The sequence below is a fragment of the Pavona decussata genome, unplaced genomic scaffold (genome assembly GCF_977016875.1).
Source record: "Pavona decussata unplaced genomic scaffold, jaPavDecu1.1 SCAFFOLD_92, whole genome shotgun sequence".
Classification (NCBI taxonomy): domain Eukaryota; kingdom Metazoa; phylum Cnidaria; class Anthozoa; order Scleractinia; family Agariciidae; genus Pavona; species Pavona decussata.
Genome location: NW_028145509.1, coordinates 3,782,899 through 3,892,674, shown reverse-complemented (window position 1 = coordinate 3,892,674; position 109,776 = coordinate 3,782,899). Strand labels below are relative to the sequence as shown.

Sequence of the window (109,776 nt, the reverse complement as noted above, 5' to 3'; positions counted from 1 at the left end):
ATAACCACAAAAACCAATTTTGACAGGGAGGTTTTTTATATCCTTTTTTTAAATGAAGAAAAATTACTTTCTTACAAAAAAGGTTATGTCTTTATCTTATATTAGTGTTCCTTTATTGTTTATTTATTTATTTATTTATTTTTTTTTTTTACTTTTTGTTTAATTTTGCGATTTCCTGAAGTTTTGGGGAAATCCAAGAAGGCCGCCATTTGGCAATCATGACGTGATTAACGCGTCATATGATGTCATCACTTCTCGTTGTGACCTCAAAGGAAAGATCTTTGGAAGTACTACATGATTAAAATATATGTTAAAAACCCATCAGTTCACTACAGTAAAAACCCGCATATAAGAACCTAGTGATATAAGAACCTAGAGGCTGAAATTTGGCATTTAAATGCTAAAAAATATAAGAACCTGTTCAGCCTGGCAAAGAAATTGGTTCTTATACAAAAACAATCACTCTAATTTTGATGGTTAAAATTTTCACGTTAAACGTTGTCCAAGGTTTTCGTTCACTCCTAAACTAGACTGTGCTTAGAGTGTGCATATTCGCTTGTACACGATGAAATACTGAAATCTTTGCACAGATTGAAACTGTCGGATAGTGACTTATCCACTGGATAAAGTTATCTGGCCTTTGAACAACTGGGGCCTGGATTTTAATTGTGTGACAGAAAGTTATTGTGTATATATGTTTTCTTTGATTTACATTTGTTTGGAGTTTCACTAAAAATATGTTTTCCTTAATAATGTTTTCCAATATAGACGATTTCTGCCAATGGTTACTACGACAACCTCTGAAAAATAAGAACCTATCAATAATGGTAATTGAACTGAGTGGAGTGCAATTTGGTCTGAAATCATACGCGTGATTTCAAAATCAAACGAGCGCGCAGCGCGAGTTTGATTTGAAATCACAAGTATGATTTCAGACCAAAATTGCACGACACGAAGTTCAATTACCACTTAATTACAGCCATTTTGAAATCACCGAGTATCATTGTCAATATTACTATTCTATTTGTGTTACCTCATTTCCATTTTGATGGGCTAAAGAAAGGATGCGATTTAGAGCAAAAAATGGTGCAATTTGGGAATAAATTGCACCATTTTGAACCAATCAGATTCCAAGGATCACCAGTGATTTCAAAATGGATGTAATTAAGAACCTAATCAGCCTGAATTGTGAAAAACAACCCTAAAATATAAGAACCTGTTCAGCCTGACCTCGAAAATTAATTCTAGGTTCTTATATGCGGGTTTTCACTGTATTCTATTAAAAATGTCAAGATTTCAGACAATTTGGAGGTAAGCTTCGAAAAGAAACCAGATAATTAAGAAAATAGACAGAAATCCAGGTATAAGTGCTAAGACCGGGTATGATTAGTTCTGTTGCTCGAAGCTTAAAGACTTTTGCTGTTATTGACGAAAGAAAGTCATTTGATGTTTGCAAATTTAGATGATGACGTCACGCGACGTGCAAATTTCATCATTATTTCTGAAAAGCGGGCAATTTAGATTTCTTGAACAACCATCAACCGTGAAAATCGACTCAAAAATAATCAGAACTAGTGAAGAAGTGCTAACATGCCCATGATAAAAAAGAGAAAGTTATCCCACAAAATGTAGTTGCTGTGAAATCATCAATTCACGTGACACAATATATCAACTCGTATTCTTCTACTTTTTTTCCACCGGCTTGCTGAAAAGTTTCCATGAAAATCACGATATTTAATGGTTTTACTTTTAAATTTAAAAAAAGCTACGAATAAACCTTGGATAATCTTTATTTGGACAGAATCCGTCGTCATTCCCACAGCACGGTGTGAAGATTGTGCTAACTCGTCTCCAGTCGTCTCTGACATCAGGAACATGCTCCTGACAAGGCTGCGCAAACGTTAATGGGATGGACAACAGAGGTGAGACGACTGGGAGATACTGATTTCATCTTACCGGAAAGAGTAATGGCGACTTTCGAATAAAAATACACCAGGGTGGAACAGAACGCTTTGTACTACTTTGCTAAAACAAAATCAACTCCTGCGTCTGCCCAAACGGGGAAGCATCATGTTAAACAAACAAAATAATCATCAGTCACGGAAAACAACGATGTTTTTTTTTTTCTTTTTTTTTTTCTTTTTTTTTTTTCTTTTTCCGATCCCCTTCAAGACGTTCAATAATGTTTGCGCCAACACGCTAAATTTGTCGTGGAAGCGGAATGGCTTCTTTTTGAGAACGTCTTGATAGATAGATTTTCGAGTTTTGATTATATCTCAGTGGAAACATTTTTGTTTCTATAGCAAATGCGGTTTATGCACAAAACGGAAAACGTTTTAGGAACCAAGGGCCAGATTTACGAACTCCTCCTAAATCAAGATGTATCTCAAGTATTGTTCCTTAACAAAAGCCTATTGTTAGAATTAACAACTGACTGTTGTTCCGAAACAATGCTTGCCTTGATACGTCTTTTATTTTATTTCACGCACGAAAGAAACCAACAGAAAATAATGGGAGAGAGGGAGACCCCCAGTATAGGCCTTCGGATATGTGAATTTCACTTAAGATTTTTTTAGACGTCGTGAAAACGGAATCTGTTTCCCGAGGCGTCCACTGTTAAGACATTTTATGCCAGAAGTATTTCACTTAGCTCCCAAAAACAAAAATTGATTTCGCCCATGAGCAGGGAAACAATCTCTCCGCAATTAATTTATCTTGCTTTGATGGGCCTTCAGAAATCGTCGTCATTTTGAAAGGCCGGGGTTTAGGGCGACCAAGCTAAGGCGATAGCATAGTAATTCATAAGCATATTAATTAAGGCATACATTCTTGCCCTTTTTAGCAGTTGTTGATTGGTTCCAGCATCTAATGCATATTCATTACATCTTCTACATTTCGCTTCAAAGCAACGAACTTGCCGACAAGTGAAGACGTGTGAGGACGAACTGTGCTCTTGAAAATTTCCTGAAATGGAAGGAAGAAGACTTGGCTTCAAACAAACAAATGTATGTGATGAGTATATATTTTCATAAGACGTCAGCCTACAAACTTTCGAACACTTAGTAAGCGAGTTAGTCCTGGAATTATTTTGGTCTGCTAGCTTGAACAGATTCAGTTCAACGTATTTTCCGAAATACAATTTTCCTGGAATTCGCGAACGTTCAGTTACTATCACAGAAAATTCTATCCTGAGAAAGAGAAGAAAAGAAAGGAAAAGGCAGCGAGGAAATTGTTTTTGTTCGCCATTTAATGTGCAAGCAATTTTGTTCGAAATACTGAGCACGTGCTTTGACGTGGCACCTTTGGTCCTTTCACGAACTTTGTTGCGATGGAAATAGTTCGTATTTTAGTTTGTCTGACGTTCTGAAAGCTTGAAAATATACTCCAGATATACTTTTTTGACCTAATTTAAAGGCTTAAATGAAAATTTAGCCAGTTGTCAGAATCATTTTACCTCTAGAGGCAAACTAAGTAATCTAGACAGTTGGGAAGGAAAGGATCCAAGTATAACTTAGCATAAACGGGTATATCAGTGTTGTATTTTCTGAAAAATAGCTCGGTATAGCTCACGAGTTTTTTCTTTTTTATTTATAGCGGAGCTCCCGCGCGCGCCGCAAGGCGCGCGCGAGCGGAGCCCCATAGCTAAGAGATTTTGGTAAACCCATCAGTGCGAGAAATTTTGGTTTGGTTATGACGTCACTTCCGTCCGACCGACCGTCCGACCGACCGTACGCATGCTACTCCATGTAAGCCAATATGAAATTAGAGACTCAAACCCTGTGCTGCAGTCCGTTTTTTTACGGCGGGAAGTTGCATCACCAACTGCGTTTTAGAAAGAAATAATAAAAATGATAATTTTGACAGACTACAAAGTCAATTTTTGTGACCAACAGAGGGAGAAAGAGCAATACGACTAGCGGCGGGAGAAACAAATTGGCTGCCATATCATCAAAATCTTGAAGTGAAATCACTTTACTCCGAGCCGGCTCGACGAAACGTTGGATTTTTCCTCTTGAAGTGAAACGTTTCGCTCACTTAACGTTGTAGAAGGAACTAAAAAAAATTGGCAATGGAATAAAAGGACTGCTTGATCTGAGAAGAGGTGAGTATATTCATGTGATTTTGTTGACAAAATTTTGCTGGATTGCTATCGTGCAAGATCTTGTTTTCTTGCAGTGTTGAGACGCCGTTTAATTTAAACTTAAGCTTAATATTGCTGACTTCAGAGCAGTCTTTTGAACTCATTTTTTTTTTCGGTCCACGTTCATTGTTTCCCTTGGTGTTTTATTTTCTAATCTCCTCCAAATTTTACTTTCCAACAGCGGGAGAAAGAGTAAGACGACTCGCGGCGGGAACCTACATGAAGGTGGCACTGATCATAGACAGCAGGCGCCGTGAGTCTTGAAGGGAAGACCCTAGAACTTAGCGGAACGGTGGAAAGGCAGAAAATCACCCCAAATCCTAAAACACGGAACGGGTAAGGGTTAGGTTTAAGGTTATAGTATATTTGGGGTGATTTCCGCCGTTCCCTGTTTTAGGATTTGGTTGGGGTGATTTTCCACCATTCCTCCGTTCCACCATTCCGGCTTTTAGGGTCGCCGATCTTAAAGTGAATCATTTTACTCCGATCCGGCGTGACGAAGCACTGGATTTTTCCTCTTGAAGTGAAACGTTTCGCTCACTTAACGCTGTAAAACGAACGAAAAAATCAGCAATAGAATAAAAGGACTGGTTATTCTCAGAAAAGGCAAGTACATGTATATTCATGTGATTTTGTAGATAAAACTTTGCTGGTTTGCGGCTGTTTTGCAATAAATTGATTTCTTGCAGTGTTGACCTGCTAACTTCAGAGTCCTTTGAGCTCATTTGTTCGGTTCATATTCATTGTTTCGATCCCTTGGCGTTTTATTTTCTAATCTGGTCCAATTTTGCCTTCCAACAGCGGGAAAAAGAGCAAGGCGAATAGCGGCGGAGAAGGACTCTTTTACAAGCGGCACATAAACAGCGGATCTTAAAACAGAAATCATTTTACTCTGATCCGCGAAGAAACGTTGGATTTTTCCTCTTGAAGTGAAACGTTTCGCTCACTTAACGTTGTAAAACGAACGAAAAAATCAACAATGGAATAAAAGGACTGGTTATTTCCAAAGAGGCGAGTATATTTAAGCTTAAATGTGATTTTGTTGACAAAACTTTGCTGACTTTTGCAAGATATTTTTTTGCAGTGTTCACACCGCAACTTGTTTAACTTAAGCTACTGCTAACTTCAGAACAGTCTCTTTAGCTCATTTTTTCGGTCCATGTTCGTTATTTCCCTAGCCTTGGAGTTTTATTTTCTAATCTCATTCCTTTTTGCTTCATGTAAGAAAATTTGATTCTCAGGACAGGTAAAAATGACTATTATAGCAGGGCTTGAACAATCGATGAAACCGATGATCGGAAAATCAATCGATGACAATCGATGCCAATTAATCGATTGATATTGATAATTGATGAACAATCGATGCACAGGTTTTTTGTGATTATCGATTTCATCGATTATCAATTTTTTCGATTATCAACGCCAATCGATCAGTTAATTGACATCGATTGGTTCTCATTTTTGATGTGTTTTATTTTCAGTCAAGATTTACAAAAAGAATCTGAGTCCAAACTGTGGCTATAGTTCTCTTGTGACCGGTGGTAACTGTGTTTCGGACAGAGGCTGCACATGTTGTGTTGTTGGCTTTTTCCCCCGCAGCTCTAACTAAGTTTCTCGATATGGTCTCTTTCTTTCCAGCTTTTACTATACGGCTCACTCATCTAAGCCTGCATGCAGTAAACTTTATCCATTTTTTTACCCTGTTTACTTTATGCACCTTTGTTGTGGCAAAGAAGTAATAAAATGATTACTGAAGCCTATTCACGTTAATTCTGGTTTATTTTATTACAATTCAGTATAATTACATCACCCACCATTCAGAGCTCACTCGTCTCCAGTCGCATTTGCATACAAACAATCCGGTGAACGAATTCAAATCTGAAACATTTGTGCGTTCTGCGAGAGCGTATGCGTACATGCTGGAACGTGTGGAATACCAAAATTTTTTTTTAACACCAATCGATGACAATCGATGAGTTGCGACCACTTTTGTGTGATTATCGATTGGTCATTGATTGGCCGATGCCAATCGATGCCAATTAACTAACAAGGCATCTATTGTCATCGATTGATTGATTGATTTTCCAATCATCGGTTTCATTGATTGTTCAAGCCCTGATTGTGGTCAGTGAAACAAACGTCTCGTAACACTTTTTTATCGTTAGCATAAACTACTGACAAGTTTTTCTCGCATATATTTCTAATTTTTGCATTTATTTCTGACAAACTTCACAGAGAATGAACACAAATACTTTAAAGGATAGGATATTTCTTTTCAAAAAACGTTAAAAGCGAATGTAAAATTAAGTCTTAGTCAAAAGTGTGACCTCATTTTCATCATGCATCATAACATCAAGCGTACGCAAAATTTGTTCGCTTGTTTGTGCAAATTTTTGAAGATCGTCGTTTAGTTTATCTCTGTTCTGATTGTTATGAATAATTTATCACAGTTTGCTTTTTTTCCATTTATTACTCCAGGATACATGTATATTTTAAGTCTGTTTCATGGTTAGTGTAGCCTTTTTCTCTGAGGTTTATGTACAGCTTTTTGTTGATAAACAAAATTTGCCTAAGACAGTGACAGTTCGCCTCGATCATCTTTAAAACTAAAAAGAATAATAACAACAGAAAAAAATACTTTGAGCGTGAAGAGAACTATCAAAAAGTCTCAATAAATAGCCAATCCCGTCCTGAATATTTACCTACAGTGTACATAATGTTTTGATATTTTTTTTGTACCCCCCACTCATATCCATGTAGCTTAGAATGTAAGTTCTGTTGAAATGGGTTTTTGGGTTTCAAGAGGATACCTTACTACCTTAATATACCTTATAGTATAGCAGATAGTATTTTTATTTGCATGAGGCCAAATAGAATTAAGGTTTAATTTTCAAGCGGCAGGGGTATTTTGCAGAATACCGAACGTTGAATCTATGGAAGTCCACCTTTAATGCAATGGCTGTCATAACAACAAATTAAAGCTAACCACCTGAATAATCAGTACTTAGCCCTAAACAGAAATAGAAAAGTGCTTAGACCTTGATAACTTTGTTTGTTGCTTAATATGTGTCTCGCGTTCAAGCGACGTAGAGCGTACGGTTGAAACTGTGGATACCTAACCCCCACATCAAATTAATTAAAGCTTACAGAGCCGGCTTATTAAACTATACCAAGAATTTTGAAATAAAATGAATTGTCGAATTTTTAGCGCTGTTTTCTCAAATCAATTTTATCACTTGTAGGGGGCACTTTAAAGAGCTAAAACTCAAATGGAATTTGTTTGTTTACCTTCAATTTTGGACAGTAGCTAGTTTAACATATAAGGAACAAAGACTTCTCGCGAATTTTTTCTTTTAAATAATATTTTTTCTCCAAGTGATTTTTATACGATCACTTCACATTTGTTTAATCGTATTAAGAAAATGTTCTGTAACTTTTCACTGCAATTGAATATCACAGAACGCAGACATTTTGTTTTTTGTGCTTTGGGTCCGGAAACTGAGGAGCAAATTCAATTAGCGAAAATTCACTTGACTTGTAGCCTTTAAAAGGTGATTCGGACGCTCGCATTTAGAGGTGGCAAACAATTCGACAATTCATTTAATTTCAAAATTCTTGATATAGTTTGATAGCCAGCTCTATAAGCTTTAATTTGATATAGGGGTTTACATATCTACAGTTTAAACTGGACGTGGACATCGCTTGGACGCGAGAGACCTCTAAAGGTATACGGTAACCTTTATGCTAAACTGTTATAGGTGCGTAAAATGCGACATTCAGCGTTCAGCATTCTGCAAAATACCCCTTCCAGTTAAGCGACTAACAATATTGGGGGTCTAAGCACTTTTCTATACTATATAGGGTTAAGCGATTTACCAATAATTATTGTCTGCAAAGTGTGTCCACTTCTAGTGCTGCACTTTTTATTTGCCGGCAATGGTAAAAGTTCACACTCACTATCATCATTCTCACTCTCACTCAGCATCTCCTTAGTTTCACTGCACCATGTTTCACCCACAACAACAGTGTCGTCTCCACCCTTTTTTATCATTATCATCAGATGTGGGTTTGTTAGCTTGTAAAAGACACTGGCCTGGCACTTCCATTGTCACTAATGTCTGCCCCCTTTGCTTCTTGTAGATGACTGGTTATTAGTACAATCTTTTAATTTTTTCAATTTTTTTATTGTATAGAAGGGAATGTTTTTTCAAGTGAGTGACAAGTTAAAAAAACAAGATATTTTAACCCTCCAGATAGTAGTAACTCTTCCCAATTGTTATCCTCGTTCTCTGTTTCATTGCTTCTCAATGGTCGCTTGACTTCGCAAAACTTTGGAAAATGGAGATGTCTAGGTATATTTTCACTAGCTCCTCAGAAACCACAAACTAAGGTAGAAGAAAAGTCTGCAGTTTCTTTCGCTGTGTTCAGCTTTCCTTCATTGAAGGAATTAGGCATAAAGTCATCAACAGTACTGGTCATGCTGTTCCAGCTTAAGATTAGTAGCCGGAGATTCAAAGACATTTTAATTTGTACCTTAACTTCTCTTTATCCAGGGAAGGGCATGGAATTCTGTCCATCATGGAGCCAGCCAACCATTTTCACATGAAGCGCACTGCTGCTCTTCCTTAACTCGCAGGTGTCTTTGACAAATTCCATGTATAACTCTAGCCACAAACTTTTGCAAAATAATGATTATAGCCATGTTTTTTTGAACTTTCAGATGCCTTCAAGTAATCATGATTAGCTGGGTCCTGTTGAAAAAAAAAACCCGCCTCCTCCTCCCTCTCTGTTACAAATGCACTTATGTAATCTGACAACAGGTGCATGGTCAATGTGCAACGCTATGTCATGAGCAACCCTCCATGCATTTCTTTCCATTCTTTATCTTCGTAATTTCATAGTGAGCTGGTCACAGTCGTCTTCTAAATTTCTATGTCTGATTTGTCATGAAATCTGAAATGGCATCTGGGCCAACTCCAGAATTAGTCCTTTTCAGCCAGCTTTCCCCTAGCCACTGCTTTCACGTGCTAGATGAATCCTGATGCGGTAATCAGACTTGCAAATTCTGGACAATTCGGCATCTCGGAACCTGACCTCATCAAACAATAGCATTATCCAAAACGTGAACTTAGGGAAAATTTTAAAAATCATCATAGGCCCCCATCTGCATAAATTATGAACCCTCACTCAGGAGTGTTTTAAGATTTGCCACTGCCTGGGCACAAAAGCCATGCACAGAGGGTGTAACCTTTACTGGAAGGTTTAGATCTTGTGTTTTAGCTGTAGCAAAAAATAAATTGATGTAAGCTTTTTATTTACCATCACAGATCATGACAGATGTGATGAAAACACAGTATGGCTCATGAATCATTGTGTTAATGGAAGTTCTTGTTGAGGCAGTTCATTGTAAATTATCCATTCTTGCGTGAAAGTTTCTGACTGTGCACTTTTCCCATCAAGGGATAGGTCCAGTTGTATATTAAATTTTTTACCTTTTGATAAATGTTGATGCGATGGCAGGAGCCAATGAATGGGCACTGGCTGAGTATATAAAATTTTTCTTCAGCCGTAAAGATTTTAATTAGTTGGCCTGATGCAGGGCTATTGCTCTAGCATGTTGTGTACAACAGAGATTGGCTACTGGTTATCTGAGCCTACAATAGCTGTGTTTATAAGCAACAGTCAGCACTGTCACTCAATCATTCTTATAACTACAGTCAACTCTCTCGTAAGCGACCACCCTTGGTGCACGACAAAGTGGTCGCTTATGGGAGGTGGTCGCTTACGGGAAAGATCAACAAAATAAGCGTTATTTTACCTTAGCAGCTAAATTAGGCAAATAGAAACTAATTTATTTGATTTTTTCACATTTATTCTTCTGATAAAACTTTGTATAACATTTAGGAACAGATCTGTCCCGTTTACCTACAGATCTAATTATAGCCATCTTCTCTGTCTGTAAACTGTTATTATCTGTCAGCAGTCCGGGGTAGCATCATTAAAAATTGAACTTTTGTCACTTCTAAGTAATGATTTACTAACGATCATACGTGATTATGTTAGGTGGTTGCTTACCGGAAACAGAAAACAAAAGAATATGTATAATTTCTGGCCTAAAAAGTGGTCGCGGTCTCTATAGAAATTGAGTGGTGGTCCCTTACAAGAGAGCTCTTGAAACAGTATTTAACTGAGAAACAAAACGGTTGTCTACGAAGTGGTCACTTACGGGCGGTGGTCACTTACGAGAAGTGGTCGGTATGAGAGAGTTGACTGTATTGACTAAATTGATAGAGGCTACAGAAATATGCTGAACAAGGGGCATTCCTTGTATACTTTACAGTGCAACGAACTCAACTGGGGCCACCCAACATTGATCAGCCACTCACAGGTCAAGTTTACAACAAAGGAGTCTGGCTTTGGTAGTTGATAAACCAATAAAAAACGAGAACATTTCTTTAAATTTCAAAGTGTCTGTCTTATCGGTGGCCTCGGTTGAGTTTGTTGCACTGTAAGACAAAACCTTACCTTACCATTAGTTATATATATATATATATTTTTTACAAAGCCTGAATATCAGCTGTTTCCCATCTCTCACCAATCATCTAAAGAGGAGATGACTGATATTCAGTGATTTAACAGACAAAAGGTCAAACTTCTTATCAGCCATCTCTTTTAATTGAAAGAAAAATTTAAAACTTGGTAGTGGGTATTGAATTATGAAATATGTACAGTTATTTATTTTTACAGTGCAATCTCAGTTATTTGAACTCTCAATGTTTTTCAGCACTCCCTATTCTTTGCACAAATAGTTGTTAATTCTCTTGAATTTGCTTCAGTCAGTTTTTTGCCTCCTATTTTTTGAACAAAATTTATTTTCCCTAGGAAGTTAAAAATAAATTTGGTACTTCCACTGCAGCGATTGTCACATAACATTATAATGAAAATGTTAATATGCCAAGTAAATTGTTTTCTTTTACACTCCAAGGATAATTCTCTGATTTCTCAGTTGTATAGTCAGTACTGTACAGCACAAAATTTCATTATCCCTTAATTGTTTTGTTATTTTCAACTTTACTCCAAGTTAACTCTCATTTAGCAAAGTGTAGAAAAACTGCTGGGGATAACCAGCTCCCATAACTGCCTGATGGATTTTTTTGGTAAAGATTTTGACAGGGACGGTTGAGGATTTATACACAATTGTTATTTGATTCTATGTCAAACAATTTCCTAAATAAATTTAATTTAAAACCAGATACAAATGACTATGGACTGAAAAAAAAAAAATTCCGTTGATTAATTAGACTTACGACATTCATTGCATTCAACATACAAAGAACGCACTCCTTACACAGATTGGAGTTGAGATTGTATGGGAGAACCAAAGTTGATTGCAGTGAATGAAAGGATATTGGGACATATATCTGGCACCCCTGTAGATTTTGCAGGGGCAGATGATATCATTACCAAATTGGCAAAGGAGAGAACCTACGCTAGGATTGAGGTTATCAAACGTACTCTCTGATCCAGTTTTGATTATTACTAGTTTCCATATATACAAAGTAGCAAAAGGAATTCACAAGTGATTGTTGTTTTGACTTTACAATATCAAGAATATTAAGAGGCAGCCAATTACTGCTGTAGATTCTCTGAGCAAAACAGTATCACTTTGCACTCTCAAAACAAAGGAACTAATGTGATTGACAGGAAGTTATGAAAGGTTCATGTTTTCCTATCCCTACCGAAACAAATGGGAAAATTATATACTGCATTCTTAGATTAAGTTAAGAGCAAGAAAGACATCTTGACTCTCTTGTAAATCAATATCAGTTGCATGGAACTGAGCACTTAGTTTGAGTAATTATACAAAAACCAAAATAAACAACTTTAAGTGTACAAGAATATAGCTATCAACCTGGGAATAACAGAAATTTTTAAAAATGAGCTTTTCAATCTAATTTATTGAATTAATGAGCTACAAGTGCAGTAAGAAAATATAAAAATGGCACAAAGCTAATTTTACTTGAAGAAATATCTCTCCTGTATTCAAACATCTCCAATGTGCATCTCCCTCAAACAGAACGTAAACATAAAAAAATCACTCAATTTGACTAGAAAAAGGTGAAATTTTTAATATTTTGTAAATCCCTAGCTATAACTTATAATGACTCGTTTTTCAATTGTTCCACAGTGTACTAGTTTGCAACGATCTCCTAGTATTAGTAGACCACATGAATTGATATAACAACACTGGCCTACTATATTCCGTATTAGCTTGCAATTTTAATATTAGGGCCATTTATACGGGAGAAAATAAGACGCGTCTTAGATAAGACGCGTCTTAAATAAGACGCGAACTGTACCGTTTATACGATCGCGTCCTGCGTAAGACGCAAAAATCACGTGTAAACGACCCGCGTCTTATTTTTGATACAGCCTTGTTTACATGCGACATTACCATTAGCAACCATGCTAATTAGCAATGATTTGCAACAAATTTTCATCTGTACCAATTGCGAAAGGATAAACGTTCAATGTAAACAAAAGTTACATCAGAAGTAACTTACACCGGCGCCCGTAACACTATTGTCCAGCTCCTCGGCAAATGCCCTCTCTTTGCAAATAAGCAGAAACTCTTTCTCTTCCGTGGTAGTCCACGTATTTCGTTTTGCTGCCGGTGTTGCTGGTGTTTTTGTACAGTGCAAAGCGGACTGTGAACACTGTGAAGCCATTTTGCAGAGCTGAGAGCGGTCAGTGACGTATGTCGTGACGCGTCACTCGCTCTTACGCATGCTCATTTGTAGTCACGTCTTATTTAAGACGCGTGTACCATTATTCGAGGAAGTTCACGTCTTATTTAAGACGCGACCAAGACAAGAACAGCTCAAGCTCCTGTTCCAGAGTTAGACGCGTCTTATTTTAGTCGCGTCTAAAATAAGACACGAACGCTTATTTTGTGCCGTTTATACGATCAGCTCGCGTCTTATTTAAGACGCGTCTAAGATAAGACGTGTCTTATTTTCTCCCGTATAAATGGCCCTATTATCTTGATTAAAGATTTCTTTTAGAAAATTGCTCCCTCGTCAGAAAAAAAAACACTACAAACAGTTTAAAGGTGTGTATGCATACATAAATATTTGAAGTTATCTTACCTCCTTAATTAACAGAGCTGTCGGACCTTTCGCCTTCCCCCGACACAACAAAACCCCTTCTAGTTTTGACATTTATCGCACTAAAAGTTTTCCTTTAAATCTGCTGTTAAAAGGGAACATTTCCACACAGTCGCGCAGGAAAAATAAGACGAGGCGTAGGAAAAATTCGATCGCTTCCAAACCTGAAAACTTATGCAAAAATTAAAAAGATCCTTTCTTTTCTTATCCACCATCCTAATACAGGAAGATATCTGAAGTAACTGCTATTTTTATCCTGTTTTATCCAAATCTATAGAACGAAGCAAAGAAAAAATCTCGTTCTCAGGTAGGTACCTCATATATGGTATTATTAATAATTACCATATATGAAGTACCTACCATATCCAGCGCCAGTTCCGCTGGATAAGGGTAATACGGGCTCGCAGAACGAGATTGCCGCCATTTTTTAAATGCTGGATCTGGGTACTAGGAGTCTAGGATCAGGAATCGGAAGACCTTAGATAACATAGTCTCCTTTGCAGCCGTTATTAGTGTCGTCACGCTACGCTCCGTGGGGAGGAGCGTTGCGTGACGACCCTAATAACGGCTGCGAAGGAGACTAGCTATAGATAACAAGGATTGGAACCAGATTTCAGAGCCTAGTGCTTTTCGCAAAAACGTGGGTTTGGTGGGGGTGCCCATTCTCGCGGGCTCACAAACCTGGTTCCAGTACTTGTTATTTAAGGATTATTTAAGGATTTTCCTAGGAATCTCATTCCCATTCAAAAACGCGCGTGGGCTCTGAGGACGAGATTGGGGTACAAGCGCAAAGATCAACCAATCACCAACCCTTGCTCGGTGAAAGGAAAATTAAGAAAAAATGCCCTCTGTTCCAACAAATCAGGAGCCGATGATCATGGGCTCCTGGTATTACATTGTTGATGGGGAGTTTGCTGCATATGCATTAAAAATATATATAACTTTAGTTTAGAAAGGATGAGGAACTACGTCCATACGATAAGCAGATTTCTATAAATGCTAGCAAAAAAATTGGAGCTCCGCTTTTAGGCTTGGCTAAATATATATATTATCTTTCTTAAAGGTGAAGTCATCTGAGGAAGATCAATGTACAAGAAGACGAAAGGAATCACAGAGCAAGTACTGGACTGCAGGAAACGGGATTAAAGATAAGCTAAGAAAACTGATTTATTTTGTCAAAAAAATACCTCTGATGAACGATGATCATATTTAACGAAGCTAAATAAAGTTTATGGGAAATAACACTTAAAATTTTGTTTTTATGTTGACCACGATCGGAGAGGTTCCAGGCCCCCGAAGCAAGTTTATGTCATATTCTCGCGTAGTTGAGCTAAAATTTTTCAGCTTGCAAAAGTTAACCGATTTTCAGTTTAATTGCTGTTGTTAAACCGTTGAAAATGAGGGTTGCGTTTCTTGCTTTTGTCCAAATTTACCAGCAATCGTCCATTAAGAGGTATTTTTTTAGTGAGAACACTCAACGTCAACTTTGAGCGATCTTCTACCTTCAGATAATGTTTTCGTTTGATCAGTTGGATTTAGAATTCTTCTTTAAGTTCTCAGTGCATTTGATAGTACTTGAAACTTCGATGAATCTTTTCATCTTATTTATCTTGGCTGATTTTTAAGTCACAACGAAAGTTCAATAAGTAAGACAGAAATCGCTCAAAGTTGGGTTGTTTATCAGATAGTTATATTACAAGGTTAAACTGCCAGATACCATGGTTACGAAAACGAAAATGTTACTGTCATATCGAGCGTAACAGATTAAAAACTGAAGGGGGCACAGATATACTAAATCGTGTTTAAAACGCTGACTGTTAATGACCAAACAAATTTATCATGGGGTAGGGGCTGGGTGGTAGACGGCACCCCTACCCCATTAAATCAGCAGGAACCATAATCTGGAGGGTTATATGAAGAATAATTGTTTAAAGTGCGAAGAATGCTACTCAAAACTCATCAAAGATTACTAAGAACTACAAACACGACAAAAAGTGGCAAAATTTGAAAGTGACGCTGACAAAATACAGCATGTATTTTTCTGTTCTTGCTAACAAAATCAATTTTTTTTCTCCCATTCAATCAACGAAATTTGGCCACTAAATTCCACTACGGTGAAAAACGATTCATGGCATCTCTTGGCTGATTGAATATTTCGTCGTGTCACAAACGTTTTGTGGAACGTAGGATGCATTGATTATGGGTTCGGGGAGGTGGGAGGGGGGGGGGGGGTTCAAGCCTGTTCTCAATTTGGCTAGTTATATTAGGTACTGCCTCGATGTACTTTTAAAAACAGGATTACCTAGATTGAGAGTAATCAAGGGTGTACAAAAACCTTTCCTTATGAGTTTTGACGCGGAAAATTGTGAGACCTTTTGGCTTTAGTTTCAAATATTTTAATATCTCAAAATATTTCATCTCTTTTGGATGTTTTCTAATCGTGGCTCTCAAAATCAGCTATGAATCATAAAAGACCATTAGGCATGGCACCTGGCAGTTGCATCTTGTAAGTTTTTGTAGTTGTCAAGGTAACTTAAGGGAATCCTTATTCCAAAGAAATGGGCAAACTGTATTATCAAATTGTCGTTGAAAATCGACTGCGTACGAGCATCTCTTCCTATATTTCTCATGGTACAAAATTGCTTAATGAGCAATAAAAAGAAGCGATTAAACCAAATCATTTATTTCCATTCTAAGCAAAAACGTTCGGGGAAAGTTGACAATAAATCAAAAGCTTCTTTAATCCCTTATGTTCTCTTGACATATTATAACAGATAGTAAACTGGTGTCTGGTTGAATTAATGATTACAAAAACGCTTTAAATGTATTCGGCGTTCGAATTAGGCGGGAAAAAGATTTAAAGAGCGCAAAAAGACTGTTGAATCAAAAGTGCTACATTTCCTCAAAAATATTCAGGCAATTGGAACTTAGTTAGGGAGCATCTGGTCATTCAACTATTTGAAAATGGGCTTTATGCCGTTCACCATTTTGCTCTTTTAACTACTATGATTTGAAAGGAAGGCTAGGGACAAAATTAAATTTGGAAAAAAACTTAACTTTCACACCAGTGGAATACATGATTATGCATTTATTTGTATTTATTTCCACCAATCTTGTATTTTAAGTTTTTAAAGATGTATCTTACAGCCGGACAATTGCAGTAGAATATTTGAAACTGGACTTTGGAGTTTCCAGGTCTGAGAAATCTTCAGATTTTGTTTCAAACGTTTCGGGAAAAAAAAACTTAAATTCCTCTAAGACAGTCAAAACTTTCCACTAATCAATAACCGCAAGTCAATTTTTTAAAGTTCATTTTAATATTTACTTCTTTTTTAAAGTTATCAAATTGAGTTCATACCAGCTATTTTCTGGTACCGTAGAGAAATTTGTATATTTCTTTAAACTAAAACTTTTTTGTGAATTCCTACACAAGTCGTTCGTTGGAATATATAGGTTGATATAGCCAGGAATGGGTATAAAGTTCTTTAAAAAATTATCTTCTGTTCTGGAATATAATTCGCACTTTGAAGTACTAGAAATGAGAAACAAAATAAAAAAAAATCATTGGGTGGAAATCAAAACCTTACACACAAAAAATGAACTTTTCGGCCCCAGGTCAGGAACTTCTTCATGTTCGAAAGAACCAGATTTTAGTTTTGTTTTTGTTTAGTCCATTACATCAAAAATCGAATTTGTAGAAAAAAGAAATGTATGCAAAATCTACTTTGCGTTTAGGCGTTGGGTCTCTCAGTCTAGTTGCTGCTTTTAGGCTTGAATTGTTTGTATCAGTTATCTCAACCAGACATTAGTTTCAGTAGCGTACTTGATATTTAAGACCTTGTTTAACTGATTGTATTAGTGTTGCATTGGGCAAGGGGAATGCGTGAAAGCTCAAACGTCAGTTAATTTTCAATAAGAATTGGCAAAGAAACGAAAGAAAAACACAAAGAGAAATTGCGACAAATGAAAAACACAACAACAAGGAATCACTAAGGACAGCGGTGTTGAAATAGGACGAAAATTGGCTGAAACTAAAGAGTGGATATATACAGAATTCTTTTGATTGATAGTTGAAAAAAATTGCTAAAACGAGATCGATTCATCAAACTTGTAAGCAAGATATTGCCGATTATCTCGATCAATGAAAACTAAATAACTACATATTGTACCATAGCTACAGATTGTTTTCCAATTAACTAGACAATTGTTTTTTAACATTTTACCAAAAAGGATTAGAACTGAGAGAAGGCGTGAATTAAGTGATTACCAGTGAAAATTGTCTTTATTGATCGCAAAAGTAAAATCTTAGCAAAGAAACGAAAAATAGAGCAAAAAGAATTTCGAACATCAGTTAGAACGAATTGTCTTGATACTCGCAAAACAGAATAGTTTTGAAATTTGGGTGAGGGTTGTACGTGCATCTTTTCGAAATGCTTTCACCACTAATGTCTTGTCCTGTGCAACACTGTATATGGACGTGGAGTTTAGTTCTCTGCTGGCTGAACAAGGTCACAAAAAGTGGCATTGCAAGTTAGACAATTTCGCAACAGTTGGAAGGAAAAGACTTTAAGAATTAATTATATTTTAAAACTTTCCTGAAACAATCAGTATTTCGCGACAGCCAAAAACGTTTCTTCTTCTGTTGCAAAATTTTGTCTTAAATTGCCATGTCGCTTCTTTACTTCTTAAGTCGTCCTCACTCGGCAAACTGAGGTTTCCAATCTCTTGTTGTCAAATAGGATTTGGCGTGTTAAAACGTTGCAAAAAAAAAACAGTTTTTCAGCATGTTTGAAAGCCATTTTTTGTGATTGTAATGTTCTTTCACGCCAACTTGTATTTGACAACAAAAGTTGGCAAGCTTTATTTAGCCTTGTAAAGATAACTTTAGATTGTTGAAGCATAAACCATCTGGGAAATGAAACTTTACTAAAACGAACGCTTCGTTGAAAATTTAAAACTTTCGCTTTTTAAATTACACAGAAATTGAACATAAATTGACAATTGCTTTAAGTTTCTATCCGAGGTGGTTTATGTTTATCTGGCGGGCAAAATTTGTAGGGTCACTCTTTGAATTTCTCTTGAGCGAGAAATGTTCAAAGAGTACCCTGATTATTTTTTTGGCCAAATTTGTTGCCAGGGGAAACGCTGTGCAAATTTTTCCAAATTTTCCCGCCAAAAGACTTAGTATATACAGAAAAAAAAATTTGTGCATACCTTTTAATTAAAAATTAATTCACTAAAGTATTTATTGTATAAGACAGAAAATAAAGGAAACAATAAAATTAATACAATTGTTTGCTTGAGTGTGACTTTTATTGTTGAAATTATAAGTTCTTTAGTTGTAGTGGTATCATTCACTGAATGCAAATAATTAAAAAAAAAAACGGCGCATGCGTATTTTTGGCGCCCGTATTTTTTCGAAGTCTTTTGGCGGGAAATTCAAAATTTTCAAACAGATAGTAACGATGTGGAAAATAAAAAAAAAAAACGGCGCATGCGTAGTTTTAGCGCCCGTATTTTTTCTAAGTTTTTTGGCGGGAAAATTAGACAGAATTGAACAGCAGTTACCCTAACAGCAAACGAGTACCAACAAAATATTAAGTTCAGCGAAAATTTATTAATTTTGAACACGTATTAGTCAAATTTGATTAAAACATGAACGGTTGTGATATCAGACTTTGCTAAAAATTTCCATTTCTAGACAAACTAATTTTGCAAAAAACTTCGTGCAATTGCTTCAAAGAAAACCTATTAGTTTTATAAACTTCGCGAATGCAAAATGAACACGAAGACGCACTATAAACAAGAACTTTCCATGAAAAACCTAGTTTCATTTGTTTGCTGTTATAACGAGCGGGTCCAAATATATCGGCATGCGATTTAGTCGAGATTTTCATTTTGAAATTCATGGTTTCAACCGAGATTGCATTTGAAAATGTTTTACCGCTAAAAAGTAAGCAAAATGCATATTTAAAAAGTTTATGACTATAAATCACCGGTGAGTACAACTTTTCACGATTTCTTCCATCAAACTTGGCTGTACACTAAAATTTGAATTAAACTTCAAGAAAAAGACTTAAAGTAGCTTACAATTGCGAGAAAATTCGAATCCAAGTTATACGACACGCAAAATTTTGCTCCGTTACGGTTGCTTTGGTATAAATTTGTTTTTGATCAAGTCTATTATAAAAGACATAGTTCCTTTAAAAACCTTACAAAACCAAGCAGATTAAGAGAATTTTAAAGATCTAAAGTTGACTAAACACATGCCTCAACTATAGAATAAATAGTTTCTTTAACGAAAAAAAAACAACATTTCTCTCCGCTCTGTTACGAAATCTAAACAATGTGGTTTACCGAAGAGTGAAATTTCTTGAAAGCGATAAAATATAAAAAAAATAATACGTAGAAAATTTACGTCGAAATGAAATGCTAATCGAGGCCCTTTGATAAAGTGCGCCTTCGTGTTTACAGAGAATTAATTCGATTCACCGAAGAAAATAAAGTTCGATCTTAATAAGCCTTTGGAAAATAATTAATACCTATGTTCTACCTTGACTAAAAAAGTGCTTGACTTGCTCTTGTTCCCATGCTTGTGTTGTTAAGGCTTGTTGTCTACAAAGTGACCTGAAAATTAAGCAAAATCTGCAATTAGAAAGTTTAAGTTTTATCATTTGTATAGGTTCAGTCTCGCCCAGAAACAAAGCCGAAATCAACTTATTTTTCAGTATAGCAGTTCCCCGGGGCATTTAAACGCCTTGTTTGTCCCGGCCGTGGGATTCGCCAGTTTATTTAAAAAAAAAATTGTATGCTTGAGGGTCTGCTCGAAGGGGGGGGGGGGGGGGGGAATAGCTGGAATTGACTGGGGGAAATGTGTGACTACACGCACTATTGTCAATACTTCAAATGACTCAGTTATAAACAAATAAATGGATTAAGCTATGGCCTAAGTCAAACTTAACTTAGAAAAAGTAGCCCGTTTTGTCCGATGTCATGAACTTCAATGTTTGAATTCCCTGTTCAGTTCACCGCTGAAATATGTTTTACTTTTTCTTGGATAACTTCTAACATATTGAGTTGAGTTTAGCCTCTTGTTATTGCTTTTGAAGATGGCCGACTGAAGATGGTGAACGATCAGAATAATAACGTCATCATTGTCAAATTGCGACTCTAAAATAAACCTTTTCGAACGTCCTTCATTCCCCGTTGTTTCCATGGAAACGTCTCAATCCATAAGAGAACATGTCACCTGAACAAAATGTCCTCTGACAAACCCAGATGTTATGGATATCTCTCTTTTAGTTTTGGGAATAACACAAGTAAACTGATTTTATTAAGTTAGGTAACGTTCAAGATACAAGGCCGATCTTCGAGCGAGTCAAACTTCACTCGTTGCGCCTTATGGACTCCTCGACATTACGTGATACTTCTCACTAACGAGATTTCGAAAAATTCCCCATTTTTCTTAGTGCCGAGAAACGGTGTGACAATGAGGCTAACATTGGCACAATGTTGCTCGCAAGAAACTTGGAGCGTGTGATAAAGGGAACTTCTATTCTTACAAACAAATTACCGTTAAGTGTTAAAAACAATGTTTCAATTTCAAAGCTTAGTTTAAAAAGTTCATATGATTATCGCTCGTTATTTCCTGCGCTCCGCCATTTTGGGTTTTATGACGTCATACGGTTGCCGATATTGTCAGGAAGCAGATGTTCTTTTGTGTAGAATAATTGAGCAGCCCTATGACGTCATGGAATCCAAATTGGTGTCGCGAAGAAAATTTAAAAGCGAAACTACGCGATAATAAAATCTGATTTGTAGAGCAATGAAACATCCACTTTTTCAATCAAACTTTTCCAACAATTTAACGTCACTTTGTTGCAAGAGTGGAAATTCTCTTAAACTACAGGAAGGTCTTCATCATTCTCCAAATAATTGATGTCATTGACATTATGTATCGATACTCATGAGAGTTCTTATAGGTCACGAGACAAGAGAACGTGGAATTCATTTACCGGGCAAAAGTGTGACGCGTTAACTTAATATTTATTCATGATGCAAGGTTAATGTTGTAAGATTCCTACGCTTTGAATTTTTAAGGGCCTTGAGCTTCGAAAATATCTTCAGCAGCTCAACTCAACTAGTATTAAGACAAACACAACTTTATCAAAACTCACCATTGTCAGCAATATCTTTGATTTTCTTCTTTTCTCCTTCCCGTCAATCTCTCTGCTTGAGTTGAATCCCTATCAGAGAGAATAATTTCTCATTGTGAAGCATTAGTCAAGATTAAGGACGATTTAAGAGTGGCCGTCTGTAATTTTCAACTAATGTGTTTTGGGTGAGAAAAAATAAAATTCCTCAAACTTTCTCAGAAGAAAGGACTAGATAAGCAATTCACATTCTTGTAACTTTCAGGTCAATCAAATAAATATTTTAGCGGTAGGACAAATAATTTGGTTTTTCAGCTCTCGGAAGGCACTCAGGGATCATTTTACCACACATCGGTAACACCTGGATTTGGATATAAAACGTAACTAGAACTAGACGCCAAGTTAGAACTTGAAATCAGAAGACATTTATGATTAATTCAGGATGGTTATTTCCAATTTTAATAATAAGGTGAATATTTTATCGATTTTTTTACTTGTCTCTTTTGGGAGCTATTTCGGCAGGTACAAAAATCGGCTATATTCAAATGAAAATATCGCCAATGGTACATTACTAGACTTCATAAAAGTACACCCCAGTTAAAGAGCAACGTCTTCCCTTCAAATATATGCAATAAAATTTTGGGGCCAACGTACCTACGAAATTTGACAGTTGAAATTACCAAGTGCACTTTTGTAAACAAACGCAATCTTTAATTAGCTCAACAACGACGAGTCAATGACATACGGAAAGAAAAACATTACAAAATCCACTTACGTGCTGAAGATACTCTGACCTTGAGAAAAAGGAATGCTTTCAGTTACCTTCCCAGTGGGATGGCGGAATGGAAACATGTTTCTGCGTAATTTGTGGTGAAGTTTATACAGTCTTCGACAAAGAAGGCAAACTTTGACCATTCTTTGACTGTAACTCCCGCTGTTCGTCACGGAAAAACTGAATGTTTTGCGGTATTCGAAAGATCCAACGACTCTCGAGATCCTTACATTAACTGAGGTCGTCAAGCTAATGTTTCCTTTCCGACAATAGAAGTATCTTTTCTGTGGCGCATGAAGTAGCGAGAGATCTCCTGATCCAGCAGTTGGCAAGGGAAAAAAGATTGCGTTACATACACATTGTCGTCCCCAGGTCACTCGGGTCGGGAATACGTGAGTGCCGAGCCGCGCAAATGATTATCTGATATCAGTTTTAGAGAAAACGTTTTTTCATGTGAAGCTATATCAAATAAGAGGATATCAGATACAGACTACTTAGCTAAACAAGAAAGCAATCAAGCGCCTACTGCTGAAACTGAACATTCTATGTTTCCCCAAACCTGCGTTAATATATCGCCGATTTTCAGTCTGGATGTAGTCCGGCTTCAGCTGGATTTTACTAACTTTATTGGTAGCACCGCCTCGCTTTTTTTCTTTACAGGAGACTGGCAGCACATGTAGCAAGTTTCTTGGAAGGGGGTCTGAGTCATGACAAAAAATTCTGAAACGCCTTTGTTGTCTAATGACAGCCTAGTAGAGATATTCTAGTTCCGGTTCCTACATTCCGCCAACAAGTTGTCTACATCTCTCTACGTATTAACCACGAAAGGAAGTAAAGTACAACTCGAAGGCGTGGAAGACGTGAAAATACATCAAATGCTAACTATTATATACCGTTTTGTTACAAGACTTATGCAAAGATTTTGCAATCATTTTTGGTGAAGTGCACAGCTGCACTCATGCACGAGACACCTTTGTAATTCGATGTACGGTGCCTTACATGCCTTTGAGAAATGGGTGACATCTATTAAATCAAATCAAGATTCACACATTTTGCGGAGCATGATGATCCTAAGCTTTTTGAATCCATTCGACGCGTTTAAGTTAGAGAGGTTAAATGATTCGAAAGTGACTGGATGGGATAACAGACACTGGTCAAGAATAGTTTGGCGAGTTAGTGAATAAGCAGCTTCGCCCGCCCTCAGCGGCAATTATGTCTTCTTCAGGGGTGTCTTCTTGGCTGTTCTTTAGCTTGTTGAGGAGTGAGGAAATCATCTACTGTAAACCTTCTATTTCCGCCTTTGTCCTTAGCAAACCTTATGTCACATGCTACGGCTGCTGCACGAAGCTTATGGCCGGTTTCCTGTCCAATGGTAAACTTTTCATCAAGGTAGCATTCTTACTTTCAGTGAAACGTTTAGCCTGCTTTATCGTGCCCAGCCCGGCTTGTGTTTGAATCTCTTCAGCGGGGCCTCGAAGCGTGGATCTTGCCACTAGCTGGTTGAATATCAGAACCACGAAGAAGTTTGTCTCTGTAGGCGATTCTGGCCTTGTCGAATAAGTTCTCCCTTTCGAGGACAATTTCACATTTACCGTCCTGAAAATGGTTCTCTTAAGAGCTGTAACGCTGGAAAAGTTTTACATATCCGTCAACCGGGTAAGTGAAGAGCTTTGTTGGTTGATCATCTTCATCGTGGGAATCGTTTTTCTTCTCTAATTCTACTGAGTGGAGCTTTCCTTAACCTCGGGTATTGCACAGCTACTAGCAAAGATGTCAACGAAGTTGATGAACGAGCGAGGAAGGCTCGCGGGGGAGGGTAGCGAGTTAATGCATGGAGTGCTTAGGGGACCAAAAAGTGCCTACTTTGGTTGTTTTTCTCCTTCCTCTCCAGACATTTTTCGTTCATTTGGAAGGGAAACGACTTTTGCTTTTAAACTTTCCGCGCGCCCCATCATTTTGGAATTTATTGACGTCATAGTAGTTTAAAATTCAGAAAAATAAATCTTTAGGGCATTACCCTTACAATATTAAAGTAACCATTAAACATAAATCATTTTACTCTGAAATTCGTAGCCTACGTAGCAGTCGGGGAAGGCTCGCGAGGGAATGCACGGAGAGCGCATGGGACCAAAACTTTCCTACTTTAGTTGTTTTTTCGATTTCTCTCCAGGAGTTTGTGTTCACTTCTCCTGCTCGCCTGGTTAAAATTTCCACACCTACCCGGGACACCTAAGACGATGAAACCACAGACCCTCCTCATCTCCCACCTTACCCTTTACCCCTCCCCCGGAGGGAATGGGAGTGCTACGCGAGAAGAAACATAACGCAACTCAAATAGCGGGCTAGTTTTAATCTTAATTTCTTGACCAGGTATTATGTTGGAATTGTCCTTTTTATCAAGCAGACTTGTAAATGTTTTGTTAATTAGGGATAGGAATAGTGTAACTTCAAACTATAAATTTTTTATTACCGCATTACTACTCTGGTTCAGTTGATTACCTGCTCTAGCTAGGAGTAACACTAACTGCGCCTCATTTTGCAAGGAAGCACCACGGACGTAGCATGATTTTAGACGTGCTTTTCTGTCCTTGACACCACTCTCTAGCGCTATACTCCTCACCACTGCAGGATTTGCTATTTTGCTGCACTAAAACTGCATGTTCCACCGACGAAGGTTGAGTAACCGCATGTCGCCATGACCTGTATTAAGTAGTAATTGCTTTGTGAAGGGGCCAATGATTGTCACGAGAAATGAACGCGAAATTACTTGATCATCGATGGACAGACAGGTGGGCGGACAACTTTCTGTGCTTATGTCACGCAATTCAACTTGTTGACAGCTCGTAAATCTTTGCGAGACTCAGTTACGTGCGTTTCACAGATCCTCACCATCTGGCCTCAAAAGTACCATCCACTGCAAAGGTACGTTTCTCGTAGATAGCCTATGGCTCACGTATGGAATAGAAGTCAAATAATTTATTAATTTAGATTGTTTTTGAAGCGCGGAATTTGCTTATCTTTTGAACAGGTGGTGTGACAATTAAACAATACTTTTTCAAAACTTGTCTTGTTTCTTTCAAAATTCGCGGATGATTCATCGAAAAAATGTTTTTAATCCACAAAAAATATAACAGGAAGCAAAATATTTTGTTCACTTCGGGTATTTCATGACACGAGGGGATTTTAGATTGTTTTCCTCCGCATGTCATTGACTCGTCGTCGTTGAGCTATTGGAAAATTTAGTGTTTGTTTACAAAAGTGCACTTTGTAATTTCAACTGTCAAATTTCGTAGGTACGTTGGCCCCAAAATTTTATTGCATATATTTGAAGGGAAGACGTTGCTCTTTAACTGGGGTGTACTTTTATGAAGTCTAGTAATGTACCATTGGCGATATTTTCATTTGAATATAGCCGATTTTTGTACCTGCCGACATGGTTCACAAAAGAGACAAGTTAAAAAATCGATAAAATATTCACCTTATTATTAAAATTGGAAATAACCATCCTGAATTAATCATAAATGTCTTCTGATTTCGAGTTTCAACTTGGCGTTTAGTTTTAGTTACGTTTTATATCCAAATCCAGATGTTTACGATCTGTAGTAAAATGATCCCTGAGTGCCTTCCGAGAGCTGAAAAACCAAATTATTTGTCCTACAGCTAAAATATTTATTTGATTGACCCAAAAGTTATATAAATGTAAATCACTTACCTAGTCCTTTGTTTTGAGAAAGTTTGAGGAATTTTATTTTTTCTCACCCAAAACACATTAGTTGAAAATTACAGACGGCCACTCTTAAACAGTAGATGAGGCAGGGTGGGCTGTAGAGGGGTACAGACCAGTTCCATACCAACCCAAGCCATTAAAAAAATGTGAACGAAATGCTATATACAAAACAGTACGTGGCATGTGAGGGCTTAATGTGCGGATCAATTTGTTTGCAAGGCGAAATTCGATGTCAATTCAATTTGTGCGTAACGCGAGTAAGTTAGAACGTTAACATTTAAAGGTGCCTGTGGTAGCTCCACTAGTCCACTCAGTTCAGGTTTTATCGTCACTTTAATTGGGATAAATTACTCAGTTGTATCCACGCGCCAAATAAATTAGCGGTGTCGCTTAGTAATGCCTCTGAAACAGCGTGGGCTCAGCCAGCTTCCGATGGCAATAGAATTTATGCGGCGCATTCGTAAAGTAAAATCAAACGTTAACGTGTAAAGGCGTCTCCGGCAACCCCTCTCAGTTCATTCAGGTTTATCTCCTAGCCAGTAAAATGATGTTCTCATTCAACCCAGATCAGTGCACTGGTATAAATACCTGGTCTTTTCAGGCAATAACACTACATGTTGAATACCGTCTTCTAGGTATAGTTTAGTACAAGACAAGGTTTAGTTAAGACAAGGTATCGAGCACCATCAAGCGATAATCTTACCGTGCTTGGTGGAACGCTACAAATCAAACAATTAATTGCTGTTTAAATGGCCCAGTAATTCTGTCACTCTTGTCAAGCAATTAATAGACTTACTTTTTTTGTCAACAACAATTTATCTCACTCTTTAAATCACGGTACTTCTGATTAACTCCACTCGGTTGCATTTACTGTTTGCCCTAAAATTAAAAGCACTTGTGATAAATATTTTTTACATGACTTTTTGTTCCCATTGAAAGATCACAGTGACACCTGAAGTCATTATCGTTTTTCCTTCTAAACGAGCATACCTGTGCTGTATAGGGCAAACTCTGAAACTGCTGAATGGATAAGCAATATCTTAAACCATGTTTGGACAAAAATCCTAACGCTTCGTAGCTCAATGCATAGTTTTGCCGGAATCTAAGATTGGTTATATCACTAATTGTTTTATCTAATACACCCGAAAGAAAAATATCGATTTCACTTTAAAACCCAGGCCCCTGATTTTCTAACATAACCTCTACTTTTTAAGGTAGAGAATAACAAGGTTAGGTATCAGTTACTTCGCTTAAAATCTCCACAATTTAATTAATCACCTTCAAATGTAGGGCCATTTGACATTGCTGATGGATACCATTTGTGCTCACGCAACAACTTGTGAGTTGCACTGAGAAAACAGGGTTGGTAACATGCTGCTAGCTCCATTGAAATTCCTGAATCTCTTGTAAACATTTATCCTAATAATTTAGAACAAAATATAGGTATAAATTGATGAGATTAAAGATCATTATCTACGGGCTGTTTTAGGTTATCTTAGACCTTAAGGGAAGGGGAGTAGGGTGGATTCCTCCCTCTCACCGCCGGGCACTGTCATCGCCCCCCCCCCCCCCCCTCCCGCCTTCCAGAGCACTACAGCTATGCATCAACGATCGAACTTAGAGGACACACAAAACTTTCAAGATTGCCTTCTTTGTGGCTCTCCGTGAGTATAAGAACTAATGACGTCCTTTGACACTGGGATGACGCCACTATATTTACAAATTTCGGCCATCTTGGAAATCCGCCGAAAATTGACCAACTAACACTGGCAAATCGACGCAGTTTTATATGCATGGTCTACACTCTTATATACCATAGAATGGCGTCATAAATGTTCAAAATACAGCTGGAACCACAAGCCGCAGGCGAGCAGTTTCACTGCCAAGTTTTGGGGTACTTTTTGCATGTATTAAGACGTCCAAAGTTCTTGAGGGCAGATTTGCACTCCTCTCCCCCAACTTTTAGCAAAACGAATGATCGGCCACGAAAATTAAACTAATTTAAAACTTGCAGCTTGACTTTCATTTCAAGATTAACTTATCAATCTTGGTATGTCGTAGAGAAATTACCTGTTATAGAATGAATGTTCCTTGAAGTTTCATTTCGTTAATCCAGCATTGATGAACGTCAAAACCTTGATCTCTGCGTCGTTTTGTCTTCAGTGTTGTACTTGTTTTACAGTCTTGTGGTTCCCCAGCGATTTGTAGTCGCCTTGACGTTCTTTAGGTAAAGATATTACTCCATAAAAACTCCGAAAGGACGATTTCTGAGATACTGGACTATTAACTTTGCGAACGGTGCCATGTGCAAGGTGAGAGATGAATTAAAGATGAATTTTAGCAGCAAATTTGCAATTCAAATCAGCATGATAAGAAATGCAGATTATAAAGACAAGTAAAAACTCAATGGCGATTGACTGGAAATGACAAAAAATAATGAAGACTGTAGTTTATCTGCATCCGGTATAAATTGAAAATTGTAAGGCTCGGTTTTGGATTGTAAATGAGGGTCTCGGCGACGATCTCGGATTTTACCATTTTATACATACTTCCACCTTGTCTGGGGTAAGACACCACCTATCTCGTGAACATTACCAACAAAATTTTATTGGCTTTAAAATTTGAGTTGACACAGAAATATTAAGCTAGCAAGAGTCAGCTTTGCTAGATAACAAGAAAAGAAGGGTTGAATCTCATTGTCATTTTTTACTGCTGGATAGAGGGGTGGCTATAAATATAAAAAATAATTTTAATCACAATTTACGCCCTTTTCAAACGCCGTACTTCATATGAGCCGAATCGTATCCAATGAAGTTAGTTCATGTGAAGTACGGTGTCTGAATCAATTCAGAACGGCCGATCTAATTCGGATCGACCCGCTATTTTTCCCGCCTGGTTCAGCCAGGAATAACGGCTGTGGACCGGCTTTGATTCAGACTCCGTACTTCACATGAACAGAATCAAATGCAGAAATTCATCCAAATCCACAATTTTCTTCAGTCATAGTATGCTTCAGTGAATTAAGTTCGGCGTCTGAATCAATTCAGCCGGGACTAATTAATAGGGGTCCCTCGAAATTCGAATTCGATTCGGCTCATGTCAAACACGGCATCTGAACGGGGACTAAGGGTCCTCACCCATAACACAAGAGATCTTCAACCTAGTTAGTCAGTAGCCATGGGTCTCCTTCTTTTAAAAGTGGGATGGAAGTTTTCGCTTTTTGTTGGGTAGGGTAGGTTGCAATTTTCTCAGGGGAGGGCTCCTGCGGCCCATAAGACAAGAGTACAGGTCGTCACTCAGAAAATTTCAAGAATACCTCTTTGTCTTGTACCTCTTTGTCTAGAATACTGAAACAGACCTAATACATTCGATGAAAAAAAATCACGTAAAAAGTATAAACCATGAACCCAACGCCATTCTGGGAAACACTTAGGGCTTAAAATTTGCATATTGCTCATGGACAAGGAGAAAAAACATGAAAAATGCACACCCCACAATTCCATCAGGTCATATCATTTACAATATTATTACAGTTCGTAAAGAACAATATGTTTTTGTTTTTCAATCGAGTGTATATCATAAATAAAGGGATGGGGTATTTATTGAAGGAACACTAAAAACATACCAAAAAACCTTCATTAGTTGATCTTTTTTTGGGAACGACCCCAGTTTATTTTAATCCCCATGGGATTTCAGCGAATGAGGTGAATGCATGCACACTGCATGTTTCAACATGCTGACTCGAGACTTATCATGTAGTTCAGCAAATCATGCAAAATCATTCACAAAGATTTTTTGACAAGTGCCTTTGTCTCTACTGTGCAAAACAAAACGATGTCTGTAAGCACTACAATGCAGTTTACATGTTTAAGTAGTGAGTTTTTTTGCTTTAACATGCAAGCATGCCATGTGTATGTGCTCACCTTCTCTGAAATCCTGTGGAGGATCGCAAAATAATGGTATCGTAAGTGTCCCCGTCAGTTTTAAGGACAGTGCCTACTATTGTTACTGCGCATACGTTCTGCGCATCTCGAGATACTCGGGTTTCCTATAGGTGGTGCCTACTAATACAGGGATAATTTTGTGCTGTTTAAGAACTATGCGGAGAAAGTAGAGCTTAGCAAGTGCTCTTGGTATCCAAAAAGAAAATTTGGGGTAACCATGCATTTTTCAGATATAATAAAGCTTCAATTTGAAAAATAAACGACAAACGTTGCTTTGCATTTTACTGTTTTTTAGAATAATTACTGCTTAATTATCTCTAAAAAATGCATGGTTACCCCCAACTTTCTTTTTGGATTTCAATAGCCCATACTAAGATAGATCTGCTTTTCTCACATAGTCATAAACCACACAACAAAAGTACTTCTTTATTAGTAGGCACCATCCTTACTAGGTTTCCCACTGGGTTTCTGTCCATACATTTGAAAATCATATTGCAAGAAGACCTAAATCAGGAACGACACTGCTGGGAGCAGTTTGTCCTCCAGTAACAGAGGAATCGCCACAGGAGTTTGTATTCTCTTTCCTTCTTTCTTCTCTGTGCTTCTTTTTCTCCTGCTTTGCAAGTTCCTTTCTCTTCTTGTTGCTCAAATGTGCGTTACTCACTTCTTGTCTGTTCTTTGATTTGTCCGTAACTTTAGGCCTCGCCCCTTGATGCTCGTAACTTTTACTTGCTTTCTGGTTACAGTGTGATAAAGTGTCTCTTAAGCCCTCAATAAACCCTTGGATGTCTTCATTCTGTGCACTTGATGGATTTGAACAAGTCTCTGTGACCTCTGTGGTTCCTGAAACTAATTCCTTTTCACTGCTCTCAGTGCCACAATTAATGCAAGTTTCACTAGAGGAAACATCATTCTTTGTGTCATCGACAACAACTGTCCCAGAATGTTCCTGTTGTGAAAGGTTACATCTACATCCTGTCTCTTGGACATATTCATTTGATGGAACAGTACTGGTGGTAAAGAGGTCCTCAGATGAACAACCTACAATAATGGCAGGTTTCAGACAGGCATACATTGTACATTGTACAAGTCAACTATACCCCTTATGAACTTTGTCAAGTCTTGGATAATTTAATAAAACTGCCTTATAGACCCTATGCAAAAATGGAAGACATTTTTATTTTAATATTCTTTTGTCTGCTTTCAAATCAGCCGTACTGTCCTCATTCAAGGTAAAATGGTCTAAAATATCCTTCTGATTATTGAACTCAAAAACAAGGCTAGTGAGGCTAATTTGAAAGCAAACAAAAGCATGTTAAAATGTCAACCATTTGTGCATAGGGTCTATGTTACTTTCAATATACCTATAAAACTGCATCACATTGGGACATGTGGACAGTAAGTCATGAATCTTGGATTTGCCACACAACACATAAAAAGACTTTGGAGACAACCCAGCTTTATTTGCAGGTAGGTTGGGGCTAACAACCCTGGCAGGGAGGACTTGTATGGAGAGTTGTTTTGTCAGACCCCTCCCACAGGCCAGTGCATGCATGATGACCTTTCAATGTGGTCAAAGTGTGTAATGTTGCAAACCCGATTTGAGTGGGGTTCGTGCAAATGAATCAGCCTCATTTCTTAGTAACACATGAGGTATAACATGTCATATCTGATAGAGTTATCCTGGAAACAAGGTCCTTTTCGCCAATGTTGGTATAAGTCAGAACCGGTTTCATAGTCAGAGATAAATAGAACTCAGAAACACAATTTTCTAATTAAAAGTTCTTCAGAAAATTGAGGGCTACAAATTGAGGAAACCATGTGATGATGATGCCATGTTGAAGATCTAATGTGTACTTCAAGAAATAATCAATGTTCCCTCCTTCCCAGGAAATGGGGGTACATGGATGTCCCACCCACCCCCCCCCCCATTCCCCCTATGTTCCCTCCTTCCCAGGAAATGGGGGTACATGGATGTCTCACCCCCCCCCCCCCCTGCAATTCCTCCTGGAATTTTGAGTCCTTTCCATCAGGGATGTGATAGGGATATTTCGTGGTTGAACTTGATGGAACAAAGACTTCCCCTAGAAGCACAAGAATGCAGTAGCATCCCCATGAAGCAATCCCCTCAACCTCCTCCCCCCAGGTAACCAACCTCACCCAACTCCTCTCAGTAACACTAGAAAGTATTCCCCCCAAATGTACTCCACCCGGTAACCCTAACAAGCATTTTACCACCCTACCCTCCCTGGTAACCTTAGTAAGGCACCATCTTACCCTACTCCCCCAGTACCCTTTAACTTTACTCATACCCACTATAACTCATTACTCTCGGTAATCCTAGGCTAGGGAGCATTCTAACCAACATACTCTCCCCCAGTAACCCTAGTAAAGAATCACCCCACCCTACTCCCCCACAAAGCATACCTGTCTCCTCAGCAACATACATCAACTGAAGAACATAATTAATGGCTGAATCAACATCATAATCACTATCCTCTAGGGCTTGAGCTACAGTGGCCAGGTTCTAGAAACAATTGAAGTCTTGAATTAATTGAAGGGCTTTTGCAAGATAATTTACTCTGATATGATTGTAATTATGATTTTGCTGATTATTTTCCCCTCAAAATTACATGTGCTGCATTTTTGGCACATATACAAACTTTTGTTTCACTTACCTAATAATATTATTATAACAAATATGCTGAATATTATTTGTTAATTTTTTGTTGTCAAAATCAATGATTCTGTATAGCTTAAACAGGAAGTTGCGGTATAAAAGGGGCCCGGCCAGGCCATTCTCGCCTTCAGTGCGTAAACAACTGACAAACAACACGTTCTTTTTCTTCGGCTTTTACTGATAAAATTGGAAGCTTAGCTTTCAGAATACCCTTGTTAAACATATTAGAACTTGATATCTTATATTGCTGTAGTGATATTATAATATTTTGAGGCATGTTTTTCAGAGGACGCTTGAGTCAACAACTTGCCACGACTGAACAGCGTCTAAATTTGCATCTCACGCCCACAAAGGTATGAAATGAAGGAGGGGCTTGCCCTTTTATAGCAGAATTTCCTGTTTAAATGGCATCCTTGCCATCATAGTTAATAAAAGGCAATGGTTATGAAGCCTGACAAACTTCTTTGTTTAATGTTTTTGTTAGCATTTTTGAACTTGATCATGCACAATCCACAATAGATGTTGAAATATGATGGAGCAAATCACCAATAGAAATGTTTCTCCCCCTCATGAACTTTAATCATGATTGTTACTAGTACCTTACAACCAGTTGCCATCATGACCAGCTCTTCAGCAGTAAGGTGTTCTCCGTGTAGTTGATCCATGTTTTCGTCACAGCTGGTAGCTGTCAGTGTCTCTTTCATTTTTCCTTTTTCTTTGGGTTTCCTTTTGTTTACTGAACCTTGTGATTTTGTCGGCTAGAAAAGAGAACATTCACAAATTATAGTGGAAATATGTGTTGCTGCAAATTATTCCAAGCAAATGTTAGACTTCACTTAAGTCAACTTCTTATATTATGTGGTGTCGAAAGTGAGCAAAGAGCAACAGAGTTTCCACCTGACTGGACACCATGAAAACAGACTTTGAGAAAGTCCAAGCAAATGTTTACTAACAACAGCATGATTTAGTTATGAGCTACCTTTAATTAGCTAGCAGTATGCAGGATGTTTGTCCCATGAACCTAGTTTAATGGCATTAGCTCCCATGAGTCTCCTGTAGCTCATTGGTAGAGCATCCAAACTAGTCTAAGGTCTTAGGTTCGACTCCTGATAGGAGCACTTGGATTTCCGTTTTTCCAAGTATGCCTGTGTCATTCACTGAATAATACATCATTCTGGTCATGATTTAGTTACTTAATATGTAACTATTAATAATAAGTAAATCAATCAGATATTTCTCTTGGTCAAGGTGACCCTGCATTTACTCCAATGATTTTTTTGTCTTACAATTTGAAGAGTTTTACCTGTTCAGCAGTATGCTGCTGCACTGCAAATAATTTATAATAATAATAATAATAATAATAATAATAATAATAATAATAATAATAATAATAATAATAATAACAATCTTTATTTATTGCTTAGTGAAACTCACACAACTACAACAAGAAAGTGTTCCGTGCTGTTTTCTATCAAGGAAACAACACAACAGCAGAGGCTGTCTTAACCCTTTAATTCCTAATACATGTATCAAAGAACAGATTCTCCTATCTTGTCCTCATACTTTTCTTATTAAAGTACTAGGGAGAAGTCATTAAAATATCAAGAAAATTCACCTTGAGTGATCATATCCTTAATTCTCATGACCTCAAGGTTTGAATAAGCATTGATAAATTACAGGGAGAAATTTGATGCTGATCACTGTTAGGGCTAATGCGCTTACCACTGCACCACATATTTCATACTGACTGCACCCACAAGATAAGATAACTGTATGATTGTAGGTCTACACGGTAAAGTCCTTCAGGTAATTACAAGGAGAAAAAGAGAACACTACTAACTCAGTGTTCGACACTAACGCTTGCCCGATTGCCCGGGGCAAGTAAAATGATTCAATGGGCAAGTAAAACTACGGTAAAAGTTGCCCGATCAGGCAAGCAGATGTTTTACTCCTGTCCACAGTGTGTCCAGCAGGAAATAAAAGCGAATTGAAAACTCTTTGCTGTCAATTTATTTATTGTGTTAATATGGGTACCTACCTTGGGATATTTTCATACCCGTTAGCCGTAGATCGAAAAAAGATACATATTAGTTTGAACAAGATACAACGAAACGAGCACGAAACACTGTGCACAAAATCGTGGCCGCCATGTATTTTTAACCTGCAAAGAATGTTGGTAAATTTACCGTACTCAGGCTCCAAGCGGCCAAATTTACGCTTTGCATTTTCCCGGGATAAATGGCGAGCGAAGCGAGCCGGCGATTTTTTGGGCAACCAAAAAATACGCTAGGCAACAAAAAATAGAGACCTGGTTGCCCAAAGGGCAATTTAGCAGGAAAGTTAGTGTCGAATACTGTAACTACCCATCTAGCTGATGATCATTGATCTGATGGTACATACATGGTACATGTAACATTGGGCAAAACTCACCATTGCAACATCAACATGTGTTGACTGACTGTGTTTAATCCAGGCAGGTTCTGTGCTGTTATCACTAATATGCCGTACAGAGGAATAATGTTCACCATTATGGTATGAAATATGAAGCTCACGGACTTGTCCAGTCTTGCAGTAATCTGCTCCATAAATCACCCATCTAGGTTCGTTCAGTTGATGTATAACAATATTTACTCCATGATTCCTTGCAAAAGCCACAATGCTATCATTTCCACCAAAAGTACTTAGTTTAGATAATTCCTGTACTGAAAAGTAAAAGATGCAAAGTTTATTAATCTATAGTAAACCAACTAAAACACTTCAGGAACCAAAGGCATTTGACAAGAACATTGAAAACATTTTTTTGTGTAACATTTCAGATACTAGTAACAGTTTTCAAAACTTTGCCTAAAAGCTTTGCACCAACCTTGTGAAACTTCAAAACTAAACTAACAGTGATATCTTATGAACCTACCTGTATACTGCTGGAAGAAAGTCCTTCTGCGACAAAGCTTAAAATTTACCACACTAACATGGGCATTCTTGTCCTGTTCAAATTGGTTAAATTCCTCCTCCCTCTTCCCCCAAATCAAAGTTGATTGTCAGAGCGGAGAGGGGTGTGAAGGAAGCAATGTCTGCTCCCTTAGCAAATTTATGAAAAATATCTGTTCAGCATTTTGCAGTCAGTTGCTATTAGTGATTAGATCTTCACACCCATGCTGAGATGAAATTGCCTGAATTTTTACTTACTCAGTGATAAGGAGAAGGAATTTTCTTGACCTCTCCCTGACATTGACAAAAAACCTACTGGAATCTCCCCTGACTCCCTGAACATTGTAAGCCTTAAAAACAATTTTTGATGGACCATTCTAAACCCTTCAAAATTAGCCTGTTATTAAAAAAACTGTCTTCATGTCACACTTACAATGTTTATCAAATGAGACATTATCCTCCATAAAAGGTTCAAAGTCACTTTTATGTTCCCTCATATACTTGACTGTTTCTCTTCTGTGTCGAGCATGCATTGTATGATCACCATCCATCTGATCTCCAAGGGATCGGAACAGACAATTTCTAAGCATTAAACAAATTGCAATTTGCAAGACATCAGCATTAAGAAGTTACATTTTTTTTCTTAGGCTAGGATAAAAGTTATGCAGAAATGGTGATCTTGTCTCCAGTTTGAAAATACAAGAGAGTTTTATTATTTACATGTAGCTTCCCAAAGAGGCATCCTTTGTGATTAATATTATTGTTGTAAGTTTCTTTCCCACATGCTGTATATCTGCTTAAAGTAACTGAAGCTTGCATTTATTGCTGCCTTTCAAATTTAATCTGCCTGCAGCTGTTTTGTGTAGGCCACAAAGAAGTAATATTATTCATGACATTGTTTATAGACTAAAACATATTTCGAGGTTAACTGGATAAACAGCTGCTCCAACATAAATGGCTGCAGCTCGATCTGTTTACAATTTGTGTTTTACATATTTCTGTAAGTCAGGTTCCAAGTCTGGGGGTGTGAATGAATCCTTAGATGCAACTCTTAAAATGAAAATTGCTAAAGATAATTATTTACTTTCTTTGTGGTTCTGTTTATTATGCTGTACAAGATGTTTGAACTTATTACAGTGTGTCTGTGTGAATAAAATATACGATGCGCGACCATTCAAACCAAACCTGTTGATCTTGACAAGTGATAACAACTTCTACAGATATTTGCATGTTTAACCTTAATTTGTTCGGAAAAATAAATCCAAGACAGTATTTACATAAACTCGATTTGGCAGCTATTGGAAATGACAGAGTTAAGAGATAAATTATAGTTTCCTTCTCTCACCCGTCTCCTGGAATATCCTTAATTTTCAAACCCAAAGCCTCTAGTTGGTTGGAGAAGCTAACAAAATTTTCGTCTTCTTCCAGATACTCCTTAGCTTTCCTCTCTTTCTTTAAAGCATTTCTTCTCACTCGATCGTCTCGCTTCCTTTCAAGCTCTTCCCGGCGTTGACCTTTCGTCTGTTTCTTGTTGGCACCGTTTTTTGTCATCACAAGATTTTCCTGGCGAACAGGCGCGAGCTGTTTTTAAAGGAATCTTTTGGACGACAGCCCGGATATGGTACGAGACTTGAACTTACACTTTGCACAACAAGGAAAAACAAAAGCAGCTATAAATAACTTGTTCTACATCTGCTAGTTCGGCAGCCATGTTGCTTTTTGGTGGTGCAATGTTGTTATGTCACACTTCACTAATAGTTAAACCAACAGCAAAATTGCTCATTTGGATAGCACTGACCAACAATGCGCAGGCTGTAAAAGATAAAACTGTTTCAGGGCGGACGTGATTTTTCAGGAGGTTGCGATGCGGAACTATTTCCCTTTTCGAGGTCCAAGTTGTGAGCTTTTGGAAGCAAAGATAAAAGCCAATTTTTAAGGCGCAGCGTCACCTATTTTGACTACTTTGAGTGGCCAAGAAACATATGTGAATCGGTGGACGGAATCGTTAGAAATAATGGTTCAGTTTTGTTAAAAATAACCCTACTAGTGCACAGAAACTAGTATTGGTTAAGTTTCGCTGCGGATGGCTAGGATGGAAAGTTCTTCCTGTGTAATTTTAGAGAAGTCGCTAAAAATTATTATAGTTAGTTCTCCCTTGCAGAAATCCCTAGATAATATTTTATTCCCGGTGTTCTAAGAGCAATTTTATGTCAGCAAAACGGTTTTTCGTCGAATATTTGGGCAGTTTTGAGCAAAATACAGCAAAATCCCGTGACAGCGCCCCTTTAAATAGCTTCTGGTAGAGTATGAATTTTCATGGGATCCTTGACTCTCTTACAAATCATCCTTAATAGGCCAATAGGCGTCGTGATTGTAGCACGCGCATACTGTGAACCGTTAGATAAGCGTTTGCTTATTTGTCATTTTTTAAACCGACGAAGACCGAAGATTTTTGGCCGAAACGTCTTGTTAAAGTTTTTATAAACGTTTGGTTTTTAACGTTTTACAAGTCAGTGTCATACACATTTTAGATTACATTAGGCCATTTTCGAGTTACTGTGGACCTCATTATGAAAGCGAGGCTAAGTGCAAAGCTTTTCATATCAAACTTAGTTTTGTTTGCATATAAATGAAAACTAATTTTCATAATAAAAACTTTACACTTTAAGCTTCGCTTTCATAATGAGGTTCACAGCAACACGGAAATGGCCTATTCCTTATGGGTTCTTTTTCATTATAATTTATCGATTGTGAATTTTTATTTGACTAATGCCATTGAACTGTAATAAAACCAATGTGGAACTTTTCAGTTTCTTTTCTTGGGTCAGGCCCCGCGGATGTTCAAAAAATTCTTACACTGGAAGTTTCGTGCTTTTCTGAACATTTTCAGCAGAAGTTAGTGAATCACGAAAATTTCACCTGCGTCGATTTAGCCAGGTTTGTATAACCCACCAAAATGGAAGAGCATGACCCTCGTGGGTTTTCCCCAGGGACCCGGCACTCTTGTAAGCTATATAGGTACGTGTCGCCCTAATGAGTATGGGTTTGTGTCCTTTTCGTCTGAAAATAGGTACCGCTTTTAACTATTTTGGTCTGAAAGTCTGAAAATGGGAACGGATTTTAGAAACCAGGTCTGGAGATGGGCCCTGAAAAATGACGTAGTTTGGTCCAAATAAGGTCAAAGTTTGTAGTACCGTGCTGCACACCCGGCCAAAAATTATGAGGAGTATTCCCCACTGGGGATGGCTATTACAGATCATTAAGTTTATTAGAATGAGAGAAGTCTCTCTATTTTCAAAATTTATGCAACGTGCATTGGATTCAGTAGCCTCAATCCTCACCGTTAATCTCTGTGCATAATGCCCAATTTCACTATAATTCTGTAGGCGCGTAGAATCTGAGATTCTCAAACCAATTTGAAATGACTTTTAAGTTTGCCACCACTGATACAATCCTGATTGCTGCCTTATATGATATTACTTTTTACACTATACACTTTTTACACGTACTCGGCGTCGTATGTGGGTAGAGTTTGTTGGTTCTCGTCCTTGCTCCGAGAGGTTTTTCTTCTGGTACTGATCCGGTTTTCCCCTCTGCCCAAGAATTAACATTTCCAAATTCCAATTCGATCTGGATTATTGTCAAGCACTTTATCATGAGCCTCTGGCTCAGAAGATTGCGCAAGCACTTCACGTGTTACATTTACATACACTTTAAGGTCCTTGAGAGCAGAAAAATATTGTCACAGGTCTAATGTATTGCCCCCTGCTAGCGGCTGCGTGAGTTAATTTAGAAAAAAGTTATTATAATTTCAACTTGTAAATTTATTCATAGTTTAAACTAAAATACGTCCGTAAACTGTACGTATCCATAAGATTTCAATGTTTTATACGATGAACATATGCCATACACAAAAGAAAAAAAAGGAAATTGCACCTCACGCGCCTGAACTGTAAATTAAAAAATTAAATGAATGTTTTATGAACGACCTGTTACTTAATTAGATGGCTTAATTAAGTTACTTAAAAGGCTCGTTATAATTTGTTACGACTCAAGTCAAACAGGGACACTAAACGTCGCTAGGCAAAGAAGAAAGCATGGCAGATTGCATTTTCCACCGCGTCGCTTGGATTTTTGGAGGATTGGGTGTATTAACTTGTGCTGGTAGGTCTTTCGCTTTTATGCATGTTTTGTAAGTGTTGAATGGAGAGAAATATTGAAAAAACTGAGCACAGATAAAAGAATCTTTTAGTCCTCCACCCTCCAATTCGAAGAGGAACGAGATAAAATGGTTTCCTTGAAGGACAAAAAAATTAACACATAACTTTTATGATAGGCTAGGCCAACTTTTTGTGAATAAGCTGTTAGGGACCGAACGCAACTGATATCCAGCGTTTTCAGTGCAAACCCACCAACCCAAAAAAATGTGAAACTGAACGATTAAAGTTATTTGGTTTTTAATAAATAAACGAAAAAGTATGCCACAATTTGAAGTATAGAGGTATTTCTGTTATTGCTTCAGTTCCTAAATACAAATGGTGTTAAGTGTTCTCATGGTTTGGTGCAGTGGTAGAAATGATTCAGTTTCCGCATAAATAGAATATAACACCTTAGCGAGGCAAAGCAAGTTCGCTTTCAATCGCAAATGAAAGCTTCCTTTATCTTTATCTTTCCAGTTTATTAAGACTGCGTTAGGAGGCTTATAAAGAAGCTAAAAATACAGGCTAATATTGAGAAAACTTGTTATTTAGAGGTTACTAAAACAGAATGAAAATTGCTCTCGTGCGGATAGGGATTTCATTACCTTGGTGTGAGTATGTCTTAACTCTAATTTATTTAGTTCTTAAATAATTTACCTAGAAAACTCAGCTGCAATCCAACCTTAATTATCGAAAGTGGAAGTCAATTTTTGGACAAGAATCCAGTCTGTTTGTAGCCACCTGCCAACCTCGATCGCATATTTCGTGAATAATTTTACATGATATAATCAGTTTGTAGCACCATCTTATTCTTTAAAAAATTAAACAATTCCGCAAATTAGCGTGTGGCCAACCTTCAAAATTAATTAAGGATAAATTGAGTGAGTTGTAAACAGGCGCGTAAGTAAATTAACAGCAACTTGCGGTCCCTGCTGCTCGTCCTTGGCGTAACCCCCTTTATAATTTTAGCTCCTATCACGCAGGATTCATGCTTTTTTTTTTTAAAGAAACGAATTGTGGCTTTTAAAATAGATCAGTTGCCAACTAAGTGTTGTAAAACAAAAACCAAAATAATTACTTCTCTAACAATTTACAATAAACTTTAAAAAACACAATGAATTAATCGGAAATCGAGGCAAATTCAAGTAGAGCGTCAAGCTCGGCAAAAGCGCAATAGCAGGTCGTCAGCGAGTTTGTCTTTTTTGTTTTATTTTTCTTTTTAATTTTTTTTTTTGGTGGGGGGAGGAGGGGCGCTATCAGTTCAGAGCGTATTACAGCAGATTTTTAAACAGCGCAATGAACCAATTAGAACTCGAAACAAATACATGTCACCGGTGCCAAGCGCGAGAAAACGAGTGCAAGCGAGGCACGTTTTGCGCCGGTTTGTTCTGGTTTTGATTCTCCTATCTCATTGGATAGCACTGTAGCGCAAACTTTGCTAACCAATCAAAGAGCATTATAAAGCAAAACCAACGCAAAACTAGGCAAATGTGAAATTACTTACGACACACAGTTGAATTAAGACCCTTCCCAGTATTCAGTATTTACTAGGCAGGCAAGAAGGCACAAAACATTGAACTTTCGCATAAGATCGGAACTAATTTACAAAAATCTTTTTAAAAGTGAAAAACAATATAAACTTATATCTTGCAGTGCTGGCGACAGAACATAACCGAATACTAATATTCAAGGAACCGATACCTGATAAAGCACTTCCAGGTCACGTGATAAGGACTGAAAGTGTGGCCAATGAAGGGAGCTGTCGTGTGAAGTGTTATATGGAGCCAAACTGCGTGTCCATTAATGTGGGACTTGCCGTCCAGGGAAGGCACACGTGTGAGCTAAATAGTATCACTGGCAATGAAAACCAACCACAGTCTGCTTTGGAGGAAAGACAAGATTACATTCATTATAGCGTTGAGGTATAGGACTCAAAACAAGACATCATGTATCAGTCTAAACAGTAAAAAGACGCGCTTTAAAATTGCCTTAATAACAACAGTTGTGCACTGTAGCGAACCATTTCAAAGCAGAAACAGTTGGTCATGTTGGATAAAATGTATCTTCAAGGCTTCTTGTTTGGGGTAACTGTGCCAAAACATTATCTGACAAATTACAGACTTCAAAACCCTGCTGTCTGCATCCTCACTCATTCTAGTTATGATGCTGACGCCAACCAACTATTTAAAGAATTAAGCTGGGATAATTTGGAAACTTGACGTCAAAAACTAAAGGCTGAGATGGTCTATAAGTCCTTGAATGGCCTCGCACCCAATTAATTCATTCAGCGGAGTGATGTGATTACTTCTTACAATTTGCGCGATTCTGATAATAAGCTTGCTATTCCCTTGCCACGCACTAACTATTACAAAAATACCTTTGGCTATCGTGGTGCAGTCCTCTGGAACAGTCTACCCTCAGCTGCTAGGCAAGCAACATCTCTGACTAATTTCCGACGATTGCTAATTAATTCCGACACGGCATTCATGTAAAACAGGCTTTAATTTAGTTTACTTTTCTTTAATAGCTAGCGATATTTTAAATTATAGAAGATTAATCTGTATACATAGTCTCTCGTAATAAGTTGGAGCTTTTATATTAAATTGTTAATGCCTGATGTATTTACCGTGTTTTTAAATAAAGATGATGATGATGATGATGGTGATGATGACGATGGGGCTTTCTAATTTTGTTTATCTGTTTTTACTTCCAGAATTTTTGCAATGGTGATCCTTGTCGTGGAATAAACGCTCTTTGTCAAGTAGGCTTCAGTACTTCCGGGTATAGATGTGTTTGTCACAAGGGTTATACACCAGGTAATTGATGTAATAAAGGCAGTGATTCACCCAGCCGTTTTTACTCGAAAACACAGAAGTTTTGTTGTTGTTGTTTTGGCTTATCGTACACACGCATGCGACGAAAACGGTCCCAAAACACAACTTTTTGAAAATGCTTTTCAAAGTGGAAATTGTTGAAAACACTGTTCCCGTATTAATTAATTTTCTCGTGTGAAAAAGAACTTTTCGAAAACGGTGAAGTCACGAGGTCGAATTCAGCGACTATCGTTTTCGAAAAAGTTCGGTGTTTCGATGATCGTGTACGTTCATCAAATACGTGCGATCGGATCGGGAGGTAAAAAGAGAATAAACGGGTGGATGGGCAAAGACGAATTAAAAACGCTAGATATTTTCTGAACGGATAGGTGTGAATGGAGCCTAACTTCCACGCAAAATGAAAATGAATGGACGATGCTTTTCAGTTGAAGTTCGGTTGTGTATGTTTGCTTTTGTTGCTTTTCTTTTTGCTTTGTTTTCTTTTATTTTGAATTGCTTTGTTTGCTCTTTTTCAAAGTCGTGAGAATTTTGACTTTTTTTCAAACAATTGATTGCCTTTTCAGTTTTTGTTTTACAACAATACACGCTCACTTTAATGATGTAGTTGTTTCAATTCTATGAAATCTGCAGCATGTCAAGAGCCTCTTGGGATGGAAAATGGTGGCATACTGAACGCGCAAATTCGTGCTTCGTCTGAGTGGAGTGTAAATTATGCCGCCATACAGGGAAGACTGAACTTTCAGACAAGAGGACCAAAAATAGGGGCCTGGTCCGCTGGCACAAATACTGTGAATGAATGGCTTCAGATTGATCTGAGAAGTAAACACACCAGGGTAACTGGTGTAGCTACGCAAGGAAGAAACAGTTATTGCTGCCAATGGGTAGCCCAGTACAAGTTGCAGTACGGCGATGATGGTGTGAACTTCCAGTACTACAAGGAACAAGGGCAAAATGTAGAAAAGGTGAAATGCTGCGTATAGTCGATCTCTAGGCTTCCTCTTTCCTCGCGGGCAAACGCTTATATCATTACTCAAGTAAAACATGCGCTCTGATTGGTCAATTAAGAATTCACTATTTGTCCATTTGCTCGTGGCTGCACGCTGGCGATAGGGAGCGCGTGCTCAGACCAGTAGGCCTTGATTGATCGGCGGCGGAAGTTTTCAACTTTTTGGAACATAAACTGGCTACAACCATACAAATTCGTTCAGGTTAAAAACCTGAAAAATTATTTTCGCACACAACAGCATTATGCCAACAATGTGTTTTCATCGATGACTCCGATAACTCTTTCAAAAGCAGGATATATATTGCACTCCAGTATCTCAACTAAAATCAGATTTGATTTTGTTTGTCTATTTAGGTTGTTATAAAACAAATGGCAAACGGCTCAGGGTGCACTATTGAGTGCTTATCAATCTCCCGCTTGTATCCATTTCTCATTTTACAATAACTGTCCAAATTCTCGCGCGCTGATTGGCTCGTAGCTATTGTCTATAAGAGTACAGACAATAAAAATGACGTCAGATGTAACGCGCGTGCTTTCTCAACGAAAAAAAATAGTCAATTCCGCTCGTACTTTTTCCATGTTATTGTAAAAAACAAATCGACGGCAGTTTTCTATGGTCTATACTCTTATAGACCATAAAATTACGCCATAAAATGTCCAAAACTTGGCAGTGAAACCACTCGCCTGCGGCTCGTGGTTCCACTTGAGTTTTGAACATTTTTTAACGTCATTTTATGGTCTATAAGAGTATAGACCATAGAAAACTGCCGTCGATTTGTTAAATAGCACTGGTAAGGTGGTTAGTTTGTAAAGAAACTGTAGTGCTGCGTCGGTGGGGGAGTGGAAACAAATGTTTGGTTTTATCAAGTAAGCTGATAACGTGACTTGGCCACCGTAAAGAGATTCGAGTGCTGACGTTTCGCCCGTCAGCCCCTTCGTCCTGTATTCGATAGCGTTGAGCCGTTTACCAATGTTTTGTTCACTAGAGCCAGGCTGTGGAATATGATATGACATGATATGGCCTGGGGAGCAAGTATGGCGCAATAGTGACAGTAGTTGCCTCCCACCACGGTGGAGGAAAAGGCACTCTGGATTTTTGGTTGACTGATTTAGTTATTTTCTACTAAAAATCTACTTTACCATTAATTTAGGAGTTTGATGGGAACATAGACCAAGACTCCATTGTTCATCACCGTCTAAACCCACCAATCAGGGCACGCTACATTCGTTTCCGACCAACAGCTTGGCATGAACACATATCAATGAGGGTGGAGCTCTATGGTTGTCAAGGTGAGTGAAAAAAAGGTTTCTTATTTCCACGGTCACGTGCTTGCATTTATCGGTGGTGTCCTCCCAAATAAGGGCTTCAGTGCAATAATTCGTTGTCTCACGATGAAGTTACTTAGCAGTTAGATCGCAACGCTACAACAGCTCTTACTGCCAGCGTTCATCATGTGGTAAGTCGAACAGTTACGCGTCACCATTCGTGGTAAGCTGAATTCAATCGTCATATTATAGATTGTACCCAAATGGCTGTATAGTCAGATTAAAAATCATGCACTTCCTAACTAGCTATTTTAGCTGTGGATAGGCACCACCGTTTTCACGTTATTCGTTTGTAAGTTACCAAACACCACTGTGTTACGTTACAGTGGTTAGCGCGTCTCCGAACTTGGATCGGAACTTAAATCGGACGAAAATCCGGCGGAAGAAGCCGTGATTTGAGGCTAGGTGGAACTCTGCATTGTGGTGCTATTACCTGATCATGAGACAAGAAGCTTTACTCCACAGAATCTCCCTCTGCCTTAAGGTTGGATTCTTCAACCCATCTTAGGATATGGTCCGCTTGAATACAGACCCTTAGTGTTAACAAAAAGAACTTGAGATTCATCCCAGGTATTGAGAGGTTCATGAACTGGACCCTTTTACACGTGTTTAAATGGGGACCTTCAACAAAATGACGGAGGCAGTTCTGGGATGACTAGTATCCCTGGGGGAGGAGGGAGTAGTAATGCTCCTGGTTACTTCATGCTGGGTATGCTATAATGGACTAGCATACCCGGGAGAGAGTCACTTCATTCTAGCATCTCCACCCTCCGCGAGTAGCAATACTCCTGGTCACTTTATGCTGGGTATCCTGTGATGGACCGGCATCCCATAATCCTCCAACAAAACGTTTGAATGCGGAGGACCACAAAACTACGCACAAAGAAACTGTACTGAGGGATTTTACTGCCGGATATCCCCAACTGGTAGTTGTTTAAGCTCCGTCCATTTCAGTCACCAAAGACCAAAGTGCCAATATATCTTGTGACTTCTTACTAACGTGATGTGCGCGCGTAAGAATCTTTGTTGTGTGCTGTACATAAATTTGGACATTTTCTTTCATTAGACTGTGTTCCTGGCGCTGGCTCGTTGTCTGGCTCCCACTATGTACTTTTTACGAAGCGTGAGACGTGGCAAAAAGCACGCGCAAACTGTGAAAAGATTGGAGCAGACCTGGTGAAGATAGAATCTGCAGTGGAGAACGAATTCCTTGACACGGCGTTCCTAACCACTGGATTATCTCGAGTGACTTACTGGATTGGTCTCAGTGACCAGGTTAATGAGGGCGAGTGGAAATGGACGGATGGAAGTTTGTTAGGCGGCATGTACAGCAACTGGGGAAATCGAAACCCTAATAACCAAGGTGGAAATCAAAACTGTGCGGAGATAGTGAAGGGAACGATTGGAGATCATCACTTCTATGATGCAGAGTGGAATGACTGGAACTGTGCATATGCACAGGGATATATCTGTGAGAAGGACCAATTTTAGCTACCTCTGTACTTCTGTACGCATTTTAGACGCGTCACGGCAGGTTTGATTCTTTTCTGAAACTTGAATTGCATTGGGCATGACTGAAACGTAATTTGTAAATTATGTCTTATTAGTTGATGCAGTTTTAACATCGGTCAAACGACTGAAAGCAAACGTTTGAGAGTATATTTTCAAAGCGTGGAACAAACGTATACTCGTGGATAGACTAGACTTTATTGACGCAGATGTTTTTAACGTTTTTGTATTAAGGGAGGGTTGGGGCGCAGGGGGCGAATCAGGTAATCTTATTCGCCCTTGCCGGAGGTTAATCTGCATGATTGTCCACTCACACAGATAACAAACTCTGGAGAGTTTGCGTTTGTGCTATCCCCTCCCCTATCATCAAGCCACTCCTCTCCTCTGACACAAAACGCGATCTAACTTTCCTGCAAAATCAACACGTTTCCTTTGGTTCTCTATAAACTTCTTTGACAGATTGGGTCGAAAATGCGCAAAAAAATGCAACAATGGAACCGCGACATGTATTCTCAAAAGCGATGAACTACGAAACGTTGGTTTTGTCCGGGAGATTTGGTGACCCGTGCAGGAGAGCGGGAGATTTGTTCGTATCCGGAAGATTCCCCGATAATCCGGGCGAGTTGGTTAGATGTATATATAATTCATATCACACACCATCCGTCAAGATAAACACGAAAAATAAGCGTCACAACCGGTTTCGTCTGATTAGAATTTAAAAGCCCGACGAACAAGGAACGCCCGTCATTTTGTATAAAAGTGGACACTTTCAAAGATTTTCCTGTCAATAGCATAATTCACTTTTAGCGCGACATTAAAAAAAGTACTTTATTCTCAACGTTCTCTCTCTCACGCTATGTTGAGATTGGGCACCGACAGTCTCGTCCTGTTGATGAATGTTCTGAAGAGGAAAGGGGAGGGTTTGGGTAGGGAAAATCAAACGCAGGACGAAACTTGATGGCTGGTGAAAGAGAGAACGTCAGGGCAAGGGATACCGTGTGCTGCATTTTATACTACAACACTTCGCTAGATCGACAGAATGGCATTGTTCACTTTGTCTCATCTCCTTTTATACGTGAGAGGTGAGACCGCTGAGAATAGTACTTTATTCTCAACGTTCTCTCTCTCACGCTATGTTGAGATTGGGCACCGACAGTCTCTATGTTACAGAGTGTCCTAAAGTCCCAAACCACTGGACCATAAGGAAATCCCGTTCTCAGAATCCCAAACTCAAGGTGCCCCATCCTAAAAATTCGTAAAGTGTTTTAAACGAGATGTAACAAGGTTAAGAATTAAACGTGCGGAAAAGCGGATATAAAGTTTTTTAGACGGTTGAGCTCCATGTAGTTCTCTGTTAGGGCGGCTGTCGCGGAAGAGTCCGCGGATAGCAAATGAGAGGGACTATCCAAACGAAGCACCTCCGCTAGTTTCATGTAGTAGAGAGCAGTTTCTTTGTTATTCCATCCTACATGAGACATTATGTCCGCCAACTGGGAGCCAGATAACGCTAACGTTATGGCTGAGCCCGAACGGAAGCTGTGTAGCGTTTCTCCCTCATCGATCTTAGCTTCTTTCAAATACAGCTTAAAACGAGCTTCTGCTGAAGAACTTGAAAATGGTTTGTTCACAATATGACCTTGGGGATTAGTTGGTCGAAACAAGTAACCATTTGTCACAGAGACGCGTAACTCGGAAGCCACGGCTACATATGTCTCAATAGCTTTAACTGGACACAACTCAGGGTTAGGGTGTCTCCGAATCCCGAAGACGTTAGAGACGCCATCCCTCAGGGTTTTTCCCCATACGTGGTTGAACAACAGCCCATTGTCCTGGGGGAAACGCAGGATCTCTTCTGTTTTCACCATGCCAAGATCTGAACCACGATCACCGCTAAAGAATAACGTTTTGAAAAACGCTTGGTCCCGCGTCAATACAAACAGACCAGAAGGACTAACCGAGCGCTCCGCAATTTTCCGATTTAAAAAACGGGCCAGAAGCAACAATTTGGACAAAAATAGGGGAACTGCTTGCTTTGGCGTGATGCAGGCTCGTAATTGTTCCTCAGTTGAAGCCTTAAGATATTTTTGCACTTCGAGTGAAGCGGCGGGGTTACCCAGACCTAGCAGGGAGTTCCACTCTCCACAGCGCCCGGTTTCCTTAAAAATGGCTCGCAGTTTTCCAATGTAGGAGTCGATTGTCTTGAATGCCAGGCGTTTAGGACATTTACACTTAGCTGCGTTTTGAAGGTGGGAATCGGGACACCCATTACTATGTACTATGGTTTTGCCATGTCGGTCTTTCCAGACCAAGAACCGAGAGATGTCAGTGGGGCTTGCCGAAAGGATGGTTTTACTATTCGGAAGGGACGCCAAGAAAGTTTCAAACTCCGTACGAAGTGAGCACTTCTGTTTTGAGTATGACGATTGAAGGGAGGCATTATTTAGGAGTTCCAAACGGTAATCTATCGCTTGAAGGTCGACTGAGAGTTTAGGGCTCGGGACACTTAGGGAGACTGTTTTCCTCCTGTAGCCGCACATTTGGCAGAAAAAGAACAGCTTGTCGTTGGGGTGGCTGCACGAAGGACATGACACGGCTGGTACAAACGCTCGAACGGCTGGAGGTAAGTCCTAAAGGATATGAAAGTAAAACAAACAGTTCCTTCTTTGTCCTTTAGATTTGTTTTGACATAAATGTATAAATGAAGCTATAAAACAACTGTCAACAGATGTATACTGGAAAACAATGATTTATTGACAACATTGATTTCACTGAAGTAATGGATGGAGCTAAATTAATGGGAGAATTGGCAAATTTAAAGATAGCTAAGTGTTCTTTGTTTGGCTCGTGCGCTAACCAAGAGCTACTACTTGCTTATCCGATGCGGAACACCCAGAGATCCCATGGGATAGGCCAATTGTTTGAAAACCCGTGTTTAGAGGGAGTGAGGAGCGCTCCAACGGTTCCGGCAACGGCCAGCAGGTATCGGGAAGAACATGTAGACGTTAACAAGGGCCACCAAAAATGCCTTGGGCATACGTCTGGTACTACGATAGTGTAGGATAATTGCAGGCTTCTCATATACTTGATAACATGAGGTATTAGGCAGATCGGGGGAAAGGCGTATGGGTTCTTGAATACAAACGGATCGTACAGATCGGGCGATTGCGCGAACACGTTCACCCCCAGGGATCCCGGCAGAGGGTTTTCAGAGAAGAAAGGTAACTTGGCACCTGACAAGTCGGATTGGGCGTTTGAAGGGCGTGCCATTAGATCGACAGAGTGCCCATTTTCGCCGCCATACCACTCTTGTACTACTATCCATAGGGATGGGCACAATTTGGCATCCTGTAGGCTAAGGCGTCGCGAGGGGAAGTCGGCTTGGTTCTGAGAACTAGGCACAAAAGTAAGGTGCAAATCGATGTTGAGTTTCGTCATTGTGTTGAATAATTTCTTCAAGGCGCTAGAAAGCGATTGAGAACGAGAGCCCTGTCGATTCCATGAACGGACTAGAGCCATGCTGTCGACGAAGGCGTCGACCCACGAGTTTTTGATGGTATCAGCGAATGATTCAAGGACATTATTGAGCGCTAAGGTCTCCTTAGTGGCGATATCGGCTTGTATTGTTGAGGCGTCCCAGTAATCATAAACGTTCGCCTCAATGGCACCCGGACTCAGTGCACCTCCCCAAGCGAAGCGAGATGAGTCGGAGAACAGCCTGACATGTGTGTGTTTCTCAGACCGCCAGGGAAGAAAACCGTCCCAGGTCTCAAGGAATAGCCAGTGCTCAATTTCATTCTTTAGAGCGGCAGACATCTTTACAGGTCGAGCAGAACGCGTGGCGCGAGACACAGCTAGGTTTATTTCATTAACATAAAGCCTTGCGCCCGGAACTGCCAAGCTCATGGACACGCATTTACCGCTGAGCCTTTGCAAGGTTAGTAGGTCCAGGTTATCGCGAGCCAACGTTTCTTTGATGAGACGAAGAAGCTTTTCTTTTTTATGGGGTAACAAGGTAAACGCCTGTAGTTCAGAATCGATACCGAAACCAAGGTATGGCACCTGTTTTTTCGGGGTAAGGTGAGACTTCGCCAGACCGATAAAGTAGCCGAGGGAAATTAAGATGTAGCACGTGAGAAAAATACCCGCGACGGCCAGAGCAAAATTCACTTCATCCCTTGAGGCGAGGGCTTGATAGGCGGCTGGTAAAATGCCACCTGGAAATGACAGTTGGCCATTATGGCGGTCGTCAATGTACAACGAAGAGGGAATGTTCCATGAACGAAGTCTGTGTGACGCAACTAGACCAGTCGTATGATATATATAGGCCGAGGATTTCCAGCCAAAAGGAATACATTCACTCACAAAATACCAACCTCCCCACTGGAAGCCAAAGTAAGTTCGACTGCTGGGGTGAAGTTTGATGTGGTCATATCCTGACTTGTCGTCGCACACTGTTTGGTAAAATCCTTTATTGACATACTTAGGCAAGTGTTGGACGCTATCCAAGGCAAACGGACGGTCTTCGATCCACAGATTAAGAAATCTATCGTCGTTGCAGAGACGCGGCTTGCTAGGCTCGACAGTGAGGGGCATAATAAGGTGGGGTGGGGTGCATTCTCCGACTTTGCCCCACAAAGAAATAGCACCGGAACGCAAACGGTCCAGGAGCGTATCAGAAATAAACGAGGCAAAAGGTTTGCACGACAGGTGGTTGGGGAAAACGCAAGGCGGTGGACTATCACACTCGTAATTCCGTCCCTTGTAACTACCCTTAAACGGTCTAAAGAACTTCGTTACGTCTACACCGTTAGTAAGCCAATCACGGACTTCAGAGAAGCGCTCATCGTTCATATCATTTAATAAAGCATTCCATTGTGGTGCATGGCGATGGAGTTCCCCTGCTAGGAAGTGATCTGGATCGCGGAAAACAAGGCGAGACATATCCGCTAATGAATTTCCCTGTAACACGAGGGCGATATCCTCATCAGAGATGTGGGAATTGTTTGCCATCCCTTGGGCCTCATCAACAACAGAACCATCGATGCTTATCCACTGTAACTTATTCATACCAACTGTGTTAGGCTTGAAACCGGGATGCTTTTCCCAATCGTGAAAGCAAGGGTCTGACAGCTAAAAGGAAAATAAAAAAGAACTTGGAAATAAATTAGGGCCCAAGGAATGGCAAACTCAGCCCCGGTAATCCGAGAGGGAAAGTGAGCTTCCCTTTGAGAATGCCACCCGAGGGGGGAAGGGTGCGATCGAAAAGATAATTGGTTCCCACATCTATGAACAGCGTAGCGAGTCGTAAAATATGTAAGTAATAATATGTTAATAAAACCCTGGGGGGGTGGGTATAATGTATATGAATAAACAAACATTGTGATGCAATAGTGTTCATTTGACTTTAATAGTACTAAAACGCATACAAAATGAGGATCGGGCAGATTCTGCTACTGAGATGTCGGTCGAGGCTGGTTGTGACCTGGACCGCCTGAAGAAAAATAGCGGGTCGTCGGAGACCGCTTAAAACATTGCGTAGACTTGTGTCCGGGCGTACCACATCTGTAGCAGGTCACTCGAGGGTGTGACGAGAACCTCTGACTGCCTCTGGCCTGAGGACGCGAGTAAGGCGAGGGACGTCTAAACGACTTGTCGACCTTGGAGATTGTGTCAAAGATTCTTGTAAATTCCTTGTCCGCGAGAAGAGCCAAAAAGTAAGCTTTAAACTGCTCTTTCGGCACGTGTATTTTCTCTCTTAGGGTGGCTGCTATGATGTCAAAGCTGGCGGCCTTATCATCACCAGTTGTCTTCGCTACGGAGACGAGCTCCTCCGCGAGGCGCAAGGCCTCGTATTTGTCGAAGTCCTCCAGGCGGCGACTACCATAATGGGTAATGCGATTCTTTAAAGCCTGAATGGAGGTCCCTTGGGCATTTTCCAAAAATTTAATTCTTTCTTGCAAAGCCTGAATGAGAAAATGAAATAGACAGATGTATTGCGAAGTGTAATTTCATACCGCTTAGCGGCGATACAAAAACATTCGTAAATGAGTACAAGCATTGTGATAAGACCCGGTAAAGCGGCAGGGAATCTTTTGTTCCGACAAAGTCGGAGTGCAAATATAACAATTAACAGAACAATACGAAAATAAACAATTCAAGTAGAACAATGCGGCAAACAAGCACTCAGAAATGGCAAATTAAGACAATTAAAAAATGAAGAGTGAGAATAATCGACAAAGATCGCACAAAGATAATAACTAGTTCTCTGCTGAAGTATGTTTTGAGGTCAACAAAATTGAAAAGCTTTTGAAGCTAACCGAGAATTAGAATGTACACATAATCGGCAAAAATAGCGCATATAAATAAAATTCAGAAAGTGGTAAGTCGACTTCAAGTAGCCCGCAAAACTACAAAACTATACGTGTTGAAGCAGGGCAAAAAATTAATTAGAAAGTCAATCTAAAGCCGCCCGCAAAGCTAAAAGCTACTCGTTTTGAAGCAGGGCGCAACATGAATTGTAAACACATTATCAGCAGGGCGTAACAATAATTACGAAGTCAATTTCAAATTGCCCGCAAAGCTAAAAGCTACATGTTATCAGCAGGGCGTAACAATAATTACGAAGTCAATTTCAAACTGCCCGCAAAGCTAAAAAACTACACGTTTGAAGCAGGGCGTAACAATAATTACGAAGTCAATTTCAAATTGCCCGCAAAGCTAAAAAGCTACACGTTTGAAGCAGGGCGTAACAATAATTACGAAGTCAATTTCAAATTGCCCGCAAAGCTAAAAAGCTACACGTTTGAAGCAAGGCGTAACAATAATTACGAAGTCAATTTAAAATTGCCCGCAAAGCTAAAAAGCTACACGTTTGAAGCAGGGCGCAACAATAATTACGAAGTCAGTTTCAAACGGCCCGCAAAGCTAAAAAGTTACACGCTTGAAGCAGGGCGGAACATGAATTGTAAACAGAGTTAAAACTGCCCGCAAAGCAACCAAGTACACGTTATCAGCAGGGCACAACATAATTGCGAAGTGAATTTTAAATTGCCCGCCAAGCCAGGGCGCAACATGAATTGTAAACATGCCCGCAAAGCAACGAAGGTCGCACGTTCAGAAGCAGGGCGTAAAATAAACTGGGGGGTAAAGAGAAAATTGCCCGCAGAGCTACAAAGCTACACGTTTAAAGCAGGGCATGACTTGAGCTGAAAACAGACTTAAAGCTGCCACGGGAATACGAAGTGCAAGAACACGTGTACGATACTGGAGTAAAACAAAAATTGAACAAACCTCCAAAGTGACTTGTTCTCCAGCGGCGTTTTGAGGAGGTTCTTCTGCGTTTGGTGGAGGCGGAGGCGGTGGTGGTGGTTGAACAACCGCGGCCGCTTGAGCTGCTGGAAGGTTTTCCTGTGCCGGGACTTGTACAGCAGGGTCCGCCATTTTCAACTATGCTCTTTCGCTTGATCGACAGAATGGCATTGTTCACTTTGTCTCATCTCCTTTTATACGTGAGAGGTGAGACCGCTGAGAATACTGAGTTCATGAATAGCTTCGCCGGGATAATTAAAACAAGAATGCAATGTTTCAAGAAAAAATAAATAAATAAATAACTCAGCGGCTGGCGTTGCTGTACTTTTGATATTTTAATTCGTCTTATACCAGCTGTGTCTCAGTATCTATAGTCAGTAGACGCACAGAACGGTTTTCAGTTGAGTCTCGAAAGAGATTGGTTAAAAATGTCGCACTACTTTTTCAACCAATGAGAAACAAAATCAAAACCAATCGTGCCTTGCCTGCACGCGTTTTCTCGCGTTTGGCGCCAGTTACATAAATTTCCCTCGAATTCTGATTGGTTCATTGCACTGTTTTGTCTGCTGTGATTGGCCAAACTAATTACAGTGGATTTAGTTTTGGTTCTGGTTTTATGTCACTCAATCAAAATCCGCTGTAATGTATAATACGCCTAAAATGTACTAATATATATAACCGTCTTCCGACATAATAAGGCAATGCTTGGAGAATATAGATCTCTATAATTATACTATTCAACACATTGTAACACTGCTCAAATATGGTCATGGTGCATTGAATATTCGTAGTCCGTAGTCCGTAGTCAACAGATATCTTGCGATGTACGTAATTTCGTGTCTCGGAGAGACAAATGGCAAAATAAAGATCCTTTTTCTGCAACAAACTGTCCTTTGTTGTCAATGTGTTGAACAATAAAACAATTATCCTTCATAATCTTGCGGAATATCCCCTGATTTTAGCCAACTAGGCCTGACGCCTCTCGGCTACGTATCAGGCGATATTCGACGCAATCTTAAATTTTAAAAAAAAATACATAAAACAATTGTTTTAATTTGCCTTTCAATTGTTTATTTTCTGATTAAGATTTTCCTTCATCAAGCGATAGCTTTATACTCGAGGAGATTAATTTTGTCAGCACAAACTAATGACCTCAAAAAAACGTTATGTAGAATTTTGCACGAAAATATAACTTCAGTTTGAAAATTTACTCTTATCGTGCATTAAATATTTCATTGTCATCATGTTGATCGTTAAGATCAGTATCATTTGTATTCCTTTCCCAGGTCCAAATTGCGTTCTTTTGCGAAAAAAATTCCATCTTTGTCGGTATTGACAATATGATTATGTCCCGAGTGCATAACAAAAAACTACACTCTCATATAACTTCCACTCTATCTGCTCCTTTCCTTTGTACACAAAACAGACTGTACACATAACAAGCTTGCAAAAAATTAAGCGTCTTTTTAGTCTTTCCAGAGCTGTTAGTGTCACAGCGAACAGAACACGTAGACTCGTAGACCGCACAATTTACTTCTCTACCAGTGTTAAACCAGTGTTTCTTCCGAGTGTAAAATCTTTTTTTCACTATGGACGCAATTTTCAGCAAATGAACAGGACATTAATTTTGCCCTTTTTTCATATAAAAATTACAATGGAAGCAACCCGGCGCTGTAACCAAGGGGATTAACTGAAAAGAGGAAAATGTGGCGCGACAAACATCCTTTTTCATATCATCCCACATCCGCACGGCATGCAAGGTTTAGGGTTTGAATTTTTGCGATCTATTGTAAAATTCTTTACAAAAAAAATTAACACCCGCCCAAAAAATTGTTGACATAAATTTAAAACAATATGTGAACGTTAGCAAAAAGAAAACCTTAAAACAACCTGTAAAACTAGCGTTTCCATGACAAAATGTATTTTAGGAATTCAGTTCGGCACGGCAGTAGCATGTCATATGAAACATGTCCATGTTAATGCCTGAGGGCACAACAGAGCTCACCTAGGCAAACGGCCGTGGTACAACTTAGCTTCAAAAACCATTAATCTGATCCAAGACCAGAAAGCTTTAGAGAGTGATCACTTAACACATACTCACACAAAACATCTCACTCTGTACGGTACGATTGTGAAATTAAAATGCACTATAACGTGCGCCGGTCTCGCTCATTTTCAAAATGGTGGAAAAACAAACAAGTACGCTTGCTGGATGATTCGGGTTTTTTTCTCTCGCCTCTTTGCCCCTGTTGTGGAAGCTAGCTGAAACATCAGTGTGAACACAACTGTTCACACGGTAACTGCACCGTCGTCATGTGAATCCGATGGAAAGACAGCGTTCAGATGATCCAGGTCACGTGTGTCGACTGCTCTGTGTAAGTCCGACCTGCCCATTAGCGACAGAGTCATGCGCAGTGTCGACCAAATGTTGTCTGACATCGTGGACACTGAGCCCCCTGGTCCAACAGCACCCTGGGTAAAAAAGGCAAAATTACGGCGCGAAAAAGAAGGCATTAATACAGCGATTTCACTGAATCGAGCGGCCAGTCAAAGTGTTGTCAATAATGCCTGAAGTCCAGACGCTTTCCTCTCCCTAAAAAATACTTTGCAGTATCTAAAAGACCATACAACGGGAAATACAGTGTTGTAAGGTGTTGAGGTATTAGTAATTGTTTTTTCCTTCTTCTCCCGCCTCGATTAGTTAGCTAAATGCGGGTGGAAGAATTTTTGTATTAATTTATTTGCTTGTGATATAAAAAAGTTTTGTTGTTGTTGTTGTTGTTGAGGTCTACAGAAACCAGAAAAACGAACAACAAAACATAAAGAGAACAAGATCTGTGCCTGATATGCAAAGTTAACTTGGAACCAAACGACGTAAACCATTGATAGATTTTATCTGCGATTGATTGTGGGATGGCTATAAGGAAATAGAGTGTACCCTTTCTTTTTTTAATAAATTACATTTTTTTGTCTGAAATAGGGTCACGGTTTGGAGAAGCAAATGCCGGATACATCCCCACTAAACATTCCAAGGTGTATCACCCGCAACCCCTGGGGTCAGTTAAGATACCTTAGGTCATCAGTACAGCCATGTTACAAGGGTTCCCTTCCTTCTGTATGGGAGGGGGGGACAGGGATCGCACACGCCTCTCATCAGTGTGGCCCGGGTTCGATTCCCGGCGTTGACGTCATATGTGGGTTGAGTTTGTTGTTGGTTCTCGTCCCTGCTCCGAGAGGTTTTCTCCGAGTTCTCCGGTTTTCCTCCCTCCACAAAAACCAACACTTCCAAATTCTAATTTGACCCGGGACGCACGGACACGTTTGAATTAATTTTCTCAGTGGAGAGCGCTTTGCTGCTACGTGGGTAAACAAATTACATTCACGTTTGTAGTTAATTTTCTGAGAAAACAATGAATTCAATTCGCGATTGGTCCATTTTAGCCCCTAAATTTAGCTGTTCCTACTGCAAACTCCGATTGTTCAAGGATCTATTAAATAAGACTGCTACTTTCACCATAAACCCGCCCCGCTATCCATACGATAAACTTACCTTTCGCTGCATATTTAAGGCCGTTAATAGATGATCCACCGCTTGCTTGTTCGCGTTCAGATTGATACAGCTGATACCCAGATTATACCGACACCGAATGAAGCCTGGGCTGAGATTCAGCGCATGTCTGTACGCATCCACCGCTTCCTCGCTGCGCCCGCCGTTCGCTAGTGTAGCGCCCAGTCTGTTCCAGAGCAGAGCGTCGTTTGGAACTGCATGGAGTGCAGCCTGGAAACAATCCACCGCCTTGTCGTACTCGCCTGACAGGTTAAAAAGGACGCCAAGGCCGACCTGTGGGGGAAGGGGAGGAAGAGCGAATAGTGAGCAAGCGCGGCTTTAAGCACGTCACGTCAAGCGTTACTCGACCCAAAATCACGCAAAGCGAGGAAAGGCTTAGGTTTTCAATAGAATCGCATCTTATAAGGCAATGATACAGCACCATGGCGCTGACTGGTTTGAACGTGTTGGATATGCATCTTTTCGAATCTAAATCATTGGCAAACGCTTTGAAACAATTTTGAAGTCCCGGTCACACAGTACACCATAGCAAGCAACATTGGGTTAAAAGTAAGGTAAAGTGAAGAAAAATTCGTTTCCTAAGAAACAACGAGCTTCCAATCTTCTGTACGATAAGTCCAACGCCCGCACGAATCACTACACCACAAACATCTCCAACACCGGATGCATTTCTAAATTTCACTGTGTGTCCAGCCCAGAAATCGTAGCGCCAAATTGTCGCCATTCCGAGGCAGAATGAGAAGTAAACACGATGTCATTTTGTTTCCTGTGTTGCGCGCAACAGTGCATGGCCTGGTCCGGGTACAGTCGAACCTGTATTAAGCGGCACCGTACTAAGCGGTCACCCTCTATTGAGCGGTCAGTTGTCAAAGTCCGGAAAATTGCTTTCCTTAATTTCTGTGATTATGACCTCTTTCAAGCGGTCACCTGTCACTGTTTACGCGGTCGCGGGCACCCTTTACTAAGTCCCAACGAGCTGTTTCTGTTGTCTTGACCTGTTTTGAACGGTCACTTTGGAAAAGGAAACCACTCAAATAACCTGTCAGGTAAATGAATTTCTATCGACCAACAATACTGATTGTACGAGCTTGGCGTTAATGTTTTATTAGTCCGTTTCTATACCATGTTCTCCTTTGTCATTTTATCGCTGCTGTTTTATAACCAAGGAAGTGATTTTATGGGCGGTTTTATGCATAAAATGTGTTCACTAAGTTATCAAATGTTATACAAAATGTCCTTTATATTGTGTTTGACGTGTTTTCTGTGCAACCTGTATTAAGCGGTCAACCTTTAGCGGTCACTTGGCCATTCCCGAGGATGACCGTTTAATAAAGGTTCGACTGTACTTTGTAAACTGAAATCTGCATCAGTTATTTGAAGAACTTGCCTGCACATTAGAGTCGATATCATTTTCCGGGGCTCGTTGGGCAGCGGAAATATAAAGTTCCCTTATCTCATTGTACATGTCAGATGACATCATAGATGACGTCACAAGCCTCGATCGCGCGCTAGCCTCTGATCCCGCGGGTTCATTCGGGACCAAGTCGCTGTACCTGAAAAAAGACAGAACTGTTACGACGCGATTGGAACTGAAAATAATTCAGAGTGAGTTGCACCATTCTGTACGTACCGAATATTGGCTTTTAACCACGCCTTTAACGAATTACAGGCCTGCAAGAGATATATTAAGAAGATGAAGAAATACGTGTATTACATTACCGTGAATAGAAATGTTCGATTTGCTTTAATGCTTGGTTGAATAAAAAGCTAACTAAACAATATTTAATTTCAGACATCTGAGTCACGGAGGAACTCACTACTCGCAAATTAGGTCTTTGTGTTCGCAGCCCTTTTCATTTTACTTTTAATTATTAATTTCTTTAACAATTTTACTTTGGTTTCTAAGTCCTTTTGGATATTTTCCTGTTTGCGAGCTGCAAACAGCTGCCCTGACTTCAAAGTGAGAAGAAATTGAATTTTAGCTTCTGCAATCAGTGAGTTTGTGAGAAGATTACGAAGAAAAAATCACGTATTACACGAACAGACAGAGCGAAAACCGGCCGATTGACGCTTGTTGTTTCCCAAAGAAAGCGATGATAAATCTCTGAAATAGAGTATCAACGGCAAGGAGACATCATCTTCAACAAGAAAAAGTGATCGGTATTGCGTACCTGTGCCTGCATGGATTCATTGGTGTAGCTAACAGCGAGAGCCATAAGAGTGGTTAGATTGTCCGGTTGTTTTTCAAGGCACCTAAAATGACAAAGTAACTCATTAACCTCAGAAGTCTTCTTGTAGTAGGAAACAGGGGTGCAAAAAACAGCACATCACAAAATGCAGTCAGTTCGCATCAAAGCCAACTTGGAATGTGCAGTGAGAAACAGGGCGAAAAACAGCATATCACGAGATGCAGTCACTTCGCACTAGACCAAAGAGGGATCAAGACAAAGAGTCTGAATGGCTTGGTTGGTCTCATCGGGTAAACTTACTTATTTAAGGCGATTATTGCAGCGATGTCTTGTTCATTTTCCGCTTGACTTGTGCCTAAATACTGCCAGGCCTGAAAACAAGAATACGAGCAATAAAATCTGATAGTAATAAATCAACCAACAACAACTCATCACAGCGTCAGGAACACTGAGGTATCATTTCCTAGCTCAAATATGACTTCTCTTCAAAAAACTGTCTTACACTTGCCTAAATATTAGTTTCTAGAAGTCAGTTGTGCATGAAGACAACATACTCTAGGAATGAAAAGCAAAAACGAGATGAAATTATCTGCCATCATCATCTTCTTCTTACCTCTGCGTGTTCTGGTCTCTGTTTGACCTGGAAAAGAAAATAGAAAGAAAGAAAAGAAAACAAAATAATTAGTCCGACCAATTCTTTGGGTTGTCGAGAGTGGAACGGTCTTGCACAAACCAAAACGACAACAAAGCGAGAGATTGCGTGACGCGACAGAAAAAAGATTACGTGACGAACCAAAAGAGCGTCTGCGAGGGAGGCTATCAGATACCATAAACCTATTGTAGCTGATGTTTTGGTCGGCCGAAAAAGGTTTTTGCACTGGATAGCATTTTTGGCAAATGGAACTTCTTTCACATACCTAGTCACAATACGACGCGTTTGTTTTGTCGAGAAAACGAATCATTTCATAAAAATTTTCCATTCCTTCGGCCACTAATTATAATCACTTTAGCTACATAAAAATTCGAGGGAAATAATAATTGGTCGGTATTTGGTCGGCGACCACAAGGGTGATGGGTAGGGTTGGGGTTGGGGGGGGGGGAGGAGGGAACAGACAGCCGACATCTTAGAGGAGGGGACAACATACCTCTGCTTCAAATAACAAAATCGCACTGATCAAGTCCCCTTCTTTAAGCTTTTTCAGTCCTTCCTCAAATGGATTGGGGTGGTCTATTAAAGGATTATCCTCTTCAAAAGTGTATTCCTGCGGGGAAGAGAAACAAGTATTCTGATGACAAATACACCATCAAAGCTGTCAAAGGGCCACAAAAGAAAGCAGTTGCCAACATCAAAAAAATCACCCAGTGAGTATATAAAATCCCTGGAAATTTTGATTAACGGAAAATAATATTAGACTATTGTTAGACGGTTTATTAACCACATTACAGTCGCTATAACTTAATTAAAGGGTTACATACATGTTTCTAAGATTACATTATAATAAGTACTATTACTTACCGCCGCGATACATCGTTGAATTACAGAAGGACAAGGTAAGTTTAAAGAAAACTCGAGAAGCGAAACAACAACAAAAAATAAAACAATTTTAATACCACCTCAAAATGAACTTAAAATAATGGTTTACCTTGTTTAATGCGGCTTCACTTTCACTATACCATGAGTGGGCATCCTGTCCATCGCGTCTGAAAGAAACAGAAAATCTCTGTAAATTTTATTAGATACCTATGGCGTTCTTAAGTCCCTGTCTACAAAGAAACCGATAATAAAATTGTTACAATGCTACTGTTTGTCTTGAATGGAATTTCGCTTACCTCACTAGTTCATCCCATTCACCTTCAAGATGGTCCCAGTAATCTTCATCGGACTGTAAAAAAAAAAGAGAGAATTTTTGGTTTCTTAACAGAGTTGATAACTAAAGGGAAATTGGCCACCGTAAAGAGATTCAAATGCTGACGTTTCAAGCGTTAGCCCTTGGTCGGAGGGCGAATCCGTAAACGGGCTATAAACACTCGAGACATCGGCACTCGAATCTCTTTACGGTGGCCAATTTAACTTTAGTTATCAACTCTGTTGATAAACCAAACATTTGTTTCTACTCCTCACCGGCGCAGCACCACAGTTTCTTTTGAAATAAACCCCCTTATCCAAATTTGTTTTAATGTTTTAGTCTCCTAGGTACGTTTGACGCTTAAAAAAGATCACATCTCCTTCGTAGTACAAGTACATTTGAAAGATATTATATTTAACCCTTTAATTCCTAATATCAAAGAAAAAATTCTCCTATCTTGTCACCATACTTTTCTTATAAAAGTACTTGGGAGAAGTTATTAAAGTATCAAGACCTTGAGTGATCATATCCTTAATTCTCATGACCTCAACGGCTGAATAAGCATTGATATTACAAGGAGAAATTTGATGCTGATCACTGTTAGGGCTTAAAAGGATTAAGTACCTTTTGTGCATTTGCGGCTGCTGCTGTTAGTTCTTTCACCCATTCATCTGCCTCAGTTGCTTGGAATTTCTCATATTCATCAACCCAGTCCGCGGCTGCCTCGCTCTCTTCTGTTACTTCCTGTCCTGTCTTAGCATCAACGACCTGCGCGGGACAAACAGCTCATTTGACTCTTTGGGCATTTCTGGTCCTCATTGGACATTTTGTCACGTGACCCACACCTGACCACCTTAAGTCGCGTGACATAAATTAACTTCTCGATTACTTGAAAAAGATTCCGCCAAGGAATCGAAAGCTTGTAACACTTTAATTTTTTTTTTTTCGATCCTGAATGCTAATTTTGTTTTCTAAACTTTAAATGACAGGGTCAGAAAACAACTTATTTTCTCAAAGTCATTTGACTGAATGGCACAAAATACAAGCTCAAAAACATACAAAGTTGACTGGAAAGGTTTCTGGGTAACAAGTCCTAGTCGTGTAGTAACAAATGTACCAAAAAGTGTAATGCACGTACAGGGGCCCGTTTCTCGAAAGTCCCGGCAACTTACCGGGCCCGATAAGTGTCTTTGGTGATCAACGTTTCTTAACAGAAGTCAATTTTTGTAAGCTTTGAATACTAAATTTTAAATTCTTATAATTCTGTGAAAACATTGGCCAAGTACCATGTCTGTAATCCCTGTGTAATATACTTATCGGGCCCGGTAAGTTACCGGGACTTTCGAGAAACGGGCCCCAGGTTGTTGTTTTGGTTATTGAGCCTATTGCTTTTTTGACGCCAGTTCTCGTTGCCGTCGCTGTCGTCGTTGCTTCGGGAAGCGTCTCGCATGGGTACTTGCATCCCGTTCGCGCTCTCCCTTTGGGAAGTGTGATATTTTTTCTTGCTTATGTTTCTTTTCTTTGTGTTATGTTTCCCAATAAAGCTGACAAACTAAACCTCCCTAGTAAGAAGACAGAGCAGAAACTTGCTATATCTTTCCGCAACAAATTGCTTCGATAAAAGTTATCCACGCGCTATGTTATACCATGTCGATTTTTAACGGCGATACCTGAAACGTCATCTCTTGAAAAAGTAATTGTTTCCCGTGTTTTCTTAACCTCGTTCCGACGGTCTATCATCTGGGAACGAGGTTGGTGTTTCCTTGGTGATAAAAACAAGGCTACAGGCGATTGTTTCCAGTGCTGTCACGTGTTCTCCTTATTTACTAGCAGTGTGTCTACACTGCCTTAATCTAAATGTGGATGACAGGTTTTCCATTTCGTAACAGTAAACTGCAAAACACCCCCATGCAAAATTTACCGTTTTTCTATAGAGTTTTTTCATTGTATTACATGACGTCTTATCACAAATTATTGTTTAAAATCACCAAATTAGTTTTAGAGAAAGCAGTTTCTTCTCCAATTACATAGTATAAGGCTTCCCAAGAACCAATGAGATTAAAGGAGAAGTATCATGGGGTTTTTATATCTTTTGTTAAAAATGATGAAATAAGACCTTCAATCAGCTGCCAAATAATTCTAGAATGACGAGAGGAAAGAAATCAACTCAATTCTTGAAAGGAAAAACTCGTGATCTGTTTTAGTGCATTTTGGAAAAAAATATGCGAGAACCTGAAAAACATTAGCCTAACATTTTTCAAGTTTCAATCCATACTGGCTTATTCTGTCTCTGGCCAGAGGCACTAATCGACAGTTTTATTGCACTGGGGTGATAATTTATAACAAACTTGACAATTATTTCGTTGTTTCTGCTGGCAGACAAACATTTTTTTGGGTTTTGAAATGATAGCAAATTTGCATGATACTTCCCCTTTAACAAATATGGTTACTAGGTATGATGAACAGGACACCAAGTGAAACTTCAGTTAAGAGGGCTGAATCATTAATAGGTAACTGATTAGTCAAAGTTTCCAAAATACTACAAATTTGGTTTGTTTACTTAATGCAATCTCTACCTTTACGAGATAGGTATCTTTACGGCCAGATCAGCTTCAAACAGAAAAAATATATAAGAGATTGACATGCCTGGTTGTTTTCAATCGTGTATTCACCATCTCTAAGTTTCTTTACAAACTTCATAAACTGGAAAAAATACAAAACGGGAAATCAGGCAAGTTCTCTACAGGGGGAGTAGTATGGCTCTTATTCACAATAATTATACTTAAGAAATCAGTCAATCGCTCTAAACAATAATAACCTTCGAGTTCGCAAATTTTGGGTCAGTTGCATTTTCAATCAGCTCTCCGGCAGTCTTGGAAAGTTCTGCGTCTTCATTTTCAAGCTTGTAGTCATTCGCCCTAATAGAAAACAAAAATATGTTTATACAATCGATTAACATTTCAATATCGACTTACTTGAACAATTATCATTGCCCAACAAATTCATCTTTTCAAAAGATAAATTACAGCTAAATTCACTCCTCCCAATAACTATCACATCCTGGTACAGTTGAAACAAGATAGTCAATCTCACACGTATTGGTTCGTTTACAATCTTTCTATTTAAGCAATTTATGAAGAGGCTGCATAATTAAACAGTATTTCATCAATTACTACTAAAAGATATTATTACTAACCATGTCGCATCATCCAAGGCCTCATGACCCACGTCGCTGTTGGCAAAAATAAATAATTAATCGTGAGTATATGTCAATATCTAACTAAACGATCTGAAACAATTCATTTTCAAGGTTTGTGGCAATGAAGTGAACTTTCTGCAAGTTCACATAAATGCAAAAACATGAAGCTCTGAATTTTCTTTACACAAGTACATGTATTTAAAAGATAACAATATTGTTTCCCAAGTACTTCCAATTTTTCAGTTAATGCGTCTTTTTCAGAAAGATCTCCAAAGCAATCATCAAGATTTCATTCAAATTGCGGACATTACTGGTCATGTGTGACATAGACTAACAGTGAATACTAACATTTAGCTACATTTTGGTTGTGTCCATGATTGTATTACTGGTGTTCTCAAGTAACACCACGTTGTTGTTGTTGCCAGTGATGATGATGATGATGATGGTGGTGGAGGTGATATGATATATGATAATCTTTATTTATCCACAGTACAAAATTCGTAAGCTTTAAAAATGCCTAATACTAATATAATAACAATATTTAAATAAAAAAGCTGCTTTTCACGAATGCCGTGCCTTACATTTCTTTGAGTAATCGTTTAAATTGCCCAAGGGACTCTGCTTCCCTTAAGTTACAAGGAAGACTGTTCCAGAGAATGACGCCACTATAACTGAAGCTGTTTTTGTAACAGTTTGTGCGCGGTAATGGAACGTTGAGTCTATTTTCAGAGTCCCTTAGGTTATATGCGACTTCTCGCCTTTCAAATGTAGAACTAAGATAGTTTGGAGCCAACCCGTGCAGAGACCTGTAAAACATCGTAGCTCTTTGAAATTGTTGCTGGCAAGCTAGGTTTTTCCACCCTAGAAGTTTGAAAAGGTGACCAGCATCTACGTCATAGCTTGAGTAGGTCAAAACACGGGCTGCTCTGTTTTGTAGCTTTTGAACCTTATTCCGTAAGGTTATCCCACAGTTTCCCCTAAGAATGTTGCAATAATCAAAGTGTGGCTGTATTAAAGCTTGATATATTAGTTGTAAGGTCGCCTGAGGGACAAGGTGCCTTATTCGTTGTATGGCCCCAATACCAGAAGCGACTTTCTTTGTTACTTTCTCGATATGGCCACTCCAATCAAGTCTGTCATCGATGGTCACTCCAAGTGATTTTGCAGTGGTGGTGGTGGTGATGATGATGATGATGATGATGATGACAGTGATGATGATGATGATGATGATGATGATGATGATGACGATGATGATGATGATGATGATGATGATGATGATGATGATGACAGTGATGATGATGATGATGATGATGATGATGACGATGATGATGATGATGATGATGATGATGACAGTGATGATGATGATGATGATGATGATGATGACGATGATGATGATGATGATGATGATGATGACGATGATGATGATGATGCAGTTATTTTTTATATACCAAGTGGGGGAAATAGTAGGTGAGTGGTATCTCGAATGACAGTGATGTTGCATGGCCTGCTGAGTCTGCTCTTTACACTTACCTTACATGTTCTAAATACTCATCAGCCCACTTTGTTGGGACGTTCTGAAAACCTATGAATGATAATAACAGCTGCGTCAATTTACATAAACACAAAATAAAGATTAAAGTTCTTATAACTTAGGCATTTCTCATTAGTTTCACTAATTAGGTGAACTTGAGTCTCTTAAGACTTGGTTTATCTGACAGCCAAAGCGATCTTTTCTTTAACTTAATTACTTTATGAGTTTTGAAGTGATGAGCTCAAGCAAGGAAAGGTGAAGAGAGAGTCAAGTCACATCACCTCGTGTGACTCAAATTTTGCTAATTCTCCACTTGTAAAGTCATTTTCCTGACTTGTTTGGTGAAACACAAGTTTAACAAAAACATAACTTTTGTTTGGCAAAGGTCAGGGAACAGGGATAGCACAGTGGGGAGAGCACTCGCCTCCCGCCAATGTGGCCCGGGTAAAAAATCCCGCACTTGGTGTCGTATGTGGGTTACATGACTTGTAAGTTTGCATTTGGTCCCTGTCCTTGCTCAAAGAGGTTTTTCCGTGTACTCGGGTTTTCCCCTCTCCTCAAAAAACCCACATTTCCAAATCCTAATTCGATGAGGAGAGTGTCATCAATTAGTGCTCTGCGCAAAATACTTGACACTTAAATAAAGTTATTTATTTATTCATTTCTATTTCCAAGAATTACTTTATTCTATTAGTGCATTCAATTACCAACAAAGTTGTTTTATAGAACCGCAACCTGAATCTAAATCGTGCGACCATTTTACGAAAGAGTTAGTTTCTTATTGATGGTGGCAGCAGTCACCGTTAAAAATATAGGCACACCCCAACATTTACAGACTTCGTGATCACATGGGTACATTAAAACAACCAAAAATATCAAGGAACTTCAAGGAACAAAACGCTAATAATTTGAATCTTAATAAAGCTTTCTTCATAGCATTGATTTTAAGCACTTTCACCCAAACAACTTTTTGCCAAGCAATCCTTTGCATGATCATAATTTAAATCTCTGTTATTAATAGGTTCATGCTGCGGGACTGTGGAAGAAAAAATGAAGTATCTGATCCAAACAAACATAAAAATTTATTTAATAATGAACATGTTAACTAGCCATCTCTACAGAAACTTATAATAATGAGAAGTCCTGTTGTGTCATACCTGCTATTGGTTGCAATCTTGCCTCATGCTCAAATTCTTTTGACCACTCTGAAACAAAAAATAATGACCCTCAAAGGGGCTAGTCTACAACATTATCCCTAAAAAAACACGTAATAATAGTACAGAAAAAAGGTCTTGCCAATTAGTTGCAACTCCTTAATTTTTGTTTATCATTAATTTTACTCGTGATTTCTTTACCTCTCCTAAATTCTATTTGTTCTGTCTTTGATTGTAATAACTGTCAGTAACAATATTAATTTTATCCTTAAACAGTTGTAAGTCTATCCCGCCTAGATTAGCTCTCGCCACCTGTAGGCCAGTCTCTCTTTTTTGCTAAAGTTTTGAATTTTTGAATAAACTTGAAACTTGAAACTTGAAAAAAGGAACTTTCAATTGCCAATATTTCAACATACTTGGTCAACAACATCTGTAATCCACAGCCTAACCTTTATAACTCAGTCCCTCTATGGCCAATGGGAAAATAATTTAACAGCCAGTCAATAGATCAAAAAACACAAAATCTGTTACTGTCTGGTACTTCTGATACCTCCAGATTAAGTTATCCAATGCTTACCTTCAGCTCTTTGGACCTCCGCTGACATGTATTCGGCTGCCCACTCACTTGACGCAAGATCAGCAATACCAGGAGCTAAAATAAGTATGGAGGCCAAGAAATTAATTAAATTAACTTTGCCAAAGACATCTACACTGTAGAATAAAGCTGTGGGCTAATAATATTATTATAAGCTTCAATAGTGATCACCACACAATTTCTCTTTTCTGCTAATACATGGACAAACATACAGACCATAAGAAATATAAGGAAATATCATAAATGTTAAATCATCTTCAGTTCATGTTTCAACCATAATGTTATTTCTCCAAACTAGTACTTTACAAATTATATGGAGACTAGTGATGAGAATTTAAAGGTGGACGTCAGGATTTGTGATGAGAGATTGATGGCTCAAGCCCTGACCTCATACCACTATGCTGTGCCCTTATTTACTAATAATATCAGAACAGAGGAATATTCTGCTCCAGTCGCCTAAACTAACAGTTTTAAGGTAGTCTTTAGTTGGTTTCTTAAAGGACGATTTACACGGTACGACTTTGTTGCAAGTGACAAGCTTACAACAGGCCTACAACACGAATTGTTTCGTGTAAATCAAACCTACAACTCGCTTACGACTGTCGTGTACGTCACAAAAAATGTCGTAGGATTTTAAAACATGTTTTAAAATCCTACGACAATCGTGGGTATAGGCAATGTTGAATGAAGAGAGTTGTGTGCAACTTTTTGCACGACGCGAGCAGCGTGTGCTCTAGAAATCGCATGCGACGGTGGTAAGCAAAAGTTGTACCGTCTAAATCGGCCTTAAGACAGGTTTCTCATCAGACTGCTGCTACCCTTCCCTCTCCCCCTTGTATGGCATAAGTCCACAACAACGTTACACCCGGGTGAATATTACTTTTCTTCAAACTTGTTTATTATGGTCAAGGATAAAGATCACTTTCTTAACCAGTCCATTGTTTTTCTTTATGCCATTAAAGGCCACTTTGCTAAGCATGGCCCAAACAGCTTATATACAAGGTATAACCTTAGTTTAGACTATGGGCACTGGCAACCATTTTAGGGTAGTACATGTACAAGTGACATGCTGCTTGTTGCTTTCTGTGACCAAAAAATGCAGAAGCCGATCAGTGTTTACCTGCAAACTTGAGAATGTGTTTTACCCAAGACGTACCTCTTACAGGAGTATGATGAACATTCCTGTGCTCAATTTCTTGCATTTCATGTAGCAAATCACCCATACGAAACGACTGCGGAGGGGCATGTGTTCTTGGATCTTGGAGAAACTCCGACACCAACTAAAAAAATAATAAAATGAAAGGGACAAGTAATTAAAATTATTAATAGCAATTAAAATAAATTACAAGATATGACTTGTAAAACTAGCTGTTGGTAAATACATGTACCTGATCTTGATGAGTCTCATGGAAGGCTCTTTCACCCTACAAAAAAAATACATCTACCTGTGTTAATTTTAATTTTATATCTTGGCAGGAATAATCTTTACACTTGCAGATAAAAAGTTAGAATGATGCGTATTTCCACATTAGTTTTATGATTTTTTCTAACATCTTACCAATTCCCTGTGAGGTCCAAATCTGTCATGCACAAGACCCTCCTGTAAACAAAAAATAGAAAATTTAAAACATAACTTGCAAAATAGATGTCATGTTAGAAAATAATTACTGTTCTGGCTCTCTCTCCCGCCCCCCCTCCTTTTCTTTTTGTTGTTATTGTAGAAGCTAGTTTATGCTTCCTTTTTTAACAAAATGAGGACAAAACATTGTTTCATGTCATTGCATGAAAGAAAAAATTATTATTAAGCAACAAGTAAAATGTAAGATAGTTATACTCTCAGCCCTTTAGTTACTAAAGGGCTTTTAACAATTAATGGAAAATTCAATATCATCAAATACCCAGCTATCAACAGTTTAAACTTCAAACTTGTCATACTGTATGTACACTGCCTACCTGTTGAAATGACTGATCTTGTGTAAAGTGTGTCACCAGCTTCATCAGAGGATTTGCACTCCCACACTCACCCTCCACCAAATCACGCATCGCCATTTTCTGGTGAACACATGAGGGGAATGATTTTAATGAGATAGTAGCTCTACCAACCTTTCAGGAACTCCCCCCCCCCCCTTCCTAAGCTCATCTACAGGTGATGAGTTTAATTTACAGCGAACCTTGTCCATTATTTGCCTGGGACTGTCCTACAAGGATGCCATCGGACTGCTGAACATTGTACCAATAACAGACTTTATCACTGCGATATTACCCTGAACACCGTCTGCTACTACTGTTCTGTGGGCCCTCCGGTTATACACTGATTGAAGCACAACAGGCGCTTTGTTATTACTACACATAAGACAAACCATCTTAAGAATAGCTTCATTATAATATCCTGTATCGATAATGCATATTTATAATTTGTAAATTTTAAGTATATTTCGATCCATTGTACATTTTTAATTAATTATTCATTTTGTATTTTAGACTCTTATCTATTCTGATACTTGCATATCTAGTTTTTGTATCTATGTAAATACGCATTTCAGCTTTTGGGCTGCCAAGTATTTTATCAACAAACTATCTATCTAGTGTATTTACAATTAATGTTTTTCTTCAGGTGACAGACAGACTTAACAATCATGTTATCATGAAATCAAAACTACTAAGCAGTTCCAGCTTTTCCAAGAGTATCAGAGAATGGGTTGTACAAATTAAAAACCTCTTAAATCCTTGTGTGCCTCATACACAAACCCAAGGATTAATCCAATGACACTTTTTGTTTTGGATTGAGTTTCATCTTAAAGTTGGTAATTTCTGCATAATTAAAAGAGCAGATTTTTGACAAAAATACTGAAATCAACATTGAAAGAATCAACTCCAAATTTTATTCATGATGACATAGCCTGTGTAGCTGGCAGTTTTTTTTGTGGTTTGGTGGCCCATGGCACAGCTGCAAAAACAATCAGCAAAGCTGCAAGAAGAATGGTGGCAAAGGTTTTTCTCTCTCTCATCCCCATTCTTGCGACTCATTTTCATGGCTCTACCATGGGCCACCAAACTTCCAACTAGGCAGGCTTATGATAGCAATGCTTCATCTGGCCTAATGCTCAGTAGTGAGAAGCAATTTATGTACATATAAGTAAATTCATTTTCTGATTGGCTAGCAGTAATGCATCAGTCAATTCCAGCAGTGTCCATCCCATCCCCACCCCCAGGACAACATTATCCACCTCAGGAATTTGGCTTTATCCTTAACCCCCCTCACCCCCCCCCCCCCCCCCTTTCCCCAGGCATATGACGGCCTTGTGATTTTCACCTTACAATACTGTTGTCTCATTTCAATGATAAGTTGATTAGCAAAGACAATAAAGTTTTGACTAGCTATGTCTGGGGAAGACATAAAAGGTCATATAGGCTCTTATTACAAAATGACTCACAAATTTGGTGCACTAGATGTGGTTCTGAGTTTCTAGGTTCATGGCAGTCATTGTAATTTTATTATTTATTATAAATTCCTTGAACTTTTGTGCAAAGTACTATTTAACAGCAATGGAAATAATGCTAAATAAAATTATCATTGTTATTAATATAGACAGAATATTCATGTAAAGGCAGTACGTGATTTTGCAAACCATTCTCCTGTGAAATTATGATTCAGTATTACTCCAAACATAGCATGAAATATCTCTCTGTGCATGCAATTATCTGACTTCAATTGATCGCTTTCCATGCAAGACAAATAAGCGATGATTTCTCAAAATCATGGCTTGAGATCACAATCTTGACGTCACAATGTAAAATATATTGAACTTGGCAATAACTTTAATACTCACGTATTAACCCGGCGGTCTTTAAACTGAAGCAATCTACCGGCGTCAAAAAATCATTGAGAGATCGTCAAGCTGAACACTCCTTGGTCAAAATCAAGTATTCATCACCATATATCAAGAACTCTATGTACAGTGAAAAAACAGCTAAGCTAGTTGAACTTGAAGCATTCGAAAATGAAGCAGCATTCAACATGGTCAGCGGTTCCTTTCAAGGACGAATGGGTTTCATGTAAACTCAACAAAAGTTCTTGCGCAACCGGTTGCTACGGGAAATTACAACAGACTTTGGCGACTGACGAAAACGTTTGCAAGGAGAGATTGGTTGTTAAAAAAATGCCTACAAAAGCCACAAAAAGGCCGAAATATTACACACCAAATGAAGTCAGCATCCACAATACTTTGAAAGATTTATGGGTGTCGTTTTTAGGCAAAGTATACGACCTAACGCCGCTTTGTGAAAAAAATGCAGGTAAGGTAATTGAAGCTTCAAACAGCCGTAAGATATTTTAGACTTAGCTTCGCACTTTGCACCTTGAAGGAGACAGTTCAAAAGGTTTCTTCACTCTTCTGATCTATAAAATACATGCAGCTATGCTAATTGAGTACGTTTAGGTTTCATGCTTGTGAGCTATGGGTATAAAATGGTAAAGACAGTTTCGTCTGATATCAAGCTTATATTGCAAAGATTTGCGTAACTCGACACAGCTGTTTGTGAATAATAATAAGCTTATCATTTAGGGCTAAATAAAATAGTTGACGACACTTTCATACGGCTATTTTCATTGACAAATCAGATTGGAGGAAATGACCAATTTTATCAGATGATTTCTCCTAAGACAAACATCTTGAGTATGAGATTAGTTCAAAATTGTACATTCTTTTTGAAAGGATGTTGGCTCCTTTTGTTACTGTACATATGTTCTGCACATTTTGAAATGGTCTGAGAAACTTGGCAGTGGGGGAGGGGGGGGGTGTTCAGGTAGATCAGTAATGGGGATGTGTGAAAGAACCAGGTTGTATGTTAGACTAAAAAAGCCCTATTATGGGCTAAAACTGGGCCCATAAAAATCTAATGGCCACGAACATATTAAACCCAAAATGTCCATTCTTCTCTTCTTGAAAAAGGACAGTGTCAAAATCTTATCATCCAAAATGGTCCCCAGTTACAGTACAGTCGACCCCTGATTAAACTCGAACCTTTAATGGAAATTGAAAATTAGGTTTGAGTTAAAGAGAGTTGAGAGCAAATGACCGGAAATTATAAGGAAAAAATGTTGTTTACTGCTGCGCTGCTATCTATTTATGCAAATAATGTAAATTTTATTCAAATTTTTTATTATATGTGTGACATGTGTTAATTCATATTTATTTATCCTTCACGGGCATATAATGAACTCAGAATATGACCAGCTCCCAGTTGGCTTGATAGCTCAGTTGGTAGAGCACTGCACCGGCATCGCAGAGGTCATGGGTTCAAATCCCGTTTAAGCCTGAAAATTTTTTTCAGGTTTTTTCGCAACAGCCTGGTTGTGTATATAACTGCGAGAACATCTTCTATTTAAATTTTTTATTGTAGAAAAGTCGAGTAAAATGGAACAATATTTCTAAATAATATTACAACTCAGGACAAAACTTAAGCTTAACTTAAAAAAAAAAAAAAAAGCAAAGCAGCAGGAGAAGACTATCAAAGCTTGATGAAGAGGCCTTGAGTCACCAAGGGTAAAAATCCAGTTAATGTTTTACGGAAATCTGGGGAAATTGATTTTGGTTCGAGTTAGCAAGGGTTCAAGTTATTGGAAGTCACCTGTACTACCATTGATAAATATTATAGTCTGAAATTTGTCCATCTCGTCCCACTAACCCAGAGGGGGTGAAACCCAAAACCCAGTGAAGGTCTTTGTACCTCCTCCAGGCTATCACTGATGTTCCTAATAGTACCCCCTCCCCCCTCTCCTAAAGTGCCCTAGAGGTTGATTTGGCCTAAGTGTTAAGGTAAAGCTCCAAAATCTTATAGTTGTAGATGTAACTGTTACTTGACCCTGAGGAATTGTTTTTAATGTTTTCTGGTGTTTTCACCATTTTAGGTGATGTCCTTTTAAAGCCTGTTATTGAAGCTGCAGGAAAGGACATTTCACACTGGTTTGACAAGAAAACAAAAGATGTATGTGGATGCTCCAGTTACCTTATTTTCTCATTACCCAAGCCAGTATATTAATAAGTAGACATACTGAATAATTTCTCAATGTGTCCAATGACACACTAGGACTACAAATAACAATGTATGATCTGAATTCCTAGGGGGATGGTGGTTTTAAAAGCCAAAATTTTAGGAGCAAAGTAATTGAAGCTAAACTGGAATTTCCTGGGGGGAGGAGGAGTGAAAAACAAAAAACCTTCTGTGTGTGGTGAGGGGGGGGGGGGGGGTATGGATATTTTCTGGAACTGCGCATTATAGGAAAGTCATCCAATTAATTTCTGTGTACTGATGTGCAGACATCCATCAGCACAGATTACCGTACGCTGTTCTAGAAAAAATCCACATGCTTCCCACAGGAGGTTTTTCATTTGAACCTGATCTCCATCCCCTGAAAAATGATTTCAATAAATTACACTCTTCATACTTTTCCTTAACAAAATTTTTAACTTCTGGCACCCATCTCTCCCTTGCAGTTTCCAATGGCATTCAAAAGGAGTTGATGTTTTCTGCACATGCTGTTACTCTTGTTGAGTTTCACAAATAATCACAGCTGTTTCATTTTTGTCTTCTTACAGATCCGAACTCACATTGACCCTGTGACCAAGTGCAAGTTCTACTACACTCCAAGAGGACGCTTCATACACACTCCTCCAAGATGTCCCAGAACAGACTGGGCCAATGATTTTGGGCGGCCATGGTGGAAAGATGAATCATACTGCATTGGAGTGCTTTCAGCTGTTACAAGGAAAATCAGAATCATAAACACACTGACTTCCCAAGAGCAAACTATTGAGGTACATGTAATATAGGATCTATATAAATATCCCGGTGAAGGGGGCAAGTAAATATCTGTGAAAAATACTTTTGTGGTCCCAAGCCATTTAAGAAAATGTAATTATGTTCTGCATGTCATGAGCAGAGACACACAAAAAGGTAGGCAAAGCCTTCACAAAGAGCATAGCACCCCCACAAGTCTCTGACAGGATATATTATCCCAGTTTGCATAGCAGAGTGAAGAAGCTTAAGGAGTATAATACTCCTTAAGCTAGCTTCTTCACTCTGCTATGCAAACTGGGATAGTGTACTAGTCCATCACAGGTTCCCCTACCCCCCCCCCTGTATTTTGTTACATTCTCCTGCATGCCCAGGCACCTATATAATATACTCTTGATGGAGAGAGGCAATCTAAGGAAATCTTATTAGTGTCCAGATGCCTTAAAATACAGCACAATGACCCAGAACATTCAATGATCCTGATCTCCAGGTATTGTCAACCAGACCACTTGATCAGAAGTCCAGCGCACAAACCATTAGGTCACCGCACCTCCCACAATCAAACTCATGACCTTCTGTATACCTTCTGTGATGCTAAAACCATTTTGAGACTGGGGGAGACTCAATCAATTTAACTAGGGGTATAGAATGGTAAAATCCGAGACCCGCCGAGACCTTCGTTAAAATCCGACACCGAGACTTAACTACTTTTTCTAAATCCGAGCCCGAGACGTCGTGATGCATCACGTGTTTTTTACTAATACTGCCAAAAAGCATAGTACGGCAATTTACGAGCAGAATTTATCCAAGCTTACATGTTTCACAGAGGCAGCAGAAGCGATTGCGATGTTGAGCCGTTTTTCAAGATTATTGTTAATTGTTGTCAGTTTAGGACGGTTTATTCAGACTCCGAGATTCAAATTTCAAAATGCGAGATTCCGAGACCCGCTTTATTTTTTCGAGCTCGAGATTCCGAGACTCCAGTTTGAGACGCCGAGATTTCGAGACCCGCCTAAAATTTGCCGAGACCCATTATTTTTCAAGGACCATTCTATACCCCTTTAACTGCTACTATCAGAAATACGTTCGCTCTTTCTACAAATTATTATTAACATGTTTTCCTCTGACAGGTTTGTTCTGAGGAGATATTGAGTGAGATCCAAGATCGATACCTGAAGTACAACGCCCATGCAGCCAGCTACACGTGGAAATACAACGGAAGGAACCTGGACATGGACAAGACACTGGAGGAGAATGGAGTCCTAGACGAGAGTGAAGAGTTTTATAAACTAAGCATGAATGACGAACACTTCCTACCTGCCATACATTTGTATTTTAATGATGACCTTACCGAGGCATAAGCAAATTATAATAATTAAGTTTTTGCTTTTGATAATCTAGGTGGTAGCTGTGTGCACAAGTTCCTTGTGTATTTAGCATCAGAATTAAGACCATCCAACAAGCATTGAAGTTTAAATTTTTCAACTTTCTCTGCAGTGGTGTAGCGCAGTTAAGTAAACTATGTAACACTGTAAATAGATTATTTATAACTTGTCTTACTGTAAAAAAAAGTGTAAATAAGACATGTTAAAGAGTGTACAGTGTTTTTGGTTTTTTTTTTCTTTTGTTTTTTCCTCTTTTTTTTGTGTTGAAGCTGGGATGCAACATCTCTATGGTACATTATTAAACAAAAAAAGAATTATGTACAGTTAATTTTGTAGCAAAATGGTTTCACAAGTAAAGATAAAATGCCGGCTTCAAGACACACTTTGTCAGTGATTCTTTTCTTCTCCGTGAACCCACGACCTCCATATTTGATCATCTGTTGCTCTACTGACTGAGCTACAAGGCCAAAGGGGAGCAAGTCATGGGTGAAATTATGTGAATGTGAAGGGTGCAAAATGAATGTTGTGTCGGGATTTTTTCTTTTCCTTGAGCTTAGTCTCTCCCTTTTCCTTTATAGGGCTAAATAGCCTAATGCTAACTGGGAAATTCATCATTTGTGTCTTAAGTGCATTAGCGGCACAACACTCATTTGTGCCCTTCTTAATTATAAGTCACCTTCAAAGGTTTGCAATTACTAAAAGTTGCAAATTACCTCATACAGCCGACTCCCGATAACTTGAACCCTCGCTAACTCGAACCAATTTTCCTTTCCTTTCAGGTCATTTTCTATATAATTTTACCCTCGATAACTCGAACTCCCGATAACTCGAACCTTTTTCAATTTCCCTTGAAGGTTCGAGTTATCGGGAGTCGACTGTACATACCAACTTTAATTTACCTGCATAAGATTGGTGATGAGCATCATTTCTCTCCTTACAATATCACTACTTCATCAAACAAGTATGTAAGTCTAACATGCGAGACCAGACGTCTTTAATCCAGCTTTTGATTCACCCACCGCTCTTTTCGCAGCAGGTGAAACAAAAGCCGGAAAGGGCGTCTACTCTCACATGCTAATTTAGGTCATGTCAACATAGGAAACGATCAACAAAGATAAAAATAAATGTCTTGATTTTCAAACAAATTTCCCAAATTAGTATCATAAGAAATTTTGATATGCGTGTTGATCCTGGGACTTGTTCACAAATGTTGTCTGAGATCGTCTCTACTCTTCTCAACACCTCTGTCCGCGCTGAAAATGTTTGTTAAATGCATTCTAATTTCCATGCAAGAGAGGATTGAGAAGTAAATCATCCTCATCAAACTTCGATTTCATGATAGCGTGAAGGTTTTGGAGATTTGCCATGTAAAAGTATACTAGTTGATTATTACAAGCTTCTAGAGGTTTCCACCTTAAGTTAGCTATGTGAAGGCATCGTTGAAAATCAATTGTCTGAAGCTGGTGTGAAATGTAGAATGGAGTATCCTTTAAGGAGGGTGCCTACTATTGTTACTGCACATACGTTCTGCGCGTCTGGAGATACTCGGGTTTCCTATGGGTGGTGCCTACTAATACAGGGATATTTTTGCGCGTTTTAAAACTACGCGGAGAAAGCAGAACTTAGCAAGTGATTTTGGTATCCAAAAAGAAAATTGGGGGTAACCATGCATTTTTCAAAGATAATAAAGCTTCAATTTGGAAAAAAAGCACCATGCATTGCTTCATATTTTGCTGCTTTTTAGAATAATTGTTGCTTAGTTATCTCTAAAAAATGTGTGGTTACCCCCAATTTTCTTTTTGGAGTTCAATAGCCGCTACCAAGATCTGCTTTTCCCGCATAGTACCAAACCGTGTAAAAATACTTCGCTATTAGTAGGCACCGTCCTTAACAGGTTTGTTTGAGACTCCATACCACTGACATCCTTCACCCAACAAGCACCGCCATTTGCACTTACCTGCGCAGTCCTTTAGAGAATCCCCAGAAGGGCAAGAAAGCATCATCACACAAAGCACTGTTAACATGGAGATTCCAAAGTAAACTATTCAGTCTCTGGTTTCAACTTTAACTAATACCCTGAGTTCCGCCATTTGAAAAAAATATTCCATCAAACACAATGACCATGAATGAGATGAAATGGTGAAGTTGATCAGTACACCACAAAAAAGTTAATGTTTTGCAATGGTTTGCCATACAAATGTGAGCATGAATCAAAACCCTTAGGAGTGACTGAGTGAGGATATGGAAATTGAGCCAGGGGGGAGGGGGGGCGGGGATGTCAATGGCTATATGGGGCAAAGCGTGTGTTAGTATCCATGCTTTTAGTATGAGGATTCATTTAAAATGGCTGTTTTGTGAGTAAAGACGAGCTACCTGTGGACGTTTTGGTGAAAGTTCACTGCTTAGCTTCTGCTGGTCATTTTATTACAGTATGAAATCATGCGCCTGGAGGGTACTCCGCTGGATTTCCGGTGGGGGGGGGGGGGTGGGTTGATCTTCCTAACCCTGACCCTATTTAGAACAAAATATTATGTAAATAAAATATATTAATTTGATACCAGTTTTCAGACCTGGGGCCCGTTTCTCGAAAGTCCCGGTAACTTATCAGGCCCGATAAGTGTCTTTGGTGATAAATGTTTCTTAAAAGAAGTCAATTTTTGTTAGCTTTGAATACTAAATTTTGAAATCTTACAATTCTATGAAAACATTGGCCAAGTACCATGTCAGTAATCACTGTGTAATCGGCAAAAAAACGTTTAAAATATACTTTTCGGGCCCGGTAAGTTACCGGGACTTTCGAGAAACGGGCCCCTGGTCTCTTAAGTCCATACCCATTTTCAGACCAAAATAATTGAAATCTATAACCTATTTCAGACCAAAAAGGCTGAAAAACCATACCCTTCGGTGCCACACATACCTAGAGTATACAGCTTATAAAAAAAATAAATCACTTTATTTAAGTGTCAGTCTTTAGTGCAGCGCACTAACTGGGGACACTTTCCAGATCGCATTGGAATTTACAAGTGTTGGTTTTTGAGGAGAGGGAAAAACCGGAGTACCCGGAGAAAAACCGCTCAGAGCAAAGATGAGAACCAACAACAAACTCAACCCACATATGACGCCAAGTCCGGGAATCGAACATGGGCCACATTTCGAGTGCTCTCACTACTGTACTATCCCCGCTCCCCGAAGGTAGTACCCCTTCCCCCCTCCCTGGAAATTCACTGATTCTTCCGTGGCATGATTGTAACACACTCATGGCAAACTATTACAGTGTACAACCAAAACCCAACTCCAAAATACACTTACGCAATCATACCCAATCTTTTACGTTGGAGGACTCATTTGACTGACTGGCTACCATGTTGACAAGACATGAAAAGGCAAGTCTGTGTGGAAATTCTTTAATTAAAAACAGCTAATTTGCATGCAAATATCTGAATATCAAATTTCTATAAAACAGCATATCTCCCGCCACTGCAGGACTCGTGAGTGATATCAAAACAAATGTCAAACATTCCCACAAGATTCACTGACAGCTTTTAGTCTCCTTTTTTTCAAAAAAGTTGTGATCCTTTGTGTATAAAGAAGTGTTTCAGCTTTCTTAATTTAACAGGTAGTGCAACAATTTATGACATGGGTCTCTTTTTTGGCCTCTTTCCCTCAACCCACAACGACATTCTACTGCTTTTTGTTCCACGACTTTCACTTGTTAACGTCATGAAGTAGACAGTTGCCAAGACGACAACCACCAGTAGGCCAATGATTAAGAACGTGTATGTATTTGTAGTGGAAGTTGATGGCGATCCAATTTCCCGCAGATGTACCTCAGCAAGCTCAAAAGATGGGTTAAGATCAAGGGCATGCCTAAAATGGATCCCTGCTTCCTCCAGGTCTCCAGAGGCTCTTAAAATTTCACCAAGAGTGAAGTGTTGCAACCAACAGTTTTGCTCAGTCGGCTGCATTTCAAGTGATCTCCGCGCAAGGTACGCTGCATCCTGGACATAATTTAAATTGAATAAGACCTTTGCAAGATTGAGGAGGGCATCAGCATCATTTGGCGAGTAGAACAAGGCTCGTCTGAAGCACTCGATTGAGTGGTATGTACTTCCTCTTATTCTCCAGAAATTTCCTATGTGATTACATACTACAACTGAATTTGGACTCTGCAACAGAAGTCAAAACATCATGGTCAGGTGTGTCAGGCTGGGATGCATGGCACTTAACGATTTCATACAGAGACTGAAAAGTTGAAATCAAATAACAGAGAATGTTATTTTTAATGGTCATGCCTTATTATTTCATAACATAGACTACTTCTTGTTGCAACCTAAGACTTGCACCAGTATGGAAACAGTTCATAAATGGAGTAAAAAGTTTTTGTTTTGTACGAGGATGAAAGTAATGACTATTAGCCAAACCAGTAAAGCGGCCTTCACATGACAAATTTTTGTTGGCCAACTCACGTTGGCGTGTGTGAACGACACAACAACATGCTGGGCGACTGTTGGTGACAAATAAAACTTGTCTCTATTCTCGCCAACTTTTTTTCGTGTTGGCCAACTCGCATTTGACATGTGAACTATAAACATACATGTGTTGCTGAATTTTAACCAATCAAATTTCGTCCACTTCTCACACCATTCGCCCAACACTAACAAAATTCGCAAAGCTCTTCCACGAGCATATTGTACACGCCAAGGGAAGGATTTCTTGCTATGTAAGGTTTTACCCAAACCCTTCTGTTTCTCCATCGCTATTTGTTGTTTCTTCGACGAAAAACATAAAATAAAAGCAAGCCTGACGCGGCAACTCTCCGTGTGTGCCCTTGCACCACAAACGCCATGTTGTGAGTTGGCGTATGTTGCGATTTGACGTGTGTTTGACGAATGAACGCAAGCGTTGGCCAACTTTGTGGAGTTGGCCAAGACATGTTGGCCAACAAAAATCTGTCGTGTAAAGGCCGCTTTAGGATAACACCACTAGGTGTCAGTGCATGCTTAGATTCAAATCAGCCAGGTTTAGCAATTCTACCATAGAACAAGAAAGCCACAAAGTATTAATATAAAGAGGCCAAATTTTTGTCACATTGTACACATCCCAGATTTTTTTAACCTTCTCTTTCTCGGCGCGATCAAGCTAAATGAATATGTCCAGGGATGTAGATAGTTGCAGATCAAAGGATCAGATGGATATTTGCTGATGTTTCATATTTACCTGTCAGGACACAGGAAAACAATTGCAAGTGGGAAGAAAACAGAAAAATAACAAAAATTTGACAAAATTCCAACGAAAAATTGACCCCAGTTTCTTGAATGAACTGTTGTAGGCCAGGCCCCAGTTGCTCAAAGAGCGGATAAAATTTATTGGTTGGAGTTCATTTTATCCGCTGGAGAGTGGTTTGTCCACTGGATAGAGTTACCCACCATTTGAACAACCAGCACCAGAAAAAGAGAAAATCCGAAGAAAACAGAAAAAAAATTCAAATTCAACATTTGAAGGGGTGCGTGGAATAAGGCCCTTTATGACTTTTTGATGTAACGTCAAATTCTCCTCTTGTTTCACAAGCGAATACAAGGCAATTTGGAAGGAGAATCTAGCAATTGATCAGAAGTCACTTAGGGCTTTTTTCCAGGCAGTCCTTTTTATTAGGTTTCTTCAGATTGCCCTCAAATTGGCATATGACCTCATAATTTCCAGAAACTTAGTCCACTAATTTACCTCGAATTTGGTCAAATATTTGAATAAAACCACTAAACCTATAAAATTCAACATAGCCCTCAGGCCTTAAAATTATACAGGAAACAAATTACTGCAAATTTGTGTTACACAACAATGTTGCAAATAATATTGCCTGTTGCAGCCTGCTGTCATTAGTAACTACTGCATGAAGCTTTTTATGCAATAAAATTTGAGCATGACAAACCTCTTCAATGGCTCTTTTTAAGTTGGATTCAATCAGACCCAAATCAATTTCTTCCATTTCACTCTTTTTAAAAATCAAAGCCACTTCCTCCTCCACAAAGGATGGATGATACTCCCGGTTTGCTATGCCTTCTAAGTGATCATAAAAGGTCTCGTTCACTGGCGGACCGCAGGTTAACTGTGGTGCAGGAAAGAGCTCTAAAGATGTTGGACCCATTGCGTCAATTACATTGCTGTTGAAGGAAAAGAAAGTGTCGTGTTGAGAGTTTTCATTGAACAAAACTGTCTAGTTTTTTTTTTTTTTTTTGCTTTTAAAGGACCCTAGTCAGCCTCCGCCATTTTCGATGCCATATGGATATTGCATGGTGAAGCGAAATCTTATTGCTTAACTGTAAGTTGTGTTCCTGAAAGTATGTTTCATTATCTTTAGTAGTTTCACAATGTTTTCGTTCATTTCGACATGCTCCAAATAAAATATAATAGGCAAACTCTCGCATATAAACAAAGACAAAGGTGTGGCTGACTAGGGCCCTTTAATGTTCCAGTGACCTAACTTGAACTGTATAATACACAACAGGTCAGATCATTAGAAGAACATTCCCTTCCATCTTACAGTTGCAAGTCATAACTATAATATTATTGTTTTTTTCGTTGTCAAGAATGATAGCTCATTGTTATGTCTGCAAATGAGTGCAGCCTGAGGCAAGAACGGGTGCAAAATAAAGGGATTTGTAATTATGACTTGAAAGTGCGAATATCTTGGCCAGACAGCAATGAGGGTATTATTTCTGAAGAGTAAACACGTTTTTTTACAATGCCTCATTAAAACCCTTAATTTCAAAAATTGAACAATTTTTTTGTGGCATTGCACTAATAATTTATCACTCACTATCCCTCTCTTTCACCCTTGAACACAAAACAAAAACACCTGAGAAAGTCTACAAAAATTTCAACATGCTTCTCAGATATGGATTATCAACCAATAGATTTATTGAAATGTTATTTTACCTCATCTCAAGGCGTACAAAAATAGGGATATTCTACCCCCCCCCCCCCCCGCTCCCTTAAAAAACTGTCCTCCAACATTTTCCATAAAAACTTCGACCACTGTCATATTATTTTCAGAATCTAAACTCAAAATTGTCTTAACTGTAAATCATTCTGTGTAAATCAGGAGCTCAAGAAGGCATTTAAAATGGCAAAAAAGGCTAATGGAACCCACCGAGTTACCGTTTTAAATTATTGATTGTGAACATCTCGACTGCAATTTGGCTGGTTTTATCACAACAAATATTGCAGTAACTCGAAAATTACACTAACTTTAAGTTAAAATTGTTAAAATGCAACACATTGTGCATGTAAGCGTGTGCCTGTTGTGTTGCTTTCTTTTATGTGCATAAAATCTTCGCAAACCATCATTGTTCGATTGTTTAATGCGACGCCACAGGGACTTGCACAAAATTGCAGGAAGCAGGTGGTCGCTAAAAATATAGCAATTCCGCAAAACAAGCAATTCAAAGGTGGCGATGAAATACACGATAATTCAGATCTTTCGCTGACTTCGCATTAAAAAATACGCGATTAGCTTTGACACAAAAAATATTGCATCACCTGAACTGAAAATAGTCACGTTGTATATTAAAAGACTTATCTGAACAAATATAGCGATTTTTTTTTCGCTGGCTTTTGAATTGGTGTATTCGCACACCCACAAAACCAAAACATGGCCAAGTTAAGGCATCTGCGTTAAGATGCAAGGAAAGATAGAGAGATCAAAACTCTAATCCGTGATGAAAAGCGCTCGGATATTATTATCAAAAGCCAGCAGAGAATATTTGCATGTCACACATCGAAACCTGTCGATCTTTCCCAGCCAACGACAATTAACGAACAAACAATACAACCTTGCTGATTGAGATTTAAAGTTAACGAAAAAGAAACGGCAAATGTTGAGATCTTCTCTTGATGAAATGTTTTTGTTCAATTCATTAGTACTTTGTACTATCACAGCGCTCAAAATGCAAATGTCAGGTAAGCACGTTGTGTCCTCGCATGTTTATGTCGTCGCAGCTTTTGCGAATATAAAAAACTGCAAGCTACAACTAATCCCCTTTCATCCTGAAAATAACCAGTATATGAAAAAACCGACAATTTTTTAGTAGACCGCTGTAACGTACGTATAACGCTACGAACAATTACACTCAGTGCACGATACGGCCTCGCCGCACGTCAAAACAAAACTAGTTGACAATCTTCAATTAAAAGCTTACTATTTTCACAAATTTCGCTAACATTCTCACCTCAGTCCATGAGATCTGCCCTTACTGCACTGGTCACAGTTTGTTTTCCTGCCATTTCCCGTCTTAGGAGGATAAGTTTTCGTCAAAATGGATAATACAGGATCGGATTTCAGTATATCAGCGCTGGCACTACTCGCCCGTACAACTCCTTCTCTTTCGTTCAAAATCCAGTGCGTCGCTCCCAAGGTATCTGAACTCCATAAACAGGCCGAAACAATATACAGAGCCAGATACGGAAGATACGGATAATCCCCGCTCATGGCCGGGGAAAAAATAGGTTAAATTATATTGCAGTTGCCGGAGAAATTAATCCAGATATTCAAGAAATCAACAACACAACACCAAAATCTATTAGTAACGCTCGCTCCGTATCGTTACTGAGCATGCTCGTAGAGTCTTTTGACGGGATCTCGATGGAATGTCCCGGATTAATAGCGAGATTTAGAATCGCTTTTACTCGTGAAATAGTACACAGATGAGAATAGTGCAAAATAATTCTGACCTTTGAGGCTAACGCAAAACTACTCAATTTTACTGAGAAATTGAAAACAGCGAGCGGCAAATATAGGGCAAACATGGTCACGTGGTCATTTTTATAAACAACCACGAACTCCGGGAGAATTTTATGAAACATTTCCCAAATGAACTATTTCTTTCGAAAAGATAAAGCAAAACTGATAGGAAATTTTGTTAACAGTCTCAGCCTATCATTTGTAAGGGGATTATACTTCGCTCTTTATTACCGTGAAGAATTTAGTTTTATAACGTTTCATATCTCTTTGCCTTTTAAACTGTACCAGGCGCTGAGCTTGGAACAAACTATTAAAGAATGATTCACAGTTTGTCTAGATCAACTGAGCACTTGCTTTAAAACCGGCGCAGAATCCATAGGTGTAACTCGATAACTTTTAATACAGCAGGCTAAAACAACTCGGGGGTGGGGGGCGAGCAAAATGGTCAAACAAAACTACCCCTCCCCTGGCCTGTCACTCAAAAGCAGCCAGATTAGGGAGTTTAAGATGCAACGAGAACATCAAAATAGTAGTAGATTTAGTAAGCAAAACAATAACTTTGCACCTGCATCACACTTTTTGTACATTTCTTTTGCCGTTTCTTTTACGCGGTCTACCACGCACAATTTCCTAATTTTACGTTTGAGCTGAGAACGTTAACAAACGATGACAATTTTTTCTTTTTCTTTTTCTTTTTAAATTTGGAATCAGGCAGCAAGAACTCGACTACAGGAGACTTTTTTTTCTCTGGCTCCATGCTTGGGAGGACGTATTTGTGTGGCTTTCGATAACGGGCGAAACACTAAAATGTTATAAACTAAGGGCATTTATATTACTACATTAATTTTCTCTTTAATACTATCAATAGAAAACAAGTAGTTTATTTCAACAGTAGTTTAGTTCAACAGCTTTCACGGCTTGAAATTGGTTGATTTCGATTTCGATTTCGATTTCACAAGGCAGGAGTGCCTTTGTTGCTGCTGTCTATAAAAACAAACTGTTAGCGAAGGAAACTGACAGGTATAGTAAACAAATTATTGAAGGTTGTGAAAAGGCACTTGCGACGACTGATTGTGCACATTAATTATTCTGAGAGGCCCAAGCCCCTGCTCCTCCCCCTGCTACGGGCCTGTACGGATAGGTTCAATTCCTCAGTTATGCTTTCACATGCCAAATTATATCGAAATGGTATGCACTTCTAAACTAAAAGTAGAGCAAATTTATTTATACGTGGTTAGATTTAAAGCTAGAAGCTTCTACTGTGGGGCCGTGTAATCAAACAAATATTTTAAACAGAACAGAAACTCTTTAAAATCCCAGCTGGCAAGGAGGCTTGCCAGTTGGCTATTTACAAAGCTTGGCCAAGGATTTGAAACCCGCTTATTGCGTGCAGTTGTGTTTGTCCTGACAAAAAGCTCATATATTTTCTCTTACATTAGCCACTGGTTAACACGGACAACGGGCACTTTTCTGTGGCTTGTGTGCCGACCACTTTCGCACAAAGTTAAAGCCCGCTTCACGGACGCTGGTAATCGGCGCAATGTATATATTGTCTGAATTCTGTCCGTCTCGCTGAAGCACAAGCTGGAAAAAGTCAATACAGAGCAAAGTCAAAGACTACTTTAAACGATTACGTTGTCAGTTCTGTTGTACGCACCGAGAGAAAATAGATTTTAATGCGAGATTATTTGAATGCGTCTAAGGTCTACTCAGTTCGAACTTAGGTTACAGTTACGGAGCATTAAACGATATCCTGTTGCTTTTAAATTGTATTTTGTATCGATGAAACATGTGTCCGTGACATTTATTCTGGGAGCCTGTTTAATACGGACACCGAGATAATACGGACACTTTTGCGTGTCCTTTTGGTATCCGTTTTTACCGGGTTCCACTGTAATGTTATAAACAGTGCGTCTTTTGTTTTTAACTCAAGTCAGTAACAAGGCAGCGGAAGTGCGAAATTTCTGTCATAAACAGGGTCATGGTTTGAAGCCTTTGGTGCAACCCCTCTCCAAACTTGGAATGCGTATCCCGCCCTGTCCAAACCTAACCTGCGAGAGCAGATGTAAAAGCGGGATAAGGCGTACGCTCTCGCAGGCCAAGAGTAGCCCCGTGATGCCTAACACTGATCGCCTCGGCAAGGTGCTCAATGAAATAAGGATTTTTATGTTTTGGTCAAAACTGTACAGAAACGGAAACTATGTACCCTTTTTCATTCGCGAAATGTTCCTTGAACACCAAATGAGAAAAAAAAATTAAGTGATAATTTTGTCAAAGAGAAACGAACCATTTCATTCATTGTTCAATTTAGGACACGAGAGAAGGACTTGAAAAAAAATGTCATCATTTCGATCCCCTCCTTCTGTGGCTAGCAACACTTATTAATTGATTCATTTTCACTAGTATAATACCTTTTAACACTACTAGAGTATTGTTGGTACACGTTTGCCGACTTTTGGCATTTTCTCTTGTTTTTTTACTTTTTACTAAAAATAGCTGAAGTAGTACCTCAATTTTTGGTGCCAGGAGTCATATGGATCGCTCAATCCGTTGCAACCGGCAGCGTCAAAAAACTGCAGGAGAAGTGGTTGTCGTACGCATAACAAAACTACATATTAAGAATCTTTTTTATATACTTCGTAGTTATATGTGCCCGATTTATGAGAAGCCTAAAATAGTTTTTCTTCTGGAATGTCACATGTCACAGGAATCCCACGGGACTGGAACCCATGACTTTCATATTACTGGTGTGTGCCCATTCCCGATAGGAATGAAGAGGAAATCACGATTTATGTAAACATGTGTGCAGGGCTTCGTAACCTTTGTTTGTCGCCAACGGTTCGTATTTTTTCATAGACGCTCCCGACGACTACACTATCAAGCAAAATATATAGAGTACATTGTTGAAACTGGGAGGAGACAAAAAGAGTCCAGTTCAAGAATTTTTTTTTCTCGCAGAGCTAAAAAGAAACAAAAACTATTTTCTCGCGGTACTAGACCGGAAATACAAGCGAAGAACTTCAGGAAACTAGGAGGATACTAGGCGACTGTTTCCGCGGACACCTGCCCAGACACTGAAAGAATTGACGAAGATGCATCGAAGCCAGTCCCGCCACGCTTAAATCAACCTCAGCTTTTTGAATGTCTTTATAGGGGCCAATTTAACTCGTATTTCATTTTTTCTAACTGCGTCACACTGAGCAAAACAGTTCCTTTAGAAAGTAAACCCTTTTACATCTGTCTGCAAATGGAACTGAGTTGCATTTCAGTGCCTCCACCCCCACCCCCTTTCGTCTCGAAAACTAAGAAACAGAATAACCCATACCTTTATGTTAACCACGTTTTTACCTATCGTTATTTTCGCTTGGAATCTCGTCATGGATATGTTATTGAGTTCTTGGTAACGGACCCTTGTGTCTTATTTATAAATATATCAGCTAAAACAAATCATTCGAAATCAGACCGACTTGCACTTTGCGTACAGTTTGCATGGTCCCTGAGAGATTCGGCTGAATCACAAAACCCATCGCATAGACCGTATTTGGTAAAGCATAAGACAAAGTGTTTTTGTTTCAGCAAACATACTGGAATTTATTTGGCTCACCCGTGTAATGTTCAAAGCTTAAACGTTTTTGAAACTGACTAATGCATCAGTCAATTCCAGCAGTGTCCACCCCCCCCCCCCCCCTCCCCCGGGCATTAGTGGGGCACTTTTCAACATGGTCCGTCCCTGAAGGGGCCGGGCGTTAGTCTACCTCACCCCCCCCCCCCCCCCCCGCGCGCATTTGACGCCCTCGCGGTTTTCATCTAACAGCACTATCGCTACGTTTTAATGATAAGTGATAAGTTCATCAGCAAAAACAATAAAAACTCGATTAACTACGTCTGGGGTGGAAATAAATTAGATGGTAGCGTTGTTCGTTGTCACCGTTAAGCGACGGCAACGACAACACGGCAAAACAATAGGTTTAATGAGCCAAAACAATCGCTATGCACGTGCGTTTTGAATTTTGGAACATTTCTTTGCCGTCCTCTGCAAAACAACGTGAAATGACCAAATTCTAGGTTTTCTGGAGAACGTGAGCACACGACGGTGAATTTTTCAATCTCTTCTTTTAGCTCGAAGACTTCGCCTATCAATTTGGTTTCTGGGTAGATCGCCGTTTTTGTACAAGTTGAATGAGTCGGAAACAATCGCGAAGTAGCACGCAAATAAAAGCAATATTGTTTCCGTCACAGTCGTCGTTGCTCAAGTTTCGTTTTGGCACAGTGCAACGGAGTATCATGCACTTGTACAGTGCCTAGCAACCGGAATAATCGCACCAAAAATGTATTTTGACTTTATTGTGTTTCTGCTCGCTCATTTATTTAAGGAGAACAAATTTGTTAACGCCGAGCACCCTGACTAACAATACGTAAATTTTTCATAAAAGTACGATTTAAGAATTAAATATACAGGCGAATGTATGCGTTTTAAAATGTGTCAAAAGTGGAATCCAGCCACAAATGATTATAGACAATCAATAAAGTGGTTTTTAATTGAGTGTCAGTTGCTTTGGTTTCGCTTTCTTTAATTTCCTTCTGTGATTGGTTAGAAAAACTCGCGCTGCCTTTCTTAACCAATGAGAAGCAAAACCAAAACCAATCATGACTTGGTCGCATGCGTTTTCCCGCGTTTTTCGCTGGTCACATGTACTTGCTTCGAGTTCTGATTGGTTCATTATGCTATTTGCATCTCATGCACGTGATTGGCCAGAGGAATTATGTACTTTGGTTTTGGTTTTATAAGACACTCAATTCAAAATCGCTCTTATCAAGACAGACCAACAACTTGCTTCTACGTACATATGCATTGTAAAATAGAATCCATTGGCAATAAATAAATACTTCTGAAAAAGCGCAAGAAACATTCGTAGAATTATTAAGTAGCTAAAATGCTCCACAATTAAAAGAAGCATTCTGATTGATCCACGGAGCGGTCTAAACATTGAATTTACTGAAAAAAATCGCTAAGATAGACGGCAAACAACTACAATCCGTCTTAACGTACACTTTTGTAACCTGGGTCTATACTAACAGTCACCGTAAAGTTGTTAAAATTGTTAATTGATGAAACTGTCCCAAAATTTCGGCCAGGATTGTCAGTCGTGTGTGAAAACACTTTCAAAACAAGACTGTCTTGAACGAGGCCAATTTTTTCCTGGGCATCTTCGCCTACAATTTTTTGCAAAGCGAGTTCGACAATTGCATGAAAAAAAAAATGTTCTCAATTTTAGCTCTTGTCGCTCTCAGGGCGAAGGCCTGACGCTCGAAGCGTCAGCTCTCGAATCTCTTTGCGATGGCCAAAACCGCGGCTGTTTTGTGGAAAAAATCGCAATCCCAAAGAACAATATTTCGACCTTATCAAGTTGAGTTGAGGAGATTAGGGCCTCTCTTCTTGCAGAGGTCAAAACGTAGCTCTTTTTTTATCGCTGATTTTTATCACGAAATCCTTATTAAAGAAACTACTTACTAAGATCAAGTGTATATAAAAGCCCTAAGTATTGCTTTGAACAACTAGTTCCACGTGACTTTCCCACGGTAAATTAGCTATGTGTTACAATTCCATTACGATTCCCACTGGATGTACGCAAAAATGGAACGCTGCAACATTCCCAAGAACCTTTTCCAAGCTGCTTCTGACCTGGGTAAAGAAAAAGTTTGGTTTAATACTAACAAACGTTGTTGGAACAATCAATGCGTTATATACATAATTTATCATTATCATCATCATCATCATCATTATGATCATTATTTTTTTTCCAAATTACAATGCTACTAAGGCCGCGTGGATGTCCATGTAGCACAATTTACGTACAGTGAGCTGCAGTAATTTGATTCAAGACCCCTTTTCAGTAAGGGCTCTATCTCTCTGCTAAAACCCCGTTATAAGAATAGCTTGTGTTCCACTACAACAGCCCCTCGCCAGTCAATGAAATTCAAACTAAGGTAAAACAAAATTTACTGTTGTCAGTGCCCCATAAGTTCCATCTCGGACCCAAGTGGGGAGCAGAAATCAAGGCGAAACGCACCACTGCTCTTTGTGTCTCTTTGTGGCATTTTGTTGCCATAGTTACCGATTCTGGGTATGTTGGATATGAAACAACAGCAAGGAATTTTCGCACTATGTGAAACAGACATACTTTCACATAGCATCACTGTAATGACCTGTCATATCAAAGGAACAGATTAAGTCAACGTGGAAATGCGAGATTTACAGTAACGTACCATGTGAAAATATGGTTCACTGGCGAGGACTCGAACCCCGGCCTCCAATCCGCGCCAAACTCGACCGAGATTCGCGCTATCAAGGCAGACGCGATAACCACTACACCACAGGCAAACCAACAGTGACAGCGGGAGAAATAGCACAGTTTATTCTTACGTCGGTACATTGTCCTGGCAGCTAATTAAACTCCGCTTCAATAGAGTAATCTAAGCTCACCTTTAACGAGTGTTCAAAGTCGCAGTATACCCAGACCTCATCTTGCATTTTCTGCAACAAAGAATACTTAGAGTTGTGGCCATATGTTACTATGCTTTAGTAGGAAGCTTTCTTTAGCGCTACCAGATGATCTTTGTAAAGTTTAAGCTTTCATGATTAAGGTTAGGGCCCGGTCGTTCAAAACCCCGATTAGGGTTAATCCACGATGAAATACGCTAATCCGCGGTGAAGTTTTAATCCTCAATTAGTTTCTATTGCTTAAAGCCGGATAAGCACTAACCCACGATTAAAATCAGGGTTAAATTTAACCCACCTGGCAAGATAAATTAACTTTTAGATCAGCTGATTAGGACTAATAACGTGACACAATCGTGAACTTGTTTTACAGTCGTGAAGACGAAAACAAGCGCAATATCGGTATACAGGGTTCTGAACTGATAGTTTCGCAAACAAAGAGCATCTAATCTAGCCCATTTTTCACCGACTTCCCAAATGATGGTCTCCCGACCGTAAAACGGAGTGAAATCATCCTCTCGCTGCCCTACAACAAGTGTTTATTCCTTCCCTCGAACTTCTCGGTCAACATAGTAATTTCCGAACGGGAAAAGTTATGTTTGTTTGCGTGGTTAGTCAAAACTAGGGAACAAAAATCTTTTTGAAAAAATCTTCACTGATAAGTAACCAACTCGAATTAAAGTTCACGTTAACCCAGGATTAGCCTAATCGGGCTTTGAGCAAATGGGGTTGTGGCAGTCGAGTACCATATTACTTTTCCTCCCTTTTGAACAGTTATCTCCTTCCACCCACCATATCGTTTACCTAACTGACAAACAGAAGTATTGGGTCCACATCCAGCATACCGTAACATTCCAATAATAGACTATGAAAAGCCCCTTATTTTTCGTCGCAACGGTAACGCGAGCGAAACACGCGAACGCGCGCGAATATTGCCTCCCGCGATCGCGTCTCCTCGCGGAGGCAATTTTCGCGCTCGGTTGTGTGTGGCTGGCGATGCCATTCCTACTACATTCTGATATTGTGATGTTACGTGTCAAATACGCCGTTTTCATTGCCCAATCCGCCATTCGTATCTCTTCTTCGCATTTCGTCTAAACCTTTCACAAAATTCCCTCTATTATTACCCTCCCTCAAAACCACTTCTTACGTAAATAAGCCCCTAAAATGTCTTTTGTATGAACTTAAAAAGACCAGCGCTTATAATCAGAATTTTTACGGTAAGCAACTTCAACAAATTAGTTTAAGACGCTAATGATGATATGCACACTATCCACCGCTTCCTCCAAAGATGACTTCCATTCAGGTTTTTGAAGTGCGAACTAAGTACTCTCAACTGGATGATAAAACCTTACAGACTACTGAACAGATACTGACGGTGCACCGCCAAGAATTGTATTACTAACCTGAAGTTTTGCATTACAGTGGGGAAGATGACCTTCCCTAATCAAAGAGCGCATCTTCTTCCATATTTGCTCAAGAGTCGCATTCTTTCCTACGGTACAAGACACAAATATTTCTGTTGATTTTATCAAGGTGTACATGTTTATCCACAAAAGCATTCAGTTAACAGCATGCATTTTTTTTTGTTTCTCTGTTTCGTTCACGCACAAAATACTCGATCAGTTAACTTCTATTTAGGTTGTTGAATCATCAGTCAATGTCACCAACAACCTTTTCAAAAGAAACGCCCACTCTTACAGCAAATCGACGTTAAATTTATTGTTGGAATAGTGTCTATATCTGAACGCTTAGTTTAAAAAGTGAAGATAGCATTTTGGTGTTCTAAAATTTGGATATGATTATCGCCATTTGCACGTTAAAATTTCCCGTGCGCCGGCATTTGGGATTTTAAGCATGACGTCATACCGTTGCCTCTATTGTCAGAAAGTAGAAGTTCTCTATAACTAAGTTTTGAAATTTAGACACTATTTCCAACAATTAAACGTCATTTTGGTTTAAGAATGGAGGTTCCCTTTAAGGTGGCCGAACACAGTTTTCCAGTACACAGGTGTTAGTAAACATTATTCGAAAACTACGTACTTCTGAGTACCCGGAATTAGCATGGTGCAAGACTAACTAAGAAGGAATAAATTTTGCAAACTGTGTTCGGCCACCTTAAGTGAATTAGTTGTTTTGCTAGCAGGTGAGTAGTGCAGAAACATTATTTTGAAATATAACCACGTTCGCAAGAGGTATTCAAGTCATTCAATTGTATATTTCTTTCTAACAGGAACATAACCTTCCTCTGTGAAATTTGCGCGCCATGTTTGGTGTACTTGTGCAAAATTATTTTATGCGCTGGTATATATTTAATGATAAAAAAGTTACTTATTCAGAACAAAATAGTTTTTCGGAACGAAATATTTCAACGTTCTGATCTCCACTGTTAATCAATCACGTGACCATTGTATAACGTCATATACAGGTGGTAGGTCCAGGCCCCTATCCCCTGTTCAATGTTGGATTTACTTCTTGATCAGCATCGCCTCCTTGACCTGGCGTTTGTCCCTGCTGTCTTCTGTTGCCAGAATTTAGTATCCTCAAATCATTTGCTCTGAATTAATAACTTTTTATCATAATTGCTTTCAGAGCGGGAAAACAATCTTTTCAGTAGATTGGTATACAGTAGATATAATATTTGCAGAAATCCCACAAAGCCACATTCTAGACTAAACCGCGAAAAAGAATCGCCCTTTGCACCGTGACGTTAAATTGTTGGAAATAGTGTCTAAATTTCGAAGCTTAATTTGACTTACTTTTTGACTTAGTTCCTTATTATCTCCTCTGGGAGAATAGGGCCGTGATTAATTTAAGCTTAATTTAATTAAAAAGAATTTCTGCTCTCCGACGATAGTGGCAACCGTATGCCGTCAAAATTAAAATCCGGAAATGGGCGATAATCATTTTATCTGCAGCAATACCGCAAAGACACACTTTAGACTAAAGCCGCCGTTACACGTTGAAACTTTTAACTGAAACTTGTATGCAACGGTGCTGCGAAACAAGTTTCAGCAGGCGTTGCACCGTGTAACATGGTCGGTTTCGCGAAAGTAGAACCGCTTTCTACTTCTGCAACGGCTCGCAACGGTCGCAGTGGTGAAAAAAACAAGAGTTTCACCGTGTAACACCACTTCATGAAACTGTTTCGCAGCGCCGTTGCACACAAGTTTCAGCTAAAAGTTTCAACGTGCAACGGCGGCTTATAAACCCTGAAAAAAGGCTCCCCTTTGCACCTTTCAATGATCCCTTAGTTCTCCTTATGATCCATTTGCCACGCTGATGGTAATTCAAACAATGCTTGTCCTTGACTTGTTGAAGGTTTGTTTCTTTAAACTTTTCCAGAACAAGCTCTTTCTCTTTTTTGGTCTTGCTGCTGACGTAAGGGCTGGCGCACCAAACCTAAAAGAAAACGTGGTTTTAACAAAGTACAAGACTGTAACACTTAGATAAACTGAACACAGTGGTGTACAACTTGTAGTACTGGTTCTGATTTGTGTGTGGGGAACAATTTGACAAAGTTGGAAGGAAGTGATGCCCAAAGAGCTCTTGAATGGAATTTGCAGGGCAAAAGGAAAACGGTAATGGCCAGTCCAAACATGGAGACCTTCCTGTTTGGTAGGGCTACAGGCTGTAGGAGTGTGCTGGGTGACTGCAAAGAAGACAACAGAGAACAAAAATAGACGGAGGCTTTGGTTTCAGAGAAAAAGAAGAGACAGTTGTGTACAGTTTGTGATTGGACTTATAGTCAAAATCTGGAACTGGTGGCGTTCAAGTGGTAATTTTAATAAAGAGGAAATATTTTGCACTCTTCTAATTCTGCAGATAAATCTTTGGGAATCTCTTTAATGGGTGGGTTATAATTTGTAATAATCATTCATCTACCGATTGTTTTGGTGGACTGAGAACTTCTTGTGGCAACTTGCTCTTTCTACTGCTATCATCACCGGCACCGAGTGATCTAAGCTGATGACTGCACTGTCTTTGTGGACCACAACCTTCAGCACAAAATTCTTGTGAATTAGAGCAACTGCCCTTTTCTAGTTGAGTTCTCGATGATAATTTTCCAGAATAGACTGGTGAAAACTCCAGGAGACTGCAACTTTCTGACGGTAAATTGAGTGCTTTATTATCAGCTGACAGGTTTGATTTCTCAACTGAATCCAGAGACAACTTTGGAGGTTGAAACTTGAACTGGAGTGAGACTAACTTTTTGCTGTCTACAAAATATAAACAGGATGGGATAAGGTTATGTCAATATTTACTGCAAGTAAACAAAGTGACCTTGTCTATGAACTCCCCATTTACGGCCAAACCAGCAAAATCTGTCCTATTTTCAACCAATACAGCCAAAAAACTATACCATACCTTCTGTGGTTGCAGATACCCTTACACCTTACAGCTCACAGTAGTCCTCCCCTCCCTCCCCCCCCCCCACCTAAACAAGCCCATACCCACCCCCACAGGCTGAGTGAAACAAAATAAATGGATAGTGCTATTCTGATGCACCATAAGCATTAAGGGGCCTGGGGCCCATTTCTTGAAAATCCTGGTAACGTACTGGGTCTGATAAGTGTCTTTAGTCATAAATGTTTCTTAACAGAAGTCAATTTTTGTTAGCTTTGAATACTAAATTTTAAAATCTTTTAATTCTGTGAAAACATTGGCAAGGTACCATGTCTGTAATCACCGTGTAATCAGCGAAAAAACATTTAAAAATATACTTAACGGGCCGGATAAGTTACTTGGACTTTTGAGAAACGGGCCCCTGGTGTTAAAAAGACTAGGGTACAGGTCACACAACCTGTAAGACAGGCAGTTGCAGCACTCTCAGAATACAGTCACCTCCCTATCAAGAGGCCAGTTATCAAAGTCCTGAAACTATTGCCAGTTTAATACCGTATATAAGACCCCAGTTAAATGGTCACCTCTATTAAGCGGCTGTGGCCACCTTTTGGCCGTCCCGATGAAGGTTCTCCTATTGTTTGTACCCTTTTAAAACGACCACCAAGATTTAATGCACGTAGTTGGCCTTCTTTTGAAAAAGCTGATGACAGATAAGAGTTCGAAATCAAAGGTGACACCTGTTAAAAACATTCAAACACATTTTTATCATAATATTTGTTGCAAAATCAAATGATCTAATTTACTCATCGAAGCTCCGTGTTCCACAGCAGCTGCTGAAGTGGTGGCTACCCCTAATTTTCTTTTTAGATTCCAATAACCCTTTAGCCCTCTTAAGCGGCCAACCCCTATTAAGTGGCCAGTTGCCATTTCCCCGCGGGTGACCGCTTAATAGGGGTTCAACTGTATCACAATTATAATTTGTCCCCAAGATTCCTCTGGGGTCTTTTCTATGCCTAGTACTGCTGTTGCGTTAACTACTGCTACAAAACATTTTGAGAGGGCTAAATTGTTATTTACTGTTGTGTCCACCATTATTTATCCCCCTTACAAAAGCTATGTATGTATGTGCCACTCTAAGGGTTATGTTTTCTTTTTTTTTTTTTTGGCCATACAGGAATTATCTCATAGGGCTGTACGGGTCACATGCCAGGTTAGAAAACAGGTATGGAAAATGACACATTTTAGTCTCAGGGTGAAATCGTGTCAGGATTTCGAGAAGTTGGTGGAATATCCTCACCAAAAAATTGAAATCCAAGGAGTTTCCCCAACCGTCTCTCCTGGGTCCAGGCTGCATTTTATGCAGATTACGCTGAAGATCTTTCGCGTGGGTTTCCAAATCTCTTGATGTATTGGCACAAGATCGTGGTCTTTGGTATACAGCAGTGTAAGACCGAGGTAACGCCTGGCTTTTGATTACCACATAGGCGTTGGTGTGATGAAAAATTACCTGGGCTTTTGAAAACTTGAACTGTTTATGTCCAAAATATCCGGGATTTCTCTCCCGGTGTCAGGGAATTAGAGTCTACTTTTTTTTTTTTAACTTACACTGACCCGTCATCAAATACTCACCATACCATGGTTTGAATTCTCTGGAAGAGACAATCGTAAATTTTCGAGAATCGTGATCGTCCAGAAGTAAATTTCTTGCGACTTCAACGGGATCAGGCGGTGAAGAACACCCACTACAACGTTCAGAACGTTTCTGCTCAAAATCTACTATTACGTCTTGATACACAGTAACAGCATCATCAGAAGCCATAAAGGGAAAGACAGAGCCCTCTGGGAAACGTCCAAGGAACGTATCCTCGTAAACAAAAAACCAGCTACCTCAGACATATCGCTGAAAATCGAAGTAAACGAGAAGTTTTGCAATGAGAAGAGAAAGTTAACGCAGCCGCCATTTTGAATCGCCCAGTCCTTCTTTCGTAAGGTCAGACGGAGAGGGGTCTGGGTGGATAGTTCCTTCATTCAACATGGACGATTATGAGAGCGTTTTGTGCGTCAAAAATGAATGTTTTATTTACCAAATACCCCCAAGAACGAGCAATCGAGGATACAGGTAATTTGCTTTGTGCAATGAGTATGTTATTACCCCTAAATCGCAGCAATAACCAGGTCCTAATCAACCTGTAAATAATTGCTAGTTTGGAAGCCTGTTTGTAAAGATTCGATTACGGCTGTCACTGAAAGAGTTTAGTTCCTGCTTGCCATTTTGAATCCGAAGAACAAGTAGACAATATACAGGAGTAGCCTTAATGCTAAAGAAAAGAGGAGTGTTTTGGTGTTTTATTTAGTTTAAACACAAGACAGATTTAATTTTAGCGAAAAAAATAAACAAAAACATGAATTTCCCTCATCACGGAATATCGCATTTCAGATGATAGTGGGAATGATGTTTTAAAATCGCAGATAAATTTGCATAATAGACTTGGTGGCAAATTGGTTACAACTTGTAGTGTTGGATTAGTTTTCGAATGAATTAAACATTGATCTTGGCAATTTTAAATCAGCTTAAGGATAACCTATAATTTTAGCTAATTTAAATTTTGCTTGATCATGGTAAATTTTAATAATACTTAAGGACGGCCGGGTGCCTACTAATACAAAAGTATTTTGCGCAGTTTATGACTATGCGGGAAAAGCAGATCTTAGCAAGGGCTATTGGAATCCAAAAGAAAATTGGGAAAACCACACATATTTTTTATAGATAGTTTAGAAACAATAATTTTAAAACGTGCCAAAATACAAAACAATATATGGCATTTTTTCCCAAATTGAAGTGTAATTGTCGCTCCAAATTGCGTGGTAAGCCCTAATTTTCTTTTCGGATCCCAAGATCTGCTTTTCGCGCATAGTTATAAACGGCGCAAAAATATCTCTGTTTAACAAGCACCGCTGTTAAGAAACTTGAGTTCCTCGGACCATGCAGAGATGCAAAGAACATATGCATAGTAACAAAAGAAGGCACCATCTTTAAGACTTAATAGTACACCTATATCTTACAGTTACTTTGCAAGCTCAAGGTTTTTGTTAGTTTTCATTATTTTTTTTCTCCTCTAAAAAGTCCAGCCAGGTAAATTGAGTCATGCAATTGGATTGGCTTCACAAGTGGGCCAGATTCAGGGCAGCTTGTTTTTCATCTAGACTGCAGAATAGAAAATATGCACATGTTTGCCATTTCAAGTGATGTCTTCTTATGTTTGAAAAAATAATCCAGATCTTATTGATCAATCCATTGGAGGCCAGTGGTGCAATGATTAGTTTTTCAGACATTTTGATCAAGCAGACTTTCAGTCGGAACATCAGAGGATCATTGATTCTCAATTAGGTTGGCCAAAGTACATTGCCATGTTGTTTCCTTAGACAAGAACTTACTCCACATTGTCTATCTTCACGCAGGTGTATATATGTTATTCAGAGGGCTGTGCTATTTTGTTTTTGGTTCTTATTTTTAATAGAGCTGCTGATTGGAAGCTTGACCAGCCTAATTGGACTGGTAGAGTAAGGGTGTGCGCTAAAGGGAAGGAATGTTACATTAAGATTGAAGATAAGAATACTGGTGAGTACATTAGAATACCCTTGGGATTCAGTTGGCTCATCCTAATAACACTTAAACTACAAGTCTTTCTACAAGTGCATCAGGGCTGATGCTTTACTCTCAGGGGAATCCTGGGTTAAAAAAGAGGCAGTAAGATGCATTTAGGTTTCTGTTTATTTTTGTTAATTTTTCTTATTTTTATTTATTTATTATCATTTTATTATGTTATTATTATTATTATTATTAGTATTATTATTATTATTATTATTATTATTATTATTATTATTATTAGTATTATTATTATTTTATTTTATTTTACTTTATTTTTTTTTTTATTGGGGGGGGGGGGGGGGGTGAAGATTCATGATTTTGGTGCTTTTTTAGGGAAGGGGTTTAAAAATTTTCCCCCAAAAACATTGTATTAGTTAAGATCGAGACTGAATGATACATTGTAGGTTTAGACATTTTTACATGGCATAAAGCATGTTTGTTTGTTTTTGTTTTTGTTTTTTGGTGAAAAAAGCATGTTTGTTTGTTTTTGTTTTGTTTTGTTTTTTTGGAAGGGGGAAGGTTAGTACCCATCCTGGGGTACCCATGGGCATTTAAGGTGGCCGAACACAGTTTGTGCGCGCTTTACAGATTCTTTTAGTGATGCTATTAAGCGCGCGCTAGGGTTGTGGTATGTAAATACGGCGGTCGATAGAGTGATCCCTCAATTTCACATGAAATGGATGATAAAGGTAAGTTTTGATCCTAAATGACTAAGTTTCTCGTTTCTAGACTCTTTTTCTTTTCTTTCCGAGCAAAAAAGTCATTCACCAAGACCTTTTGCATGCTTTTCAACTTTGCCATGAAACCCAATTAAAGCCACGCATGCGCATTTGACCAAAAAATTGCGACTGGTTGTTTTCGTGGAAATGAACACTGTTTTCTAAGGAACCGCTCATTAGAATTTCGTAAAATTTGGCATGAAAATAGTTCCCTAAAAGCGTAACTCGCCTACAAAGAGAAACCTAAATCTAACAGAGGGTATCTTCACAAAACATTAAAATGCAAAATCAATATTTACAGGAGATCTGTCTGTTAAAATTACATGAAAATAGTGCAACTGTGTCATTGTTTTGTGAGTTTATCTGGATACAAAAAATGAAAAAAATCTAATGAGTACATTTTCTAAAAATAAAGGAAACCTACAATATATGGATGTTTAATAGTTTGCTGCGTTGCCATGGAAACGGTACTTAGCTCGTCAAGACGTACGAAATTCCATTCTTTCTTAGTTAGTCTTACACCATACCAATTTTGGGCGCCCAGAAGTACATAGTTTCCAAATAACGTCTTCTCACACCTGTACACTAAAAAACTGTATTCGGCCACCTTAAATAGATGTCTTTATGGTTACAAAGCTGGTGCATTAGAATGTAAAGCACAGGCAACTGTTTGAGAGTGGGGCTGTGAGTGAACTTGGTAGAGGGGCAGTGCTGGTAGAGTACCTTTTTGAGGACGCCAGCCTCAGAGGTACATGTATTAAGGGGGGATGATCTGCAAGTAGTAGAAAGTGATATCATCCAGCGGCAGATTCACCGTGAATGACCGAATGGGTGTCAAATTGTGGCTTCGCTCACATCTTCCAAATACTTTTGAATGCAAGTACTCCACCTCCTGGTATGGGGAGAGGAGGGGGGAGGGATTCTAAAGGGCTTGAGTCACTGTTAGGGGAGGTGATGTGGTGGAGTGGTTAGAGGCACAGACTCGTAATCTGTGGGCGCCAGGTTTGAGTCCCCTCTCTGAACAATAGCTTGGATTTGTTTTGGGGGTTAGCCACGCTTTGTAAATAGCCAACTGGTAAGCCTCCCTACCAGTTGGGATTTTTAAAAGAGTTTCTGTTCTGTTTAAAACATTTGTTTGATTACACAGCCCTACAAGCTTCCAGCTTTAAATCTAACCATGTAAAAATAAATTTACTTTACTTACTTACTTTACTTTAATATGATATTGTTAAATATCAGGTGAGCTCTTCGCCAAGTGTCCCGTTGATGACTACCCTGGCATAGCAGTGGAAGCTGTTTTAGACAGTAGCAGATACTTTGTCCTTAAGATTGTAAATGACAATGGTATGTGTAACTCTCAATGATGCCTTTTAATTTCACAAAGATTTTAAAAATTGTACATCCAACTAATGTCCAGAAGTGATGTTTAAACATTTTAAAAATGATTACAGTGTGTCGCATCTGACTGCATGTGATATTCCCCCTTTTGCCAGATTTTATGTCTAAAGTGTCCAAACAAAAATTTAATTGTGCTGCACACAATTCATTATAAAGATAAAGTGGTCTATGTTAAACCCCAGCCAAAAACTAGTCATTCCAACTTAATTGACAAGTCAGCATTAGTGCTAATGTCAGGACTATCATGGAAGGCTGTAACTCAGAAATATGGCTGAATACCCTGAAAGAACCTTGGTGTTGCGAGTGATCTTGAAAGTGGTATGTGCATTTTACTGAGAAAGCAACAAGATTGTTATGGCTGTGAGTATCAATACAACATGTGGCTAAAATTGTAATGGCACCCCCCTTAATTTGGTTTCCTTTATTTCTTACAGGTCAACATGCCTTCATTGGAATGGGTTTTCAAGACCGAGGGGACAGCTTTGATTTCAATGTAGCAATGCAAGATCATTTCAAGTATGTTGATACCCTTAATGGAGCTTTTAAGCTCCAAAACACATTATGGAAAAGGCCGAAAATAGCATTTCCAAGCATCTTGTTTTCAAAATTTTCTAGTTGGGAAGGGGGATGGGGTCATGCCCTCAGACCCCCCTAATGGTGCGATGCGCACCTTTGGCGCTCAAATTTTTCCCCTCTGTGTGTAGACTACGAAATGGTCAAGCTACACCCCTATGAACAGTAAATATTACTATTAATTTTTATCTTTTCTAGGTGGATAAAACAGAGCGAAAAACTTGAAGCAGAAGCTGTTCAACCTGATCTTACTCCAAAGTTAGACTTGAGCTTCAAAGAAGGACAAACAATTCATATTAACATAGGGGTGAGTACTGTCTTATGTTCTAAATATGATGATGAAGAATGTCTCTCAAACCAAACGAACAGTCAATAGTCCAACCATTTATATGGAATTTCCATTCCACCGCAAAGCTGTTTGCAATGCTGACGGCGGACAATCACATCAACGCTGATCTCTCTGACCTTGAGCGAGAAAATACTGTAGTGGTGCCTAGTCCTCTCTTTTTACCCAAATTCCTGGTTACTAAGCTGTTGTTCGTTTCATGGCATGATCCATCTTCATACCAAAACAAAGGTCGAAGTTCTCGATAACTGCCTTTTAAAATGCGGATGAAATCTTATTAAAAGGGCTTCTTTATTCTAGGATATCGAAATTTTGCGTCCAGGAAAGGTATGAAGGGTAAGACTTAACGGCAAAAAGCATTTGAATTTGCTAAGTAAGTTCATTAAGCTTAATGTTTACCACAAAGTACATGTACGAGGCATCAAACTTCATTGGCTATTTTTTAAGTTCTTATTTTTTCTTAAAATCAAGTGCCAAAATTGGGTGTGCGGCTTATACTCAAGTTTTTACGGTATACAGTCACAGGACACAGGATTCGCTGTGATGAAGGGGCTTATGCTCGGAACATCAGCACTTGAATCTCGTTATGGTGGCCAAATTACCTTGTTTACTCTGTTGATAAAACCAAACATTCATTTCACTTGCACCGTCACTTGATTCCTCACGAAACGAGGTTAATAAATTTGTCGGGCCGAGTGGAGCTAAGCCGCACGAATTTGAGCGAAAAATATATTTATATATATATATCGTTGAAGATGTCCGCAATGTTGCCTAGCAACAGTGAACAATAAAGTATGAATACGTCAGACAAAGAGAAGGTTGCTAGGCAGCAATAGGTTGGGAGACACACTGGCGTCAGCAGTTTGCTGGAACAAAATTTGCATACATCGTGAAAGTTTGCTTTCATTGCCGTATCATATTTCAACTGCAATGTTCATCAATGTTCACTGGATAGAAATATCTCTGCAGAATCTTTCCCCTTTCTTCCAGAAAACGTTTTTAGGAAAGGTTGCAATGAAGAAATTACACGTTTTTGGATGCTGTAAAATAATTTTCCGTGGGAAATAAATTCATCGAACATGACAGCGCTGCACGCCCGTTGTACATTTCGTCGTGTCAGGAATAGATTTCAACCGCAAACTAGCCTGTGGAACTACGAAAAGACCATACTCATCAAAATAGTTGCTATGTTCAATAACCTTTTAATCTCCTCATTTGATGCTGCAATACGAGTAAAGAGGGCTTTCCATCCAGCCCCAGCTTCGGGAGGTTTTGCAAGTCCCGTATTTCTATATTTATTGTGATAATTAAGTAAAATTTTCATAAGAATTGCTTTTATCTTTCAGAATCGTGCACCGGGCTCAGGTGCAACAAGTCGACCCAAACCTGGTATGTTTCATTTGCCATGATATACCCCTAACCCAGGGGCAATATTTTAGACTTTGCAGATTCATTTGTTTTTATTCTAGCTCCTACTACAGAATGGGAAGTTCCCATAGAGTGAGGGTACCATACAGTCAACTCTCTCATAGCGACCACTTCTCATAAGCGACCACCTCCCGTAAGCGACCACTTCATAAACAACTGTTTTGTTTCTCAGTTAAATACTGTTTCAAGAGCTCTCTCGTAAGCAACCACCACTCAAATTTCTTTTTGCGACCACTTTTTAGGTCAGAAAATTGACATATTGTTTTGTTTTCTGTTTCTGTTAAGCGACCACCCAACATAATCACGTATGATCGTTAGTAAATCATTACTCAGAAGTAACAAAAGTTCAATTTTTAATGGCGCTACCCCAGACTGCTGACAGATAATAACAGTTTACAGGCAGAGAAGATGGCTATAATTAGTTCTGTAGGTAAACGGGGAATTGTTACAGTGATCTGTTCCAAAATATTATACAAAGTTTCCACAGAAGAATGAATAGACACGAAAAAATCAAAAAAATGAGTTTCTATTTTCCTAATTTCAGCTGCTTAGGTAATATTTTTATGTAATTAATTAATCAATCCAGTATTAGGCTTATATATTTTGTTGATCTTTCCCGTAAGTGAGCACCTCCCATAAGCAACCCCTTTGTCGTGCCCCAAGGGTGGTCGCTTGTGAGAGAGTTGACTGTATTTGCAAGGAAAATAGCTGCAGAGGAGTGATTGCATCACATGTCATTGCTTAAAAGTTGAATATTAAAATAACAGGCTACCATTCAAATGCTGCCTACAGATGATGATTTGCCGCTTAGTTCACACTAATTTCCCAAGACTCCTTTGGACTCAACTCTTTCTGCCAGGCTACTACTCCAGCTCTGTTCTGTTGTCTTTTTCTACAAAATATTTCAAGATAGCTGGCAATGTCCCAGGTTTTAATTAACCCCAATAACCCTCACTGAAATGCCGGGCTTTTTTCAGCAGCAGGCGGTGGACTTGGTGCATTCCCCCCACCACCAGGGGGTTTGGCTCCTAAGCTAGCCCCACCCCCTGGTGCAGGGGCATCTCCTGCATCAGGAAGAAGAGCTGTCCAGTCTCAACCGCAAGCTGCCTTCCCCAGTATGGATAATTTTGGTTCTGCTTCACTAACTCCACAACAAAGTCAACAACAGAAAACAACACCAACAGCAGATTGGGGAGATTTTACGGCTGCATCAGGGTACGTTAACAAAGTGCTCTGACCTTAATAATGACCCCATATAGAAATATTACCCAGCCACCCAACTAATGATGAATAATTATGAATTATTATATATGACAGGAATTATCTCTTTTTTTCCGATTGTATGCATTACATAAGTGTGCAAAATAGTCAACTCTATCTTTGATTAATGAATGCAAAACAAACTGATTTTCACACTGGCCTGAAACAAAACCTGAGTGCAATGCTTTTTTTTTTCTTTTTCTTAACACTGAACTTGAATGTGATTGTTGACCAGTTGAAACATTGTTTGCTGTCAGCAGTTATATTTACAGTTAAATCTTTCTCAAAGAACTAAAATTTTTGATTCCATGTAACTTGTTTTATTTTCTTGTCATCTACAGGAGCTCAGATTCCAGCTGGGTACAGTTTTGAAGACCTTTCACAGCAAAATTAAAAGAGTAAAAGTAATTTACAGTAATTCTTCTAGCCGTATAGAATACTGAACACATGGACCAGTTGGTGGGTTTTTCTGATATTCCAAACCCTTCAAAAGACAATTTGAAAGCTACAGTATTTGAATCTAGTTAGTTGTGGTAAATGTTACTGGATAGCAGGATTAGTTTCTTAAGAAACTGTGGTGCTGCTTCGGAGGGGAGTAGAAACAAATATAATTTAATGTTCGGTTTTATCAACAGAGTGCACTCAAATCTCTTTACGGTAGCCAAATTACCTTATTGACTCTGTTGACAAAATTCGACATTCCTAAATATTGCTGGATTGATTCATGCACTGTATTTCAGGAGGTGATGTGGATGTAAAAGATCAAACACGAAGAGTGTTTCCTCCGATTTCCAAACACCGAGAATTGAAGTAGGTTGGAAAAACGAGGCACAGCCAAGTTTTTTTAACCAACTTCGAGGTGTTTGGAAATAGGAGGAAACACTCTTTCGAGTGTTTGATATAGCTTCTCAAACTATTGATAATTCTTGGAGAAATTTGAAGCAAAAGTTCCCAAATTTTTATGATAATTAAGATCACATTTCCAAACCTCCTTCATGGTAGTGATTTGCTTTGTTTTTTCTTCATGAATTATTAATGAGTTTGAGAAGGTGATTTTAAAATTTGAACTATGGGCATAATAATCATTATTACTCCATTGATTATAAACATGTACAACAGTATTTTCAAATCCAGTTGGCTATCAGCAGCTATGACTTGAGCATCAGTAGGACATTGTACACATCGTTACCTAGCAATTGAGCAGTACACAGATCATTGTGTTCACTGTGATACATTAGTTGCACAAGATACGTGTACGGTTCTTTTTCTTTTCTTCATTGTTCCCAAAGCTTAACCTGTTACTGTATTTTCTCAAATTTTGTTGTAAAATATGATTTCTTTTTATAATAGGACTTTCTACTCTATATACAGCTATTTCAATTAACGTTGTCGGTTCAAAGCATGAAGCTAAAAGACAAGACCGAAAGTTTACGTGGGATTTTTATGAATAAATTCATCAAAATCAGTCATGCCTGGAGAAAACAATAGGTTGTAATTAGCAGTACAATGACCTGCACGTGCAGGGATGATTTTGATGAAATTATTCATAAAAAATAATCCCACAAAACATTGCGGTCTTGTCTTTTAGCTTGATTTTAATCCAACAACATTAATTGAAATAGCTGTATATAATAGTATTTGTGATTAAACAAATCAGACTGTCATGATGTGGTCATCAGTTTCTGTTTACCACTGATATGAATACAGATCAAAATTAATTGAACTCAACTTTGTCAAATTACCACTGTGAATTGCAAGACGTGGAGTCAAGTTATCAAATGATGAATAATTCTGTCAGATACAAAGTTGAGATTTGAAAGTCTGTGTGAACATTTTCACGAAAAAAAAAGTGATACACATACATTCCATCTTTTTCACCAACAAAAAAGAAACAGCGAAGAACTTATAGTAGTGAGCCTGATAGATATGCAACCGACATGGGTGTCAGATCACACAACTAGTCATAAACCAAGGGCAGCTTTGTGATTACGCATGAACCAAGCAGTTTTTGATATATCAAAATTCTAACTTGGCTTTGAGGCTTTGTGGAATAAAAGAAAATAAATTTGTCATTCATGTATTAATTCTGTTGTTTAATATTCCCTTAAGACTCATGGTGCAAAGAAGGAGTTTTAATGTATTATGTGGCATGTAGGCATGCAGAGAACCAGTTGGAATCAAGAATTTTTACTGATAGAATTAGTTACGGAAGTGAGTAGACTCGTAGTGAACACGAGTTTGTGCTTAAAAATTTTGCAATATTTTCTCAAACAAAGATGAACATTCAACAAGTGTTGACTAATTGCTTCTTGTTCTTTCCTTGGTGTATATAATTTACCGGTACTATCATTTTTTGAGGACTGCAATGTGTAAAAAATATGATTACATTTGTGGATAAAATGTCCAAACTAAAGATGGGATTAATTTTCCTTATTCCAGAATAAGATAGCAGTGAACGAATGCAGCATCTCCATCAAATTGAGAATTAACCCTTTCACTCTCATGATATGAATGTTAATTCTCCTGACTAAATGCCATACATTTCTTTTTAAAGTTAGTTCACAGAATTTGGTGTTACATCAAACAATATCACCTAGTTCATGATTTCCTTTATTCTTATCACCTGTCTGGTTGACAATGTATTGTTAATGTAGGAAGAAATTACATATTGATCACTCCTGGAAGTGAAAGGGTTTAAGAGCTAGTAGTAGAAGGTAAAATTTATCTTAAATAACGCGTCAGCAAAAGCTGCCTGATATCACAGTTTAAACATGTCTTCATAACATTTGCAATTATGTCAAGACTCGCCATTTATTCTTGTTCCCAAATATGGCAAATCAGATGTACTCTGATACAGCTAAGATTTTTAGGCATTGGAAAAAGTTGTGACACTTTTGTAGCTGAAAATAATTGTCTGTTTTTCAACCTTCAATAAGCTTTATCAGTTATAAAGGGTAGAATTATATATTTTTTGCTAGTAATATTCAAACATGAGGAGAGTGTTTCATCCAATTTTGAAACACCAACAAGTGGGTAACTTCAAGGTGTTGAAAATCCGGATGACACTCTTTTGAGTGTTTGATAAACATTGTAGTTTCTCAAACTATTAATAATTCTTTGAGAAATTCAAAGCAAAAGTTCACAAAAGAGACATTTCCAAACCTTTGCTATGGTACATTTATTGATATCCTTTGTCTTCTCTTATGAATTATTAATGAGTTTGATCAATGTGTGTCGGGGGTGGGTGGGGGGAAGGGGGTTACAGTGAGGGAAACCAGAAGAAAAATATGGTGGGAACTGCTGCACGATATTGTATGTTATAATATTCTCGCCGCAGGTCTGCAGTTTAATTGCAGTCTAATTGACTCCCCTATGGCACAATATTCCTTTTCCCACCATTTGAAAAGCCTGCATTTTCAAATAGCCCCACTGGCTGAGTTCAAATGCGATTTTGCGGAATAGTTGTTTAATCTTGTTGCCATGGTAAACGTTGCCTTTTCCAAGCAAGGAGCACAAAGACAAGCTGGAGAAGATAAAGACTAGTCTCTCTCCTTTTGCTGCTTGTACGTGTTAGCTCCCTAATCGCGCTTTCCCCCACATCTGAACAACAGGGCAGGTTATATGGTGAAAAGAGGCAAGTAAAGTCAAGGAGGCACTGAGATCCGGGATTAATGTTCAGACCCCACTGTCCCTCCCTCCCCCCACCCCCCATCCCTGCACACACAGCCAGTGTATATTGTATAATGTGCGGAGAAGTGAACTAGTCCCTAATTGTATTAACGTATAAAGTCTATTCTGTCAATAAATAACGTGCATGTATGTTCTGTGAATCGTCTTTCCTTGCGAATGCTGGGTCAAATAAGTCGTATAGAAATGTTCCCCTTTGGTCTTGGTGCCTCTCTTAGCTACTACGCATACGTTCTGCGCATCTCGGGGCTGGTCCTAGTTACTCGGCTTTCTTAGGGACGGTGCCTACTTATACCAGGTATTTTTTGTGCGATTTTTGGAAAAGCAGATCTTAGCAAGGGCTATTGAAATCCAAAAAGGAAAATGGAGTTTTAGCACGCATTTCCAGAGATAATTAAGCCTCCGTTAGGAGCCCATATTCCGCACCTTGTTATGAATTGTATGTATTTAAAAGCTTTTTAGAATTACTGTTGCTCAATTATCTCTGAAATATGCGTAGTTACTCCCAAATTTATTTTTGGATTCCAATAGCCCTTGCTAAACTCTGATTTTCCTGCATAGTCATAAAAAAGTGCCCAAAAACATGTCCGCAGTAGGATGCACCGGACTAAGGCGCTTTTACTGCGTGCAGAACGTGCGTGGCACGTGCTTGAAGGGGTGCGATGCTATGAAAGCGCCACGAGTTCACGCGGGGAGAAAGTGGAGTGACCTGTGTCCCACTTACCTTGCGCGTACACTCGCGTGTCTCCGATACCATGTCGCGCCCAGTATATTTTAAAATAAATTGTAGTATATATTGTAGCATGCAATATCTCGTTTCTTTGGAAAACAATCATGACAATGAAACTACGTGCACAAAAATTGAATTTGCAAAACTTTCAGAAAAGCAGCAAAATATTGTCCACTGCAATGGTGTTTTCTTCAGCTGAACACTTTTCAGCGCTCTTTCCACTATATAAGCTATCCTGTGTAATAATTAGCTTCACTTAACACAAAGAGGTGGGAAGGTTTATGCACAGGCCCATCAACACTATATCTTGGTCTTCCCTTTGCTCACTGTTTGTCGTTTGTCTTCAGTTTCGATACTCTCCCACCCTCTCCTCCCTCGATCTTTTTCCGTACAACCTCTCTTTCCTGAAAGCAACCGACGTTTGCTGCCTCAGCTTATAGAGT

The 109,776-nt window shown here is 39.0% G+C and overlaps 9 protein-coding genes and 1 long non-coding RNA gene across 12 annotated transcripts; 3 read left to right on the top strand and 7 right to left on the bottom strand.

Annotated features, from left to right (window-relative positions):
• Positions 1–18,644: 18,644 nt before the first annotated feature.
• Positions 18,645–28,291, bottom strand: LOC146473947 (uncharacterized). The gene is made up of 4 exons (XR_014866265.1): positions 28,031–28,291; positions 27,239–27,379; positions 21,486–21,554; positions 18,645–19,935 (listed from the first exon to the last, which is right to left on the bottom strand). It is a non-coding gene; the product is annotated as an uncharacterized LOC146473947 (long non-coding RNA).
• A 1,027-nt stretch (positions 28,292–29,318) lies between these two features.
• On the bottom strand, positions 29,319–37,262 carry LOC146473946 (OTU domain-containing protein 3-like). Its single transcript, XM_085117987.1, has 6 exons — positions 36,858–37,262; positions 35,946–36,094; positions 35,015–35,286; positions 33,184–33,342; positions 32,332–32,431; positions 29,319–30,945 (listed from the first exon to the last, which is right to left on the bottom strand). The coding sequence occupies exons 1-6, from the start codon at positions 37,061–37,063 to the stop codon at positions 30,392–30,394; spliced, it is 1,440 nt and encodes a 479-aa protein (XP_084974113.1). The 5' UTR covers positions 37,064–37,262; the 3' UTR covers positions 29,319–30,391.
• Positions 37,263–39,590: 2,328 nt separating this feature from the next.
• LOC146473945 (uncharacterized) lies at positions 39,591–47,203 on the top strand. The gene is made up of 6 exons (XM_085117624.1): positions 39,591–39,676; positions 41,365–41,633; positions 42,425–42,527; positions 43,176–43,507; positions 44,703–44,841; positions 45,944–47,203. Exons 1-6 carry the CDS (start codon positions 39,610–39,612, stop codon positions 46,366–46,368), a joined length of 1,335 nt encoding a protein of 444 aa, XP_084973750.1. The 5' UTR covers positions 39,591–39,609; the 3' UTR covers positions 46,369–47,203.
• A 2,054-nt stretch (positions 47,204–49,257) lies between these two features.
• LOC146473944 (uncharacterized) lies at positions 49,258–51,453 on the bottom strand. Its single transcript, XM_085117683.1, has one exon. It carries the CDS (start codon positions 51,451–51,453, stop codon positions 49,258–49,260), a length of 2,196 nt encoding a protein of 731 aa, XP_084973809.1.
• A 321-nt stretch (positions 51,454–51,774) lies between these two features.
• Positions 51,775–53,845, bottom strand: LOC146473943 (uncharacterized). The gene is made up of 2 exons (XM_085117986.1): positions 53,677–53,845; positions 51,775–52,349 (listed from the first exon to the last, which is right to left on the bottom strand). The coding sequence occupies exons 1-2, from the start codon at positions 53,824–53,826 to the stop codon at positions 51,837–51,839; spliced, it is 663 nt and encodes a 220-aa protein (XP_084974112.1). The 5' UTR covers positions 53,827–53,845; the 3' UTR covers positions 51,775–51,836.
• An 894-nt stretch (positions 53,846–54,739) lies between these two features.
• LOC146473942 (peroxisomal targeting signal 1 receptor-like) lies at positions 54,740–71,780 on the bottom strand. 2 transcript variants are annotated; one of them, XM_085117983.1, is made up of 22 exons: positions 71,608–71,780; positions 69,731–69,829; positions 69,336–69,377; positions 69,166–69,201; positions 68,934–69,057; positions 67,760–67,834; positions 67,186–67,233; positions 66,028–66,079; positions 64,495–64,530; positions 64,117–64,216; positions 63,945–64,001; positions 61,923–62,066; positions 61,282–61,334; positions 61,095–61,152; positions 60,597–60,713; positions 60,065–60,091; positions 59,752–59,822; positions 59,434–59,515; positions 58,893–58,933; positions 58,650–58,815; positions 57,245–57,535; positions 54,740–56,166 (listed from the first exon to the last, which is right to left on the bottom strand). In XM_085117983.1, exons 2-22 carry the CDS (start codon positions 69,824–69,826, stop codon positions 55,984–55,986), a joined length of 1,899 nt encoding a protein of 632 aa, XP_084974109.1. In that variant the 5' UTR covers positions 69,827–69,829; positions 71,608–71,780; the 3' UTR covers positions 54,740–55,983. The 2 variants fall into 2 exon arrangements, with proteins under 2 accessions (XP_084974109.1, XP_084974110.1); XM_085117984.1 differs by lacking the exon at positions 63,945–64,001 and having other exon boundaries at positions 71,608–71,779.
• Positions 71,781–71,863: 83 nt separating this feature from the next.
• Positions 71,864–76,255, top strand: LOC146473941 (cytochrome b5 domain-containing protein 1-like). The gene is made up of 4 exons (XM_085117985.1): positions 71,864–72,073; positions 73,689–73,765; positions 74,377–74,595; positions 75,706–76,255. Exons 1-4 carry the CDS (start codon positions 71,938–71,940, stop codon positions 75,934–75,936), a joined length of 663 nt encoding a protein of 220 aa, XP_084974111.1. The 5' UTR covers positions 71,864–71,937; the 3' UTR covers positions 75,937–76,255.
• A 3,093-nt stretch (positions 76,256–79,348) lies between these two features.
• On the bottom strand, positions 79,349–84,567 carry LOC146473940 (uncharacterized). The gene is made up of 3 exons (XM_085117623.1): positions 84,186–84,567; positions 81,887–82,118; positions 79,349–80,126 (listed from the first exon to the last, which is right to left on the bottom strand). The coding sequence occupies exons 1-3, from the start codon at positions 84,443–84,445 to the stop codon at positions 79,590–79,592; spliced, it is 1,029 nt and encodes a 342-aa protein (XP_084973749.1). The 5' UTR covers positions 84,446–84,567; the 3' UTR covers positions 79,349–79,589.
• Positions 84,568–89,026: 4,459 nt separating this feature from the next.
• LOC146473939 (shieldin complex subunit 3-like) lies at positions 89,027–97,391 on the bottom strand. The gene is made up of 6 exons (XM_085117980.1): positions 97,173–97,391; positions 95,082–95,416; positions 94,433–94,598; positions 92,603–92,691; positions 91,182–91,232; positions 89,027–90,380 (listed from the first exon to the last, which is right to left on the bottom strand). The coding sequence occupies exons 1-6, from the start codon at positions 97,360–97,362 to the stop codon at positions 90,294–90,296; spliced, it is 918 nt and encodes a 305-aa protein (XP_084974106.1). The 5' UTR covers positions 97,363–97,391; the 3' UTR covers positions 89,027–90,293.
• A 47-nt stretch (positions 97,392–97,438) lies between these two features.
• Positions 97,439–106,955, top strand: LOC146473938 (adaptin ear-binding coat-associated protein 2-like). 2 transcript variants are annotated; one of them, XM_085117982.1, is made up of 8 exons: positions 97,439–97,662; positions 99,062–99,162; positions 101,151–101,255; positions 101,744–101,825; positions 102,081–102,189; positions 103,575–103,617; positions 104,637–104,871; positions 105,258–106,955. In XM_085117982.1, exons 1-8 carry the CDS (start codon positions 97,577–97,579, stop codon positions 105,286–105,288), a joined length of 792 nt encoding a protein of 263 aa, XP_084974108.1. In that variant the 5' UTR covers positions 97,439–97,576; the 3' UTR covers positions 105,289–106,955. The 2 variants fall into 2 exon arrangements, with proteins under 2 accessions (XP_084974108.1, XP_084974107.1); XM_085117981.1 differs by having other exon boundaries at positions 104,634–104,871; positions 105,258–106,193.
• Positions 106,956–109,776: the final 2,821 nt, after the last annotated feature.

Excerpts from the sequence above, each read along its gene's own strand:
- LOC146473940 (XM_085117623.1), bottom strand. The coding sequence starts at position 84,445 with ATGAGCGGGGATTATCCGTATCTTCCGTATCTGGCTCTGTATATTGTT. Across the intron at positions 82,119-84,185 it reads GGCAGATCTCATGGACTGAG|CAATGTAATTGACGCAATGG; the intron begins GTGAGAATGTTA and ends TTCCTTCAACAG. Across the intron at positions 80,127-81,886 it reads TAAAAAGAGCCATTGAAGAG|AGTCCAAATTCAGTTGTAGT; the intron begins GTTTGTCATGCT and ends CTTCTGTTGCAG.
- LOC146473942 (XM_085117983.1), bottom strand. The coding sequence starts at position 69,826 with ATGGCGATGCGTGATTTGGTGGAGGGTGAGTGTGGGAGTGCAAATCCT. Across the intron at positions 60,714-61,094 it reads GTGAAGCCGCATTAAACAAG|GAATACACTTTTGAAGAGGA; the intron begins GTAAACCATTAT and ends TCTTCCCCGCAG. Across the intron at positions 59,516-59,751 it reads GCAATAATCGCCTTAAATAA|GTGCCTTGAAAAACAACCGG; the intron begins GTAAGTTTACCC and ends TTGTCATTTTAG.
- LOC146473941 (XM_085117985.1), top strand. The coding sequence starts at position 71,938 with ATGCCTACAAAAGCCACAAAAAGGCCGAAATATTACACACCAAATGAA. Across the intron at positions 73,766-74,376 it reads TTGACAAGAAAACAAAAGAT|ATCCGAACTCACATTGACCC; the intron begins GTATGTGGATGC and ends GTCTTCTTACAG. Across the intron at positions 74,596-75,705 it reads CCCAAGAGCAAACTATTGAG|GTTTGTTCTGAGGAGATATT; the intron begins GTACATGTAATA and ends TTCCTCTGACAG.
- LOC146473943 (XM_085117986.1), bottom strand. The coding sequence starts at position 53,826 with ATGGCGGACCCTGCTGTACAAGTCCCGGCACAGGAAAACCTTCCAGCA. Across the intron at positions 52,350-53,676 it reads GAGAACAAGTCACTTTGGAG|GCTTTGCAAGAAAGAATTAA; the intron begins GTTTGTTCAATT and ends TTTCTCATTCAG.
- LOC146473945 (XM_085117624.1), top strand. The coding sequence starts at position 39,610 with ATGGCAGATTGCATTTTCCACCGCGTCGCTTGGATTTTTGGAGGATTG. Across the intron at positions 39,677-41,364 it reads GGGTGTATTAACTTGTGCTG|TGCTGGCGACAGAACATAAC; the intron begins GTAGGTCTTTCG and ends TATATCTTGCAG. Across the intron at positions 44,842-45,943 it reads GGAGCTCTATGGTTGTCAAG|ACTGTGTTCCTGGCGCTGGC; the intron begins GTGAGTGAAAAA and ends TTCTTTCATTAG.
- LOC146473946 (XM_085117987.1), bottom strand. The coding sequence starts at position 37,063 with ATGACAAAAAACGGTGCCAACAAGAAACAGACGAAAGGTCAACGCCGG. Across the intron at positions 36,095-36,857 it reads AAGGATATTCCAGGAGACGG|AAATTGTCTGTTCCGATCCC; the intron begins GTGAGAGAAGGA and ends TTTAATGCTTAG. Across the intron at positions 35,287-35,945 it reads TGTCTCATTTGATAAACATT|TACAGGAATTATCTAAACTA; the intron begins GTAAGTGTGACA and ends TTTACTTTTCAG.
- LOC146473944 (XM_085117683.1), bottom strand. The coding sequence starts at position 51,453 with ATGAATAAGTTACAGTGGATAAGCATCGATGGTTCTGTTGTTGATGAG.
- LOC146473938 (XM_085117981.1), top strand. The coding sequence starts at position 97,577 with ATGGACGATTATGAGAGCGTTTTGTGCGTCAAAAATGAATGTTTTATT. Across the intron at positions 99,163-101,150 it reads GATTGAAGATAAGAATACTG|GTGAGCTCTTCGCCAAGTGT; the intron begins GTGAGTACATTA and ends GTTAAATATCAG. Across the intron at positions 101,826-102,080 it reads GCAATGCAAGATCATTTCAA|GTGGATAAAACAGAGCGAAA; the intron begins GTATGTTGATAC and ends TATCTTTTCTAG.
- LOC146473939 (XM_085117980.1), bottom strand. The coding sequence starts at position 97,362 with ATGGCTTCTGATGATGCTGTTACTGTGTATCAAGACGTAATAGTAGAT. Across the intron at positions 95,417-97,172 it reads AGAATTCAAACCATGGTATG|ACAGCAAAAAGTTAGTCTCA; the intron begins GTGAGTATTTGA and ends TATATTTTGTAG. Across the intron at positions 92,692-94,432 it reads AACTAAGGGATCATTGAAAG|GAAAGAATGCGACTCTTGAG; the intron begins GTGCAAAGGGGA and ends CTTGTACCGTAG.